The sequence below is a fragment of the Amborella trichopoda genome, chromosome 11 (assembly GCF_054954075.1).
Source record: "Amborella trichopoda isolate Santa Cruz 75 chromosome 11, AtrichopodaSantaCruz75HAP2 v2.0, whole genome shotgun sequence".
NCBI lineage: Eukaryota > Viridiplantae > Streptophyta > Magnoliopsida > Amborellales > Amborellaceae > Amborella > Amborella trichopoda.
The window spans coordinates 3,319,990-3,464,168 of NC_142346.1; the positions used below are offsets into that span (position 1 = coordinate 3,319,990).

Here is a 144,179-nt window from a genome sequence, read left to right on the forward strand (position 1 = left end):
GGAGTAAAACATAAATTTTTTTTTTATTATATCTAACTAAAAATAAAAGAACTAAAAATTTCCTTGTAAATGTTGCTCCACTTTCACTTTCCATGTATATTTAATAATTTCCTATGGAACTCAAAGCAACGTCACCATGAACACCAGTTTATTTGGTATGGTTAGACTTCGTCATTAAAATTAGGGCGTGTTTTGTATAGAGCCGAGGCTATAAATAATCAAAATAAAGTGCACATTTAAATAGTGTCGAGAACTATGGTTTCAATACTGTAAATCTTTGTGATAGCCTTAAAATATATTTTCATCTTTAATTATAAAATTTAAAGCTTAAAAAATAGCGTAGATCTATGAAAACTTGAAAATCTTGAAAATTGACTGTCCAAAATGCATTCAAGATGTAGTATTTCCAAAACTTTAAATCTAATTTTTTATCATTTCCATACATCTTGATGTCGAGATGATCAATTTGAAGATATTTGGGCGTCAAAACAACCTCTTGTAGTAAAATTATTGAGGTGAGCTCTAATTTGATTGTTTAGAGCGTCCGCTCTATATAAACTTTTTCTTTTACAATATTATTAGCAAAAAAAAAAAAAACATAAGCTCATAGTTATATAAGGTATATGATGGTAAAAAAAAAGTCAAAAAAAAAAAAAAAGAAGCTCATAGCCATAGGGTGACAATGGATTTGGCCAGACCCGAGACACGTCAAGTCTGGGTACGGGTCCAAAGTTTGAACCCGAATACTATTCAGGCCTGGGTCTGGGTCTCGCCGGACCCAACCCACACCCGACCCGTTGCCACCCCTACTTGGGAAACAAACATTATATGTCACTTTGTCCGCACGAAACGGAGTGGTAGCCTTAAATAAATTTCAGCATCCGGTCGCAAGGCCAGCCCGAGATTTCTCCGAGCAGCTGCCGCCTTCATTCCAACCCGGCCCATCCCTGGCCTATTAAATTAAGAGAAAGTAGAAGGAAAAAAAGAAAAAAAAATTGGCCAACCTTAGAAGGCCGTGACCTCTAAACCGATCCTTGGACCACATTTTGTGGTGAAATCCTAAAGTTCGGCTAGGCCGCACGGCCCAGTGTAATGGACAACCACCGCGTCGGCAAGCACTTCTCTTGGCAACGCAATTGTATATTTTGCCGGACCAGACCACGTCATTATACATTTCTAGAGTCGGGCTAGGCCGCGGGGCCCATTTCTAGCTTGGGGTTTCTTCTTGTTGATCACTTCTCATTGAATCGTATGGAAACATTCGCTGCCGCATTTTGCCGCGGTTGCTTGGCCAAGACGGAAGAGATCGATTGTTTACATCCCCAACCGGTCCAATCTATTTGCGACATGGAAGAGAAGAAAGACGGAATGGCAAAGGTGGGAATTAGCAAAGGTGTTTGCCTTTTTTTTTCTAAACCGGTCGATTAAAAATAGAAAGCGGTAGTAGTGTCGAGAGCTTCATGATGAGATGTCGGACTCCATTCTCATAGGGGCTCAAATCCCTATTCGCTAAACATTTTTGGGAAAGGGGCTGAGGTTGTGGTGGTAGCACCCCACCACATTGTGATATCCATTCTCACCACTATGAAATAAAAAAATACAATGTGAAATAAAAATACAATATTGGCACCACTATGAAATGAAAAAATACAATCTAAAATGAAAATACAATATTGGATGCAGGCGTTCCACCACATTGTGATATACATAGATGCAGGTGTTTCATTACTGGTTTTTTCATTTTATATTGTTTTGATGTAGGGGCACATCTTCCCCACCAAATTATCCAAAAAAAGAAGAAGGTTACAACCTTAAAATGAAGAATTAAAGACGTACCTCAAAAATCCATCGGGAAAGGTTGTTTTAATGTTGTTAAAACCCTCTAGTTGATCATCACGATGTCAAGATGTATGAATAACTCATAAACTACTTAAAAAATGGATAGAGACATGTCTTCTCCACTGAATTACCCCAAAAAAAAAAGGTTACAACCTTAAAATATAGAATTAAAGATGCACATCAAAAATCCATCAGAAAAGGTTGTTTTAATATTGACAAAACCCTCTATTTGATCATCTCGACGTCAAGATAATTGAATACGAAAAAAAAAAATAGATTTTGAGTCCCAAAAATAGTGCATCTTGCAACAAATTATCTAAACCATCAATTTTCAATATTTTCGTATGTTTATAGAACTATTTTATTTTAATTATTTTTTAAATTCAAAGTTTTATAATTAACTGTGAAAATATATTTTGAGATAATCCTAAAACAAAATTACACCAAAAATTAAAATTTGGAGGTGCACCTTAATTAGATTGTTTAAGGTTACAACCTTATAAAAACCACCCCCGTAAAAATAGTATATCAAAGCTCATTTAGATTACTAAAATAATCCTAGGAAAAAATGATAGAAATAATGTATATTAGTTTTAAAAAGAAAAAGTTTATAGGTGGCAACAACCTCAATAGCCCATCGAAAATAGTTGTTATAATGTTGGAAATCTCTCCATTTTATCTTATCAACTTTGTGACTCATGCCAAACAATCCAATTTAATATCTAATGAGTGGGAATAGTTGTGACCTCTATGTACAAAGGATAAATAGTCCCTTTGTAGACAATCCCATAAATGGTAACCTATTAATTATTTAATGAAAGGTAGCTGGAATTCCAAAATCAATTTTAAATACACTATAAATGGGGAACATTCAAGTTTAAAACTTTAAATACATACTTGCACTTGCATGGTGCTCCGTGAGATTTCAAAAATCAAACTTGAAAATGTTGATTTAAAAAAAACATTGCCGAGTTTCACGTAAATGTGTAGCAAACTAGAACAACATCTATGTATTTAATGGAACGCCTACATCCAAAATTACATAAACCAGTAATGAAAATTATATAACATCAAAACAATCAAAGCAATATGAAATGAAGAAATACAATAGAAAATTACAAGGATTTAACGTGATTTAATACAAATTGTGACTTATATCTAACGAGGTTCAATACAAATTGTGAAATGAGAAGAAATGAAAATTATATAACAAAAGGACTGAGAAGATAACAAGTTGAAATTAAAGCTCAAAACTTTAAATTACACCAATTGTTTCTCGCTCTAAACATGACTAAAAACAAGGCACTAAGAATACTTAAAAATAGTTTCTCCTTGACATTGTCTAACAAAAATAGGGCATGCGACAAGGCTTCTATAAAATCCAACAAGGACCCTTCTCTCGCTCTCTCATTAGTAAGGATGGTGAAAGCCGATGGGATCCCTCTTTTCTCACTCTCTCACTAAAAAGGATTGCAAAAATAGTTGCCTACAAAATCCCCAAATGTGAGCCTTTCTCTTCTTTCTTTTTTTCTCTTTAAAATATATTAAAACATGTCCCTTTAAAGAACAAAGTTCCTATAACATCATAACTCTCGGATTAGTTTCACTTCAAGGGCTTAAAACAAAACATGGAAAAGTTAAAAAAGAAAAAAAAAAAGGAACTATATATGTGATTTGGATTTACATATATTTAATGGAACGATGTGTTACATCTCTTGTTCTCTCTATCCTGTCCTTGCAAAAAAAAATTGGACAAAACAAACACAATATTCAATCTCTCTCTCTCTCTCTCAATTGAATCTAATGCATTACACCTACTACACCTACCTCTCGATCTAATCCCGGCAGACCTTCTTAGCAACTCAGAGAAGTGGGATCCCCACTGTACACATGACACCGCCAACCAAGTTGACAATCCAAACCTTATCATGGGCGTGTTGATCGAGTAGATTGAGGAGGAAAACCAAAGGAAGATGGCTCAGTACAATTGATATCAGTACCTTTATAAACTGCAAGTGATTCTGGGAGTGTTTGAAAAGTATTAAAGTGATCATGCACTGTTGGATTTATGTGGCCTTTAAAGGGTGCTTGTAAAATAATATAGTAGAACATGAACTCAATAGGATTGTGATCCCTCGTGGACCATACTAATCAAACAATGTTTGCTGATACCGGACTGTGCTTGACGATTTAGGCCAGTCGATTAGAAAACCCAAAGTTTCTGGGCATAGAGAACAAACCGAGAAAGGTTTTGGGTTATTCCTTGATGAGGTCGGAGCTTATACCTCGATGAATGAGCCGAGAGAATATGTGACCCATGTGTGTGATGGTGGACCTACAGACACGAGAGCCAAAACCCCATCCATGATCTATCACATGGCATGCATATCGATAGATCATTCGGGAAATCCATATATCCACAATTTATGGTGAAGCGTATGCATGTACGAGAGATACCCTTATGCGTCATAGAGATGTTGTCGCATAAGGTCTTGGTAACCTTGACTCATCTCTAGGGGAGGACCAAAAATCCACAGACTGGGATTGCAACCTCTTGGCTCATCGACCAGACTTTGGTGATCCTCTAATTAGTCATTGCTTGGATTTGGGTCATGAAAAACACTGGGTCGATCTGATAAAGCATATGTGGTTCGTAGTCCACAATTGGAGGTGGAGTGCCCCATGATTGTTAATTCAATTCCTAAATCATATGGATTCATTTCTCATCATATTAATTTAATTATGTTTGTTTTATGATAAAAATTGTTTTAGAATTATTATTTGAATTTTTATGAGTCTTTTGATATTTTATTTATAATTTTTGTATTTATAAAAATAAAGTTATTGATTTTATAAAAATATAAAATTTAAATAATATTTTAGAACTTAATTTATTAAACATTATGGGGGCCCATAGTGCACATGGGCCCACCATGTACCATGTGAGTGGGGTCCACTATGTACCATGTGGGTGGGCCCCACATGTGCCACACATGGGTGGCACGCCCCACCTCTTAGTTGTTTGTTTTGTTATCTAGTTATTCAAATTTAGGAAAGGTATATTGTGGCATGTGATTTAATATTAGAAGCGGAAAAGATTGACCACATCTTGTCCTAAATATTGAAAGCATATCTTGACTTGACATATTTTTTAATAGTAATAGAAATAATATGTTATTTTATGGAATGAATAATATTTAAATAAGATTCAATTTATTTAAATATATTGATGGGAAAATGGTTTGAGTGATAAGGAGATAATGATCCAAGCACCTTCCATAATGTTGATGGTCCATCTATGAAATGGATGTCTCAAATCTCTCACCCCACAAGTCACATTGATCAACGGTCCATATTCATTCTCAAAAAAGAAGCAAACTATGAAAAACCTTAAACCTAATTGTTCTCTATAAATAAGGGTGCACCATCTCTCTATTCTCTACACTTTTATCTCTCCCACAACTTTCTCTCTCTCCCATTGGGGCAAGCCCCACTCTCCTTCCTCTAGGTCTCTCTCTCTCCAACGTTTTATCTCCTAAGCTTTTAGAGGGGCATGCTCCAACCCTAGGTCTCCCACTTTCTCTCTCATGCTTTAAAAATAAAAAGGGTTGGGAAATTAGGGATAAGCCAAGAAAATTTTGGGGGTTAGAATTTGTAGAAATTTAAAGGTGTATACTCAGTTTAGCCGAAATTTGCTTTCCCGATTTGAGATTGAAGCTAAATCATTAATCAAGTGCTGTCGGATGTTGGTGACACGATATGGGGTATAATAAGCCCGGTTGAGGTAATCTCCGGCACTCTTTTTTTTTTTTCTTGCCATTTTTAATTATATTGGTTTTATATTCCTAAGCATAAGAATTGTGGATATTTGCTTTGTTTAAAGAAAATTGGTTTAATGGCATCAAGGTTTTAAGATCTTACATTTTTTAGTTTTATTTTCTTTGAAGCAAGAATTATAGTAATAAGACTACTTGTAAGTGATCTTTGCCAAAAGAAAAGAAAAAGAGTGAAAAGAAGTAAAAAAAAAAAAAAAATATTCCCCGAAAAGATCGCATTAGTCTTTCTTTCATTGGTATCAGAGCTATTGATACTTGACGTCATTAGTTATCTTGTTCTCGTTACTAAGTCTAGATCAAGCTTTGGAAAGAGATATATGAACGTTAATGACTTTTGTGGTCACGTAATACACTCACAGTTAAGAATTATTGGAATATTCAAACACTGAAAAGGCTCTCTGTATAATGGGCATTCTGGGTTATATTGGAGCAATTATATGAAGATAATGGTGTATTTTTCTATTGTATACTCAGTAATATTGTGTGTTTTTTAGAGTAGGATCTACCTACAAAAGTTCAATGGGAGATCTTTAGGGAATTGAAAGTTACGGACTCATCAATGAAGGATGTCAGTTCCGACCCTGCAAAATCCAAGAACTGTCTATTGAGTTCCGTGATTTTTTCCACCAATGATATGATTTTATTTCTTGCTAAAATTTTATTATAACTTATAAAATTGAGTCTAATTGAAGAAATTCCTTGTGATTTGAAAGATATGATTGATTTATTGAAGAATATGCAAGTGTTGTTTTCTACAACAAAATTATTTCCATGATTTGAAAGTCAAGATTTTATTTCTAGTCTTAACAGAATGTTTTATGGCTCACACTAGACTTTCATTCAGAGTTTAGTTTCTAATAAAATTTATTTGATAGAGAAATATATATAGGAAGAGAGGAATAAAAATTTTGGATTAAAGAGAGGTCATCCTGAATTTTTTACAATTTGGTAAGTCCTTCATTGAAGATATGAATAGCTATATTTATCAAGCCTACTTAACAGAGTGATACAAGGCTTGTAGAAATATAGGTGTTACTATTATGTGTCTACTTTCAAACAAATTTGGTTTGAAAGGGAAACTCCATGATGGTTGAGAGAAAAAACAATTTTACTAGATAATGTTCATCATAGAATTCTGCAATATGATTTATTTTGTGACGTGAATGTCACTTATTTATTTCTCTGAAGAAAACTATTATTTGGAATTCACACTATAATGTTGGTTTTGACTCTAGTTTTCAACACAAATATTTCAGGAAGAAATTCTTTAAGGATTGATAGAAACCAATTTTTTATTGAGAGGTGCTCAACCTGAATTTCACTGAAAATTTGCTTTGTGACGTAAATGTCACTAAAATGAATACTCACTAAATGATATGATTTACGGATGTAGCTGAGCACTATTTTATATTTTTTTAGTCTATTTCAATACTCAAAAAGATTCGAAGATTAACTCTTTATGAGTTGAGAGATATCATATTTTTATCATGATATGCTCAAGTTCTATTCTACAATAAATTAAAAAGATGTGGCATGTTAAGGCACGTCTTTGGATTTCTAATTATGAAAACATTTTTTAGGGCTCATTTAAAAAGGTTTTATAGTGTGGTTTATTATAATAAAACTTCAAAGAGAGGTAATACAAAGTTAGTAAGATATGACACTCTATGTGAAAAGTATTCGATCTAAGAATAGTAGAAAAAAGTAGAAACACAATACCTATAAAAGCATATTGGTTTCTTCGAAATGAAAGGATATATAGAGAGACTTGGTGGTAGCATAGAAACGCTAAAGATTAGTGGGAGAATCGAAATTGTGATATTTAAAATAATGGGACGAAGAAGAGATTTCCTTCACGGTGTAAGACGAGAGAATCCAAGTGCCGAAGAGATCGACACTTTGTGACATGTAAAACCGATGACCAATATATTTTTCATCAGTTATGTACATTTTCAAGATCATCAAAGCTTGTCCAACAAATAAAACGATGAATAAAAAAAGCTTAGGTACCACACTACATGGTTTTAAGGTATGAAATATATCTCATATTACATAGTAAGATCATATAGGGAAAGATGATTCAATAACTTTGTTTGATATGACTTGGTTATATTTTGGCTAATTATTTTATGAATATGTATGGAGTGTATGAACATTAAGTGATAAGTGCTAACAAATTTGAAAGAGCCAGTTTTGAATACCTTGTGTTTTTGTGCCTCCTTGTGCTTGAGTATGAACTATTTAAGGTAGTGATACACATGGAGATGTGATTTGATCAAAGGCTTTGAGCCCTAAGGATGAAACACGAGATATGGGTGTGGCTCATTCAAATATGTAAGCACAAATGGAGTGTTCTGATGACACTTGGTCTTGGTGACTATCATCTCAATAATATATATAATATGATGTGTTATATGTGATGATGATCTCTTGATAAATTTTCTATAATTGCCAAACATGAAGTATTTTGTCAAGGCTTTAATAGACATTATTTAGTCATGTTTTATTTTGGATAAAATTATAAGATGGTATATATGATTTGTTTTTATGGCGTTGAACTTGACATGATAGGAAATTAAAGGTGAATGCTGTAAAATGATTAATGAAGGATAAGCATGTATTTTAAAATTAAATTGGATTATTTGATAAAAACCTAAGTCCATGAATATAGTTTTGAGAAAACCACATAGTCTTGCAAGGTCCATTAAGTATTTATGAAAATCATTTTAAACTGTCATACTATTATATAACTATTACTTGTGAATGCATATATATATATATATATATATATATATATATATATATATATATACTAAGTCAATTTTTTTTATTAAAAAAAAAAAATATTGTGTCTTGAAGGTATTTATAAAAGTGGGAAAAAAATTATCATGCACTGTTTTTTTTTTAAAATACCTATATGCCTTGACCCATGTTTCTAGTTATTTAGAATCCTTGATTATCTAAGACTTTGAACCATAGAGAATGTTATAGGAATGTCATCATGCTAGGCTTCCTTGATACGTATTGTGTTGATTAGATAATTTGGTTTGTATGAATTTACGACCATGATGTCTAGTAACGTTGGACCTTTTTAGTTCATGAAGATTTTTTTATATTGTGAAACCAACGGGTATTAAATTACATATTGCATGAGACTTGATATGTTACCTCATGACATATGCATAAGAATGTTGAGAATGTATATGTTGTATGTACAATAATTGAGTGGGAGCAGCTACAGTCCCACGCTTTTTAGCTGCTTCGATATTCAGATATACAGGTGCAAGCTATCTCATGGATCCAGATGATGCGAAGTCTACATCTAGATATGTATTTATGTTTGGAGGGGGTGCAGTTTCCTGGAAATCAAACAAACATGATGCCATGGAGGCAGAGTATGTGGCGTGTTATTTGGTGATCGAGAAGGCCCTATGGATTAATAAATTTCTTAATCGACTTGACTTTCACCTCATAGGTTATGAGGTAGTAAGAATTTTTTGCGACAACACGACGGCGATATGCGTGTCAAAAGAGCTACGATTTCATAAGAACTTCAAGCATATAAAACCATGTTTTTATCATTTGAGGAATGATGTGAGATTAAGAAATATAGAGATCCAGATAAACTAAATATTCATGTAGGAGCATCTGCTAGTATGTGACATGCCAGATAGAACAACAGGCTATAATATTGTTCACCCATGGAATCCAAATGTATGGTGCTGGTTGAATGGCTACAAAAGGTAGCAGCTTATTAGAAGAACTCTTTTGAGCCCATGAACATCCCATGCGATGAGGGTACATGATGGTCTTCTGCGACAATAGGCCCATGATTCGCGATGCGATGTAAAAGATGAGCTATGATCACTTTTGGGATGAGATCCGATCAGCAAAGAGAAAAATGTATTGCTTCTATAAATCCTTATGTGAAAGGATTGATAACGAAAGCCATGATTAATGTATTGAGAAAATAAGTAAAAATACTTGAGAGATATTGTAATTGGGAGAGAGAGATGAGAAAGAGAGAATCTGAGGCCTTCAAATGCCAAGTGGGAGATGTTGGATTTATGTAGCCTTTAAAGGCTTTATGAGTGCTTGTAAAATGAAATAATATAATAGAACATGAACTCAGTGGGAGTGTGGTCCCTTGTGTACCATACTACGTAAACGATGTTTGCTGATACCGGACTGTGCTTGACGATCTAGGCCAGTCGATTGTAAAACCCGAGGTATCTGGGCATAGAGAACAAACCGAGAAGGGTTCTGGGTTGTCCCTTGTGAGGTCGGAGCTTATGCCTGAATGAATGAGTCAAGGGACTGGGTGACCCTTGGTGGGCCTACAGAGACGAGGGCCAAAACCTCATCCAAGATCCATTACACGACATGCATATCGATATATCATTCGGGAAAGCCAGATATCTACCTTTTAGGGTGAAGCGTATACATGTGCGAGCGGTACCCCTATGCGCCATAGAACTGTAGTCACATACGGTCTTGGTGACCTTGACTCGTTTATAGGGGAGGACCTGAAATCCACAAACTGGGATTGCGACTCCTTGACTCATCGACCAGACTTTGATGACCCGCTAATAAGCCCCTGCTTAGATTGTGAGTCATTGGAAACACTGGGTCAGTCTGATAAAGCAAGTGTGGTCCGTAGTCTACAGTTGAAAGTGGAGTGTCCCATGATTGTTAATTCAATTCCTAAACTATATGGATCCATTTCCCATCATATTAATTTAATTATGTTTTTTTATGATAGAAATTATTTTAAAATTATTATTTAAATTTTTTTGAGTTTTTGATATTTTATTTATAATTTTTAAACTTATTAAAATTAAGTTATTGATTTTACAAAAGTATAAAATTCAAATAATATTTTGAAATTAATTTATTAAATATCATGGGAGCCCATAGTGCACATAGGCCCATCATATACCATATGGGTGGGACCCACACGTGCCACACATGGGTGGCACACCCCACCTCTTAGTTGTTTGCTTTGTTGTCAAGTTATTCAAATTTAGGAAAGGTATCTTGTGGCATGTGATCTAATACTAGATATGGAAAATATTGATCACATCTTATCCTAAATATTGAAAGCATATCTTGACTTGACATATCTTTGAATAGTATGGGAAATAATATGTTATTTTATAGAATGAATAATATTTAAATAAGATTGAATTTAGTTAAATATATTAACGGGAAAATGGTTTAAGGAAAGGGGATAATGGTCCAAGCACCTTACATAATGTTGATGACCCATTTATGAAATAGATGGCTCAAATACCTCACCCCACAAGTCACATTGATCAACAGTCCATATTTAATAACAAAAAAGAGACAAACTATGAGAAACCCTAAACGTAATTTTTCTCTATAAATAGGAGTGCACATTCTCCCTATTCTCTACACTTTCCCTCTTCCACAACTTTCTCTCTCTCCTCTCTCTCCCATAGGGACATGCCCCACTCTCTCTCCTCTAGATCTCTCTCTCTCTCCAGCTTGCTCTCTTTAACCATCGCTCTTAAGCCTCTAGAGGGGCACGTTCCTAACCCTAGGTCTCTCACTTTCTCTCTCATGCTTTAAAAATACTAAAGGTTGATAAATTAGGGGTAAGGCAAAAAAATTTTTAGGGTTAGAGTTTGTAAAGATTTAAAAGTGAATACTCAGTTTGGCCGAAATTTGCTTTTCCGGTTCAAAATTGAAACTAAACCGCTGATCTAAGAAAGACCACATATTTTGGTCTATTTGGGTCCCTAAGAAAATGAAACCTCTCTCTATTAAAAGAAAAAACGAAAACAGAGAGACCCTAGAATGGTAATGGTTATGAAGATACCTTGCATTGGCATTAAAAGAGAAATACACCCAAATGAAGTCAATAAAAGAAAACCTAGGTTATCTATATCAATCCTACCAGGCCAATTGAATCATTTCTTTTAACTGGGATAGAAATAGAAAGCAAAAAAAACCAAGAAAGAAGGTAAATTTTGGTCTATTTGGGTCCCTAAGAAAATGAAACCTCTCTCTATTAAAAGAAAAAAAGAAAACAGGGAAACCTTAGAATAGTGATGGTTATGAACATACGTTGTTGCATTGGCATTGAAAAATACACCCAAATGGAGTCAATAAAAGAAAACTCAGGTTATCCATATCAATCCTACCATGCCAATTTAATCATTTCTTTTAATTGGGATAAAAATAAAAAGCAAAAAAAACCAAGAAAGGCCACAAATTATGGTCTATTTGGGCCCCTAAGATATTGAAACATCTCTCAATTAAAAGAAAAAAAGAAAACAGGGAAACCCTAGAATGGTGATGGTTATGAATATACCTTGCCTTGGCATTAAAAGAGAAATACACCCAAATGGAGTCAACCTAGGTTATTTATATCAATCCTACCATGCCAATTGAATCATTTCTATTAACTGGGATAGAAATAGAAAGCAAAAAAAAACAAAGAAAGAGGACAAATTTTGATCTATTTGGGACCCTAAGAAAATGAAACTTCTCTCTATTAAAAGAAAAGAAAAAAACAGGGAAACCTTAGAATGATGATGGTTATGAACAGACTTTGCATTGGTATTGAAAGAGAAATATACCCAAATGGAGTCAATAAAAGAAAACCCAAGTGATCTATATCAATCCTACTATGCCAATTTAATCATTTCTTTTAATTGGGATAAAAATAAAAAGCAAAAAAATCCAAAAAAGACCACATATTATGGTCTATTTGGGCCCCTAAGAAAATGAAACATCTCTCTATTAAAAGAAAAAAAGAAAACAGGGAAACCCTAGAATGGTGATGGTTGTGAACATACTTTGCTTTGGCATTGAAAGAGAAATACACCCAAATGGAGTCAATAAAAGAAAACCCAGATGATCTATATCAATCCAACCATGCCAATTGAATCCTTTCTTTTAATTGGGATAAAAATTAAAAGCAAAAAAAAACCAAGAAAGACCACATATTGTGGTCTATTTGGATCCCTAAAAAAATGAAACATCTCTCTATTAAAAGAAAAAAAGTAAGGAAAAATATCTCCATACCCCCAGTTTTTAAGTTTCATTTTTCACTAGACCCATAGTTTTAAAACATATCTTAGTGCATGGAGTTCCATGTATTATTTCTTATAACCATTTAAACCAACTTTAGTCTTTTTTTTTAACCTAAATAAATTTGAAAAAATATCTTTTATTACCCAACTCTCACTCCATTTCTCTCTCCTCGTATTTCCCAATCCCCTCTCTTTTAATTTTTTTTTTTTTTTTTTGAGATAAGTAACCTCTCCCTCTCCAAATTTTTTTGGGTAAGTAACCTCTCTCTCCATGTACATGCAAACATCCACCGACTCTCTTTCTCCCCCTTTTTCTCTCTCTGTCACAACCCCTCTCCATGTAAAAGGAAGCCGGTGATGGCCTTTGACTTCAATCTCCTCTAGAACCCTCCACTTTTTTATAGATTTCATCAAAGGCAGGTTTTGGGTGTGTTTCTCTCTCTAGGTTATTCTACAATTTTGGGTGTGTTTCTATCTCTAAGTTATTCTACGATTTTGGGTGTGTTTCTCTCTCTAAGTTATTCTACAATTTTGGGTGTGTTTCTCTCTCTAGGCAATTCTGCAAGTTTGGGTGTGTTTCTCTCTCTAGGTTTGATTGAAGCTGTTAATGGGTTTGTGTTGGTTTAATTATTTTGAGGACTTCTTGACTATGTTTTCAATGGACAACCGGCAACCATCGCAGGGCCCGCCTGGCTGCGTGATGAGAAGAATGAGAGTGATGTTTGCATACGCATGGAGAGAGAGGTTACCCAAAAAATGGAGAAAAAAAGATTTGGGAAACACGCGTGAGAGAGAAAAATGGAGAGAGAGTTGGGTAATAAAAGAAAAATGAAGAAAGGGATGGGTAATAAAAGATACGTCTTTTAAAATTTATTTAGGATAAAAAAATAAAAATTCAATTTGGATAAAGTTGGTTTAAAGTGTTATAAAAAATAACACATGGGATTTTCATGCATAAAGATATATTTTAAAACTTCGACTCTAGTGATAAATAAAATTAAAAAATGAAGAGTACGGAGATATTTTTTTCAAAAAAAAAAACAAAAAAACCTTAGAATGGTAGTGGTTATTAACCTACCTCGTATTGGCATGGAAAAAGAACACCACCCCCATTAGATAAATACACTCCAATCATAAAAAAAAATCTTGTCTTGAGATAAATCCACTTTAGAAAAAAAAATCCATCCAGCATTTTAGAGAGAGAGATAGTATTATGCAATAAATTGGTTCATCTTTTTATTTTGATAAAAGAGTAAGCTTTCTTTCTTTACATAAGAGGGAAAGGTCAAAGAGCTTCGAAAGAGAAGTTAGAGAAAGTGAGAGAGAGAGAAAGGGAATATGGGTGACTCTAGTGGGAATGGAAAAGTTGATAGAGGGAAAAAATTGTGTAAAAGTTATAGAGAGAAAAGAACAAAAAGTAGGGATGGACTTTTTTGTCAAAAAGATAAAATGGTTTTCATAAGGTCAAGTCGATGGACAATGGAAAGCTTCAACTATTTATTTTTTTTTATTTTTTATTTTTTATTTTTATTTTAGCCGTTGTGCATAATCCTTGAGGTGCAATAAATGGAGGGTGAGGGTGAAAATGACTGCAATCCAACTTCAACAATTTTAGTTGTAACAGGAAAGAAATCGCACCGTTGGTTTTTTTAATACGACAAAAGAAGCAAATTAAAAAAACCACGTTTTTCAAGATGGAACAGCTCTCCATTAAAGGCTGAGAACCCAAAAGAATGTCGAACCATTGCTTCATCTATTTGAAGGTAGTCAAGAAAATTAGTGGAAAATATAGATTTTAAGTTTTGAAAATAATTTAGTAACGAATTTTTTAACCCTTAATTTTTAAAATTTTTAGTTTTTATAGATGTATTCAATTTATATTATTTTTAAAGTTTTAAATTTTATAATTAAATAAAAATATATATTTTAAGGAATGATGATGGGTATTACACAATATCACGGTGTAAAAGGGTATCTTTTACCTTTTGTTTTAAGAAATCTCATTTTACCCTTCTCATAATGCTCCCACTCTCTCTCTCTCTCTCTTTCTACAAAATCGGGTTTTACCTATTTTCTTTTGAAACCCAAAATCACTTTTTACAAGTACAGGACAATCAATGTCGGAACGTGACAGCTCTTCTTCCCATTTCTTTTTTTTTTTTTCTCTAAAAACGAGAACCTTTTTTCATTTCTCTCTCTTAAAACATCTCCATTCACAAAACCCTTTTGAGACAATGACCCGCTTTCCTTTCTCTCTCTAAAAACACTCTCCCTTCACAAATCCCTTAGAGAGCCATGGAGGGCATCTCCCCTCCACAAAACCCTCCGTTCCTTTCTCTCTCTAAAACCATCGTCCCTTCACCACGTAGAAAAAGCAAATTGGGAAGCAAAATTAAGTAATGAGAACCCTCGACTGGCTATCCAAGTCTATCGTCATTTTTATCTTTGCATGATAGAGCCTAGGTTCTAAACAATCAAATTAGAGCCTACTTTCGTATAGTATTTAGAAATGAGGTTTCAACACTGATAATATTTGTGATAACCTTGAAATATATTTTCATTTTAATTTAGAAAGTTTCAAACTTCAAAAATAGTGTAAATCGCTAGTTCTATAAAAACTTGAAAATCTTGAAAATTTATAGTCTAAAAATCCATTATAATATACACTATTTTCAAAACTTGAAATCCATTTTTTCTCACATCCATTCTTGATGTCGAGATGATCAATTTGAGGATATTTGAGCATCAAAACCTCTACTTCTAATGATATTTATAAAGTAGGCTCAAATTTGATCGTTTAAAACCTCGACTCTATATAAACTTTTTCCATCTGTAAATAATATCATCATTCCCCTTTGATTAATCATTTTACTTTGATAATAGAAAAATAAAACCACAAAACCTACTCCCAAATACAAGTAGTTGAATCCATTGCAATTCTCTACCGGAATGAGACCCTATCAACCAGGTAAATTATATATTTGTAACCAATGGCCACTCCTCCCATAATTATCAAATGGGTAGCACCTCATCGGAAAGGAAAAGTACATAAAAAGTGTGGTCATGGAATCAATCACCTCATAAGTATGGTCATCGGAAAGGAAAACTTAAAGTTCTTTCACAATATGAGCGAGAGATCAAACATGAAAGACATAAACTTTCTTAATAAAGAGAGCTAGAAAGATAAGGTGTAGAAATTTTTTTTGGTAGAGACAATCTTTTTTTATAAGCTTTGAATAAGATTAAGGTTTTTTAGGATTTTCTTTGACTTGTCTTTTCTTGTGATATTAAACATATACCATCAATCAAGGGTGACTTGTGGGATGAGAGATCTGAGTCATCCATGACGGTGACTTGTGGGATGAGAGATCTGAGTCATCCATGGCAGTAACTTGTGGGATGAGAGATCTGAGTCATACATTCTATAGATGAGCCAGCAACAATATGAAAGATGCATGAACCATTATCTATTTTTTCTAAATCATTTCTTCATCAATAGAAATTAAATAAATTAAATCTAATCAAAATATTGTGCATACCATCAAAATATTGTGCATATCATACTCTGAACGTAGTGTTGCATGGTCATTAGCGCTAACCAACTAAGCCCATACGCAGCGCTTTGGGCAACAATAAACTTAATGTTATGCTTAATCGGATATTGGGAAGTTTTGTTTTGATCAAATTAGTCTTGGTTGGGGCAGTAACCGCAAACCAAAATCTTCACTGCAATAAATTTGGGGCTGTTTTATACTTTTATCGATGCGAAATTTGGGTTACTAGGAAATTGACAAATTTGAAACACATGTTGATTTTAATACCGTGAAAATCCAACCCATTGGCTATCTTCATTTTAAATCATTTTAAAATAGGCAATTATCAAGGGTGTGAGTTCTCTAGGGCTAGGGCCCCAAACAATCAAATCTAGACGCACCTTTAAATAGCGTCATAATATATTTTTATGTGTTGAAAATTTTTGTGGGGGCTTGAAACTTTATTTTCATATCTAATTAAAAAATTTAAAGCTTAAAAAATAGTGTAGATCGAGCAGATCTATAAACGCTTCAAAAGTTTTAAAAACTAACGGTCCAGATATACATTTCAAAAAAGTCTATTTTCAATACTTGAAATCCATTTTTGTTTATATCCGTACATTTTGAGGTTGAGATGATCGATTTGATGATTTTTGATGATCACAATAACCTTTTTTTCGTGGAATGAGATGATCGATTTGATGATTTTTGAGAAACACAATAATCTTTTTTAGTGGAATTTTGAAGTGTGCTTTAATTTATTTGTTTAGGGCCTCGTCTTTATATAATCTTTTTCCAATTATCAAACCTTTTTTTTTTTTTTAGTACAGGAATTTAACTTGAGATGTAGCGCAGCTAAATTCCCTAAGTGCTAACCATTAAAGTCCAAGCCTGATGTCTACAGTCAAAATCATCATTGATTTAGAATTGTCAAACTTCTTCAAACTGAAGTAGTTAAATCAACTACTTTATCGACAGAGTATTAAAAAAGGAATCACTTTGAATGTGATGCCGACCTTATATAGGATGACGAGAATGAGTTCAATCAAAATTTAATGCATGGCCCAATATGAGACCCACTAATGCAGTATTAGCCCCCAGTTTCTATGAGCTGGATTTCCAAAGTCTCGAAAGCTTAAAGAGAGAGAGATTCTATTTGAGACAACCCACCATAAAACCCGTTTACTTTCTCTCTCTAAAAACACTCTCCCTTGGAGACCCATGGAAGGCATCTCCCTCTACAAAACCCCTTTTCCTTTCTCTCTCTAAAACCATCCTCCCTTCGCATAGAAAAGGCAAATTGGGAAGCAAAATTAAGTAATGAAAACCCTTGACTGGGCTATCCAAGGCTATCGTCATTTTTATCTTTGCATAATCGATGATTTACTAATTACATGCACAACAACACCGTATATCTATAAAGGGTGGGGTCTATATAGAGCCTAGGTTTTAGAGCCTACTTTCGGATAGTGTTTAGAAATGTGGTTTCACGCTGAAAATATTTGTGATAACCTTGAAATATATTTTCATCTTAATTTATAAAGTTTCAAACTTCAAATATAGTATAGATTGTTAGTTCTATGAAAACTTGAACATCTTGAAAATTTATGGTATAAAAATGCATTATAAAATACATTATTTTCAAAACTTGAAATTCATTTTTTCTCAAGTCCAATCTTGATGTCGAGATGATCAATTTCAAGATATTTAAGCATCAAAACCTCTTCTTCTAATGATATTTTTGAGGTAGGTTCAAATTTGATTGTTTAGAACCTCGACTCTATATAAACTTTTTCCATCTGTGAATAACATCATCATTCCCCTTTGATTACTCATTTTGCTTTGCTAATTGAAAAATAAAACCACAAAACCTCCACCCAAATACAAGCAGTTGAATCCATTGCAATTCTCCACCAGAATGAGACCCACATTTAGCCGATGGACCCGCCACAACGCAAAATATTCTCTAATTCCTCAAGGTTTTATTATATAATTGTAACCAATACAAAGTGGGCCACTCCTCCCATAATTTTCAAATGGGTAGCACGGGAAAGTACATAAAAAGTATGGTCATGGAAGCAATCACGTAAAAAGTAATAGTATGGTCATGGAATCAATAGCATAAAAAGCAATAGTATTATGTTTTCCCTAAAAAGTAATCAATTGCATAAAAAGTAATTTATAGGATGCTGATAACTCTATTGCATACTAATCCCGTTATATGTACAACACAGTTTATTGTTCCCTAATTTTAGTGCATCACAATTCAGAGGATGATGATGCAGAAGAGTCGAATCCCAAAAAAGAAAAAGCAGCAGGGGCCGTCAGATCCTTTATTTGGGGGAGCAAAATAGTCATATGGACTACGAAAGCAAAGAGGAGAAGATTGAGATTGATTCCAACCAAGATAATATGGAAGAGTTTGAGGGAGTGATCGAAAAGGATTGAAATTAGGATGAGGGTAACTGAGATAGAGAAACAGAGTGCGTAAAGGATGATGAGGGTAGCCCCTACATAGGAGAGGCTGGAGAGCTCAGTGTTGATGGTGAGGCCAAAGACTGCAGAGATGGTTGTTATGGCGATGGCGACTGCGGTGTTGTGGAACACATCGCCTATAGCATCCACCCACCTGAGAGAGACAGAAAGGGGGCAGGTAAGCTGGATTGGTTTAAAAAAGAAAAAATTCTCCAAAGACATATATCTGTGTAATCACCCGGGTATGGCAGGGTAGAGGAGCATCCATAGTTGGAGCAAGTAATCTGAAACAAACAAAGGAATAAGGCATTAGTAATGTATACCCTCTGTTTCTCTCTCTCTCTTCCTTCTCTCTCAAAGAGGAAGAGAATGTAGAATTATGAGTAAAAACAGGAGCACTTATAATTGGCTTCTTCCTTTTATTGAGATTTTACCAAGGATCTAACTCAGAGTAGTAGGATGGATGGATGGATGGATGGATGGGATTCATACGAGATAGGCCAAACGCTCTGAATCTATTCCTCAAAATTGTAACTACTACCAAAAGATTCCTTAAAATTGTAGAATAGCATTAATGCATAGAGATTTCTGAGCAATTACCATATGTCACCATTAAAATACTGGATCTGAGGGCCATCACGAAAGTATAGCTGAGCCCCTTGGGTATTTCTTCTCCTCTTGCACACAAACCGAAGATAATTTTTTCCGTGATGAATGAGGAGATGTTTCATTTATAATCGTGCATTTGCCCACTTTCCACTAAGCTTCCTAATTTTGTCTCATTCCTCAATTGCGGCTTCCCAATACTCTGATTTGGCAAAGCCAACCAGTCAACCTGTTGGCATTTAAGCCGCAGTCCCCACCCTTTGAGGGAATAGTTTATTTCTATTCCCTCAGTTAGAAGATTCACTTGGGAGAAGATTTTTTTTGGAACTACTTAAGAATATTATGCTCAAAATAAAAAATTGAAATTTGGGTTTTCATTTAACATTTAAAAATTGGATAGTCTCTATTCAATTTTGAGAGATTATTGTTTTTAGGTGAACAGAGGGTGCAATTAAAATTTTATTTTATTTATCTTAATATATAGGTTGAAGAGCTTATATCCTCATATTTTAGAGTCCTAGAGTGAGTTCTAGGTGGGTTTTACAGGAGGTAGTAAATAGAAAGCATACTCCCACGGGAGCATGATATCTCTTCGCCTCTCTTAACGCCGCTTGTATACGTCAGGGATTGTCCGCTAATTAGTTTTCAACATAAAAGTCATATTCATACTGATTTTCAAATCCCAGGTCATCCATACGTATCTTGTTTTTGGGAAAGTTTATATAAGGATGCAACCTTAAAATATAGAATCACATATGCATCTCAAAAAGCTGTAGGAGATGTTGTTTTAATGTTGAATAAGCTCTCTAATCGATCATCTCGCCATTGAGATGTATGAATATGAAAAAAAAAAATTTTGTTTTTGAGTCTAAAAAATAGTGCATATTGTAACACATTATCTAAAAAGTCTATTTTCAAGCTTTTTATATATTTATATATCGACTTTATTTTATAAATATTTAATCTCTTTTCTCTTTTCTCCTTATTTTATAAAATACCAAACCCATCCATTAATCAACTCCCTTTCCCACTAATCTTTTCTCCTTATTTTATAAAATACCAAACCCATCCATTAATCAACTCCCTTTCCCACTAATGTTTCCTTTTTTTTCCTTTTACAATCTTTTGTTTTCTAAAATGCCAAACCCAGACATCAATCAACTACCTTCCTTTTTTATTCCATTGCCCAAAACCAATCCTACCTCCATGAGCCCCACTCAGGCATATCTATGTTTTTTATCTGGTGTTATCCAAACGGCAAACAACCCTATCTCAGGGACAGACCAAGTCTAAGAGAAGACGATCCCAATATAAGGCTATCCTCAGGACAGTCTAATCCAAGTACCCAAACGGACCCTAAAGGATTAGACATAAGAAGAAAGAAAGAGCAGGACAAACATGGTCCTCTCTTTTGAGCATGTATATAGTGCTCCCTCAGGAGCATAGTTTACTTATGTCCCCTCAGTTAGAAGAGTTACTCGGGAGGATTTTTCAATATGAAATTGTAGCAACTAATTAATATTCACTAGATCATTATTACTAAAATAAGAAATTTAAAGGTTGAATTTTCTAACACTTAGATTTCACCTTAAAAAAATTGGATGGTCCCTATTCAATCTCGAGACATTGAATACTCTAATATTTAGATCTCACTATCAAAAAATTGGATGGTTTCTATTCAACCTCGAGACATTATTTTTTTCAAAATAGAGGGTGTAAATAGAAATTATTTTTTGTTGCATTTAATATATGGGTTGAAGAGTTTACCTCCCAAAATTTTGGGGTCTTACAATGAGTTCTAGATAGGATTTTACCCAAGTGAGTAAATAGACAGTATACTCCTACGGTATACCGTACGGAGAAGTATACCTTTAATGGTTGTTTATGATTCTTTTTGTAAGAATGCCAAGTCATAAACAATAATAAATGGGAGCGAAAGATACTCTATACTAATAAGAGAAGTAGATAAGAAAACGAATCATTGTGGTAAAAAAGATTGACATAGCTCAAAAAGATTGATCTTCAATTCCACGAGAGAAATGGAAAACGAGAAGGGTGAGGTTTTTTATAAGGTGTACTATTGAAGTAAGGTACACTTCAAAACTATGTCGAAAAATGCAATTTCGGTGCTGCAAAGCATTGTGATGATATGAAAATCTATTGTTGCCTCCAATTATAAAATTTAAAAGTTCTAGAAATAGGGACAATCAATGGTCTATAAAGTTCTAGAAATTTGGGTGTTGCAAAGCATTTTGAATTTATAAAGGCTATGATCGTGAAATTCACAAAATGAAAGGTCTAGATTTGTTTTTAGAGAGGACTCATTTTGACCATATCTAAGGTTCAAATTGAACAATTTTTTTGGGGGGGATTGATTATTGAGATGAAGAGAGTTTGTGTGAAAAATTTGGGGTCAAACAAATAATACAAACCTGGTTTTTTAGAAGTGTCGTTGTATTATACTATGATACAACTGTTGCATTGGATCATTGCTCACTTAGTAGAGCGAGAGAATTTTAGTGAATTTATTAATGGAACAAACTTTACATTGGGAGAAGTGTTAATAGAAAGAGAGACACCAAAGTTGAGAGAGAAAGTTATAAAAAAGCAAAGGCTTTAAAGCATTTGAATAAGAAATTTGAGTGGATTGAAACTTGAGTGGATTTTCCATGGCGACAGCAGGGGCAAAAGACAGAGAGAGAGAGAGAGAGGGAGAGGGGTTATCACTGATATTCTAGTTAGTTTGGGGTTAGTGAATAAGAAATTGGATTATTGACCTTTTTATGGGTGGGTAGAAGCAAGCAAAGATCACAGATGAATACGTCATTGCCCGCTCTCCCCTCTCTCCATTGCCCAGCGCAAAACCCCTCCCCCTCTCTCTCTCTCACGCACATAAAAAAAAATTAAAAAAATTAATATTATTATTATTTATTTATTTATTTTAGAAATAGAAGGAGTTAGAGTAGTACGTGATTTGTTTTGATCAATTGGGTTGGTTAGTTTTAAAGAGATAAATATAAATAGGATAAAATTTATCAAGAGGGGATTTTATCTTCTCAATTGTAGGCAATGTTTTTGCCTTCTAAGGGAAGCTTTTGATTCGGTAAACGTGGGTTATCTTTTTGAAACAAATCTTTAACACGTGAAGTTAAGATAAAGAAGATACTGATAGAGAAAAAAAGTATAGAAGAAAGATAGTTAATTATTGTGGTTTCTTTTTAAATATTTAAAAAAGAAGAAATCCCTTAGTGTTAAGGTCAGATATTGGAATTGAGTAAGTTAACATCATGAAAAAAAAATTTGGGGTGAACTCCCTTATAGACAGCGAGGGTATACTTTCTCATCCTTATTATTATTATTATTTTATTTATTTCTTCCCTCCATCTCTTCTGCATCAATTGGTATCAAGATAACTAACATCTAGGTTTTTTGCAATGCCACCAAAAACTAATCCTGCTATACATGATCACAGCTAATCATGCTATACATGATTGCTTGGGACGAGCTTTAAAAAGTTTGACCAAAATCATGGATGATGTTCGTGAAAGTTTGACTAAGTCACGGAGGATGTTCGAACCAGAAGATGTTCAAACCGAAAGACGTCAAATAAATCAGTGGTTACAATGGTTGGAAAACAATATTGTCCCCAGGAGGTCGATATTGCACTAGTAGTCCCACAAAAAACCCAAGGTACTGATCATGATCGTAATAAAGAAATTTACAAGTAAAATCTGCATCCTACAAAGCGCCCACAAGATTTTGGTATTAAAGTCGATCTCTTGGAATTTCATGGTAAGCTCCACATAGAAGTGCTTATTGATTGGTTAAATGAAGTTAAAAATTATTTTGAATTGAGTGAATTGTTAGAGGAACGCGATGTTAAACCTGTTGCAACCAAACTCTGCCGGATGTTGCAGCATGGTGAGAGCAAGTTCAACAATCTCGATTTCGTAGTGGAAATAGATATATTACTAACTGGTAAAAGACGAAAAAGAAATTGAAAGAAAATTCTCCTTGTGGATCATCGGTCATGGACTTTAAATAAAGCTTTTCATATTGTTTTACAAGTAAAAGCTAAATACCAAAGGAACACCGTTAAACGATTTTACACCTAGAAAGAGGTTTTACGTCAACCAAAATTTAATAATAAAAAAAAAATACTGTGATGAAAAGAGCCAAGACACCGTGCATATAAATGCCCAAAAAAGATGATAGAGCTTCACTGGCCTAAGGAAGATGATGAAGTTGAAGAAGAAGATCAAGTTTCAATGGTGATAAAGGGGATCCACTTTGAATCAAGATCGAGTTTCTCCTAACCTTGAGAGAATAATGCAAAAAAAAATTAGAAAAAATCAAAATTTTAGTAATATTATTTTATTTATTTTTCTTAGGTGTACAAAGAGGATGGGAATAAGTTAAAAAGGAAGATGGTAAATTTTACGCTTGACTTGTTTTAGAGATTAGGGTGGTGCGTGGTTTGTTTTGATCAATTAGGTTATGTTGGTTAGTTTTTAAAGAGATAAATATAAATAGGATAAGATTTATTAAATGGTGTTTTATCTTCAAACAACGCTTTGTCTTTTAGGATAAGCTCTTGATTAGGTAAAACGTGAGTTATTTTTTTTAAGCAAATATGTAATTCGTGACGTAAGAGAGAGAAGATATGGATAGAAAAAAACCTAGTTCGTGGAGTAAGAGAGAAGATAGGGACAGAAAAAAAACCGTAGTTATTTTTTGTGAGTTTATTTTTAAGTATTTAAAAGAGAAGAAGTCCATTATTGTAAAGTTGATTGAAAAGATCTTCTTGTAGTGGATTTTCTACGGATATTGAGAAATTGTATATTTTCCCACCTTTCATTATTATTTTTATTGGTATATTTTCTCATCTTTTATTATTATTTTTATTTTAATTATTTCTTCCCTCCATCTTCCCTCTACTCTTGCCTCTCTGTCCAGCGCTCTGTTCTTGCCCCTCTCTCTCTCTCGTTGCCATCTCGCCCCTCTCTCGGAACCCAGTGCCCACTCCGAGCTCCATTATGCAACAAGCAAGTCGCCGTTCTCTCCAAGCATGCAGCAAGCAAGCCCAGCCCCTACTCTCCCATTTCACAAGAAGCAAGCCCAGACCCCTGCTATCTAATTTCGTAGCAAGCAAACCCAGCCCCCTGCCCTCTCCCATTAGCTCTGTGGTCAGAAGTGCGTGTTCATTTAAAAAACACGAGAAAACTGCAATAGGGCTTTATATAAATGCACCAACTAGAAGGTATGTGCTCTTCATTCATCTAATATAATGTGGAAGCACATTAATGTTCAATTGTAAGCAAAAACCTAAAACCCTTGTATCATTTTGCCGCTAGAATAATATAGGATGCGACTATCTAGTGTGATGTGATGAGATCCTAGGCCAAGACAGGAAACTCGTGATCAAAAGGCTCACATCACAAATAGCATGGGCTTGGGTCACAAATGGAGCAGATGCAACTGATACTTGTTGCCATGGTCCTTGAGAAATGAGTCATTGTAAAACGTGTTGCCATGGTCCTTGAGAAAGGAGTCAATGTAAATAAAATTTATTATCATAAGTACAGCTGAATTTGTACAGTTAATGCTTGCCCTTCATTTTCTTGTGAAAGGAAGGGATATATACTTCGTAACAAGGTTTGAAGGGATATATACTTCATAACAAGGTTTGAAAATTCAACGATCAGGTTAAAAAATAGTTGACGCTATTCTGGATCTCTCACTATATCGAAAATCGTTGACATTATTCTGGATCTCTCAATATATCAAGAACGAGTTGTATCCCCTCTGGTTTTGTCAAAAACTGATTTTGAAAAAACAGAAATTTGGATAAAAAATCATCGACATTATTTTGGATCTCTCAATACATCGAGAACACTACATCAAGAACAAGTTGTGTGCCCCTCTGGTTTTGCATGGCCCCCCAACATACTCCTTACCTTTGAAAGAGCTATCCCGTGCCGAATGCACGTGTGAGGGCTAAAGCTTTTATACACGCTTTTTAACATGGCAAATCCCTGATGTTGGACAATTTGGTGGCAACAGCACTCTCACGCTCTCTGTATACGTCTTTCAAACCAAGTAGGAAATTACCAAAGCTTAATACCGAAAAGACCATTGTGAGAACAATTATCTCTATATCATACCATAGCTTAGTTGGCTCTCTCTCCCTCTAGCTCTCCTAGTTTCTTCTTTTAATTTTTTTTCATATAACTTCCTTCAAAAATCAAAACTCCAAGTTAATACAAAAATAAAAATTTAAAATGAATTAGAAGGATTTATTTTATTGTCATGTTGCATTTTATACTTTATTTTGACTAAAATAAATTTAAACTACAAGAAATACCCAACATGAGACCGGTTCTCAATATTTACATTGTTTGACAAAATAATTAAAAACCATAATGCATTTGCCGCTATTTCTTTTTGAAACTTAAAACGTTATATTTTTTAAAAACTATAGTATTTTTTTAAATTGTTTTAGGCAGAAAATGCTCAATCTAGTCGATTCTCCGATTCAAATCGTCAATCCAACACGGTTTTTGTGGTGCCCGACTTGGGTCGCTGATCCCTTACATCTCTACCGTTGTAGTTTAGTTTTTGGTATCCCTCTTTCTTGTTTCGCGATGTAATGCAATATAGTCAGCACATTCAGAAATATTAACCTATGTTAGTCTCTTTGTACAGTATCGCAATTGGGTATAGTAAGGCATTTTAGTTTTCGTCCCTCAAATGAAGCTTGTCAAAAAATTTCATGAAATTTGATCAGAATAATGATACAGTTCAACCATCCGCTATTGATGTCAAACAGTTGGATAGGGTCTAGAGGTCTGTAAGAAAACCATTTGCGGCCACTTTATACCATTCTTTTTTCTTTTTTTTTAGGTAAATCAGTGAGGGAGAAAACCCTCTACTCATTTTTCATTAATAAAAAAAATTACATTATACTATCTTACAACCTTACAATAAGGTAGTTGCGCCACATCATGTATACACTTCGTTTGATCATAAGAGTTCTCCACTCTACATGTTTTGGAATCGATTATCTAGCATTAATAGGAATGAAAGTTTGTGGGACATTCTCCACTTAAATTCCCACGCAAACATGGGATACTAGGAGCAATGGAGTGCATAGTTAAATGATCAGTGAACTGTTGATTTTCTCTTATTTGTATAATTGTAGGAAAAAGTTTACATAAGGTTGCAACCTTAAAATGTAGAATTAAAAATGGTCAAAAACCCTCTAATTGATCATCTCCATATCAAGATGTATGAAAATGAAAAAAACAAAAAAAAAAAGATGAGTCCCCAAATTAATCCATTTTCAAGATTTTCATATATTTATAGATCTACTTGCTTTTAACTATTTTTTAGCATAAAATTTTATAATTAGATATGGAAATAGTTTTTGAGATAATCCTAATAATTTTTACAACAAAATTACATGTCATGATAAAATTTGGAGGTGCGGCTAATTGGATAGTTTAAGGTTGCAACCATATTTGAAATAGGTTGATGTCCTAATGGTTCTAGAGAGGAGTAGCCAAGGTAGAAATGCCAAATTGGCTTTTCACATTTCTATAAATCAAATTACGAATAGCAATGTCGATTTTGCCTTACATCATAATGTCACTGACTTCTAAAAATCTACCCATTCTAGACATGTATTACCATGAATTCAGAAAAAAATTAAAACCTATGCCGCAGGTGTAAAATGGCACCTCTCTCTCTCTCTCTAGCAACTGTGCCAAAATGTTTCAATAGATACAGTTCTTGTGTCTGACAACAGCTGTATCACAAAAACACCAATTTCTTTATTCCATTATTTATATGATCCTACAATCAAACGCATGGCCACGAAATTCCATCAGTTTCTGGTTCTACGTTTTACCACAAGGTTTCAACACTAGATTTCCATCAATATCATGGTGTGTCTTCAATCAATAGCATCGCAAATATTACTAACTTGCCCATGAAAGACACCATGAACAACAAATTAAGAAAGAAAAGTGGCTACTGTCATAGAAATAGTAATATGTAATCAATGAAATGCTCACCTGTTTTCAACAGCCACACGACCACATCGCAAACCTGCAATCTTCTCTTTCAAGTACATCACAGATTTTTTTTTTTTTTTTTTTTAACGCAAAGTACATCACAGAATTTAGTTAAAAAGAAACATAAAGTGCAGATCAATCATCATAAAACCTCAAGAACAGCGCGTTGAGTCTATCAAAAAATATAGTAAGTACAAAATGAACCATTTTCATATTGGATTGAGATCATATCATGCTCTTCATCCATCCAAGTATCTGTTGGATATCACAAAAGCATAGGCAGAGCTCGACCCACCATTGTTGCTCCCAACCTAATTCACGAAAGCAAACTGCATTTTAATGCTCATGATCATGCTCTCTAAATTCTGAAATCAATAACAAACAAGTTGGCACTAACAATTCAACAAGAAATAACAAACAAGCAAGCAAGCAGTCACTATATTCAACAAAAGGCAATAACATGCAGGCAAACACCATTCAGCCAACCAGTCAATCACTATTCAACAAGCAGGCAATCACTAGAATTCATAGTGATCCTTACCATCAATGGTCATGCTCCACGATCTTATCAGACCGAGACATATAGCAGATTTTGTCACTATCCCTGAATACAGAAGACAAATTGCACTGTTAGCATTTCATATTGCATTTCAAAGTACTACGATTATATGGAAGCTCCAATTATATGGAAGCTCTATTACATCAAGAATTACGAAGCTCGTACGATCAAAATTCAAAAGAATCTAATGTTATGCATTACTTTGCATGAACAAACAATAGATGGTTTCTTTTGTCATGCCCATCGCCCTTGCAAACTGCGCACTTCTTGGTATTTTCTTTCGGCTTCTTAATACTTTCCTTCAACTTCCAACCTTCTGATTGAGCTTTCTTTCTTTTATTGGTAGCTCGCCCTTCTGTCCATGCTCGTGGAGGCTCAAGGATATTTTGGCAATGGTAACTTTCAGTTGGTGTGTTACTACAACTACCTGCATTTTCATCAACAATTGCATTTTCTTTGACATTACAATTGATCATGGTGTCATCCTGTGCACCTCTCTTACGCGCGAATTTACTATCAACCTGAGAAACTGTATTGTGTATCATGGACATTACAAATTCGTAGGGCTTCACACTCTCTGAAGCGCGCTCGGCAAGGTATCGAGTTGCATGACATAACTCATTATATCGAATGAAGCGTGGTAGTGGAATTTGTTTGCCATTGTCATCAAAGAAAACCCCTTTCTTCATATCCTTTGTCCAACGCCTCATTATGTATTGTGGAGGGATTTCAAATACATTTTTCACCATAAGAACCCCAAGCATATGCCTACAAAAAAGGCCAATCCTCTCATATAAGTGACAACTGCAATAAACACTCTTGTCACTGGAATCGAATTCCACAATGTAGGGTCTAGATCTAGTTCTTGGCAATGCAACCTTAAAGGTGGCAACCAATCCATTGTCCTCAATTGACTCACTCATAAAATTCATACAATTTGCCACCTCTTCCCCAAATAGCTTCAAAATATTTTGAGTATAGGACTTTGATGCTTGTGTCTCAATGAAAGAAGTTGTTCTTAAGATTGGGGTAGTTGTAATGTTTTTCAAGTCATGTTCCTTCTCTTTTTCGCACCTTTTTATCTTGCACTTGTGTAGAAACTTCTAATAATGTATGTAAACTTGTTGAGAAAGCTAGGTCCACCTTGAAGAGCTTATTCATGCACTCACTTCTTTGAGTGGAAGTCATGCACGCTGTGAACGTCTTGCTCAAATACACATCAACTCATTGCCAGCGACAGTAATTCGTTGCTTTCCAACTGATACTTCTCAATCATAGATTTCCATCCCAATTCAAATTCTTCGTTTGTTGCGCTAGCCACACACCTCTTAAAGGTTTTTGAAAACGTTGGATGCCTATGCAATACATGGCACAGTTTTTCCTTAATCTTCGCAAGTATATGCTACTTATCATAATGATGCTTACTTTGGTCTAAAACTCGTCTCACTGCTTTAGAAATCACATGGTCTTGATCAGTGAAAACAACACTAGGTTGGCGTCCACCCATTGCTTCTAACCAATTTTAAAATACGCATACAAATGATTCTACCTTCTTGTCAAAAATGAGTGCAAATCCAAAGAAGGTTGTATTGAAATGATGATTTATACCAAGTATGGGTATAAATAGCATACCAAAGGGGTTTGTTTTGTTTATTAAAAAAAAAACAATTTCTTTTCTAATTTTTGGAAAAATATGTGAACAATTTCTTTTCTAATCTTTTCTAATTTCTCGAAAAATAATAATAATAATAATAATAATTTATTATTATTGTTATTATTGGTGTTTCTAAAGAAAAGAAAGTATAGAGTTTCCCAAGAAAATGACACAAATTAAGACTCATGTGTTTTGGGGAACATAGTGCAATTTGCACAGTGCTGTGGTGTACAACCCTAAGAAAAAATCAGAATTGACACAAATTAAGACTTAAATTTGTAATAAAATTACAATACAAATAAATCCAACTCCTCAATAATCACTTCAAGTCCAAAGTAGGTCCATTTAAGCTAATAAGAATCCAAAGTCCTTAGAATAAAGAACAAGGCTTGATTCAGTGTTTCAACACATAATCATAAAGCTATAAAATTTTTGTTTATATGAGATAGAAATATCCCCTAAAAATAATTTATATCCACTGGAAAATAGGAGCAAACCCCATATTCCTAATCTAGAATTCCCAAAAAAACCGCAAATACGAATCACATTCAAGAGAATCAACATATTCCCGAAAATGAGAATCAATGTATTCGTGAAAAGATTTTGGGTTAAAGGATGCACTAATCTAAAGAACAGACAACTTGGATAATCAAAACCCAAATGTGAGGCTTTCCCTTTGAACACAAACATGCAACAACAAAGAAATGCCCATAAACCTAGAATCAAACACCCCATAAAACAACCAAACAAAGACAATTCCTCTAAGAACAAAAATGATTTCGATCCACACAGAAACACGTAAGCACATAAAATTACAGCATTAAAAAAAAAAACACCGCATGGAAAATAGGCAGGACAGAGAGAATAGGCAGAATAAAGAGAGTGAAAATGGAGAGGGAAGAAGGGGGGAAAGAGAGAGAAAGAGAGAGAGAGAGAGAGAGAGAGAGAGAGAGAGAGGGAGGGAGGGGAGTCTTGCTTCTGGTTCATCAGCCAAGGGAGATAGGGAGAATAGGCGGGGTAAAAAGAGGCCAAATAGGGAGAGAGAGAGAGAGAGAGAGAGAGATGGGGTAAAAAGAGCGGAAATAGCGAGAGAGAGAGAGAGAGAGAGAGGAGAAGGAATGGGATAGAAGAGAGAGAGAGAGGCAGGGAGATTGAGGGGTTTTTTTGCAGAGGATTCAGCGGCAAGGAGGGAGAGAGAGTAGGAATGGGAAGAGATAGGGGAAATTGGGGAGAGAGAACCCTAGAGGTAGCGATAGAGAGAGAACCATATGTACCTGCAAATCGTGATAGAAGAGAGATGCCCCACTTGCAGAGATACGCTGTGAGAGAGATGGCGCAGGCGGTGGCTTCGTGTTGGCCAGGGAAGCGGAGGCGAGAGAGGGGTAGAGAGACGGAGAGGTAGAGCGAGAGCCGGGGTTTTCCCCTGGTTCAGCCACGAGAGAGAGAGAGAGAGAGAGAGAGAGAGAGAAAGAGGGAGGGTGTGTTTTGAGAGAGAGGGAGAAAGAGGGAGGGTGTGTTTCCAAATTTGAAACAAGATTTTTATTAATGAAAAAAATTGTTTTAGCTCAAAACAAAGATAGGGGAGCTCAAGCGACTGAGTCGAGTCAAATTTACTAACACAAACCGAGACAAAAAGTATTTTAAGCTTTTGTAACAAAATTCTAGGTGGTTTGACAAATAATATTTCCATTTTTTAAAAAGTATGCACAAGACTCGAAGTTTTGTGCTCTTTGTTTTAATCTTCCGTTTGAGGAACGACCCAATCACAATGTTTAAACGCATGAGAAAGATATTCGGGAATTAACAGAAAAATCCTTTTTCATTTTCTGAAATCTAAAAATAGTCTCATATATTTTTTGTTTCACTCTTAAGTCCCACTTTGTTATGGTAAATATTGTATTATAACAAGCTCAAATTTTAGGAGTTCACACTTATCGCCATAATGCATTTTGAAATAACTTAAAAATAAAGTTTAATTAAATAAAAATAACTAAAATATCCCTCAAAATTTCAAAATTTTAAGAGTATTTAGGTAGTTTAATTTATTTTAAAATTTTTTTTGGTGTTTTTACAAATACAATATGGTGATAGGCATTAGCTCAATATGAAGTTGATTTATATAGTAGAAAATAGAAACAAAATACACTAAAATTTTAGCAAATTAAAATGGTTTGATAGGGCTACAGCCCTACGAGAATAAGTAAAGTCTAGCCTCATAATTCATTAAAAATTGGAATTCATGCGTTGAAAAACCTTTACATCGACCACCTCAACTTGAACATTATGGTTGTAAAAGAAAAAATAAAAGAAAAAAATTATGATTTCAAGCACTAAAGATAGTGTACATTGTAACAAACTTTTAGGCAGTATATTTTTCCCGAAAAATAAGTGTACATAGATCCACAAAATGTGCCCCAATTTTTTAGTTTCAAATTTTATTACAGTGTTGGAATTTTATTTTAGAGCTGACATGGAGATTTCCACTGCCAAAGGTGCTTTCTGGACATAGATTGAGGTGATGCTTTCATTTATTTTCATAAAGCCCAGCACGCCATGATTTCACTCTCTCTCTCTCTCTCTCTTTTGCCTAGAAAGCCTTCATTACCAACGTACTAGTCCTTGTAACCACAAATCCACCATCAATTTTATTCTACTATATAACCTCAACTTGAAAGAGTTCAACATACACATTAGAAAATGTAACCCATTACACCATTAATAAATGGTACTCTGAGCTCCATGACCTTGTCTTCCTATTACTCAGTCGCCTTCCCTTTGAGCCTGTTCAGGGTTCCTTCTGATGGACTGGCCGATCCCATCTCAAGCAAATAACACACCATTGATTCTACATCGTTGCCAAATATACTGTAGGCTTCGATGACCTTCCTGTAACTGAAACCCATTGACAGGACCATCTGCATGCTGCTACTTAACTCGGCATCTGAAGAGGTCCTTTCAAGCCCACTCTTTTGTTCCCTCTCTGATGGACCTGTAACTGTTAAGAGAAAATTGTTTAGCTCCATGTTGATATGTAATATCTTTTCAGGAATTTCTTAGGGAGCCATTTCGAGAAAGACATTTTTTTATTTCTCTTATTCTTTTCTTCTTTTTTTCTTCTTGAGAAAAATATAGGGGCAACTTAAAGATAGGGAGACCTTAAAAAAATAGAAAAAAGTTCCCAAAAATTGAGAAATAAAAATCCCAGACAGAGTTGGTGTTCCTCTCTCTCCCTCTCTCTCTCTCTCTGCATGGGTGTATGTGGATTCACGCATGTGTGCGTGTATGTGGGGTTTTTGAAGAAACTACTGTTTTTGTAAAGTTTTAAGGGCTTCTCAGCTTGCTTAGAAAGTCCTTTTCAGCAAACAAGACCTAAAAATCTGGGACGAAAAGCAGCCCTACATTTTCAGGAGAATACAAATTCCGCTATTATAAACAAAAAGGGTACTTCCTATTCCCAATTCTTCAAGCATTTTCTCAAACACTGGTGTTAACTCCACGGAATTCCCAAATATTGGGTTTTTCATACAATTTTTAAAAAGGATTCTTTTCAAGTTCCTAACTACCATGGGCATGTCTATAGACTCGAGACCGATGGTAATTTTTTAAACCACCCAAAGAAGTCTGAAGTATGGAGCACAGTATGGATGATAGATGAGGCTTCCTAATACTGCCTGCCATAACAGTATACTTTCTCATTTGAGAAAATTAAGAAAGAATATATATATATATATATATATATATATATATATATAAGTTATCACTCACTTGCTCCGGAAGAGGATGGCTCGGCATGGGAAGAGGTTGAAGACTCCCTCAGGCTGAGTTGTTGCTTGAATTTATCCTCTGCAAGATATTCAGCCCGTGAAGCCTCCATAACCATGCGCTCGATTTCCTTCTCTGTGAGCTCCAGATCAGAGTAGAAGCGACCCTCGGCTAGAAGGGCCTGGGCCATATTACAAATACATAATTATTTGAGGCTTTCCATCTAAAGTATTAAATGTCTCAAATTCATCTCATCAAGGGATGATGATTACAGATCAAGAGATTTATCAACATGGGATTACACATCAAAATAAAATAAGATGGCAAAACTACCTGAAGAACAAGGCAAATGATCAACTATTCATTACAAAATGATAATAAATGTTAAAAACCTATACAATCACTCATTGCAAGCAATCAAAATGGAAATATACTCCAGCTAAGATGAAATATGATGCAGCCTGTCTCTAACTAATGATATTGTAAAATATATCTATATGAAGTGATAATCCCCCTCTATATAATCTGCCTATATAAACTTAGTTCTTCCGATTGCAAAGTTGGATGAGTTGCCACAGAGATCATGCTGCAATCTTCACAACACAAAGTAAAACAGTTAAACCAAAACACCAAGTTCCCAAATCAGATGTGCCCAGTGTTGGAAAACTCATGCGAGTCCACTCAAACTCGCCAAGTCACTCAGGCTTGACAATGTACCAAGCCTGGAGCCATACACATGGGAACTGATAAAGTTTGGCCAGTTCCCATTATTTTATCATTTTTTTGGATGAACAGCTGAGTCTGTTAGACCTGACTCACAATTTGGAACATAGCGAGTCGCAAGCCATATCCATGATTTCCAATACGACTTGTGAGTTGTGACCAATTAACCCTGTAAGCATGACAATAATCAAGCCACAGCTTGACATACTGCCTCATGGCTAAATTGAGAAATAGTTCTTTGCTTATTGCTCCAAAAAGTGAAATTAAGCCCAACAAAAATGCAGGAGTCCATGTAAGGCATTCAGATAACTATACCAATCTGCATCTGTAAATACGTACACGACTCAAATTAAGAAAAGTATAGAAGAGACCAAGGATGAGAAGGCCTTGGACAAAGCAACTCATATGTTTAATTTTGTCCATGTGACAATAGACATGTATTTGAGCAACTGGATGCCTAAGAAGGCATGGTTCAATTCAGTGAATACTCTTGGAGCCTCTAAATGATCCGGTGATTTAGAATGGGATATGACATATAATAAAGAAGAACCACTGGAATGAAGTCTATGCCAAAGAACACTGGGAATTGCAGTAGGCTTACTACCAAAAATGTGAAATTTCTCGAAGATGAAGAGCATATTTGCATAAGATACAACATCTTTCCCGCAAAAAATCTATATAGTAAGAAGTCGAGCACCTTCATTCAAACATGCATTTCAGGAGCAAGGCTCAACAGCAGGCGACCTGCCTGTTCGTCTAGGCCAAAAATATCAATGATTGGACTAAAACAAAGGATAATATATATGCAAGTGATACACGCAATGTTACATGGACACTTCGAAATTTGTTTGGTGTTGCTTGTTGACACATATCAAGACATAGACAAGTGTAGACACGTCATCGACACCTGACTGTATGTGTCTAATGATGTCATCAATTTTGGAGTACATATCAACACATTATGTATATGTCTGCCCTTACTCAAACACACGTGCTTAATGGTTTTGGTGGTAGAGCAACAATTAAGACAAGGAGGCCCAAGTTCCATTCCTCACAATGAAACTTTTTTTATTATTTCTTGGTGAGATTTTTTATATCATAAAAATACAAAGACCATCACCTGTGCACAGCTTGAACTTGGGACGATTTGCACATAAACCAACATACTGCCACAAAGCCACTATGATGTTAGTAGACAACATTGTAGTTATAGGCTAACCTTTTTAAAATGGCAAAAATATAAACAAAACGGTCGATGGGGTTTGACTACGCAATCTCTTAGGTGGCTGCTTAAACAGGACACACTCTTCCACCACAATGTTGTGCATTTAGTGGGCATCTAGAAAAACCTATATAGTTATATTTTTCAAAATAGTCGTTGTACAATGTCTTGAAGTACTGACATTTTAGTCTTATGTAATAAACACTCCGAGACATACTGAATACTGAACAGCGTGTCGATATCCATGTAACACTGGATACCATGGAGGAAATAAACATAAGGAGGACATGCCAAGAATTGTTTTACCCAAAGGAAAAATTAGATATAGAGGAGATTACATACTTTCATAAAATGCTTAGAGCATCTATCTTTTCTAATCACAGTTATGAGAAGATATAGATTTTCCAAGCTTGTAAAAAAACCTCAGATAATCTACACATTGAGAACCTTAGCCACTAATTTGTTGCGATATGGCTCAGATGATGATGATGATAATGATATGTGCATTGAAAACCTGAAAGAAGTTTGATGGCATAACATCTCACATTATGCAAATCCAATATAATATGCCGCAGATGAATATTAACATGTCTGCAGGAACTAAAAAAGTTCCCACAAAACCACTTTTAAGGGTGAGGGACTAAAAACAAAAAACTGAATCACCTTCAAATAATGATCCTCCAAATAAGCTTCGATTTGGATATACATAAAAGGTCCAAATCCCTTACTTAGAGCCACCATCCATTCAAATGGGCGGACTAAATTTAATTATGGGATAGCCGTAGATTTGGAACAATTTCAAATTAAATAATAATAATATGAGGCGATGGTTTCAGAATGGTTCACACTAAAGTTTGGTTTGGAGCTCCAAAAAAAAACAGGAAAAAACCTAATCCCTTAGATACACTGTCCAGTCAAATGGACAGCTCAAATCCGACCTTGGCAGTAGCAATAGACTAGGAGCATTTGTGGAGATCATTGTTTTAAAATGCGGCAGCGCCACATATGCGACCGCATCATGTGGTATGCACTAGGAGGCACAACGCAAAACAGCTCATATGCGGTTTGGTGGGATGCACCGCATCACACCGCATATGCGGCCATAGTGCATCGCACCACATATACGCCGCATCAGCATGATGGAAAAAAAAAAAAACACCTTGACCGGGGTATTTAGGCAATTTTCACCCCAAAAGAGGGGATAGGGTATGGGGGGTATTAAACCCCCCAAAACAGTAAAAACAGCCACTTTTGCGGCTTTTTTTTCATCAAATCAATTAAAAAAAAAAAAGGAATGACATTTTTTTTATGTTTAGCTAGCCCCACAGGCTAATGAAGAAGTACAACCTAACACTATAACACAAAAGAGTAAAAGCTCAGTCCAGTAGCATGTCAGTTCCAGAGGTCGAGAAGGATGAGGACGATTCGAGGAGACCGAGGAAGAAGAATAATATGTGGAGGCTGCTGAGGATGATATTGATGATGATGATGCACATGGAGACTCTCTAGATAACTTGTCCAATAAAGATTTGAGATTTACACTTGAGACTTGAGAAATGATGATGATTTGTCTTGACTTTTGAACTCTTCAATCTTCATAGACCTTTAGTTTGTAACTTTAAATTTTGCAGTTGTGAATTTGTAATATGGTTTTTGAATGTTTATGAATTATGATTTGGGTCCCTCACCCACCTCAAAAGTTGATTTTGGGATGATGGAAAGCCATTGGGTTCCTACAAGAACACTATAAGAGTAAAAGTCTCTAGGCCTAGGGGTGGCATCCCGATTGGACCTGACCCAGAAAATAAAAATATATATATTTAAATGTATTTAAGTATTGTGTTAAATATACACATGTACTATTTAAATATTATAACCAAAAATACATAGTTTTAGTATATTTAAACTAAAAATATATAGTTTTATTTAGTAATATGTTATATATTAAAAATTATTTAAATCATAAAACTATTCATGTTGGGTCCACATGGACCCAAACCCGAATAGTGTTCGGATCCAATATTTGGACCCGGACCGACCCACTAGGTCCAACTTTTTGACCCATTCCCGGACATGGGTTGAGTCTAGTCGTCGGGTTCCCGGATCGGTCCAGGTCCATTGCCACCCCTATCTAGGCCCTCGGCAGGTATACTAAGGTGCCTGCCTAGGCTCCCTACAAGGCGAGAGCGTAGGCGGAGCCTCACAAGACCTTGGCCGAGGACAGAAAATGGCCCTCGACCAAGGGGCATTTTAGTAATTCCCCCCCCCCCAAAAAGGGGGGAAAAGCATTTTGGGGGGCATTATTGCCCCCCAAAAACCCTTGTAGTGAGTTTCAGAGAGAGAGTCTCTAAAATCCAAGATTTGAAGATTTTTCAAGAGATCAAAAATTTTTTCAACCGCCTCAAATCCCTGCAAAATCAAAGGATATTCATCCCAAATCTTTTTGAGGCTTTGTATTGGTTGCAAAAGAGGAGTTTTGGGAACAAAAAGTTACCGATTTGAGCCGATATCGATCACATTTTGAGAAGGTTCGTCTATTTCAATATTTTTAATTAAGGTCATGTATTTTTTGTGTAAAATAAATTACGATATGTTTTGACGAGGACAATCGTAAAATGTATTATGATATGTTGCTTTATGTTTTTCCTTTCCAATATTTTATGATGTATTTGATATGTTATCAACTATTTGGATTTTGATTTTTAGTTTGGGAAGGTAATTCAATGGAAAAAATCCATTGCACTTGAACCAAATGATTTTTTTTTTTGCATGAGTTTACGTGTATGATTCATAACCTTTTCCTCCATAATTTTTTTTGCATTAGTTAGTTTGATAATTGCCTTTTTAAATAATTGCATGAGTAGGCATGAGTAGGCTTTACTTTGATATTATTTGTGATTTTTAGATCGATGAACCAAATCAATGGGAAAATTCCATTTCTTCCAAAGCGATTTAATTTATTTTTTTTGTTGCATGACTTAGGATACATGCATGATTCATAATTTATTTTTTTCAATTTTATGCTTTAAAGCATTGAAATTTTAATGTGAAGGTTTTACCTAGAGTTTTTTACTTTTTTTTTTGGCCTTGAGCATGCCAGCTTTACTTCTTCCTTGGATTGTCAAGAACTCAAGATATTGAACGGCCAGTATATTTATTTCTTTCTACATCATTGCCTATTTGTAATTTTTAGATGACCACAATTTTAAATTTAAATATTTAGACTGCATAGTTGTAAATTAATCTTGCTTTTGTGTATGTATTGGCAATTTTCACTTCTTGTAAAGTATTCAAGCTTGACTTCGGTGGTTATGTATAATTTTCAGGATTAAGCGATAAGTAATTGAGGGCTGTAGGTGAAAATGCCTTCCTCGAGTTCAGTAAACAAGCTGATACGGGTTAGAAATACGAATATTAACCCAACCCTAATGACAAGAATAAGGTAGCTTGCAATTTTTGCAAAAAGGAGTGCAATGTTGGCATTAGTCGATTGAAGAAGCATTTAGCCGATAAGAGAGGGGACGTAGTGCCATGTACTCAAGTTCTTGGAGATATTAGGAAACAGATGTTGGATCGTTTAGATGGGTCCAAAAGAAGAGAGAAGAGACAAGGAAACAACATGAAGACATTAGGAGATTTGTAAATATGAATAGAATAAAAAACAAAGATGAAGATGAAGAGGGAGCGGCCTCCATATGTAGACCAGATATCATTGGGCATAAGAGACATTGAAGAAGGGGGCCCATTGATACATTCTTCTCTCCTCCCAATACTGAGGTGGTGGTTCGAGAAAGGGCGCTGGTATAGACTAGTCTGGAGGATCATTTGAAGAAGCAGGATATCAAAAGGGTTAATCAGTATGTGGCACGATGGTAGTATCAAACAGGTCTATCATTTAATACTACGGTTAGAAGAGTTTCCAAGCTATGGTGGAGCAGTGGGGCAGTTTCGCCCAAGATATAGGGCCCCTACACCTTATAAGCTCAAGGGTCCTGTGTTGAAGAAAAGGTGGATATAACAAATGAGTACCTGAAGACCCACAAGGATGCCTAGGACAGATGTGGGGTGACTAATATGACAGATGCTTGGAGCAATAAGAGTTCAAAGAGTGTTATGAATTTATTGGGTCATTGTCCTATGGAAAACAAATTTTGAGGTCCCTTGACACATTTGATAAAATTCGTTATGCGACTTTCATATTTGGAGTTGTGGATAAGTGCATCGAGGAGGTGGGCGAGGCACATGTTGTGCAAGTTGTCCTTGATATGGCTAAGGCCAATATGGCAGCTGCTAGATTGTTGGAGACGACGAGGATGCACATTTTCAGGACGCCTTGCGTGACTCATTGTATCGACCTCTTCGTTGAGAAATTTGCCAAGGAGAAAAAAGCAAAAGCTTTAAGAGTTTTTATTTAAAGCCACACCAATGTTTTAGCCATGATGAGGAAGTTTACAAATGGGGCTGATTTGGTGAGGCCAAGGATCACAAGGTTTGCAACACTATGGATTCTCTGAATAACCAAGGCAATTCGAACCATGTTTGTCTCCTCGGATTGGAAGGAGAGCAAGTGTTCTAAGGAGGCAAAGGCAAAAAGGTCTATGACATTGTTATAACACCCAAGTTTTGGAGAGGGGCTCAATATTGCCTCTATATTTTTGAGCCACTTGTAAAAGTGCTTCGCCTTATGGATAGTGAAAAAGAGCCAGGCAATGAGGCATATTTACAATGCAATGGAGGTTGCAAGAGAAGAAATTAAGATGAACTTGAAGAAAATGAAAGCAAATATGAGTCCGTTATGAAAATTATAGATAAATTCGCAGCTGAAGAAACCCCTACACCTAGTAGGATACCATCTCAACCATGCTTATTTCTATTATGATTCTAAGGTAGAGAGTCGGGATTGTTTTATGGAAGCAATTAACAAGTCTAATGCAAGGCTCACGCCCGACTCAGATGTCCAAGACAAAAGTGTCTATGGAACTTGACTTGTATCGTCTATGCGCATATTTAGGACACACATTGTAATAAGACAAAAGATGAAGATGTATTTGTCATTTACATTCTTACATTTAAATTGTTACTCCTTACTCCATATTTAACTTGACTTTAATATTCTAAATTCTAAGTTTACTCATATATATGTACTCTATTTATTTTTAACGTATTGTAGCTTCATGGTGGGCCAATCATGGACAAAAGTGCCCCCAACTTGCAAAGTATGGCGAAACGAATTTTGAGCTTGAGTTATACATCATCCGGCTGCGAGAGCAATTTCAATACATTTGATATGGTAAATTTTTCATTTATCCTCATCTCCTATCATTCTTTGACTCTAACTTTCTCAATATTTTTTTAAGTAACAAATTCTAATAGTGCAATGATGTATTATAAAACAGGTGCATTCAAAGAACAGAAATAAACTCAAGCAAAAGAGACTGAATGACCATGTTTTCATTTAACATAATCACAAGCTGAAGGAGTGCCATATAAAGTGGATTCAAATTCAAGATCCAATAGTTGTGAAAGATTTAGATAAAAGAGACGAATGGTTGGTCGAGTAAGATGATGGGGCTGAGCATGTATTCGAGGGACGGAGAAGAGCTTGACATGGAACCAAGTGCAAGAAGTGGGAAAGGCGAAGAGAAAGCTGAAAAAGAAGAAGGTACAGACGAAGAGGAGGAAGATGGTGGAGGAGAAGGAGGATGCAGACTCAGAGGAAACAAGGGAAGAAGGTCATTATGGGGGGGAGGAGGATGACTCCGATGATGATGGCTTGGCATCATCATCAACTTCAGGTGCACTTAATGCTTTCCTTGAATGTAGATGTCATGTTGCTAGTGATGATGAAACTAAACCTCATATTGAGTTTATCATATTTGTGGGGTGAAGGAGACTACTTTTCTAGCTTGTTTATGCCCTTTGATTGTCAGATGTGACTTTTTTTAATCACTAATCTGTTGCGACTGGCATGATTTAATGGATATCATCAGTTTTGGGATAAGTTCAATAAAAAATTAACATTTACTAGTAATATCTAGTAATTTTCATTCTTTTAATGCTACTCTTGACTATTTTATTAACAGTTTAAAGTTGTGTATTTTGATGTTTGATCTGTAGTTCTAACTTCTGAACAATACATTATATACAAAAAAACAATAAAACCCTGTTTATTAAACAAACACAAAAGGAATTCTATACTCAAGAACAAGGGGGCAGCCACAATCCGCGAGGTGCCTAGGTGCCAACCTCGGCGGCCACTCCTACTCCTTGAACATTGATTAGGCATTCCCCTAACCCATTAGTACCAATATTCTAGTTGAAAAAGAGTCACCGCTTATTTCCAACTTTGTTGTACAGAGACAAATGGTAGCACTACTGCTGATGCATTTCGACCAATGCATTGGCACTAAGTATATGTTTCCAAATGAGGCATTAATGTAGTGACTGAAAATTCAGACTTGGAGCTGAACCAGACAAGGCCCAAGCCTTTGGCACGATCACACAGAAAAGGTTCCAGACCTGGTTCGACTTGGGCAGGTGTTGAGACTACAGAACTGGAACCAGGACCACCAAGTTTTCAACCATTGCCCTAATAACTTTAGAAACAATATCTACAAGTACAAACATGCACCAAAGCTAAGATTATTTCCCAGACAATATCACATGGTGAAGGTTGAAGAATGTAACAAAAATGTTAAGCAACATTCATAAACATCACATTAAGTAATCCCTTATCTTACAAGTACATCAAGAAAGAATCGCATTAAGCCACAAAATATGAAGCAAAGCAATTATGAAATATAAGACAAAAATGACCCGACTCAGAGCAATGTGTTTCTTAACTATTATGTCATCGAAAAGGCAACAGCAATAAGACCATAGTGGAACAGAAATTTTTTTGTTTTTTTGAGAAACAAGTGGAACAGAAATTTTTCAATAGCTACTTTTTTGGTATGCACCTTGGCCAAATCTCATAGGGTAAAATAAAACATGCCATTGTAATTGTCCACAGACATAATATGAAATATCATCAGGCAGTAAATAAAGCATGATGCCATAGATTATATCTTTTTCTTTCTTGCAACTAAGCCAAACAATACTACCATGTAGCCAAGGAAAGCACAATTGGCCCTAAAAAGAAAAAAAGGGAGAAGTTTTGACACCAGAGAAAAAGTAGCCATAATCGAAAACTTACATTCTCAAGTTGTTGATCCTGCTGAGCTTTTATGGCAGCCTTTACTTGATCTTTATCAATGTTTGTCTACAATTTAGTAAAAAGGGACATGAGAAAAGAACAAATTACGCTAATTAATCCAAAACAAAAAAGAAAGTCTCAAAACCCAACAAAAAAAATAAAATAAAAAAAAGAAATGGCATTATAGACAGAAACTGATCTTCCAGATTGTGGAGAAGCCAGAAATGAGATGAACCAAAATTAATGTTCAGAAGATGTTCACAAGATGTGTTATTTCAAAATACTAAGCAAACTAAATATGTATATATGAATCATATAGTTGCATTTCTTTCTTTTGAATAAATTGAATAGATGAACATACTAATAGTGGAATGCAGTTGCCTAGAAAGTCCAGTACTACAAATGCCATTGTTACAGGACTCACCCCTCGTAGACTGCTATAACCAAGGCCTGCACCAATTGTCAGTCGGCGTGGATCAACAAGAGAGTTGTAATGATTTCCATGATGATAGCTTAACCGAATTGGAGGTGTATCCGTGTGATAGCTGTTGTGAAAAATGTTGATAGGCTCTGTACATAACAGGAATTCAAGTAAAAATATGGCAACTAAAAATATTTTTAACATTTCCCTATCCAACTACGACAGCAAATCATAAGGCTCAACTACAATAGGAGGATACCTGTGCCGTAAGAAAAAATATGGATAGGTCTATTGAACATCTCACAGAAAGCCTGGATCTCCACATTGTTCCCGTAAACCTGCATCCCAACTAATAAGTTAACAATTTTTGACACATTGTTAAAAAGAACTATTGACAAGCCAGAGTAATATTCTCTATGATTGATCAAATAATGATAAATGAAGATCCAGCAAGCACTATTCAAATCCCAAAGTAATGCTTTATAGAAATGCATTGATATCCGACATTTTTTCTTATAAAAGTTCACTGGAGAGAAAAAGAGGTGAATGCTGCTGTAACTTTAAAATGTTTTAAACCCGCAACATTAGTTCAGTTACAAGTCTGAAATCCCAGATATATTACCCACAGGTACTTCTGTTGATTACTAAAGCTCAGATTACTTCATGGGATATCAAAGAAACCCCAAAGATTGTGAATCAAAAAGGAATACTATATATAGGGATTGTATGCAAAACTTCGTACGAGTATACAATTTGGATACTCATGCCCAACATCAGCCATCCGTACATATCCTTCAAAGGTGAACATACAGTTCCAACTCAAAATAAGGGCAGCCTGAGTGAAAAACAACTAATCTCCTACCATCTACAAATAAGTATGGACAATAGATGTTGGATCAGAGTACCAATATGGTACTAGATCTGAGATATTTTCTCTTTATGCATAAAGTACAAAAATTTCAAGTGGAAGGCTTTCAAGTCGAAGAAGGGGAAGGCCCAAAGGACATACATGGAAGTAGTGAGATAAGATATGCTGAATTCTGGTCTTACTAAGGGTATGGCCCTTGATAGAGCAGAATAGGATTCATGTAGCCAACCCCAAATAGTTAGGATAAGGCTTGAAAGATGATGATGATGATGATATATGGCACATAAATTTTAATCTCACAAGTCTACAAAAATGTGCAGCCACAATCAAACAAATAAACGTTTGGAGTAGAACCTTGTCTCTTCTCTTCCTCTTGCAATAAGATGTAAAACCTTCTGTAATAAACTGTGAGAAATGATCCCGCTCCTTCTCCTGGAAATAAAAATTGACAAAACAATTGCACTGTCATACAACAGATCTAAAATTGAAATCAGTCACTTATTGTAGAAACTGCAAGCTGTATTGCACACCAAAAAGTGGGTAACTACAACCACCATGTCTACAGTGACCTCATAAACAACACAACAAAATTAAATGATATGAGCTGTGACAAATCTGTCATTCAATAAAGGTGCGTGTATATATATATATATATATATATATATATATATAAGAGGGTGAGAATGAGAGAGAGAGAGAGTTCTGAAAAGAAATTCTTCACCGAGTTCTGAAAAGAAATTCTTCACCTTCACAATATGGTAAAAGCTTTTGAAGAGAGGAAGTTGGGTAAAGGAATTTTCTCACTTCTGCAGATGAGGATAGGTTGGCCATTGGCATCAAGAAACCGTGGATTAAGATTAAGGAAAACAATTTAAACATGAACGCATGAGGTAAGAGGGGCTCTTTCGCTGCAATTGACAATGGGAATAGGGTTTGAGCATTGAGAAACCATGGATTCAGACTAAAACAATTCAGTGGGTGACAAAGAGGGCTTTAAAAAGAATGCCTGGTTTCCAATTTAGGAAAGCTCTTTATAAGGGGGTATCATGAAAATCCTTAAAAAGGGAATCCATGAAATCAGATAAATGAAGGTGCTAATAGGTTAACATGAAGCCACATATTCAATTCTTAGAAGGGTTCTTTAGGGTCTTCAAGAAAAGCACACAATTGAGAAGAACACTAGGTGTTTGTATTCAAAACCCTAGATCTGTGTGCCTCGCGCTTTCGTGGAAAACACTGCACGATGGTGAGGCTTTTTGTTTTTTTGTTACTTTCTTTTTTGTGCTTTCTTTAAAATCAATTATTTTGTTTGTTTAGTTTCTTTGTCCCTTCTTCTATTTTTAACGGAAGGATTGGCATAAAATCCTCGATTCTAATCATCCTCCATTCAAAATGGCTTGTTTGAATGCTTCTCTTGAGGGCATTGTTTTTGTTTATTTATTTAGAATATACTTGCAAGTATTTTTTTAACTGTTGGTGCTAAAATATGATGATTTATAGCTTTTAACAATTAATTTTTAGTATCTTGTTTATTATTATTGATGTTGTTTTCTAATGATCAGTATAAATGGATAACCAAATTTATTTTGAATTTTTAGGCCTAAAAAAGGGGTGTAAATGGGTCTATTTGGCAAGGTAGAGAATTACGTCTAGATCTACCGCACCTTTCCTAGGTCACGTCTAGGTCAGGGTTTAGGGCTGGATACATCATTTACATAACTCGGTAGGGTCCGGATCAGGGGCCCCCAACCTGTTTTCACCATATTAGATTATGGAGTTTGCATACAAGTCATGGCAAGATATAATCATTAGAATCTTTACCTATCAGAGAGAACAACAAAGTATGAACATCCATTGGAGCTAACACACAAGAACTTGAAGCCATGTAATCCATCTGCCTCAATTACTTGCCAGCAGGCTACAGCTTATCCATCGCGAGTTAAAGATTATCCATGGAAATTCTCAGAAGGAATATCAAGGTGAATCACCAAGGCATGAAACAGATCTTTTTATAATTAACTTACTTATTTTATTGGTGGATAATACTGATTAGAAAAAATTTGACAATCATTCACCTCTCAGTGATATTACAACAATTCCTGATGATTAACTCATAACTTGCCCCTGACATACATGCGCCCCACAAAATACATGGAAAGAATAGAGTGATTCATAAAAGATAAAAGAGAGAAACTCAAATTATATAATAAAAATCAAGATTCCAAAATATTTAGAACTCTAAAAGAACTTGATAAAAAAGAAATTCAAGAAAATTCAGAGGAACAAAATCTCAACGATTACATTATTATTGGCACTATGTCTCTCACAATTGTATGAGTTCTTAAACAAGAAACCAGTTAATTTATCAAAAGGTCTATGTATAATCAAGAGGTAAATGTTTTGGCGAGGGAACGGAAGCCAAACAAAAGCTACTGGTAACAAGCCCCACAAAGTTTAGTCATGACAGAGGCTCTATTTTACAAATCAAGAATCATTAGTACTCGGATTCATCTTTGTAGCAGATAGTCACATATTTGAATTCATTTTAGACAAGAATTAAGGAAAAACTGAATAAATGAACTAAAATAAAATAAAATAACCAATAGATTGCCATCCTCCATGCTAACTTCATTTTTCTCTGGAAGAATTCTAAACTCTTCATAGAAAAACACCCAAACAAGCGAATTTCACTACATCATGCCAAATATTGAGTGAGTAGCATGTAGTTCAGAATAATCATTAATCTATCTCAAGATGTGCCATGGTCCTTGAGAAGCAGCTTAGAGACCATCATCCTTCAAATGACTACCAAAGAGTACACTATTCATTTTCTAAAATAAAAGAAACTGATGAAAACCAGACTAAATAAAATAAACTAACCAGCAGATCACCATCCTCAACACTAAATTCTTTTTTTCTAGGGAAGTTCCAAACAATCTTCTGAGAAGGATGCCCAAAAAAGCAAATTTCACTACATCATGCCAAATACCGAGTAGCATGTACTTCAGAATAGTCATTATTCTATCCAGAAATGTGTTGGAGTCCTCAAGAAGCATTTTTACGGACCATCATCCTTCAAATCACTCTATCAAATAGTATTCTATTCATTTTTTTAATAAAATAAACTGATGTACGAGATCCAGATTACAACCACCCCACCATAAGGGAAGTCTTATCCAATCTCAAATGATTCTCATGAGCACACCATGAGGGTACCAGCCTTAAAGCAGTCTCACACCAAAAAAATCAAGATATTCGTATGGTAGATCGATATTTCCTTATTTTGTTTTAGGATAATTCACAGAGGCCTAATTCTTCAGCCTCAGGACAAGAGGGTATTTCCACAGAGATTCTTAACGTAGATGCAATAGAACCCATGCTGCTTCTGTGAATACCATATTCAGAGGGTTATGAGGTATGTTGAGGTTCAATAAAACCCTTTTCATCTCACTTCCTTTTCTATAGAATTCTTATGCCCAAAAACAAGGGTTTTGACGAGATTTGAGAATTCAGTTTGTTAAATCTTCTCAGAAACCTTTAAAAACAAAACATTGTTTCTTTTTCATAAACCCCAGAACGCAAAAAACATGACTAAAAAGTGATTAACATAATCAAAACTCCTTTAAAATGAACAAACCAACTTTTTCTGTTTCATAAGATTTTTTTCAAAAACAAAAAAGGAATCCCAATGTCAACTCAGCCAAGTAGCAAATGGATTCTTCGCGTCGGCCTAGACTGAGTTGAACATAGAATTTGATAATTTGAATCTCAATGCATACCAACAATACATTAAAATGAAAAGTAAGCGAACTATTTAGAAACTGTATACTTAGCATCATGTTACAACTCCCAGTAGATCATCTTAAGATTGACTTGTAACATTATGGAACTCTATTACATGAACACCACATGAAGTTATGTTCCCGGCTAGCATGTCAACTTAATAACATTGCTTTCTAGAGGAAATAAAAATGAATGGTCATTATTAACCTTGTTTTGGTATAATAAAAGAAAAATGGTGTTAATCCATAACTACAGCACTGACTTGCTCATATGCTGTCAAAAGTGGATCACTCCAAAAACCAAATGCCCGACGGTGAAAATACTAGATCTCTCTACATGTCAGAGGACTGAAATGTCACAAGCGTATACATAACAAGCTCCAAGAAAAAAGTACAATATTTAAGCCAGCTACATGCATTTATGTAGGGAATTACAAGTCCATACCATATAATCTATGCACATGTGCCTAGTTTCATCATACATCTCAGGGTCTCCAAATACTTGATCAGCAATAGCACGAAAGAGACAATTTCCATCTTCCACCATTCGTTTAACTTCTAACCCCTTTGTTCGCCTGATATCCAACTCAAATTGACGCTCCCTCTCCTGAAAAATGAGTCATTTTGTTAATTATGACGTCAAATAAATAGACCATCAAATCATAAAGAAAAGACCAGTGAAGACTTATAAACTAGCATCAAGGATATCATGACATAGAGAAATAGTAATTTAGCCAAATTTATGTTGAGAAGAGAAATAAAAGGAAATAGAAATTGGAAAATACAATTGGCCAAATTTATGCTAAGAAGTGAAATAAAAGGAGATAGAAATTGAAAAATACAAAAAATAGGGTCCGGCCTGAAATTAAATTCTTGGCCAAATAGTATCAAAAATGAAACAATATCATCATCATCAACACCAAAGCCTTTTCCCAACTAATTGGGCTACATAAATCCGGCCATTCTGCTCTATTAAAGGTCATAGCCTCAATGCTGCCATAAGTCCTCATATATTTTCTCACTACTTCCGACCATATCCTTTTGGGCCTATCTCATGCCCTTGTTGAGCCTTCCACTTGAATTAACTCGCACCTCCTAATAGGTATTGTACTGGGTCTGCGCCACACATGGCCAGCCCACCTAAGTCTACTCTCTCTCATCTTATTGCCTATTGGTGCCACACCTAAATTTTCTCGAATGTATTCACTTCGAATTCTATCCCTTCTTGTCTTGCCACTCATCCATCTCAACATCCTCATCTCCACTACACTTATTCTATGGTTATATTGTTTTTTGACCACCCAATATTCCACCCCACAGAGCAAAGCTGGTCTCACAGTTGTCCTATAAAACTTTCCCTTCAGCTTCATTGGTATGCAGCAACCACATAAAATTCCGTTCGCACATCTCCACTTCGCCACCCAACTCTAATTCTATATGAGACATCTTCCTCAATCTCTCCATTTTTCCAACTGTAATATTTAGGGGAAGGGGCCGGGGCCGTGGTGGTAGCACCCCCACAACCTAGTCACCATGTTGTGGTTTCCATTCCCATTGACACCACCCCACTAACACCTTCAAATAACTAACTCCTAAACTATTTGAAAAAATAAGTAGGAGCTTGTCTTCCCCACTTAATTACCCACAAAAATAGATATCGAAAGTGCACTCTTTTGTGGTATTTTCTAGCCATCAATCTTAACTACTTCCTCATCTCTACTCCTATTATTATTAAACTTGCATTCCATGTACTCTATCTTAGTCTGGCTAATTTAAAAAGTACATACCAGTACAACAATACATATATAAGGAGTATAAATCAGTACATACCAGTCACACTTCTGTTTACAGGCTATACTGATCTTCACAATATTGTAATTCACATAAAATCATTTCCTAATTGAAACAAATGGACTACATCGCTGGATAAAACCACTGGAAACAAGAACATACTAATACAAATGAAGTATAATAGCTCCCCTCACTAGTATCAAAGTTGGTCGAAAGTTCAAACATCAAACACTTTAACTGTTAGATTATTTCGAGAAATTGTAGTATTCACAAGATAACCAAAAAAGTGTGATACACCTTACAAAGTATGCTTGACCATCCTACAAACACATCCCATACTCCAGAGAATAAATAGCTTTCCTCTGAATATAATATATGTGAACCGTGCTTGTATGCTCAACAGTTATCCCTTGACTAAAACATGGTCTATCCCGAACTAGAACTTGGCATAATGGTGCCAAACCACCAAAAAAGCAGACAAACAGTCAAGGGGTAACACCCCAGATTGCAAATTAGATGCACCCAATTGTCCCACCATACACACGCATACTGCTCTCATGTTAAGGAACTAAGCAAGATCCCCAACCAAAGATGCAACTGAAATTATACTTCCAAAAGCCATCCCCTCTTATGGGACAAGAAGAATGAAATTTCTATTGAATTTCAACTGACAGTTACCCTCAGTGCTTACTTGTAAGGACACCCCGCTGAAGGGCGTCTTTTTCTTTTTCCCCTCTCTTTCGTAGGTCAAAAGAAAACATGCATACTCATTTAGGGCAAAGCATATTGAAACTCTAATGAAAATATGTACGAAAGAAACAAAGATTGGAGGAAAACAACTTACGATATCATCAATAACTCATTATCAAAGGAAAAGCAGAAAAAGGAGGAAAGAAACAAAGATTGGAAAGTAAAGCTTGCATCATTGTCAAGGACAATGTAAAGTTTGCATCATTATCAAGAATAAATTTCTTTTCGTTTCACTGATAAAGAGAATAAAAATTTCAAGGATTAAAAGAATAAAAATTTCATGGATTAAAAGAATAAAAAAACACAAATACATTAGTTTTAATTCTCTCAAACCTAAAAATGCAGAAACAAAGATCGATGGAAAGTATATAACTTACAATATCAGCATAAGAAGACCCGAAACAAGGGCCTTGTTCATCTGCACTATTGTAACCTTCACCTTCTCCAAATGACCTAGGCGATGATGGCAATGAACCAGAAGATGAGGTCCTCGAAGACACTACAGGCCAACCAGACCTTCTGGATGGACCACTTCGCACCACAGCTGAACCACCTGAAACTATTCTTCTGTTGCTCGAGTTTGCAGAGGGTTTTGGAGGAGGAACAGGAGGTGGTGGCGGATAAGAGCTTCCTGATGCAAATTGAGAAGACCCATTACTCAAAACATCACTCTCATCACCTTCAAATTTCCCAGTTCCCCTAAATGAAGTCGAATCTATCGATACAGGAACCGAACCTGTAACTTCTGAATCACCCAATTCCTCAATTTCTTCTTTTTCTTGATTGGCAACAATGGATTGTGATGATTTTGGCCTAGCTTCACTCCATTCCTCGATACCGGTCTCAATGGATGGTTCTTGATTGGCCTCCCCTTCATTGCTCTGCAACTTCTCATCTCCAAATATAGAGCTCTCATGGACTAACCCATCAAAAGAGGTAATAATATCGTTTGTATCTTTATCAGAGTCATCTTCTCTGGTAACATGTGAAGAGGGCGAAGAGACAGTAGAGACTGAATTAGGGGCAGAATTGGAAGAAGAGCCACTGGCTCGGTTCGAAGAGGAAGAACCAGAGCCACGCTGAACCAGAATACGAGTCATCTCCGAACCCTAACCCTAGCTTTCACTTTTCAAACCAGGAAATCAACATGAACAAGAACCACAATATCATGGATCCAAAGACCAAAAGAACTAAGAGAAACCTTTATCTCTTGCCCTCACCTTTGGTGCACTGATACCAATACCACTGGTAATCGATTTCTTGAAGCCCGAAGACTCGAACTCAACAAAGACCAGTCTCTGCATCCCCTAAAACTTATCACCACACCCACGACCTTCACTAGTCTAGCTTTTTTCCTTCTCTCCTCCTCTCTCTCTCTCTCTCTCTCTCTCTCTATCTAGAACTCTCAATTTGCAAAAAAATCAAATTGAGAAACTCATTCAACACCTGCAAGTATTAATCATCAATAAATCAAGAATCCATGTAAGAGACCCTAAAACCAAAGGAACCATAGAGCTACCGGTGCTCAAATTAACAGAATCATTTACAAAGAAATCAAAGAAAATAAAGTTCTATTAAACCAAAGAAAATAAATTTCTTTTTTGATAATTAAAGAGAATAACGTACTCAAAAACCAACATATGGGGTAGAGAGAGAAAGGTAGGCTCAAAACTAGAGAGAGAAAGGGAGAAAAAAAAACAGGTAAATATCTAGGGTTTGTGGGAACTTCAGATAAGGGCATTTGAAAGTTGAGAATACACAGGAGAGAGAGAGAGATTTATGAGCAGAGAAATAAGGGAGAAATGCAAGGAAATATAGAGAGAGAGTGAGAAGAGAAGTTCTGAGAGAGAAAATGAAAGAGGAGAGCAGTAAGAATGACCGGCGTCATTAAGGGGCTCCGTTTTTATTGTCGTCGCCGAACAAACGCTTCGGATTTGCGTGATGCGACGTTTTCCGATGGCCGAGTTTTTGCGTTTCCTGCCAACGAGTTACCGTATCTTTGTCAGCTTAAGTTTGAGACACGTGATGTAGAGAGAGAAGTTATGTGAGAGAAAAAAGAGGAGAGAGGAGGAAAGTCCATACTCCATGGTCTATACAAGTTAGAATAGGCCAGCGGGAGATACGGAAAACACGAGGAGTGGCGAAAGGAGGAATAAGATTGAGAAATCAGAAAATAGACCGCTCGGCCCATTCCATGGTTTAAAATAAGTGCAAATATACTATGCTCCCTCGGGAGCATTACTGTATATTTTATATTTGCTCCCTCGGTCATTACATCTATCTAGGTTGATATTTTGAGTCTCAAAATTTGGGAGAGCAGATAAAAATTATTTGATGATTATTTTTAAAGGAAAATTGAATTTTAAGTTATGTGACTCTTAGATCTAGCTCTTCAAAAATTAGATGTCTATATTTAATCTTGAGGCTTTAGTTTTTCTAGAATATATAGAGTTTGATGTTTGAGAGTTTTTTTACTAAGATTATTCTATGGGTTGTAGAGATTAATCCCATCTAAAAAGTATGTATTTTGCACAAGGGAGTAAATGGATAAAATACTCCTACAAAAGAAAGATATCTTTTGACTGCATTCTCAAAAAAAAATATGTCTTTTGACTTAGAAATGTCGATCGCTCAATCTTAATTGAGAATTGGCAAGGCAATTGTGTTTCTCACCGTACATCAGAAATTGGCTGGTTCTATCAGGAAATCGACCTTCAGCACCACCCTTTTTATCATATTTTCAATTTTTATTTTCTTAATTTAAATTTTTTTGCCCGATTATCCACCGGTCTAGATCGATTTTTAAGATTAATCACCGGGTCACTCAACCGTGTTTTTAAGCATTGGGCCATACTCCATACAAGTTGTAATAGGCTAGAGAGTGAGTTATTGAGGATACAAAAGTGTGAGGAGGGTAAGGTCATTTATACTCCGTAGTCCACCCAATAAGTTACGAGGGGGTAGAGAAGGAGATTGAGAAGTGTGAGAGAGGAGGGAAAGAGGAGTCCATGGGTTGTTAGAGAGAGAAAAGGAAAAGGAAGGGGAAGAATAAAAGTGAGGGTGAGGTTTCATCGAAAGTTGTGTTTTTTTTGTTTTTTTGGCGAAGTCCCCTCTACTCGACTTTTATTAATTATAAATAAGAACGAGCATTATATATTATTTTACACTATAGTAAGGCAGTTATGTACGAAGTAAGAAAGTAGAAATAAATTTTGGCAGATGACAGCGTCAAATAATAGTACCAGAGCACCCGGATGCTTTATTCGCAAGGGCATTGTTAGCAAGGGCATCGGCTATCATATTTGCCTCACAAAAAACATGGACAAGAGACCATCTATGAGTAGAGAGATTGCTTTGACAATTATTTACAATCATCTTTAACCGTCATGGGGCACAACATCGATTCTGTATAATATTCACAAGGAGAGAAAAATCGTTTTCTATTTGTAGTGGAAAAAACCCCTTCTGAAAAACTAAATGAATCACTTTCTCGAAAACCAAAAATTTTGCATAGTTATTAGAGACAATACCAAACTGCTTAACAAATACAGTAATAAAACCACCATTGTTATCTTTGATGACATCACCACTACCACCTGTTAATACAGGGTTCTATAGGGAAGCCCCATCAATGCTCAACTTATAGTTTTGAGCCTCAAAAAATGACCACACCACCGGAAGAAGGGATCTTGGGTTCTGTTGGCGCCAAATGATCTGAAAATTCACAATGATTATCTTTTTTTTGTTATCTTGGGTTTGAGGCAAGGATATCATTTGCCTCAAACCTCTCTTCCCTTTAAAGTAACCCTTTGGGAAGCCACTTCTCAATATAGAAAAGGAAATAGTAGAGATATATAATCGAATCCATGAAACAAAAGGATTAAGAAAACCCAGTGCATGCAACCTACCCACAATAAAGTCTCAAGATACCCTATCACAGTCACTGCTTCGATCAATCTGCAAACACATTTAGGTCGAACTGAATTTCTATGGCAAAGAGACATAAGTTTATTTGCCATAAATACATTATTTGTAATAAGAGCGCCTTTCAAGAAAGCAACCTGCTTAGGGTCAATAATATCATAAGGAACAACTTGTAAACAATTTGAGATGATTTTGTACAAGATATTACACAAACCAATAGGACGAAAGTCTTTCATAACACTAGGAGTATTCACCTTAGGAATTAATTTATTTGCTTAAGGAGCTTACCTTTGTTGAAGAATCATTGAGGGCCAGAAAGAGGTCATTTTTAATAACATTCCATCCAAACCCCAAGCACTCTCACTTTTCATATTCCAAATACAAGTCTTGATCTCCTCCATATTGACTACCTCAACCAATTTTTTCCTTCTGATTAGAACTAAGCGAAGGTGGTGGCAAAAACTGATCAACCAGACGAATGTCAGCACCGCTCTCATGGGCTAGCAAAGCCTCAAAATAACCAGTCATGTGATTATCAATGTTAGCCTCAGTAACTGAAGAAATCCCATTTTGAGCTTTTAAAGACATAATTCGATCATTTCTTCTTCTTATCACAGTATAGAGGTGGAAAAATTTAGTATTGGAGTCTCCATCCTTTAGCCAATTTGTGTTGACTTTTCCCTCCATATGCTATCTTCATAACTCAAAAGTATCTGAAGCCTCTAAGTACACTACTTCACTTCTACCATCAACACCTCATTAGACGGGTCACTGCTCATATTATCATGTAAAATGGACAAAAGATGCCAGATTGTTATAATAGATTCACCCATATGCCCAAACACCTATTTATTCCATGCCCCCCCCCTTTAATCTTTTTAATTTTGTGACAAAACAAAACATGGGTGTGCCTCCCACTCTACCTTGCCATGATATAAAGATAATATCAAGAAAACCATGAATCTTCTCTCAAGTTGAGAAATACTTAAAGGGTTTTGGCCCAACTAGGCCCAAATCTGAAATTGATATGAGCAAGGGACAATGATCAAAGTTCCCTTTAGGGAAAAGCTCGACCTTAGATTCTAGATAAGTCAAAACCCAATCTGTAGTTGCCACCGCGCGATCTAATCTTCTTCGGATACACCTCCCCTTAAGTTGGTTATTGGACCACAAGAACCACCCTCTAGCCACACCAAGGTCAGTGAGTGTGCAATCGGGCATAACACGTGCACACCTAAGTCTGGGGGTAAAGAGTTGCTACCCCCCATTCTTTATGGGAGTGTTAAAGTCCCCCAGTACCAGCCAAGGTACTGTAAGTTGTCGTGTTTACGTTACTGTAAGGCCTAAGTTTTGAAATAGAAAGTTATTTTACATTTCAAAATCCCTGTAAAAAATAGATTTTAGGTGCCTAAAATTTCTAGGACAGCTAAAAGATATGTTTTTACTGTCGATCATGTAATTTGAATCTCCAAAGTGAATATTTAAAAATCAACGGTCTAATAAACTTTAGGGTGAATTTCTATAAAGCGTCAACCATAAACAGGCAGAGTAAGGCACACCTCAAAACCATGCCAAAAGAGCATTTTTCGTGTCAAAAATCTATTATCACCCTAATTATGAAATTAAAAGCTAAAAAATTGACGAACTACAAAGATTTTATTGATGAACCCTAAGATATCACATCTTGCAAATATACAAAGAGAATGAAAGGAGACTACCACAATGTAAATACTTAGTTAAGCTTCAATAAATCTTCTTGAAAGATTGTCCAAATTCCGAAGGGATTGTATATTGTGATACTATTTTATTTTTGACACAAGGAAGTCACAATTACTTTTAACCATTGAATATGAAACTCAATAGATGAAAGTGTATCATAACATTCGAGTAATTTTGTTTTGAATTTTGTGCCTAAACAATAATACATCATTTTTTTTCTTTTTTTTATGATCAAAACAATGACACATCCTCAACCACCTAATTTCAAGTCTAACAATAAATGATAATTATGACTTGCTTATATAAGAAGTAAATGGCTTCACTATATATTTCCAATTCTAGCTCATTAGGTGTTTAAAAAAAAAATTTATTGTTTTTTTAGAGGAATTCAGAATTTTTATTAATAAGAGATTAGAAAGAAATTACAGAATCAGAGACAAAATTTTCAGTTAAAGTTGCACCCTATTTGGCAAGGAAGTCCGCCAATACATTGGCCTTATGATAAACATGCATAAAGTAAAAAAGAAAAGGTCTAGATATGTTCTAAATTTGTAGCAAAACTGATCTAAATTCCCAAGACGATTTTTGTTCTCTTTTAATGTACGATAGCAAGCCTTCAATGTACCGTAATTGTTTTTTAGTTTTAGATAAAAATAATAATTATTACTAAAAAATTATTTCTAGAGAGATAAAGTAGTTATTTCAAGATTTATTGGTGACAAAAATCGATTGTAAAATTAGAAAAAGGAAGTTTTATTTATAAAATTCATAAAATAACCATTTAATAGAGATATCTTACTCTTCACTAAGCCAATATAAGAGCTTAGCTACCCAATGATTATTAAAAGGGTAATGATTTATAAGATCATTTTCCTATGTATGTAAGGCTTTAAAAGATTTCTATTAAATTTAACGCATATTTCTAAAAAAAATTAAGCCACATAATAACTTTTCTGAAGATACGTGTCAAATTAAACGAGGATCTTTAAAAAATCGTACAAACATAAGTATGAAAATGTCTCGTAGGATCATTACTCTTATTAAAAATCCAAAAATCACTTCATGTACCGTACAATGTTACTAAGGATTCGATCCATTTTTTATTATTGCGATAGGTGTCCACTTTTTAACTTTGACTCGATTGCACATTTTGCAAACTATTTAAAACTTCAATTTTTAGTGGGATTTGAGGTGCAGCTGTACTCGTTGTAACAGGTGAGGTTACCGTCTTCGTGCCTAATTTGAAGGCTCATATCTCAATAAATGGGTTTTTTTTATGAAAGTGCGGCCTTAGAATAAAGAGTGCGGTTTGTATAGAGCCAAGGCTCTAAACAATCAAATTTAAGCCTATTTTTCGAAAAATATGGTTTTAATACATGAAAATTTTGTGATAGCCTTAAATTATAGGAAAAAGTTTATATAAGGTTGCAACCATAAAAATGTAGAATGACATTTGAGCATAAAAAATCTATCGGAAAGGTTGTTTTAATGTTGAAAACCCCTCTATTTGATCATCTCGACATCGAGGTGTATGAATATTAAAAAAAAAAATTGACTCTCAGAAATGGTGCATCTTGCAACACATTATCTAGACCATCGATTTTTAAGATTTTTATAGATCTCTTTGATTTTAATCGTTTTTGGAGTTCAAAATTTTCTAATTAGATATGAAAATAGATTTTAAGATAATCCTAAGAATTTTTTACAACAAAATTACATGTTATGATAAAATTTGGAGGTGCGCCTTAATTAGATTGTTTAAGGTTGCAACCTTATAGAAACTGCACCCTAAATTATATTTTCATCTTTAGTTATAAAATTTAAAGCTTCAAAAATAATGTAGATTGAGCAAATCTATGAAAACTTGAAAATCTTAAAAATTGACAATAAAAAAACGTGTTATATGATGCATTTCTCCAAAACTTGAAATCTATTTTTTTTTCAAGTCCATACATCTTGATGTCCAGACGATCAATTTGATGATATTTGGACATCAAAATAACTTCTTTTAGTAAAAGTTTTGAGGTAGGCTCTAATTTGATTGCTTAGAACAAACGTTCTACATAAAATCTTATGCATTTGTTTAGTGAGATCCTTATCAGAAAGTAGGAATAAATATGTGATGAATCATCATTCAAGTCATACATCATACTAAATTATGAAGTGGGAGACCTTAATATATATTCAAGAGGCCATGCCAACCACATGTATGGCTTTATAGAGAAAAATGCACCTTTATTTTAGGCAAAAAGATCATATGCTCGGATGTGAGCCTATCTCTATTCACATTATCCCCACAAAATCCAAACTCTTTTCCCTTAATAGGAAATTATAGAATGAGATCATTTACCTTTTATACAAGGTGGTCATAATGATCATTGAACATTGGATGTAAAGTTGGGTGGCTGCAATTATTCAGGTGGCCTAGTTCAAACTTTGAAAGAATTTTTTCTTGAACTTTGAGGCACATCCAAACTATCAAGTTTCGCATCAAATGATTACAAGGAATTGTGACCACCTTGTATAAAAAGTAAATGGTATTATTGTATATAATCCCTTTTTTAATTATAAAATGCTAATAATGTGATTTTAAGTGGATCCCAAAATTTCTAGTGAAAATGTTGGAAAAATGGTGCGTGGAACAAGGATTTTGAAGAAATAGAAACTTGAATATTTGCCCCTCTTCGATACTATATTTGATGTGTATTAGAAGAACACAATTCGCCTGCGGGATACAGAAAAACATAGAGGTCTTATTTGATGTTCTTAAGCTATATGTATCTGAGCTTGGAACCCTTGATGTTCCTAAGCTCTATGCATCCGAGCTTCGAACCCTTGATGGTCCTAAGCTCTCTCTTATGCACCCGAGCTTGGAACCCTTGATGTTCCTAAGCTCTATGCACCCGAGCTTGGAACCCATACACTAGACACCAATATGTTCTAAGTGTGTATATCTTGTATGGGTAGGAAGGGCCCTTATTATAGAGGACTCAGAAAATGCGTGCATGTGTGCATCGCACGCATTGGGTGTGCAATATCCCGCTCACATTTGTACTGATAGTATAATGCATGAGAATGCATACTCTTAAATATAACTCCATAACCTCTCTCCTCTTCAATGTAGACTCAAACCCACATCTTTCTCTCTCTACAAAACATTTTAAGAAAGAACTATAAAGCAATATACACAAATATTTTCAAATAAAAAATACTAGCACAAAGAAGAAGAAAAATTATTCTCAAGTAACTCTTTCTCGAAAGAGTAAGCATACAACGTGCTCCCATGAGAGTAAATACTCTTTTCACTAGGTTTAAAATGCAAGATTTTATGCTCTAATATTTTAATTTGTGGGTTCAAAATGAGCGTTCTCTAAGTTGGTTAAAAAAGAATAAAACTTATTAGTACCAAGATCGGGTTACGATTCGGCATGAAAGATAATCCATTGCTGCTCCAAAGTGACATCGAAAAGCTTGGAGTGTTACAATTATATGAATGAAATGGGCAGAAGAAATAGTTTTTTTAAAAATTACTCAATTGTAATTAAAATGTACGAACAATCTTGTATTTTTCATATACAAATACTTTGTATCCATCTAAAAATATTTGCCTTTTATTAATTAAAATCAGTGTGGATCTAAGTTTTGTAGGCAAATATGTCCTCAAGATACAAGGAAATGTCTAGGGTCTTGGACCCAGACCCGACCCATTAGGTCCAAAACTTGGACCAATACCTGATCTGGGTCTAGAACCTAGCGAAAAGTTTTGAAAAAATATTCAAAAAATTATGTTTCTAATACACACACCATACTTGTATAGGCAGATTTATCAAAATACTATATATTTGAAAAAATATTATATGTAAGATTGCAATTTCAGGAGATACCAAACATGAAGATTTTAAGGGGTTGTCACTTGGTGTGACCGTAAAAGGCTCAGATAGGCAGTGCAAGAGTACGGGTTCAAGTCCTGAGAGTGGCCACTTTGTGTATAAGCCAAATATTAAGACCGTTTCCAACCCACCCCTCCCGAGACCCTGTTTAGGTGGGACCAAGCACCAGGTTATGACCTTTTTGTGGAGACCAAATATGAATATTCTAATTTCAGAAGATACCAAATCCAGGATTGGCATCACCCAGGACATACAACTCTAGGGACAAAAGAGGACCTTTGCACAACTGAATACAACAAAGTAGGAGGGGGATTTGCAGAACTAAAGAAAAAGAAAGCAACTCCATTAGAGAGAGTGTTTCAAAACCAAAGAAATAAGTACACAATTTCCATTCCATCAAGCTTATACCCAAGCTAATCACATAAAACATCTGATACCCATCTCCACTAGTCACTTTTCCCCCCGTCACTAGATTTCAAGCATTATACCAGAGAAAATAAAAGAAATAAGAGCAAGAAAACCACATAAAATCCCACAAACAACTCTACAACCGTAGCCACAACTTGGACAGATCTTCTCTCTCTCTAGCGTCTCCGAAGAGCAGCAGCAGATAGCAGCACAAGGAACATGAAGAGCACCGCAGCCACAAAGGATGCCACGACTGCACCGCTAATTCTCTGACAAAAATTGTCGAATTGCTGACAAATAGCGATCCAATTCGCACTCGTGTTCCCCTTGTGAGCCAGGTAGACTATGGCAGCAGCTGCTCCAGCGGCTGCAGTGGTTAGAGCAACCATGATCTGTGAAGCCATGAGAGTAGCTTTTAGTTCATAGAAATTGAAATAAAATGTTTTACAAGTGAGATAGAATTCAACATTGATTGTTTAGTCAGTCAATGGCAGTCTCCCAATGCCCTTACAAACCTCTATAGGAATATCATACGGTCCTAACGCATTTCCCATCTTCATCTTTTTCAAAGTTTCTTTCACTTCCGATATCTTAATCCTACGAATATTTCTATAGCCTCCGCCCTCATTTATGCCAACGGTCTTCTACTGCTATGGTCCCCTTTGTATTCGTCATTTAATAATTTTTAAAGTTAGGATAAAAAATATCAAATTACCCCTATTCCGAAGCTATTATAGTTAAGCATTTCGATAATTTTACCACCAAAGAGGATAACAAAAGTACCTTTTTGGGATAAAATTACTAAAGTACTCATAATTATTTGGGTGTGGTTTGTATAAGGTTGCAACCTTAAACAATCAAATTAAAGCGCACTTCCAAATTTCATCATAGATATAATTTTGGTGTAAATTTTTTTAGAATGGCTTGATAATCTATTTTCATTTCTAATTATAAAATCTTAAACTCCAAGAGTGGTTTAAATCAAGTAGATCTATAAACACTTGAAAATAGACAGTCTAAATAATTTATTGCAAGATAACACTATTTTTAGGTACAAAATCTTTTTTTCTTTTCATATTCATACATATTGATGTTGAGATGATCAATTAGAGGGTTTTCTAACGTCAAAACAGCCTTCTATAATGAATTTTTAAGATGCACCTTAATTCTACATTTTACGGTAGCAACTTTATATAAAAAAAATTTGAATTATTTTGGCTTCTTATTAGAGTTTTCAATAGATATATATATTTTTTGAGAAAGTACCTAGAACTTTAAAAGCATGCGTTCCATACATCTAACGATTTACCAAAATAGCATCAAAATCCAGAAAATTGGCATAACTACACATCTTCACCATTCAAATGGCGAAGCTCGAAGGTGGTGTTGATGGAGTTACCGTGTCAAAGATGAGGAGAGTGAAGCGTGGAGCGACTGCCTTTGGACGAACAATGGCCACGATGGAGAGAGGCAACGACAGTACAAGGTATCCACTCGCTATGGCGTTTGCCACCACGAAAAACCTGCAGACAACCAGGCCAACAGTTCATGAATAAAGAAATTGGTAAAAACTAAACACGATTTAGCTAGCCAAAATAAATGTAGACTCTAGTGCAATGTTCGACGACCCAACCGAGTTGAACCGGAACCCATGACCACGTTACTCAAACCAACCACTGGCCAGTTAGGGCAGTCAACAGGTTTGACTATCCTAATTGTAAAAGAGAAAATAAAATTATATATATATATATATATAAAATAAAATAAAAAATTTCCTGTAATAGGTTTTTAAATGTTTTTTATCATTTTAAAAAAAATATAGAGAAGTATTTTGGCTATAAATACTTATTTTTACATTTTTTCCATCTTTTATAGATCATTATTTTAAAATACCCCTTGATACAAATCGATTTTTTAAAATCCATTTTTCCTACCCTATTTTTTTTTTTGGCTAAATTGCCCCTTCTTCGGACATTCAAGGTCCTAAGTCTAACTTTTGTAAAATGCTTGTGCTGATGTTTTACTCTTTCTGATACATTTAACATGATATTGGACCTTTAAGGTTCATTTGTTTCAATGCTCACAGGGAAAAAATAATCTAAGTACAAACTTTAGATCGTGAAAGCCCAAACTTGAAGATCAAGGTGAACTACAATCCGAAGCTACACTTCAAGTATATAATTCAATTTGGTCCTTCAAGGTTCGAAATTTAAATTCTGAGAACAAGCCTTGAAGGTACCAGTTAAGTGCATAACAAATACTTGCTAAGGGCTTTGATCCTAAGTTGAACTTTTGAATTTCAAGGTTTAGAAAAGAGGCAATTTAGTTAAAAATAAAAAAGTTAAAGAAAAAGCAACAAAATAAAAATAGAAATTAAGGAGGACGTTTAAATAACAGGAATTCAAAGATATGCCAGCAAATTTCTCTCAAACTTATATAAGAAACAATGATTATTTGAACATGTGGGCTTGAAAAATGGTCGCTTTAGGTGTCCTATAAAAAGTGTTTCACACTTCAGCAAGTATTTCCTAACAAGTAAAAGGAAAAAGAACAAAGTCAGTTTCAAAGTGAGGTGTACTTGTAAATTGAAATAGAGGGGTGAAAAAGTTAAATAAAAATTGTAAAGTTAACAAAGAAACAGAAAGCTAGAAAAAAGTGGGGGCAGAGATGAAATGAGTCATCAGGGATGTTCTTTTTTTTAAGCATAAAATCTGCAATGAAAAAGGAAACAGAAGCCACATAAAAAGGGTGTTGGAAAAGAGAGATCATATGAGTCATTTAGGATTTGTTTTCTCAAAAAGAAGTTCAAAAGAAAAAGAAAAAAAAGGCTGGAAAAAAAAAGAAAGCTGCATATCTGAATAGATAAAGAGAAATAAAAGAGAGAGAGAGAGAGATGAGACACCAGATCACAAATAGTAGAAAAGAAAAGAGTGTTAGCGGACTCATATTGTACATATGCAGGCCCCCTCTAAAATCAATCTTAAAGTTGGATGTCTAAGCTAAGATGATCATGAATATATATGAAAAAAGGCGTAGGCTTAGATGATCATGATATGAAAAAGTCGTAATAAAATGGACTTTTTCTCGACTCCATAATAATTTTCCCGGCGCATACATTTCTCTTGCATATAAAAAGCACGCGTCCGCGAAAAGAATTGCACATCCGAGTTTTTCAGTTATAAAACTCGGAAATCGGCGGAAACAGTCCAAATTTTAATCAATAACCAAGTGGGTCTGGCATAAAATTGAAAAAGAAAAAGAAGTTGCTATGACAAAAGAAAAAGCAGAGAAAACGCAGCAGTGGCAGTGGACTTTTACATGTGAAAGAGTCCACTTTCTATAAAATAAAAAAGAAAAAAAGAAACAAAAAAAGTGAGAAAGAAACAAAAAAAAGCTAGGAAAAATAAAAGGTAAAGTGTACCAGGACCTTATAATCATGGTAAGATTATGGGTCATAAGGGTCATCATTAATCACCATCCCTTAATAACCTCAGAAAAACTAGATAAAAGATAGTGCAGGTCCACATAAAAGAGAGAGAGAGAGTCATTGTAAAGTAGGAATCTAGAGAGAGAGAGAGAGAGAGAGAGAGAGGTGGGAATTCTTATGTTAAACAAAAAAAATAGATATTCTCATGAGAGAGAGACAAGGATAATGGAAGAGAGAGAGCATGAGTGATATTTGTGTAGAGAGAGAGAGAGAGGGGGGCTCACGTGAAAGCAGGGAGATCATTGTAGCTGGCCTGGAACTGAAAGAACTGTGTAAAGAAAGGCAACGTTTGATCAGTGGTGCCCATGGTTGTCGTGGCAGCAAGAGCAGCGCCGATGGCGAAAAGGCGAAGCACAAAATCGAACACCGCCAAGCCACGCCTCACTCCCACTCTCATCTTTGGTTTAGTCTTCACCGGCGAAGGAGCAACTTGAGGTGGTGGAGGATGAGCTGGAGCTGCTTTCCCAGTGTTTGGTTCATTGATCACAACAGTGGTAGAAGAGCCATCACCTCCACTATGCATCCTTCCTCACTCTGGAAACCTCTTTCCTCTCTCTTAATATCTCCCTCTCTCTTTTGCAATTAGGCTTGTGGACTTGGGTTAGGGTCTTCATGGCTTGGACCTTTATATTAAGCGTTCAAGAGAGAGAGAGAAGTGTTCAAGAGAGAGAAGGGAATGTTAGGTTTGTGTTAGTACAGAGTAGGAGCAGGTGGAGTTGGTGATATCTTCTCCACTGGTTGATGAATATATGAAAGTGGTTTTGCAAGAAAGATGAGGATGTTTTATTAAAGATGGAATATATATGTTGATTTTTCTTTATTATATTTGGTGTTTGTATTATTAGCCTTGTCTCATGTAGATGTGATTGTTTACTCACTTTACAATTGCATTCCCCTCTCTTTTGTTTGTTATTTTTGGTTCTTATATCAAGATTATTTCATATAATTGAGAATATTTCTTCACTTTACAATTGTATTTGCATATCTTTATTTGTGGGCAGTTGAAATCAACATTGAGAAGCCAACTCTGTCTCTCTAGGATCTGATGAATGCTACTTTGAATACTTTCGTCCACCCCATGTTTACTTGCTGGTAAACAACAAATTACAACCTTCAAATTTTGGAATTAAAAAAAGAAAGAAAAGAAGAAGTGATATTTTTTTTTTAATATTAAAAGAAGTGATACATCAGTTGTCAAAATAATACTGACGCAATGAAGGATTATGACCCCTCCAATTCACGATAGAATGCATAAGAATTTATGCAGAGATCATATACAATGTTTAAATGTAACATATGTACCTAGGACCTCCACGTTTTATTCTAGAATATGGTAGGGAGATTATGTACCTGCTTGAAAATGTTATTAAAATGGTCAATCCACCTCAAAAAAAATTAGGTAGTGGTTAAATATACAGTTCTCGAAATTATTTTAATTAAATTGATTCTTTAAGAATTTTGTTAAAAAACCCTGAACAGCCCTCGCTCTGGGGTTGTAACACCGAGCGATTAATGCATTTTGGCAATTTGACCCAACTTAAATGAGTCAAATGACCTAAAATCCTATGCTTACTCCAATTTCCAACATAAAACAATTTTTTTGAAAAAAAAGAACTTGTTCTAAGTTTGGAAACCAGAAGAGATAGAATGCATTTGAAGAATTAACTTGAATCACCCAATCCAATAAATATAAAAGAAATTATAAAAAATATCATTTTTTTTAATCTTTAAAAATAAACTACAAATTTTTTAAAACCTCATTCATACCCCTTTTAGCTACTGTTTGCATATTTTGACAAAATACCCTTCACGAAAGTCTTAGGTCATTGTGGTTAACCCAGAACCTTGATGGTCATAGTGGGTTCTAAGTGAATTTTTATCACGGTAGTCCACTACCGTGATAGTCAAGGTGATCATCATAATTATATGAGTACCATGATGGTTCTAATGCTGCCCCATTGTCAGGGTCCTACTAGGACCATAATAACTTAAGCCCATACCTACAACGTTTGAACCGGCACGACCATTACGGTTCTAGGTTAACCATGATGCCTTCATGGACCTAATACTTCCATGAAGGGTATTGTAGTATAAAAAAAAAGCAACAAGTGGTGAAGAGGGGTATGGATGAGGTTTCAAAAAATTTAAAATTTATTTCTAGTAACTTAAAAAAAAAGATATCTTTTATAATTTCTCAAAATATAAATAACTTTTCTTATTTTGGACTCCAAATCTAAAGCAAGAGTGTTTTTTATAAAAAAGTTATTGCAATTTTGGTTTGGAATGGGATTTTAATTGCTTAAGTAATTTGAATGACTATATTACCAAAATACCGAAGTTCCCGATATAGGGTCAATTAGGATATTTTTCAACAAAACAAAATAATCGAAAAAGCATTCAAGTGACAAGATTATTAAAAGGAAAAAGTTTATATAGAGCCGAGGCTCTAAACAATCAAAATAGAGCCCACCTCAAAAATTTCACTAAAAGAGGTTGTTTTGATGCCCAAACATCCTCAAATTGATCATCTAGACATCAAGATGCATTACATCTTGTAATGCATTTTTGGACCGTCAATTTTCAATATTTTCAAGTTTTCATAGATATGCTCGGTCTACACTATTTTTGAAGCTTTAAAACTTATAATTAAAGATGAAAATGTATTTTAAAGCTATCACAAAGATTTTCAGTATTAAAACTATATTTCGCTACACTATTTGAGGGTGGGCTCTATTTTGATTGTTTAGAGTCTCGGCTCTATACAAACCGCACCCTTATTAAAAGTAACCACTTTATTTCATTAAAAAATTATATATAATGATATCATTTATCATTAGCACAAGGATGTCACAATTATTATTAATTGTTAGATGTGAAATCGAGTAGTTATGAATTTGCCATTGACTAGGCACAATGCCCAAAACTAAAATTTTTCAATTTTGTGTCACACTTCAATCCATTAAATATACGCATCCTATGGTTAAAAATAATTATGACCTTCTTATATTAAAAGTAAATAGTTTTATAGTATACAATCCTTTTTATTAATTGACACGGTTAGCATACGGCCAAGCCTGCACATGTACAAATGCGGGTTTGGCAATACATATATTTTTTAAATATAATTTGATCCTAATTTTCAAAGAATATAAAGTTTTTAACGTGGAGATCATGAATAAGAAAATTGCATAAATTTTAAAACTAGAAATAATAATTGAGTAATGATCCTATGAGACCCTCCCACACCCATGTGTGTAGGACCCCAAAAGATCACCATTAAATTTGGCATAGATCTCTAGAAAAGTCAAGTCTCACACCCATATTATAACTTTTCTAGATATCTGTGCCAAATTTAATGGTGATCCTTTGGGATCCTACACACATGGGTGTGGGAATGGTGATCCTTTGGGATCCTACGCACATGGGTGTGGGAGGGTACCCATAATCAATGTTTTAAAAATAGCCGAGTCGGCACGGAATCGGCCGATTCAAATCGAGAATCGGTCATCCTGTGTCGGTTCTTTTGTAAAGCTGGGAATTGCCCCGGTTCTAGAAAAGATTCGACGATTCTACACAGTAAACTTTTCTAGATATCTGTGCCAAATTTAATGGTGATCCTTTGGGATCCTAAAACATGGGTGTGGGAGGGTACTCGTAATCAATGTTTTAAAAATTGTCGAGTCGGCATGGAATCGGATGATTCGAATCGGAATCGATCATCCCGTGTTGGTTCTTTTGTAAAGAAGGGAATTGTCGGTGTTTTTTTGTAAAGCCGAGAATATCCTGGTTCTAGAAAGGATTCGAATCGGAATCGATCATCCTGTGTCGGTTCTTTTGTAAAGAAGGGAATCGTCGGTGTTTTTTTGTAAAGCCTGGAATCGCCTGGTTCTAGAAAGGATCTGGCGATTCTGCACAGTAAATTGTCCGGTTCGCACAATAACTCGCCCGGTTCTTCGAGTCATGACGTTGAGAAGTCAAGGGCATTTTCATAAAATTTAGGGAATTTCGAGGCAAAAGGATCCCCCACAAGCTTCGCACGGCCCTAAGTTCTTCACGCACGTGTGCTCACAATCTACCCGCTTCGTGTGATTTCATTGCTTCAAACGCGCTATGAAGAATGAATACAAATAACTATTTATGCATATAAATTTGCTTCTTTGTCTTCGATGTGGGACTATGTGAATAGGTAATACGTTAAAATGTTCATATATTATATATTTTGTTAACTGTTTTATAAACACTAAGTTGAAAGTGCCGTTATTGTGCGTCTTGAGCTGGTTTTCTTTTTCTCTTTTTTTTTGTCAAATTATTTGTTTATCCAAAAAATAAAAGGTTTTTATCAATTTCGCTTTTTGTCAAATTTTTTTCTTATCAATAAAATAAAAAGTTTCGTATAAAAAAAATGAAAATTTTAGTCAAATTTTTTTCTTATAAAAAAAATTAAATTCTTTTTCTAAAAAAATAAAAATAAAAGGTTTTTATCAATTTAGCTTTTTGTCAATTTTTTTTCTTATCTAAAAAATAAAAATTTTCGTATAAAAAATATGAAAGGTTCTTATCAATTCTTTTTCTTGTCAAAAAAAATAAAAATGTTTTTGTCAAAAAAATAAAAAATAAAAAGTTATTGTCAAAAAAATAAAAAGTTCTTATAAAAAAAAATACAAGAAATATTTTTGTCAAAAAAACTCATTTCTTAATTTTTTGCAAAAATACAATAAGTATTTTTGTTAAAATAAGTTCATACAGAGAAAACAAAAACTAAAGATTCACATATTGATGAAAAAAATAAAAATTAATAATGTAGTATCTTGATTTCTTATTAGATTATTAAAAAACAACATTTATAATGAATTTTAATAATTTTTTTAGATTTTTTTAAAGCATAATCCGACCGATTAGGTTGATTTCCGATCTGGATCACCAATTCACCGATCCGGATGGATTTTTGGGGTACCGGATCTGGGTCACCGGTCCATTTTTTAAACCACTGCTCGTAATAATTATATTAAGAAAATATTTGAACCGTTAGCTACAATTATTTTTAGATGGACCACCTATTTGCATCCATCTTTAAGATGGATGCTTTATACCTTTGGACCACACATGGTACAAATGCGGTCCAGCCCGCATGAAACAATTGTTCTTTATTAATATCTTCTCTTTCAATTTCAATTTACATGACGCCTCTCCAATACGCTGATTTAAGAGGGTACTTCAGCCCCTTACATTCTTTTGATAATTCACCCACCAATCTGAAATACGCATTGCTGCCAACATTTTGGGTGGCGCAATAAAAAACAGTTCATAGCTGTGAGCTTTGCAGCCGGTCCCAAGTAAAAGACTACGAATTCTCTAAAATAAGAAAACGAAAAAGTTTGTATAAGGTTGCAACCTTATAATGTAGAAAAAAGAAAAAAAGTTCGTGTGAGGTTGCAACTTTAAAATGTAGAATTAAAGATGCAGCTAAAAAATCAATCGGAAAAGGTTGTTTTAATATTGAAAAACCCTCTAATTGATCATCTCGACGTCTAGATGTATGAATATGGAAAAAAAAGAAGATTTTGAGTTCTAAAAATAGTACATCTTGCAACACATTATTTAGATCGTCCATTTTCAAGATTTTCATATGTTTATAGATCTACTTGATTTTAACCATTTTTGAAGTTTAAAATTTTATAATTAGATATGAAAGTAGATTTTGAGATAATCCTAATAATTTTTTACACCAAAATTACATGTCATGATAGAATTTGGAGGTGCCCCGGAATTGGATTGTTTAAGGTTGCAACCTTATAGAAACCACCCATAAGAAAAATATAGTTCATAAAAATTAAATTCAGAAACATAAGAAAAGTCCATCGCAAGTCCGCTTTTTCTTTCGACAAAAATACGTCTTGAGAACGTTTATAGCTGTGGACTTTGTAGCCCGAATGTTCAAGGTTCAATGCGAACCTACCCAAGTGAAGACTACTAGTTATTAAAATAAGAAAAATACAAATTCATAAAGTAAAGGAAAAAGTTTATACAAAGTGCCAATTTTATATTGTAGAATTGAGTTGCACCTCAAGGATTCATCGGAAATGGTTGTTTTAATGTTGGTAAACCCTCTTAACTGATAGATATGACAAAAGAAAGATTTATGGGTTAAAAAGATGTGGAAGCAACTTTATCTCTATAAGAACAATGCGTTTCTAGGTATGAAGTGGGAAAAACAGAATGTCATAATTGTAGTTTTGAATAAGGCAACATTTTTACTGAATAAAAGGTGTTAATCTTTTTATATTCCTGACGTCAAGCTATTTTTCCGTAAGACCTCCCCTACAGTATCGTCATCATTGTAGAGTTTAGCCACCAAGTTCGGGATGGATTGGTGTGATTCCCCTACGCCTAGGGCACCGAAATATTGAACCACGAACAAAAAAAAACATAAGAGAAAAACATATTGACTAGTAATTATTGATTGTCAGGCCCCAATTCTAGATTGGAAGGGAGTCTCAAGAATAATACATTTTTAAGATTTTCATGTTTATAGATCGATTTTATTTGAACTACTTTTGAAATTTAAAATTTTTATCATTAGAGATGAAAATAGATTGTCAAGCTACCCTAAAACAATTTTACACCAAAATTACATCTTATGGTTAAAAGGTGCACCTTGCTTTGATGGTTTACGGTTGCAACCTTATGCAAATCACGCCTTAAATTAAATTACTAAATATAGAGAAAGTCTATTGTATGTTTAGTTTTTCTTTTTCTGACAATATATCAAAAATTTGCCAATGAAGAAAAAACAAATAGATCCCTATAAATAACATCAAGAAAATGATTGATAAAGGAGATACATCATGGTCTTGGATTCCAAATTTCAACCCTTCAACAAAATTTCAGCCTCACTTCTTAATCCAAAAAGAAATATCAAAAATAGGTAAATACCATGAGGAAACACATGCATTTACTCCATGAGCCCACAGCAAAGGAAAATGAGAAGGAAGGAGTTAAAGCATACGATAGCATGTCTTACACCAACCCAATCAAGCAAACTGCGTAGCCCCCTCAAAACCAATATAAACCATATTTAATAGTACAATCAAGCCGAATAATCTACAAAGCTCTAAATTACAGCTTCGTTCTATACAGCCTGAGGCTACAGCCATTTTATTACTCTTCCAACTCCAAAAAATATATATATATATTGAAAAGGGTGTAAGATAGCCCATGTGATCCACATGTGGGCAAAATAAGAAAATTGAAATATGAAAGCACCAACTTCTGTATGAAAACTTTTACGGCCGTAAAGTCCATCCACGCTCTGCAAGTGCCTGACGAACCCGGCTGGCAGCTTCGGCAGTGTCATTGAGGGGAGGATAGCTCCAGCTCTCAGATATCTGCGAATAAAAAAGTTCATGAAATCACAAAGTTATCAGCACTTGGTCTTGAAAAACCTCTCTCTCTCTCTCTCTCTCTCACACACACACACAAATATACCCCAACCAGACTCCTTGCCCACTCAGAGTACCACGTTCAGACTCACTCCAATTTAGACTCTTCATCTCCTCTCTCTGCCTCAGTCAGACTATCCCTCAATCTTTACCAATGTCCTTTTTTTTTCTTTTTTCTTTTTTTGGATATGCCAACGGCAATAGTGCACAGGAATGGAAAGCATGATATCACATTGTGGCTCCGCTACACTCACCACCCAGCCATCAGGTCCATTCCTCCCTCTTTACCGTGATCCCTCCCTCTCACCATCCAAAGTAGACTCTCTCGTCCTCTCTCTCTCTCTATCCCAATCAGACTCTATTTCCCTCACCCTCTCCACCCCAACCAGGCTCTCTCTCTCCAACTTTGCCAAGATGTGAGGGATATGCTAATTACTCACATCTTCATTGCCAGTGAATGGACGAACAACACCTCTCTCCTGCAATGTCTTATGGAAGGCTGAGAACTTCCATGTGCATCGCTCAGCTCCAGTTACATATACAGGCTTCCTGGCAAATTCAACAATTCACCAAGAGAGATATTATTAATATCTATACTACCAAGGAAGAAAAAACAGGAACAGGAATGTGAAATTTACCATTTACAGCATGACACCTTTTTCTTTCCATATTTCCTAAAATCTCTTCCCATTAAAAGAGCAAGTAATTTTAGAATTCCTAAATCATCCTATCATCACATCCTATTTTCAATATCTATCTCTAAGCACATTCAAATAATATATGTCTAACTCCAAGTCCTAGATTCTCTCAAAATGTACAGAAGGTGGAATCCCATCTCATGTCCTTCCTAAAGTGTCAATCTCTTATTATAAATTTCTATTAATTATTCCTAAGACAAAGAACATTCATAATTTAAATCTTAAAAAACATTTGTTGAAAAAAAAAAGAAAAGAAAAAGCGGACAGCTTCTTTGTGTTTTTAGGACAAGCTCTAAGAGTTTGAAACCTTGAGCTCCCTCACCCAATCTGTTATGTCTACACCAAGCCAAAACCCAAGAGATCTTTTTGAGAGAAAAATTGACAATGTCACGAATAGGAACTTTTTTAGTTGAAAAATCCAGTTGTTTAAGCATGGTATAAATCCTTTTAAAATAAATGATAAATGATAAATATATGAAAAAAAAAATTATAAAATAAGATACGATGGGCCTCCTTTACTAAAATTCCAAATATCTTATTTTAAATTGCCATTAATTATTTTATAATAAAGAATACAATTTAAATTACTTAAAGCACTCTATACATTAGATGCTATAAATAGGACATTTTTAAGAATAATTAAAAACAACTTTTTATTATGGCACACATTAAGTAAAAATTAAGTGAAATTTTGTGATAAAAAATTGGAATATTTGATAGATTTGGGGATTCATGCAATACAAGTGCCATTAGCTAGTTGTTCCAAACTAAATATCATACCCAGTGCTACAAGCCTCACTAAGCATACTAATTGAATCTGCAGTTATGACAAAAGCATCAGCCCAAGCTAGGTGACCCATGTGGGGATTTGGACCTGAAATTATAGAGAGAGAAAATGTCATGACAAGACCTGGACTCAAATCTCACTTCTTGTTTGCTTCATTAGAGCCCACATCAATTGAGATTACCTTCACCATCCCATATGTATACCTTGGGATGACTATTAAATTCTTTGCGAATTATGTTGGAAACCTGCGATGTGACATATATAAGGACCCTGGCCCAGAATTGAAATGAGCAAGAAAGAAGATCGACATGAACAAATGAGACAAAAAAGAAGGGGAAAGTGAAATTTCTGTGATTCAATGTCACCTTAAGAGGAGTCCTCCTTGAGAAAGATATTCTCAAGCATCCACAGGTTGCAAGGACCTTGTGTAGTGAACCTGCCAACTGTTTGGCCAAGTCAGCACCATATCGACAGTGACCTGTGAAAAAAAGAAATTCGTTTTTTATCAAAATGGCATTGCATTAAATTTCTATAAAACAATAATTGCATTATCAATGTTGGCCCACACGAGTTCTGAGAATGTATAGGCGGCTAGGGTTTTAGGAGTTAGATTCGATGGGCGAGGTCGCTTGATAAGTCAATAGTTGGTGGGGAATGAATTCAAAGTGTTAAGGATGATGTCTTGAATGCAGATTTGGGTTTAAACTGGAGGGAATTTAGCAGGTCACCAAAGCAATTGATAAAGAAAGATATTGCACGCTAAGGATGTACAAAAGGTCAGGGATTGGGTTTGGGTGATTCAAGTAGGGAATAGGGGTGAGTTTTGAAAAAATAGATCTGGTAGGAAATAAGCAGGGTGGCAAGATTTATGTGATGAAATGTTGATAGAAGAAACCCTAAGGTTGGGTTGTCGAGGTTGAGAGGCCTAAGTTGATGGTGGAATTGAGTGGAGATGAGATGGGATCAGCTACAGTTTGGAAGTGATGGCTGTGACTTCAGATGGGTGATGAGAAAATCGTGAGGGTGAGAGGGAGCTGGGACAAGAGAAAATGGGTGGATGAAGAAAGAGAAGAAAGGAAAGTGTCCCTTGAAGAAGGAGATGGAGAGCGTCAATGAAGATGGCGGAGATGGAGAGCCCTATTTTGTGGAAGGTATCACACCAAACCAAACTTTGGAGATGGGCATCATGCAACAGAGGGGCTTACAGGAATCAAACATCTAGAGAAGATGGAAACGCTTCTACAAAGATAGCCTAACACAATTCCAACGTATGTTATTTGTCAAGCTTAATTGCCTGGCCTATGGCACCTCTACTTATGATAGTCAGCCACTAATATTGCTTCACTTGGAGTCTAAACAAGCTCTAAACTTTCTTGCAGTATTAACTCTTCCAAACTTGAGAAATAAGAAATTGGACACTTCAAAATTAGAAAACTAGTACCTTTTACACAACATAGAAAGTATTACTTAATTGAAGGAATGATACTTCCCTCTGCAGCACAAGCAGATGAAGTTTGGAAAGTCGCTCTTCTATAAACAAGGCAAAAAGACTGCAGACGAATATTCCAAGGAGTTTTATGACCTCACCAACCACTATTGCCTAGCCAAGACCAACACACAGCAAGTCTCAAGATATAAGTCAGACTCGTGCTAGAGATTTATTCAGATGGTGACTGTAACTGGTTTTGATCATTTACGAGGCTTATCAGATGGCCTTAAGGATTGATGAGCATCTCGCTACTCAATGATCCATATCCCAGTCCAATCACTTAATAAAGAATAGAGACCTTTGCAAATTCAGCCCTGTCAATACTTAAAGACATGACACTAAGGGCAAAGGCCTTCCAGGTGATCCCTCAAGGGGTCACGCCCCACATAATGAACTTAAGGGTCAAGTGTGGGACCCACCTTTGATTCGAGTTTTGGTGTGCCACCTCATCATGGTGGCTTGTGGTCTGTCCTAGTCATTTCTCTCCACCTTAAAGGAACTCATCAAATTGTATGAAATAAGCTTTTTGTCCCTGCTTGCTTAAGTCAGCCTTTCACTTCAACAAGGAATTTATGTTGGTTAACTTAAGTATCTTTAGCTTCTGACACTGGTCAGAGCATTGTCGTTGGCTTTTGGGATTGACCAAAGCCTTTATCAGGAAATCATGACACGCATCATGATCTAGCCAGGCTTCATGTCAGTATCTTCGCACTCTTTCATTGTCATTAAAGCGATTAAATTGTGTATTGCTTGAAAATAGCATGTATTGGCTTTGCCATCGTGCTTCACTTTATGATCATACAGCCAAGGTCTCCCTGACAGGATGTGAAGTTGCGAACCATGGCTATACACCACACATCACACCATGCTTGACGAGTACAGTTCTCCCCAGAGAAAAAGTGATAGGCAACCAAGATGTCACAGGTATGGTCCCCTTACAAGCAACCTTCATGGTTGTGGTGACTCTCAATCTTCAAATTTAATTTGTGAACCAGCTCTGTGAGACAATGTATATGAAGCTTCCCCCATCAAAGATGAGATTACATACTAACACATCTATCTTTGATGCTCATGTTTGGAAAACAATGCTTCACCAATCCTCTGGCTACCTTTCTGAATGAAAAGGTTAAAGTACAAGGACTTCACTTTCCATTGGTACAACGATTGCTTTTTCTAGGGGTTATTAATCTTTAACATTGTTGTCCTTGACTTTTAAGGTGCCCTTTACCAAGTTTAAGACCTTGGTTGGCCATTGTTAGCCAAAATGGTCACGACCCTCACACCTGAAACACTGATTGGAGGGGTTGCTGCCCTTCCGTTAGGTCACTTTGCCTTCTCTTAGTATCATGGCCCTCATATGAGAATTGTGCTTTAATGTGGGTGGGAATGAAGTTGAATTAAGGAGTCCATCGAAACTTGCTAAGAATCACCTCCGGAAGGCAGTGGCTGAGGATGCTTCGATGCATTCATTAATGGTTCTTGCTTTCATTGTGGAAGAGTAGCCTTTCGAACATCATTTGCTCAAGCAGCAGGTGTAAATATCATTTCTTGAAGTCAATGGCACTTCTTTATAGAGGGACTAGTTTCCTATTATATATTTTTGGAAGACTTAGGACTTTAAGAGGGCGATTGATTTTTGGAAGAGGCGGTTTTGGAAACCGCCGCATCCTAAAACCGTAGCACTTCCCTGTTTGAAAACGGGGAGTGCTACACATTTTTTTAGTGTTGCACATTTTTTAGGAGCTGTGGTAACCAGCGGCACCCAAAAGGATATTGTAAAGCGGAAGACACGGCTTCCGTGAGGGACCATGGAAGCAGCGAGTTCCACTTCCATGGAAATGTGCTTCCACAGATACATCTTCCCAGATTCAGACACACCATAAGAAAGTCTAGAGCTGCGTATACTCCAAGAGATGCAATATTATGAGGTCTCAGCCATTATGAACAAAGGTGCAAGGTCATTTGTCAAGCAATCAAGTTTAAGAGATAATATTTGATTTAAGTTTGGTGTGAAACCGTAGGAGTGGTTCCTTTCTCTAGAGGTGTGATTCCCCTTGGCAATTTTTGTGAAGTGACGCAACAAAACCTAGATTTTGCTTTGGGTAATGTCATCCAAATCTCAGTTCTCCATCTCCTTCATCTTACATCCATGCCCCATCTACTCTTCTTCCAACAAGTTAAGCCTTTTCTCTCATCTGTTTCTTATGTAAAATCCACACCTCACACATATTTTGAACCTTGAACCCCGCACCGACCTCTTGACCCCAACATAAGCTCATACCATATTTAATTAAATCATCATCTACCCACCATCATCCCTTAACCTAGTCAACCCCAGTCAACCCCAACCAATATACCCAAGTTCGAGCCTAGCACCCATCTCCATCTCAAACTCTAGGGCTGCTAATATCTAAGACAACCCCATAACCTAGCATACCTGCTAATTTCCAGCAAGATTTAATTCCTATTTTTTTGTTACCCAAGTTCGAGCCTAGCACCTATCTCCATCCCAAATCTAGGACTGCTAATATCTATGACAACCCCATAACCTAGCATACCTGCTAATTTCCAGCAAAATTTAATTCCTTTTTTTTTGTTAATTGTAAAGCAAGATTTACTTCCATTAAGCCCACCGAATAAAACCTAATTTTCACCCTAAACCGAACTTCAATTATTAATTCATCCTCAACCTCAACCTCAACCTCAAACAAATTTCCAAAAACCTTTTTGTCCAACTATTATCTGCTACTCTGCTAAATTCTAACCATTGTTTCAAAAAACTGCTCGCCCAGTGCCTAGGCAGCCGCCTAGGAGCCCAAGATGCCATTAGCCCACCTCGCCTAGGCCTGGGCTGGCCTTCCTAAGCAGGTGCCTAGGAACTTCTATAAAAATGGCGGAAATAAGTTTTTATTCATTTATTTATTTTGGGTCATTTTGAGTCATTAAAAGGGGTATTCTAACCCCCCAAAGCAAAAAAAAAAAAACTCTTCCTATGCCCTAGAAACACCCAAAGTTGATGGATTTTGCAACTTTTTTTAAAGAAAGAATTTTGAGAAATTCATAGAATCATCCAGAACCTTACCGTATCTTATTGCAATCAATTTTAGGGTCCAAATGATGTTCTTAAAAGACTTTTGGGGTTGATTTTGAGCTTCTTAGACGACTGAAAATTGAGGATAAAACATCAAAAACATTGAATAATTAAAGGTCTCCACTTTCTTTTCATTTGTACAGCATCTTTTGTAGAAGATCAATTCGTATTGGTCATTTGGTCTCAAGGAAGTAAAATTTTAGTGATTTGAACATATTTCAACATTCACACACATAAATTTGTATAAAAAAATTAGTTACAATACATATAAATATACATACTTAACACATATATAACATATACATGCGTTTGATCAGCACATATAAGCATAATGTGAATATCACACACCTTTGGGTGCTGAAGGTTTTGGGCAACCGCCTAGGCATTGGCACCATAAAGCCCCACGGCACCTAGGGACTGCCAAGTGTTCTTTTAACCTTGATTCCGACAAGAATCCCACACTCCCACCCAAAAGATATTGTGAGAAATACCAACCTTAACATTGTAAACTCTAATCACTACAGCTCAAATGCCATTTACCTCCTACCACAATAAGCAAAGTATCTAGATTGCAAACCTTTTGTATCTCCGCCTCCCTTCTCTGCCACTCCATCCAACCAGTTCACAATAATAAAAACAAACCATAAAGTTAAGCGTTGACATTCAACATGTAAATATGTGTTGTCGAAGTGAAGACAACGCCATTTAACAGTCCAATGCCAACCCTTGCTTTATATGAATATTCTTTCCTAAACTGGAAAAATCTTCATGCCAACATTCGCTTTGTCGTATTCCACTTATACTTGGACATGTAGCACTACAAAACTTTTATTGAGTAAATGAATCATCATCATCATAGCCTTTTCCCAATTAATTGGGGTCGGCTACATGAGTCTTGGTCCGCCATTCTGCTCTATTAAAAACCATACCCTCAGTGAGACCATAAGTCCTCATATCTTCTCAGACTACTTCGAACCATGTCTTTTTGACCTACCCCCTGTCCTTTTCAATCCTTCCACTTGAACTAACTCGTACCTCCTAACAGGTGTTGTACTTGGTCAGCACCACACATAGCCAGCCCACCTAAGTCTATTATCTCTCATCTTATCGCCTATTGGTGCCACACCTAAATTCTCCTGAATGGATTCATTTCGAATCCTATCCCTTCTTGTCATGCCACTCATCCATTTCAACATAACTCATTCTATGAGTATATTATTTTTCGTCCGTCCAACATTCCGCCTCATAGAGCAAAGTTGGTCTCACAACTGTCTTATAGAACTTGCCCTTCAGTTTCATTGGTATGCGGCGATCACATAAAATTCCAGTTGCACACCTCCACTTTGCTCACCCAGCTCTAATTTTATATGCGGCATCTTCCTCAATTTTGTATTCATTTATTGAGTAAATGAATGTCAAGCTAAAATATCAGGCAGATCTGAAGCCCAACTTAGGTTTAGTGAGAATATGGGACCAACAATGTATAACATTGAATCTCCTAATGCATAGTTAGATTCCAAGTGAACTCATTTTCTTTTTTATTGACAAATACAAATGAGCTCAATTCAATCAACAAATGACTAGAATACTTTTGAGACCAAATTAATACATTAGCTTCAATGACATAAATGATAAAAGACATCAATGAGCAGAAACTACTCAATAATTTGACATCCTATTTATTAAAGAGCAAAAGCAGAATAAGAACTGTGGGCAAACCTTCTTTGAATAAAGGCTTCTATAACTAACTAAAATATCACGTACATGACTGGAAACATAGATGTGTACATCAAAGTTTTCATTTTCTTTGGACATTATCAAAGGTTTCGATATTAAGTTAATCCTTATTCAGGTGAATACTTGATGCCGGTCATGTAAGACATGTTAGACAAATCACGATGTCATATACATGAGCCTAATATTACAACAATATCTTACTTGTGGGTCCTCCAATATTCACCACGAGTAAGGGCTTCGGGAGGGGAGCTAACTCATCATGCCATTCACTAGCAGCGATACGTAGCATACTCGAATCTGCCTTGTGTAGAGCACCCACTGTAAGGACCTACCATACCAAATTTGTGATCCGAAAAGCATATGGGCCTTAATAAATAAAATAAATCATGACTAAATGTTAATAGCAGAGAACATATAAGATGCATATCCTCTTTGCAAAACATACCACATGCCCATCAGGAGGTTCACGTGGAGTAATCCAACGTCGCAGAAAGCGAGGGATTTCTTGCTGTCCTGATGGAGTTAGAGCATAATAATCATGACGAGGGGTGACCACCAGGTCAAATCTATTTAGCTTAGTCCTTGGATGCTGAATCTGAAAACACACCACAAAAGGCAGTTTAAACAACAAAAATGCAGATGCTGAGATAAATGACAACAAAAAATAATACAAAAATATCCTATAGTATATAAATTCATATTGAGGCATCTATATCTGAATGCAACAAAACCATTAATGCCCATTTACACTATATCTCACAAATATTCCACTAGTCAAACATCCAGAAAGAGTCGAATAAATCTGATTGCTCTCCAAGAACTAGGGTGCGGCTTCAGTTATCAACAGAACACAAGGTTTTTCAATGCAAGATTTTCACATATTTGTCATTTTAATCCAAAAAAAGTGAAAGTTAGGTTCATCTCCATGTTAGGGGCTCTAGCACCATGGATGGCTAAACTACTATGATAAAACTGAGGAACATATTAAATTTCAAGAAAACAACAACCTAAAAAAACATTGCTAGACACAATAACTCACCAATTTCATGCCGTTGGCATAACACATAACTCATCTCAACCAACATTATTTTCTTTCATAAGCCAGTTTAACACAACAATCGGATAGTAGAAAAATTATATTCAGGACAATACCTGGACTACAAATACATTTTGGGGAGCTAATCTTTTAATTGAACTCGCTAAAGAAATGGTATCCCGACCAGAAGCAACCACTAACAAGGGGCCTTCTCTGCTAACCAAAAAAATAAAATAGTTTAGTACAAGCCACTTCAAGCTACATGTCAGGTAAAAATCATCAGTTATTGGTTCAAGTATCAATAATATTAAGGAAAATGCATTTTTGAATCACCAAAACATCAAAAGATAATCTTACTTTTCAAAAGTATCGCATGCCATCATTGCAATCTGTTTTGCATCTGCTTCTAAAACAGATGGCAAACCTGCAACCCCACCATTTTCAGCAGGTAGAGGAAACAACTTCTTCCCTGAATATGAAGAAAGAAATGCTGAATTGCCACATATCTGCCTCAGGATTAAGTATAGTTTTTTGTGCATGGAAACAGGAAGCCAACTCAGCCACTCATTGAGGCCTCCTCTTGGTCTAGTAACACGCTGCATAGCCCATGAAGAATGAAAAAATTATTTTAAATTTTTAGAACATAATTAAATGCATACAAGAAATAGTATTTCTATGCATTCGATTTCTTTTATTTACAACATACATTCTGTAGCACAGAGTCAACTTCAATTTTATTAGTTATAGCATGGACAACTAGTCATGAGGTCATATGTTTCTGTGCCAACAAGGTTGGTGAATGCAAGGCACAACCAGTGACAGCAACCTTTACATTAGAACAATGAATAAAATGGTTACTAGAAAGGAATGTTGACATTCACAAACTCAAGCCAAACAAGAAAAAACAAAGAATCAGACTCTATAAAAATTCAAGCAGAACTACCTGAACAAGGAAAAAAAGAAAAATTACTGGAAGAAACAGACTCCATAAAAATCCAAGTAAAACTAACAAAAAATACATGAACCCAAACACAACCCAGTTTATAATTAACCGGAATATAATATATGTATGTTCCACAAATTAATCAAACTTGACAAAAACGAACCACTTAAGAGTCACTTGCGGTACATATGGTGAAAAGTTCATCCAGGCCAAATCCAGTTGATGGCATGACTCATTTACTAAAACACACAAAAGTACTGTTCTTATTTTTGCTTTGAAAGGAGCGGGTGGTATGGTGTTCACGTTTACTGAAGGGATTCGAGAGAACCAGATATAGAGTGGAATGCTTCCATGCGTAGGTGTTCATAAGCGATTGTATAAGTGGGATAGCATGGGGCAGTTGTCTATCAGGTCCTTCTAGAGCACTAAATAAGAGGGTATACCAACATTATTCATACTTCAGTTTCTATGGAAAGCGACAATAGAAAAGGTCCTCCTGGGAGATTGGGAAAACACAGAGAAATCAAGGCCTCAAATTCCAAAAACTTTGTTTCATGTGGAGGGAGGTAGGAAAAAGAATAAACCACATTTTGTAGCATTTCTCGCAACAATAATTTCTAGACCTCTTTGAGACATGTGATGGCTAATCATTAGTTGGCAGCAATTATTATGAGTTGCTAGCCATCCTCATGATTCCCCCAAAGGAATTGATAACTTTGGAAGATTTATCTTTGAATGTGCAAGGGTATTTTGAATGAGAGAAACAAAAGAATTTCAATGGCAGATAAATGAGCAGCACAAGTTAGACAAGTGAGATAGGGGCTCTGTGATCTTCCTTAAGGAGTTTCATGGGATTAAAAATCATGAACTAGTTCATGAATGCAATAGGATAACACTTGGTGAGAATCCAAGTCCCAAACCCAAAGTTCAATAAGGCAAGAAGTCGTAGAGCAGCTTGAAGCTTAACTCTGACGCCAAGTACATGGAAAAACTTTGCTGTTTGAATCAATATTTCAATGCCCATCAAAGATTTCCATCATAAATTAACAGTGGCAATTTATTTTCAGGAGGCAACCAGGATGATGATATAGGCAAATGTTAGATGATTCACTTACTTTCACGAACTAAATAGACAATGGCAATTCAAGGTTTAGAAGGGCCAGTTATTTGCTCAAACTAAATTGTTATTGGCAATTCACGAAGTGTAGATGGTCGAGAAGCGTTTTAGAGACTAGCGAAACCACCCACACAGAATTTCCATAATTCATTTATCGTTTTGTCCCATACACAGAAAGCATATAGTTCGTTGCCAAGTAACAAGAAGCAGGTCCAACCAACAACCATATAAACCACATAATGTAATAATTCTTTCAGTTCATGCAGCAAACAAACCAAATATCACAGGGCTTCTAAAAGCCTCACAACAAAATACCCATAGAGAGAGAGAGAATTCAGACAAAGAGGGAGGGAGAGAGAAGGAGGGAGGGAGGTGCAGTCATGCCAATAAAATGAACTCCATGATTTGCCTACTCTCAAGTTGCAAATTTGATGCACTCAACACATGAATAGGAAACAAAGATCCCCCAAAATTTTAAGAGCAAACCATCAAAAACTCAGTAAGAAGAACTGAGGTAAAAAACAAACAGAACAACGAAATTGAATAAGATCTTACATATAAAGATTGTTTATCAGAGAGCCCTAGCGCTCTAACCAACCCAATGCTCTGATTCTCAGCACCAGAAAATCCATTACCAATAATTACAGCTCTCTTCACCACATTGAAAACTCCTGCTTCAAAAATCTCAGGCATTCCTATCGTTCCACTAGGAGGCTCTGGGAGCTTAATCGCCCTCATAATTTCACGAACCCTAATCCAACTTGATTCAGAAAAAACCCTAATTTTCAACCAGATCAATACGCCTCTAAACAACCCGACCAAATCTAAAAAGCTTTGGTTTTTCCATTTATTTCTGATAAATTAGGAAGAACTGGCTGAAAAATATGGTGGGAAATATAAAGGGTTGGTGTTTTAATACGAGTTTACAAGCTAGGGTTTTCTATTTTGCAGAGTTTATCACGAAAGGAGAAGATTTAGAGTTTATCACGAAAGAGATTGCAGAAGACTGGCGTCTTCCAATTGAGAGAGAGAGAGAGAGAGGGGGGAAGCCTTCGGTTTAGAGAGAGAGGACGTCCTTTTAGAGAGAGAGAGAGAGAGAGAGGAAGCTTTCCTTTTGGAGAGAGTTAAGTGGCGGCAATTCAAAAGATTTTGTACCCGCGGGATCATAACGCCTAATTACTCCCGTGATCATAAGGGTGTATACCGTCCATGAATAATTTAGACGGTTACCAAGAGAGTAACTGACGTAATTTCATTTGATGAAATATGTGATCAACGGTAATCACTTGTGATCCATATAGCTGCATGAAATATGTGGCGCTCAAGAAGATTGTATTAAATCATGGAAATGGACAAAATATTAATTTTTGAGTAAGGTTTGTATAAAGTGCCCACGGTATATTATACATAAATTTTACCCGCAAGATGTAATTTTAGTGTCAGAAACCTTACAATAGTTGTTCAACCCTAATCACAAATTTTAAAATTTTAAAAATTGTACACATCAAGCAAACAAATCTTGAAAGTTTTGAAAATACAAACTCCACTTAACGTCTTTTTTTCATTATATCCATGTATCGGCGTTGAGATGATCAATAGGAAAGTTTTCCAACTTCAATTTGCTTTTTATTATCTTTGAGGTGCACCTTACTTCTACGATACAAGGTTAGAACCTCATATAATTTTTTTCAGTTCAATTGTAGGATTGAAATTTAATCACTTTAAAGCCGTAGCCTAATGCCTTATAAAATATTAATTCATTAATCTATAAGGTATTTTGATAAACTTATCTTAATTGATCAACTCTATTGTGAATACATTTATCATGTGCTCGTCTGGATGGAAGTGTACTTACATTTATCATGTGCTGGTGTGGAAGGAATTGTACTCCTAGAGGTGTAGTCTATGTTGCAGCTGTGTATGGCATAAGATACACAACGATCTCATCCACCGTCCTTTCTCAATGAAAGATGGTGGAGATCAACCATACGTTCCAACTAGCGTTGATCCTGGCACGATAAATCTTCACCTTCCATTATTGAGGATCACGGTAGATGCCTAAGCTGTGACCACGGCTGCTACATAGCCCAGGCTCTCCACGAATCCAAAGGGCTTGATCTATGCCATTCTAAGCTGCCATTAAGCTGATTTCGGCTAGAAAACAAAGACCTATGATGAGGTCTATGACTCTATTCTCATCAAATCTTCATTGATTTACTATTTTTGAAAATGGCTTGGGCTTTGATGATATTATTGTCGAGCTCTATGGTGAGATCTCTCACTCCATTTTCACCAAAAGATAGGATCCAAATCCTTTACTGACGTACCACTTTACTTACTCAAAAAAACAAAGACCCATCTCTCTCTTTAACAGAGTTCGACTAAAAAGCAAAGATTCAGTCTCTATCTCTCTCTCTCGATGGAAAAAGATCGTTCTGTTTCTTTAGGAATCAGGATCTCTCTTTCTTAAATGGCATTGCATTACCCAGAAGGAGTCTTTCAATGTGGGGACTAATCTTAGCCTCTTCTACTAAGCTTTATAGCAGTATTGAAAATCTCATACGAGCCAACTCGGACTCGTAGTATTCTTGTGTTGGGCAGTCTAACTCAGGGATCTTAAAAAAAAATTCAAAAAGTTTTATAAAAAATCCCAAAAATTTTATTTATACTATATATTTTTATGTTTTCTATCACTTTGGTAAAGATTGAAAAGTCTTTTAGCCATGACAAAGATTGAAAAGTGTTTTAGCCGTAAATACTTATTTTTACATTTCACTTTTGTTTTGGATTATTTGTAAAATACCTTCTCTCCCATCAAAAATAATTTTTTCAAAATCCATTTTTTCACTACTTTTTCAACTTCATGTTAGATATGTTTTGTTTAATTTTACTTTAAATATATATTTTTGTTTAATTTTACTTTAAAATTTTTTTTTTTTTTTTAACACGTTTTAGCTTGACATGTCCCGGCCCAACTTGTACCCAGTAACTCAGACTAGGCCCAAGATGGTCGGCGTAGCCATGGGCCGAGTCCGGTCGCCGAGTCGTGATTTTGTACACTTCACACAGTTATTGTAGAAGACCTAGCATTATCGGTTCTTTCAACCCAAGTATAGTATATCGTCGCAAACGTGGAGATCAAGGTAGAATCATGTCTTTAAAACTTCTTTACTCATCCTTGGCATCTTCCTTGAATGCTCAAATCTTATTCTATTCTTTCGAGATTATCACTTAGGGCAATGTTCAGTGCATGCAAAAATATTTTTCAAAAAATGTTTTTACGTTAAAAATTCTATTACCTGGTTAGGTGTGAGAATATTCTCACGCAAATTAGCTCGTGTGAAAAGATACATTAGGACCAATTAACGTGAAAATATTCTCACAACCAACCACAAAAAAGAATTCTTTCAAGTGAAAATATATTTCGGAAAATATTTCACGCGAAACAAATGTGCCTTTTAGTTAAAGGCTGCAGTTGGCATAGGGTGCAGTTGGCATACGGATGCTCCACAGCTGTAGAGGTAAGGTGCACCTTCAAATTTTATCACGGTATACAATTTTGATATAAAATGTTCTTAGGATTATCTCAAAATCTATTTTTATATCTAATTATAAAATTTAAAATTTAAAATATGGTTAAAATCAAGTAGATCTATAAACATATGAAAATATTGAAAATGGACGGTATAGATAATATGCTGTAAAATGCACTATTTCTGAAACTTAATATCCTTTTATTTTTTATGGTCATAAATCTCGATGTCAAGATGATCAATCAAAGGGTTTTTCAACATTAAAACTACATTTTCCAATGGATTTTTGAGGTGCATCCGTAGTTCTACATTATAAGGTTGCATCCTTATATAAACTTTTTCCTTAGCTAAACTTTAAAAAGTATGGAAAATCAAACTACAGATGATGTGCCCTTTAGTGAAACTTTAAAAAGTATGGAAGGAAATCAAACTATAGAGGATGTGCAGCAAATGAAATTGTGAAATTTAAACTTGTATCCTTCTTCTTCTTCTTTTTCTTTTTCTTTTCCTTTTTTCTTTTTTTTTGGGTGAATCTCTTTGCTTAATGATTAATTGGATGGTGCAGGACATTTTTTAACGGACAAATTCCAACAAATTTATCAAACAGTTAATTGTAATATTATATTTTAAAACCTGGCTCCAATATTCAAATTTTTAAAAGAAGGGGTTATTTTCTTACTTATTTGATCTTATTGTCTGATAATTTCTTTCCCAACATGCAATTCAAAATCCAAAATAAAAAAACCGGGAAACTCGATATGGTACCAGCACCTATCCTGAAATATTAAAGAATTTGAAGCCGGTGTTGACCAAAACAAAAGGGAAATTTGATAGGCAACATCAATGCCTTCCATGATTATTAAGGAAAGGCTATGTTCAATACCTATTCTGAACTATTAAGGAAATTCTAAATGACCATTAAGCCCCCAAGAAATAACAATGTATGAAAACCAACATGAAAAGAATTAAGAAAGTATTAGTCTGTAAAAGAATAAATCATAGCCATATTCCAAAGTTGCTTCCAATTTTCAGAAGTTACTTGTTCGATGGGGTGATATCCAAAATCACATCCATAAGGAAATCTTTGAGATTGATATTGATATGGATGAATTTTCATGTTTATTGGCATTCGTATTTTGTGGGATGTGAAATCTCTTTTGTTAAAAAACTAAATTATGCAGGATATATTTCCTAATGAAATAAGGATTTTTATTTGTTATGGGATTCACAACTTTTTATATATAAATGAGAAAATAAAGAAATATGCGTGCTCCCATTTGGGTCACTTAGGCAAGGATTTTTATTTGTTATGGGATTCACAACTTTTTATACATAAATGAGAAAATAAAGAAAGGTGGACTTCTAGAGATAGGCAAGGTCACCTGCACAGAGAAGGAGGTGTCTCTAAAGGAGACTTTAGATAGAGACATGAGTCTAGTAAAATAAATGGTTTGCCTGTGCTTCGAGTGGAGAGAGGTTTGTTTCTTGTAGATAAGTTGTTTTCATAAAGATTTGGGATGGTATTTTTTTTATATATTAAAAATTAGTTTCTTGTTGCTCTTACATCTCTATCCGATGTGTTTAATAACAATTACCAGAAGTCAGGAGAAGAAAGAGAAGGCAGGTGACGTTGGTCGGGAGAGTGATTTAAAAGGTTGTTCGATTGGTTTTTGTATTAGTAGGGTACCTTTTGTATCCCAAACTCTATGATGTAACCCTTTGGGATGAACCACCAAAAATCATGATGTTTTTTTTTACGTTATTTCTTTCCTGCGGTATTTTTCTTGCTTGTTGCCGATTCTATTTTTTTCCACTCTTTATTTGCAAAAAATCAACCCACACGTTGTAGAGCTTCCTCACACGACATTACTAATCTACTCCATCGCATTTTCAAGCAATTTTTTATATACTAAGCACACCCATCTTGAAGCAAAAAGCCAGGGAGGCAAGGACATATTCGCAATGCTTTGAGCTCCATGTATTATTCTCAACCTACGTTCATTTTTGTGTGCACATATGTTTAAACGATGTTCTAGGCTTTATACATGTAGCAGACATGCATACATACATCTACATAGAGCAAAAATATCTTACACACGCATACATGACAAACGTCTATTCATTTGCAAATTTTCGTGATATTGTAATAAATTAACGTACAGTTTCATGGGTAATATAAAATGACCACTTATCTTTATTACAAGGAAGTCATAATTATTCACACTCACTAAAGGGAGCCCTTGTAAATATAAGAGAGGCATAAAAAAGACCTGCCTTTTTTGTGAAAACTTTGCATGCTAAAGGAAAATATCATTTAAAAGGTCATGATAATTATTAAATCCTTTTTTAAATTCACTCAAGTACCTCATCAATAAATATTCTTAAAACTACTCAAATTGTCCATACCCACAGTTAAGAATCGTGAACAAGTAAGAACATTGTAAGTAATTTAAACCACCTAAAGGCTCGAAGCAATCTCAGCTTGTTGGGTTAGGTCAAATTACTTAAGTACCCATTCTTGTTCAATGCTCTCAACCCTAAGTACATGCAATTTGGGTATTTTTGAAGATATATTTTGACGATATACTTAAGTGAAAAAAAGAAGATAAAAAGTGAGCCCTTAGATATTAATCTAAAACTCGTGTCCCCTTAAGTAATCTTCTTAAAGGATTTGGCCCCTTTAATGATATTTTCCCTCATGTTTGATGAATTCCCTTTTAGTGTGAGCATCAACAACCATTTGCGAAATCTCCACTGTATCCTTTCCTGGTCTCATGGATTGCTATGTCCATATCAAATCTATAGTACGCTAAAGGGAAAAGATACAATATTTTCCAAAAGAAAGGTACTTTTGTATAGGTTTTGTTCAAAGGAATATTCACTTAACCCACTCAACAATCATTGTACATTCATTAGCTTTGCTTTTGAATACAATTTTTTTTAACCAAATGCATTTTTTGTAATTAGAATTGATATTTTTATAAAAAACTAGCAACAATATATCGGTGGTTAGAAAGTAATTAATGTTTAATGTGGGTGACATCACACTCAATGTGGATGACTTTGCACGTCGTTGGGCCAATTGATGTCATTCTCCACTATAGTTAATAAATATTTTTCTTTCTATAAAAAATTTTATACTTCAACCTTGATGATTTGCCTAAAATAGCCCTAGACAAAGAGGCTACAATATTGTAGATTAAGGGTCCTGAGGATCCAAAGAGTAGGTTAAAGAAATACTCCATAAAAAAAAAGAGTATTGCCTAGTAGCACACATTGGTATATTTTCATTTTGTAAGTGGGGAAGTCATGAAACTCACATTAATTTTGTGTAAGGAACAGGGCAGGTAGACAGACCATCCACCATCCGTCCTCGTGAATGTTTGGTGGAGATGAGCAATTATGTCCTACACATTACTATTCACAGGTGTGAAACATATTTTCCCCTCATTATTAAAACACTTGGAATCATAGTTAATACAAGATGCAACAAAAGCAAAAATTCCTTTTCACTCTCTTCCTTATGTCCTACACATTACTATTCACACGTGTGAAGCAGGTTTTCCCCTCATTAAAACACTTGGAATCATTGTTAACCCAAGATGAACAAAAAGCAAAAATTCCTTTTGACTCTCATTCCTGCACGTTACAAGAAACCCAGTAACAACAATACAATCTTGTTTTTCACAGAACAAATTCGATGATATCATTGGCCAGGGGAAGGTGAAGTAATTATTTTAATATTATTTGCTTGAAGTAATTATTATAATATTATTTGGTTTTGTTTCATTCTATATGTTTCCAAGGGGGTTTTGATTCCCCTCATGCAATATTGTCAAGTGTCCATTGACAAAGAAATCCTTACACGAGGTTGATGTCCAATTGTATACGTGACACAAAGAAAACCTTAATTTGGGGGGAGAGTTTTAGGGCAGCTCAGCTGATTCTAGGGCTTTTGTTTTAACCCATGAGGATTTCATGACACATGTGTTCTATGACCTACAAAGAGAAAGGTAGTGAGAGTTGCCCTTATTTATTACAAAAAGGAACCATGTCAAAAGTTTTCTCATGCATGTCATTTACATTGATGCAAATAAACCCCAATTACAAACTAAAGAATGAGTACAATACCCACCTTGAGCTAAACAACGAGAGAAACCCCAATTAATGGCTGAATTTGAAGTTATGCTTGGGCCTATATGCCTCCTAAACACTAACTGAAGAATCCATTCAATTTTCCTTTTTTCTCTTTCTACTCTTTATATATTTTCCACATATTGCATATTTTAGATAGAATGGCACTCCTAAATAGGGGGCAGACCTAAATAGGGGGCAGGATGAGCTGATGTGGTCATGTTTACACAGGATGAAGTTTATGTAAGGCACAGGCTTTACGGAAACAAAATAAAGTCTCACCTCAAATTCTTGTGCGAAAAGCACTTTTGGCAACAACATTCTCTATGATGGCTCTAAAATCAATTAACAACAACGACAATAAATTTTGAAATTTAAAAAATGATATAGATCTTATAGATTTGTGAACATTTATTTTTCAGGGTGAAACGGACGGTCTAGATAATCTGTTACAATATACACTATTTGTAGAGCTTGAAATCATTTTTTTTCATAACTACAACGTTCAAGCCTAGATGATCGATGTAAAGGTTTTCCAATACTTGAATACAATTTTGGATGAGTTATAAGATGAGGCTTTACTTATTTTGATAGGGCCGCAGCCCTATCAAACCATTTTCCTTAAATAAATTTGAGCAATGTAGGTTTGGGACCATTCAGTAAATTTCAAAAGTCCAGGGAGCAAACTATGAGTCTTCCTTATGTAAAATCACAGACATTACTACGTGGTTTCTTTTACCTAAATCAATTGTTTCTTTGACAGAAATTGTAAAGAAGCCTATAAAATGCTGGTCTGTGTTCACTTCACTCATTCTAATTCAGCATTGGCTGCTTCATATGTATTACTTGCATTCAAATGATTGAATTGGTTTTGCTGCTAGATGAGAAACCCATGGAGACCTTGGAACTTCTTTCACTTGGCCTTGGCTCTGTTGCTAATACATAGAGCCTACGCCACTACCCAAAATGGAGGCACCACCTCTAAAATTGTAGGAACCACCACTAAAAATGGTGGTCCTTCCTACTATACCCCACCTACCTACATTTCTCCTCCACTAAAACAGCCACCAGTTTCGCATCCTCCTCCTCCACTTCGAAAACCACCCATAAAACCACCTCCAGTGCACAAACCACCTCCTTTCCATGCTCCCCCTGTTCACAAGCCTCCCCTAAAACCACCACCAGTTCATAAACCATCCCCTCCTCCAGTGTATCGACCACCCTCGGTACCACCTCCCTTCAGAAAACCACCAAAAAAACCACCCTCTCCACCGGTTCATCGTAGACCACCACCTTCTCCGCCGCTTTATGGAAAACCACCATCTCCTCCCCCACCAGTTTATGCAAGTTCTCCACCACCTCCTCCAATTTACCACTCTCCACCTCCACCTTTGCCAGTATATCACTCTCCACCTCCTCCTTCGCCAATTTACAAATACCCATCACCACCTCCTCCAGTTTACCACTCTCCTCCACCACCTCCTTTGCCAATTTACAAATACCCATCACCACCTCCTCCAGTTTACCACTCTCCTCCACCACCTCCACCAAGTTACCACTATCTTCCACCACCACCTCCTCCAGTTTACCACTCTCCACCACCTCCTTCACCAATATACAAGCACCCATCACCACCTCCTCCAATTTACTACTTCCCACCTCCACCACCTACACCAATTTATCCTTCTCCACCTCCACCAATTTTCAAGTATCCATCACCACCTCCACAAGTTTATCACTCTCCACCACCACCTTCACCAGTTTATAGATACCCATCACCTCCTCTGCCAACTTACCACTCTCCACCACCACCTCCACCAGTTTACCACTCTCCACCACCTCCTTCGCCAATTTATGGGCACCCATCACCTCCTCCTCCAGTTTACCACTTTCCACCACCACCTCCACCTATTTTCTACTCTCCACCACCTCCACAAATTTATAGGTACCAACCACCACTGTCTCCAATTTACCACTCTCCACCACCACCCTCTCCACCAGTTTTTAGATACCCATCACCACCTCTACTAGTTTACCACTCACCACCACCACCTCAACCAATATATCGCTCACCCCCATCACCACCTCCAATTTACCCCTCTCCCCCACCTCCTTCGCTAGTATATAGACAACCATCACCACCGCCTCCACCAGCTTATGGGTACCGCTCTCCACCACCTCCTATAGTTCGACACTTCCCCCCACCACCACCACCAATTTACCACTTCCTGCCACCACCACCACCAACTTACCCCACTCCACCCCCATCCCCTCATATCTACCACTCACCACCGCCACCTCCACTTCAAGGTTACAGGCACTCACCACCACCTCCACTTCAAGGTTACAGATACTCACCACCACCACCAATTTATAAGTCTCCTCCAACGCCTCCTCTTCAAGGTTACAGATACTCACCACCACCACCAATTTATAACTCTCCTCTGCCACCTCCTTTACATTTTTACCACTCTCCCCCACCACCACCTCCACCTATTTACCATTCTCCACCACCACCGCCACCAGTTTACTAGTCTCCACCACCACCACCTCTACCAATTCATCAATCTCCTCCACCGCCTCCTTTACAGGTTTATCACTCTCCACCTCCTCCACTAGATTACAAACACTCACCATCACCAACACCAACACCACTAGTTTACCACCCCCCACCTCCTCTACATATTTACCACTCACCACCACCTCCTCCACTAGTTTACAAACACTCACCACCACCACCACCACCACCACTAGTTTACCACCCCCCACCTCCTCTACATATTTACCACTCACCACCACCTCCTCAACCAGTTCATCTAAAACCACCATCACCTCCACCTATTTACTTTCAACCACCATCACATCCACCACCAGTACACTTAAAACCACTATCACATCCACCACCAGTTCACCTAAAACCACCATCACATACTCCACCAATTTATGTCAAACCACCATCGCCTCCACCAGTTTATGTTAAACCACCATCGCCTCCTCTAACTTACATGCCAGTATCTTCACCGCCGCCTCCCATTTATCAGCAATAATGTCAACGAGAGAGCTACATATATTCTAGTATGAGTTTGTAATTGCTTTCTAATTAGCAGTTGTCTTTTTTAACCTCTGTTTGAAGTTCAATGTTTAGGTTTTTAAGGTATCCATATGTTCTATGTATAAGAAGAATAAGATCCTTGAGAGAATAACATGTTGGGAATGGTTTATGGAAAGTTCAAGATAATTATTTGAACTTATGGCACTAAGAAGCTTTGATTGGATGGTCCAGATCTTCCTAGTGAAATATTTTGACAGCGATTTGAATTGGGCACAAATCCATGCAAGCAGATAATCGAATTGCAGTTACACACAATACACACACACAGACATCATATTTATAGTAGTTTTATACACACACGCACAGACACAGAGAGAGAGAGAGAGAGAGAGAGAGAGAGAAGTTTCCATAAAAAAGCATCACTAAGCAATCATGGACATGAAGGCCCAGTTGCCATAAAAAACATCACTAAGTAATCATAGACCTGAAGAAGGCACAGCCTAAGCTTTTCTACTTGTCTATTTATGGGATCCTATACTATGTTTATCCTTGATGCAAGTAGGTCAACATGTGAAATCCAACAGCTAAAAGTTCACGAACAAGTTTTTTTTTTTTTTTTGCTTCGAGCCCCATCAATGACCCGCGCCTAACCACCCAATTTCAATATAGCGGCTAGGAGTGATTATCTAAGAGCAATTGTGCCCTCGTATCAAAAATAAAAGATCTTATTATATACTTCATTTATTTAGACAAAACAAAAAAGAACATTGAACATCAAATGTTTCCTTGCAGTCTTGCTAACATATCTAAATTGCCCCACCTCCTCTCTCTCTCTCTCTCTCTCTCTCTCTCTCTCTCTATCTATCTCTATCTCTATCTCTATCTCTCTCTAACTTTAACAAATTGCGATGAAGGTCCTTAGAAGTATGATAAGGTTAAGTTTGCAAGGGTCCCATATCAACTAAGTAATGTGATCCAATACACATGAAAGTGCCATCACAAAACTTCATCTACACCATTTCTAACGCAATATTCCTTAACATTTTGCACAAGGGCCAAGGGCACTTGGTAACTATATCAAGCCTAGAGGGATTAGATGCATTCCCAAACAAATTTAGGCTCAACATGGCAAGCTCTGAAAGAGATAACCTAGATGATAGAAATCCATGCCAGTGGTATGGATCCAAATCAAAGAACGCATCAAAAAACCTCCTAGTACCCTCCAGATCTAGCTTTAACAAAGTCTCCATCCCAAAAGAGAAGTACTCTCTAACCATTCTCTGATCCAAGGGCCACAAGGCATTCCAAATCCTAGAATGAAGCTGCCTTCCCCTTATCATCCTAGTTGAACCCAAGCAATCCACTATTGAATCTGCTAAAATTGGGGCAACAGCCAAACTTCTAGCCACTGTATACCCAGTTGAAGGATGCACTAGCCCTGCATTTCCACCCATTCCAACCACATTTTGGGGGATTATAGGAAGTCGGCCTCCCATTGGGATGACACACTTCTCATCTTCTAGTACTTCTTTCACTACAATACCCAAGTGCCTTAGCCTAGCCACCATCCTCTTCTTAATCTCCAGGTATGATAATATAGGCCTACTCACTAATGATGTCTCCTCCAAAAATATTAAGTTGGGCCCTAAGGGCATGGCATAGAGAAATGTAGGCAGCCTCCTGTTACCTTCCCTTAAGTAGGGTTCATTTCCCATGTGAGAGTCCCTCCAATCCATCAACACCATCTTGTCTAGGTCAAATGGGTGCCCCTCAACCTCAGCCAAGATTCCATGAGCAATTTGGTACCCATGATTCCTATTCTTAGGATATTCCATGAAAGGAGTTTTGAAACCAGTGGCATCTACAACCAAACTCCCCTTGATGGCACTACCATCATCACAATTCACTAAGGAGGAGAACTCTTGATGCTCCACCCTCCAAGCCTTGGCTCTAAGAAAATTGACACCATTTGTTACACACCCCTCAAGGAGCCTCCTCTTCAAGGCATTGCGGCTAACCCGGGCATAGGGGCGATCTAAATATTTGACTTTCTGATCATCCAAAAGAACAGACGCGAGGGGCCACACATGGTCAAGGCAATCTTCCAAGCCCAAGGGTGAAAACTCATCGACCCAAACACCATAGTTATTGGGCCAAACTGCAAGGGGTGAGGGGTCAATACATACAACCCGAACACCACTCGCCGACACCTTCTCAGCAAGAGAAAGGCCGGCTGGGCCAGCTCCTAGGATCACCACATCAGTTTTCATTTGGCTGGAACCATCGCCCCAATGCAGGGACATGTCTATGAGATCGCGGCATGGTCCGGGTTTCATGTTAAGAAAGCTCTTGTCTACACGACAAAGAACTCTAGGAATTCTTCTCGACGGCTTTCGTATTTTCGATGAGTTGGCAGTCGGGCCGAACACAGGTGTTCGAAGAAAGCCATTACCGTGAGATTTGGTGAAGATCGGCAGCTGGGAAAAGCCATTAACGGCGGTTATGGTGGAGCTAGGTTGCCTGAAAATACCACTTCTGGTGGTTTTGGTTGTCATGGGTGGCGCAAAAAAGCCTGTAGCTGGGGTTTCTGTGACCTTGGGAGGCTGAAAAGAGATTGGCATGCCAAGACGCTCCATTAGCAAGGTCTAAGAGGAAAGACTGGAATCGTTTCACGTCTGGGGGGTTATAAGTACAGCGATAGGGAAATGGTTAATGGAGAATCTAGAAATGTGTTTGGAGAGGAGGATACCTCATTCTTGAGCGGAAAACGACTTGATGGGTCGCAGAGTGGACGACGGATTAATAAAAGGCCGGCCATGTGCCCCTTGGCTTACTCAAAGTGAGTGACCAAAATGCCCCTATTTTTTTAAAAAAACTAAACACACTTAACCTTTGGTCGCAATAGAGAAAATCAATTTTTGGTACGAAAATGTAGAAGAAAACCATATCCTTTGAATTCTTAAGAAGCCACATACTCCCATTGTGATCCCCCACTATATGCACACTCTTTGGCGCATGAACCAAGTTGAGAGAGAGAGAGAGAGAGAAGGGGGATTACAAGCATATTGAGGTGAGAGAGGGAGAGAGAGAGAGAGCTGCTTGAGGTGTGAGAAAAATAAGAGACAGAGAGAGAAGGGAACTCACAAGGATGGTGTGGACATTATGCCAAAATACGAAAGAGAGAGACAGAGGGATGCTTGAGGTGTGAGAAAGAGGAGAGAGAGAGAGAGAGAAAGAGAGAAGGGGACCTTACAAGCATGGCGTTGTGGACATTATGCTAAAATACGATAGAGAGAGAGGGAAAGGGAGGCTTGAGGTGTGAGAAAGAGGAGAGAGAAAGGTAGAGAGAGAGAGAGAGAGGGAGAAGGGGCGCCTACCAGCATGGAGGTGTGGACATTATGCTAAAATACGAAAGAGACCATGAGAGGCTCTCCTCCTCAAGCTACTGTGCGCCTACGCACGAAAGTGGTATTGTCTTATTTTGAGGGACACGCAAGCTACAAAGACCCCAACTTTAAAATGTGTACCCTCTGGACGGTCAATGTCATTGGGGATGAAGGGTATTTTTGTCATTTCATGAAGGTTGGTGTTAAATGGAAGCAAACGAAAAGGCATCAGAATCATCAGCCTACCCGTGAAAAAAGACAAGGATCACACCGCCGATGCTGTGGCACCTAGGCAACAGAATCTCCTTAAATTACAAGAGTGCGTGTACTCTGCTCCCGCGACGACATTTCTGTAAGCCTGCTCCCTCAGTCAAAAGAGTTACTTCAAAGATTTTCCTTTTTTTTTTTAGTATAAAATTTTGAGAACCACCTACGAATCACTAGATATTATTTTCCGATGAAAAAAATTTGACTTTTAAGTTTTTTATTAGTAGATCTCGCCTTAAAAAGTTGCTACTCAACCTTTGAGATTATTATTTTTTAGCACATAGAGATTCCAATTTAGATTTTTTTTTTTTACTCTGGTCGAAGGTTACATCCCCAAAATTTGAGGTCTTAAAATTCCTCAACCTTGAAATCCTTTTTTTTTCTTAGTACATAGAGATTTCAATTAGAAATTTTTTTTTATTTTTTTATTTTTAACTGAGGTTAGACCAAAGGTTGAAAAGGATAAAATTCCTTCCATATTGATTTTATCCAAAGGAATAACTACTATACTATCATGGGAGTATAATGCCCTTTTGCAAAAAAAATAAATCCAAAAAAAAATAAAAAATTGCACATTACAATGTCCTAAAACATTCTAATTATTTATAAAGAAATAACAAAAAATAAAAAGGGCACGATTTGTATAGAGCCAAGGCTCTAAACAATCAAATTGGAGCTCATCTTCAAATAGTGTTGAGAAATGTGATTTCAATACTGGAAATCTTTGACTAATCTTAAAATATATTTTTATTTTTAATTATAAAATTTAAAGCTTCATAAATAATATAGATCGAACAGATCTATGAAAATTTGTATAACTTAAAAATTGACGGTCCAAAAATGCATTACAAGATATACTATTTCCAAAACTTGAAATCCATTTTCCTCTCAAGTCCATGCATCTTGATGTTGTGATGATCAATTTGACTATATTTGGACATCAAAACAACCTCTTCTAGTGAAATTTTTGAGGTAGGCTCTAATTTGATTGTTTAAAGCCTAAGCTCTATATAAACTTTTCCCATAACAAAAAGCCTCAGATTAGTTGCAAAGGAAAAGTAGAGGTTCAAATTTCCAGCTGGATTCAAAACATTATAGGAATCAGACGCAAATCATAAATCTGAATGAAAATTTGAATGGGATGGATTTCAAAATCGTCCATCTCAAGTGTCTCAAAACCCGAATCAATCGGGCTAATCTTTCACCCACATATCCTTATCAAATTGCTAGATTAGCCATTTAGATCGGATTGAGGTCTAAATCAGTCTAAAAAAGACATTATAAAATAAATAAAATAAAATAAACGTAAATATTAAAATAAGATTTTTTAGTGTCAGGATAAATGACAAGGACTTAAAAAAACATTAAATAAACTTAAAGAACAAGAAAAAAAACATATAAGGGGTTTTTAGAGAATCAGGACATGACCTGTACCATCTTGAACCAATTCGATCCGGACCAATTCCCATGCGAAAGTGGGGTCGGAATAAAAAATTACCAGGATTTAAAATACTTATCTATCTTTGTGATATTTGTTGTTGAAAGTTCCTTCTAGTTGCTCAAAGAACATCTCGTTTTTAGCGAATAAATTTGCAATAATTTACGATGTAACTTTTTAGTTTAAAAGCATTGAAAACCGAGGCAGATGCATGAGTTCGCAGACTCGACTAAAATGTACTTTAAAGTTCCAGAACTTTGAACCCCAAAATTAGTTTGGCTTGATTTCACCACCAACCAACCTATCCAAACACACACGTCATCATTCCAAGGCACAGTTCACACACGTCATCATTCTAACTAAGACAGACTCATTATTTTAAGACACTCGTGGTTGATCTTTCACACTTTCGATACATCACATTTTTTACAACCAACCAGCATATAATGAGACCATTTACTTTTGATACAAGATGGTCACAATTAGTTATAACCATCCGCAGTGAATCTTATTGCTTGGGGGTGTCACAAAATTCGAAAAAATTTATTTTGAAATTTAAGTTTTCAATGGAATAAATGCAGCAATCCAATTTCACATCCAATAGTCAAGATTAATTGTGACCTCATTGTACCAAAGGTAAATAGCCTCATTGTATACTTTCCCTTTACAATAAGACCACAAGATAGTTTAAACATAGAGTTGCTTGAAGATACTCTTATTTAGCCGGCATCTTCCACATTTTTTTATTTCTATATATGTACTTATTTTTTTGAATGGCTGCAGCTGCTTCATCAAATAAATCACATCCCCAGTATACAACTACCACTGTTACATGGCACTCATGTACATAAAACAAACAAAATCAGGAAGCATAAGAACTAACCCATAAGGTGCCATTTACATACCTCCTTTCCGACATTGAGATACAATAAATGTGAAAGAAGCAATGCCCGTGGATCAACTCAAATAATGAAACTCCAAGCCTCACTCCATACAAAAGCTCATTTGAACATGTATAAAACCTGTAAATACCACACATTCATCATAAGAGCTATATCTGATACCTTACTTTTGTTCTTTTTTGTTTTTGAGTGCCCTTTTTTCTCCTTTGGGGGGTGTTGGTGTTTTTTTCTTGGGGGGGTTGGGGATTGGGCGGGGAGGGAGGGTGAGAGAGAGAGGAGATTACCTCTAGGATACAGCTAAATCATGACCTGCAGGATTGGAGAGTGATGCCCCCACAACAGATCGCGATGATTATGTACAATAGCACAACTATCAAGCAAGTTAATGACGCCCTAGAAAGTAAGCAGAGAAAAGATCAAATTCAGTATGTATAAAAAAAATGTATTTCTTGAATAGAGCTATCAAAGTGGGTACTCACAAAAGCTTCGCATTTTTCATCCACAAAGCTCTTCGAAGGCGCCGGGATTGCTTCTTGAAATGGAAGGAACTGTCTTGCATTGTCGCTGTCTTGTCGACAAGAAGTTCAATTCGGTCACCTCTCTCGAGTATCTTCTCAATGTTCTCCACCATAATAGCACGTATCTGGGTACCAAGACCGTTAGTATACAATACGAGAAAGGCATGCAGTTGAAATTTCTATAAATTATGACAATTGTTATGTACGTGTCTATTATAAGCTTGCAACGAAATTTAACAGAGAATACGAACTTTGGATTTCATTCACTTTCAACTAACTACATGAATGAAAAATATTGGCCAAGTCCAAAACCTGATTTCTGAAATGGTAGTTCTTGGCCGCAGCCTAATGTGGAGAAACCGTCCCAAAATCCTTAAGTTTAATACTGAAGGGCAACTAGTGATATGCATAGTTACATCTTGTGGTCTTAACTTATCAACATTTCATAATCTGTTTTCCAAAGAAAAGGTATTGAAAATTTTTCTTGATCAGACCAGTTGTTCACAAATTATCAGCAATATATAACCAAAATAATGGGTTTGACCCAATCACCTTTTTAACAAAATGATTGCATAAGCCAGGTATATATCTCCTTAAGGCATGGACACCTCAACCATACATCCCAAAAATGTGGGCCCCACCCATTGCATGAAAGTGGGCCCATCTAGACTATTATGTGATTTGATCATTTTGACATGAATGGCCCAGATGTGCTGGCTTGCAGGCAGCGAAAAAAGCCTGCATTATGCAATCATTTGCCCTTATTTCTATTAGTCGGTTTGACTCCATCACAGACACTTGCCTCACCAACTTCACCACGGACACGGTTGAGAGTATCAGCATTTGGATTACTTGAGAAGTACTCCATTTGCTGATGCAAGACTCTTGAAAACTCATCATTCATTGCGTAAGCTGGAGCAGAATGTGCCACCCTTCCATAGTTTTTCATGAACCTCATGTGAATATCCTCCAAGTATGCAAAAGGAATACGCCCTGAAGCACCAAAAGAAGGAAAGATCCTATATTATACATGATAGTGCAACATCTTAATGTGAATACTCGAACAAGGCATCACACAAGAAGGAAAAAAAAAAGGAAGTATTGAAAGTTGGGGCATGTGAAGGAACCTAAGAATTAGGGGAATAATCCATGTTAGGATTAGTAATAAGTGCTAAACAATAGAGTAGAGATATCATGTAACGACAAATTTAAAATAAATAACATCATGTAAAATTATGATAGAAACCCTACTTAGAAAAAATGGGTTACAAGTTAAAACAATTATTATTGTCCCCATAAAATTTGTTTTTTATCAACCTCATAATATTTGAGCCTTACACCAACTATTTAGGGTGGGCTACGTGAATCTTGTTCCACCATCCCTCTCTATCAAGGGCTACAATCTTAGTTAGACCATATGCTAGCATATCTCTTCTCACTACTTCCGTCCATGTCTTTTGGGCATTCTCCTTGCCATTTTAGAGCCACTTGAACCAAATCACCCTTCCTAGCTGGTGTTGTTCTAGGTCAACATTGCACATGGCCAGACACCTAATTCGACTTTCCGTCATCTTGTCGCCTATTGGAGCTACTCATAAGTTCCCTTGGATATATTCATTCCGAGTACTATCATTTCTTGTCTTGCCACTCATTCATCTCAATTTCTTCATCTGAGCTATAATTATTCTATGGATAAGTTGTTTATTGACCGCCCAACATTCTATAGATATGTTGTTTCTTGACGGCCCAACATTCTATCAACCTACTCTAGAAAATAATGCAGTCATGGATTAGAGACTTTCATTAACCACTATAGAGTTAGTTTGACTTGTTTCTCCATAAATCAATCGTATCATAGCTGCATGCAAAACAAACAAGGTTTTTGGCTGAGATGACCATAAATGTAATATTCCATGAAACATGAATTGCCCAATAAGCAGAAACCTGTCAATCAGGTAACTAGTCACTGCGAATGCTAGTTTTTTGCCTTCCCCCCCCCCCCCAATCCCTTCGTTTATATATTTATTTATTTGGACCAAACCAGGGCAGTTCTAACCAACTCTAAAACATTGCCTATCATCCTGAATTTTTATTTTTCATCAATATTTGAATTTTGCATTTCTATCCATTGAATTGTCCTTCAAACAACAGGTCACATGGTTTCCCACAGAAAAGATATTAGATATAGATGAAGGCAGGGTTTTGGGGTGGAGTGATATGAGATGTATTAACGAAACACAAAGGAAAGCCATTCACCGTCATGATATCTACTTGATCGCATTTAGAGAGCAACCTGCGCAGTTACAATTCATATGATAGGATGCACAAGAATCAAACAATCAAGAATGAGAGGACCATTTTAGTTGATAATCTTACAACACTAAAGCTGGGAAAGCAATTGAACGACATCATGATGCACATTAGCCAATACAGAAGCGAACATAGTGCCTATCAAGGAAGTAGCATACAAATGTGAAGTTATAGAGGTAGTGCCAAGACCTATTCTAGTGGATGAACTAGTAATAAACTGCAGAACACCACAAAACATCAACTTCTTTTAAGAGCCCACTTTAAATAAGGAAACTGCCAGTTTCTAATAGGCCCGCTCTCCATTCCCTTTATCCCACCACTTTTATCTCATAGGTCAGGCACAGCTCACCTAATAACCTCATAACAGAAATAACTACACTGTCACGAACTAGTTTCTATTAACCCCAAAGCATTCCAGAAATCATGCTATAATCATTTCAGGATTAACCACTCAATTTGAATCATAGTTGTTGGGATTGAGAGCAGGATCAGGATTAAGAGTGTGGGATCATGAAATACCAGAAGATCCATACCAGAAGATCCCTATGGTTGGGAGCATCAACTATTAATGCATATGTTAGGGGTCAAGATCCTCAAATTTTAGGATCGCGATTCCAACCTTCTGTGGATCTTAATCTCAACCTTTTGGGATCTTGATCCCAACCTTGTGGGGATCTTGCTCACAACCTCAAAAGTATGTATACTCTAGGACATATATACTGTCTACAGTAGTGATATCTTTATTTATAGTCAGCATGCAATGCAACTATATTAAATGTATAATTGTGTTGCTAGCTAGCTATAAATTAAAAAATCATTAGTTTTGGTTGTTATGTTGGTCCTTAAGGTTGGAATTGAGATCCCTGACAATAGGAATTGAGATCCTTAACAGTGGGGAACGAGATCCTAAAATTTAACAATAGAAATCTCTTAAAGATCCCTTTCCCGGAGTGCCCAAGACAAGATTCTGGCGTGGGGTCACCACCAATATTGGGAGATCCCTGGGCCCAGCAACTATGACTTAGACCAATCAGATACTAAGATAGAGGAGGTTCACTTAGGTTCAATCAGTGTTGGAGGACTGCTCAAGTCGACTTAGATGAGTTACTCAGCCTCAGCATGTTGCCTAGGCGAATTTGAAGTATAAACTCAGGTTTAGAAATATGATGTTATTTTTTGATAATGCAATATGATGTCATTTCTATATAATTTTTGTAACTAATGTTTTTTATGATGATTTTGAACTTTTCTTGCTATATGCTCTATTTTTCTGCTTTTCCTTTTCTTGATATTTCTGAATTGTTTCAAGCTAGAAATCAAACTTCTTTTCCATTTTCATCTCCTATTTACTTTGTCCACCTTTTATAAACTAGCTTTGTATAACTTCTCTGGATTTTAAATTTTTTTACCTTTTTTGGCAATTTTTAGCCCTTGTTCAGCTTGTATAGGACTCACGCAAGTCCACTAAGACTCACCCAAGTTTTTCTTGAGCTAACTGCAGGAGCTTGTGCTTGTGGGCTCACTCATATCGCATTGTGTCACGATCAACAACGCCCTAGCTTTTACCGTTACTGTTACTAATCTATAGGTAGCTGGCAAAGATTCATATTGAACTTCAATGGGAACTTCTCTATCTATTGAGGCAATCACACATTGATCTAGTTGCCACCAAAGCCACAAAGGACTGTATAAGTTGATTTGCCACAAAGGACTGTATAAGTTGATTTGTTTTTGACGATAAGCTCCAAGCGCATCGTAGGAACAACAAAAATAAGGTTCTTTCTCTTTTGTATACTTATAGTCATTCTCGTCAACTATTTCATTTTGATAGTTTTTGTGGTTACATGAATTATACCTATTTGTACAAATACCTCGACGATTCCCAATCGTTAGTACATAGAGGCCCATAATAATATCTTGAGTTGGTACAGAAATAGGATCTCCAATAGCCAGAGACAAGAGATTCATATGAGAAAACATAAGCAAACGGGCATCTGCTTGAGCTTCAAAAGACAAAGGTACGTGAACAGCCATCTGATCCCCATCGAAGTCTGCATTGAATCGCTTACGAACTAATGGTTGTAAACAAATAGCACGTCCCTCCAATAGAATAGGTTGGAACGCCTGTATGCCTAATCTATGCAAAGTAGGTGCTCTATTACTCGGCTCAGGCAATGGCTGAGTACCAAGCCCAAGCCCAAGCCAAGTTCTTTTACATTGGCCTCACCACATGAAGTTGCCGGTGTATTTTGTAGCCAATCTCATAAACAACAGAACTATAATATGGATAAATAAGCCAAAGTCTAAACCTTTCACATGTTTTATATTCTACTAAAAAACTTAAACCAAATCCATGGGGAAACTGGTCTGCGCTAGGAAGCTTGAAAGCTATCATGTGGACCTCCCCATCTAAACTCTCTCAAAGTAAAAGTCATATGAGTGTCAAAGTGTCTCAAATGTCAAGCATTCTAAGGTTATCTCCCCTGTCACTCCAATAAATACTTTAGAGACAGGAATAATGATCCTAAAAGCTCCAAATCGAGATGTAGAAGACCCCCAACCAGATTCAACTCCCAAAGGATAACATCTCCTTAACAATAAAAGAAAGGGTGTGGTTTGCATAAGGTAGCAACCTTAAACAATCCAATCTAGGTGCATCTCTAAATTTTATCATAAATGTAATTTTGATATAAAAAATTCTTAGGATGACTTGAGAATCTATTTTTATCTCTAATTATAAAATTTTAAAACTCTAAAAATGGTTCAAATCAAGTAGATTTATAAACACATGAAAATCTTGAAAATGGATGGTCCAGATAATGTGTGCAAGACACTATTTTGTGGACTCGAAATCTTTTTTTCTTTTCATATTCATACATCTCGATGTCGAGATGATCAATTAGAGGGTTTTCCAAAAACCAAACAACCTTTTATGATGGATATTTGAGGTGCATCTTTAATTCTACATTTTAAGGGTGCAACCTTATTTAAAGGTTCTCCTAAAGAAAAGAGTAAAGTTTCCTTGAGAACAAATTGACTCGAGAAATACAAACTAGTAAGTTGATCATGGTATGGCATCATCTTACATCTTCATATCCTGTTGGAGACTGTTATTTAAAGATCATTTAGCATAAATTTGAAAGAGGTGTCAACAAATAACTGTGTGCTTTTTCACTGGGGCCCGCACTCCAACTTATCAAAGTAAAAAAACCATGAATACAATCAGCATTATTGCTATTGAAATAAAAAACTAATGGAAAGATCACCTCACATCTTCATATCTTGTTAAAATAACTTCTTCCAGGATGTGTGGTAGTAAGATCAATAAGGTAACCCGATTGTATAATCCAAATAATACAATTAAAAAAATAAAATTGTTTGCTTTCTTACACCCCAATGCATCCCATTAAGAGGATCATAATAAGCCATCCTATGTTCGACTTTCACCATGTCAGCGTTCTAGGTTTGAAATGTTGCGTTGTCAAGCAAAGGAAAAAATAAGACAAAATACGCTTTGAAATGTAAGTTTCTAGTTTCAAAGTGTTCTCCAGTGCCAAATGAATAATTGACAAAATTATCAAAAAGCTCTAGGGAGATTCTCCGCAATCATAAGCAAAATAAAAGGTGAATTATATACTGAAAAATTTAATATGAAATACATAGCCTAATCAATAAGTGACCAGCCAATGAAAAAACCTACAGCCAAAGATTGAGTCCCACAACATAAGAAAGCATGAGAGTATGCTTAGGAGAGCACATATATGAAACCAGCATTTTACTACTCAACCGAGTCCCACGGCGTACCCAAATTATATAAAAAAACATAAAATTATATAAACTTGTAGGATTAATATGTAAAAGTTATACATGCAATTGGATGTGCTATACAATGATTTGTGAGTTTATGTTGCCAAATGCTATATTTTTGTATTTTCTTTTTTTAGATTTTTCTAAAATATCCCCAATTATAAATCAATCTAGGCCATAGCTCAAGTGGAAGGCTAAAAAAAGGCAAGGGGTAGCCAAAAAAACATCATTAGAAGTCGTGAAAAAAGGTAGCGGACTTATGACCTCAACGGAGGTATGGCCCTTAATAAAGCATATTGGCATATCGGGATTTGCGTAGCCGGCCCCAATTAATTGGAAAAAGGCTATGATGATGATGACATTACTAGGCCAAGTCACTCGGACTCAAGTCACTTGGACTAAGATTAGTACTCGGCTCGGACCAGGGCCAAGTCCAAGGCCAGGGATGAGTTAAAAAAACATCGCATCAAACTATGAAATCATCTCTCCCTCTCTCTCTCTGCGTGTATCATTTCACACAATCTTACTAGGGACAGATTCAAATTCAACTGGATCAAAATTAAGAACTAAACTCAGTGATTACTAAACAATAAGACATCAGAATTCATATCATCTGATCTCAGTAACAATTAACCGTAATGCAGCCAAAATGAATGCTACGAACCAAATCCCTCGGCAATTAACCCCAAATCTTACCGGAAACACTCCAACAAACATCATCAAAACTCACAAAACATCCCAAAACCCAGAATCAAACTAAACAAAAACAATCAATTCAACAAAAACAAATAAAATCAAACTAAACAAAAACAATCAATTCAAAAAAACAAATAGAATCAAACGAGAGTAAACCGTTGTTTACTCACTTCCGAAGGTGTCATTAGCCATGCATAAGAAATTGAGGCCGTCAGATCTTAAGATATGGAAAATGTATCGATCTTGAGAGAAGCAGAGGCGTGAATCAGGCTGGGCAGGGAGTGGGAGTTTCTCCACGATCCTTCGGGCTACAGCCCCTGTGTTACCAGTCACCGCACTGAACTCTGAGAGTACAACTGTTCCCCTCGCTACCACTGCATACAGGATCGCCATGGCCCAAACTTGCCACTTGCTTGATGCCCACAAAGTTGGAGAGAGAGAGAGAGAGCTAAAAGGTCAAGTGTAACAGAGAAAGAGAGTGGCCGATAGAGAGAGGGGTGAGACAATTTGTAGGTTAACGGGAGAAGAGAGAGAGAGAGAAAGGAAGATTGACGGGCAGATGGGAGAGAGAGAGAGAGAGGCGGGAGATTGACAGGCAGATCGGGGGCAATTCAATTTTACATCGTGCAAGTGAGAGAAAGGGTAGAGAGAGAAAGAGGGGTACGAGAAGAAAGGGTAGAGAGAGAAAGAGGGGTACGAGAAGAAAGGGTAGAGAGAGAAAGAGGGGTACGAGAAGAAAGGGTAGAGAGAGAAAGATGGGTACGAGAAGAAAGGGTAGAGAGAGAAAGATGGGTACGAGAAGAAAGGGTAGAGAGCAAGAGGGGTGAGAAAAGGGAAAAAACAGAGAGCCAAAGAGGTAAAGGAAAGAAAATAGAGAGGGGTTAGCAGAAAGGGTAGAGAGAGAGAGAGATGCAATTGTGACTGTTGAGGTGAAGGAGGAGGGGCAAGGAGTAAAATTCATTAAATTGCGCCTAACAAACTCTATTATCACGAAAACATCTAAACGGAACTCGTCTCATCAGCGAGGACGTCTCGCTCTTGCCGTCCATGCGGTTCCCATTCCAAGATGGGACCTTCTCTTGACCCCTCCCCTTCCTCGGTTAAAGGGTTGAATTTTATTTATCATGAATTTGGAACGTATAATATATCTGCTTAAGTTGAAGGAAAAAATTTGCATAAGGTTGCAATCTTAAAATGTAGATTGAAAGTGCACCTCAAAAATCTATCATATAAGGTTGTTTTGATGTTGAAAAATTCTTTACTTGATTTTCTAGACATCAAGATATATGAATATGAAAAGAAAAAAATATTTTATAAATTGTGTATCTTGCAACACATTATTTGGACCGTCCATTTTTTAGATTTTCATGTGTTTTATATATCAACTTGATTTGAACCATTTTTAGAGTTTCAAGTTTTATAATTAGAGATAAAAATTTATTCTCAAATCATCTTAAGAATCTTTGATGCCGAATTTATATTTATGATTAAATTTAGAGGTGTGGCTTAATTTTATTGTTTAAGGTTCGACCTTATTGAAACCACACCTTAAGTAGAATGGTGGAGATTCGACTGCGATTAGTTAGAAAAAAGTCTTCACGATGATGATGGTAATTCCTTTGGTCGAGCTGGTGAGAGAACTTTTTTTGGAACTTATTAATATATTAAGCTAAAAGATAGTATACTCTTTTGGGAGTATACTGTTTATTTAATCCCTCAGGTAAAACCCCGCCAAGGATTAATTTTAGGATCCTAATGTTGGAGATGTAACTTCTCTTACCCATAGATTAACCTCAATAAAATAATCTTTTAATTGTACAAGCTAAGCCTTGAGAAAAATAATATCTCAAGATTGAATAAAGACTGTTCAATTTTTAAAAGGTAAAATCTCAGTGTTATAAAACTCAAATTTCAAATTTTTTTTCTTTTGATAATAATGATCCAGTGATTCTTAAAGCCCCCAAAATTTTAAAATAAAAAAAATTATCTCAAATAGGTCTTCTAACCTAGAGAATAAATGTAAACTATGCGTCCAAGGGAGTATAGGATATGTGTCAATATATTAATCAAGGATAAGAAGAAGAAAGGGTAATAATATATGGGTGCCCTTTGCATAAGGTGTTAACTTTCAACAATCAAAAACTCTTACAATAGTCTAATAATTTATATTTACCTCTATTAATAAAATTTCAAGCTTCAAAAATAGTATAGATTGAGTAAATCCTTAAATACTTAAAAAAAATTAAACTTGGGCAGTGTAGATAATATATTACATGGTGCACTATTTTTAAGATTATAAATACTTTTTTTTTGATATCTATACATATAGAGGTCAAAATGATGAACTGAACGGTTTTTTGACATTGAAATGACCCTCTACAAGTTGATTTTTAAGATACATCTTACTGCTACATTATAATGTTGACACCTTATACAAACATTTTCCATAATTATACAAAGCAACAACGGATTTTGATATCTCCATGTTGATAAAAGCAAAATTTGATCATTTTCATTGGGTAAGATGGATCACTATATCATACCATCATCATCATCATTTTATTCTTTCATAATTAATTGGGGTCGACTGCATGAATCTTGGTTTTCCATTATGCTCTATTAAAAGTCATATCCTCAATGATACCATAAATCTCTATATCTTATCAGACTACTTCTAACCATGTCTTTTTGGGCGTACCCCTCGTCTTTTCAGTCATTTCACTTAAACTAACTCGCACCTCTTAATATGCATTGTACTTAGTTGGCGCCACATATGGCCAACCCACCTAAGTCTACTCTCTCTCATTTTTTTGTCTATTGGTGCCATCTTAAATTCTCTCGAATAGATTTATTTTGAATTTTATCCCTTCTTGTATTGCTATTCATCCATCTCAACATTCTCATATCTGCTATACTCATTTTATAGACATATTAATTTTTGTTCGCCCAACATTCAACCCCATAGAGCAAAGCTCGTCTCACCATTGTCCTGTAGAATTTGCCATTTAGCCTCATTGGTATGCGATGGTCACATAAAGTTCCAGTTGTACATCTCCACTTCGCCCACCAAACTCTAATTCTGTGTGTGATATCTTCCTTGATCTTTTCATTTTCCTTGATTATCGACTCAAGATATCGAAAATGCAGTCTTTTTTGTACTTCCTAGCCATCAATATTAACTACTTTCTCGTCTATACTCTTATTATTACTAAATTTGCACTCTATATACTCTATCTTAATCAAACTAATTTTAAAACCTTTGAATTTTAAAGCATCCCTCCAAGATTCTAACTTTGTATTGACTGTACCATTACTTCAAATTTCAAAATTTCAAATACCAAGATAACTAAAAAGTTTCCTCCACCAACCCATGTGCTCATTTGCTAAACTTCTAAAAAGAAATGTGAGAACGAATACTATGAATAAGTGTTTAAAAAATCAGTTAGCTGGATCATGTAAGAACCGGTTTAGAGTACCCCATGAATCAAAGTTGAGACTTGTTTTTTGGAACTCGCTCGGTTTTGTTATGGAATCAGTATGAGTGTGTGAGAAACATCGATTTCTCTCTCATTTCTTCGCCAAACTTTCTCAAATTTTGTCCCAAATTGTTCCTTTTGCTTAACTACAATAATCCTAACAAAAAACTACTAAAAATTACTAAAAACTTAAAACCTCTTAAATCTCAAGATAGAAGTTGGGTTGTTTTTGTTCTACCATTTTGGAATCCTATTCACCATTCTTGATATAGTTTCTCTCTACTTTCATTTGATTTATCAAAATTTTGTCTCATTTTGTTGTCCTCTTATATTTACAATGTCCCTAACAAAAATCTAGGATCAAGCCCACTAACATTATGAATAAAAAGTAGGACCAAAGCCCTAATTTTTTAATCAATCCATTTAAATCAATCAGTTATTTTATTCCCTAAAATTTCCTCTCTAAACCCCCTGATTTTAGGGGTACTGAATAATTTAAAAATTCCAACTCATAAATGACTTAAAAATACAATGGTTTTGAATCATTTAGATGATCTAAAAAACCATTTATCTCTATAAACTCATGTTTCTTAGATGTTTTGAAACATTTAAAATGTTGAAAATGTGTTCGAAAAAAAATATATTTTTCTCTATTTCCATCTCCCTAAATTTTCTATTTTTATTTGTCTCTGATTTCTTTCAGGCGAATCAGTGTAACCGACCTACAAATAAGTTCGGCTGACAACTATTTCAACTCACTAATCCGGATTTTAAAGCACCAATATGAATGAATATGATGTGAATCATGTAAGTGTTATACAATTTTGGTTCATCTGTGCGCCATGAATTTATTTCATGACTTGCAAGAGATAGCATCTTCAATCCTAGTTCCACATTACCAATGACCAATGAATGCAAATTTATATGACGGGCTTGGGCAATTAATTGGAATAATCAATGTTTAAAGTCCGGCGATTTCTGACCTGGATCGCCGATTAGGATAAAACTAGGTGAGGTATAACTAGATGGTATTGCTTTCAGCCTAGTTCCCCGCACCCCCACCCCCACCCTGACCCACACCCACACCCACACCCACACCTTGACCCACACCCACACCCACACCTTGACCCACACCCACACCTAGACCTAGACCCTCCCCTTTCATATTTTCTTTATTTTTTGTTTTTTTACAAAGTTTATGTAATATTTTTTAATGTCCTCCTTTATCCCCACCTCATAAATCTATATTTTAATTTTTAATTTAATTTAATTTTTCTAAATCATCGATTTGGATTGATCTGGATCATTAATTTGGGAATTCAGCATGAAGTTATGGTTTGAACAATCCACCCTACTCATCCGGGCTTTCAAATACGAATAATAGAATTATTAGACAAACCGGTTGGGTCAAACCGGCCCCAGCCGAGTTATCCTAAACCAACCCATGGGCGGGTCTTGTTAAGCCTGGTTTTGGTGGTCAAGTTCCCAAGTTTAAAAAAGTTTACAAAAACTGATTAAAAATCTAAAAAACAAGAAATTTCTTCATAACGTATTTTTATATGTTTTCTATTATTTTGGCAAACATTGAAGAGTATTTCGGCCGTAAATGCTTATTTTTACATTTCTTTTTTAGATTATTTTTAAAATACCCATATCACAAATTGATTTTTAAATCTATCTTTTCACTCATTTTTTAATTGTTTTGATTAATTTTACTTTAAATAAAATTTTGATATTTTGTTATTTTATTTGGATTTTTATAAAAACTTTTTTACCTAGTCGGTACCTCGGGCCGTTACACGGACCGGTTATATGGGTCACCGGACCCGCGGTCTTTCTCCATGACAAACGAAGGGGTTTTCTGTAATTTTATTGTGATTCGCTTATATAACCAGCACCCCGTGCTTGCTTTTGCGAAAGCTATACTGAAAATGGCGGGAGAGGATGGAGCACCGGAGGTCACACTCGAGACCTCCATGGGGCCTGTTACCGTTGAGGTCACAATATTATCTATTCTACCCTCTGATACATGTTTCTCTATCTTTATATTCATTTTTTTTATCTTTTTATTTTTTTTGTTTTTGCAGCTATATGATCGGCACACGCCTAAAACTTGCAGGAATTTCATCGAGCTTTCTAGAAGGGGGTACTACAATAATGTGAAGTTTCACAGGATAATTAAAGTTGGTTCCTTTTCCAAATTGTTTATTCATCAAATTTATGTTTTTTCCTTTTTCCTCAGTCTGAATTGCATATGTTTTAAGGTTTTGTTTGATTAGAGTTGCTCTTTTTGGTTTCACAATTTTTGTGTGTATATATATTAAAATTTCTGTCTGAGATGCTTCTTTTTAATAGGTTTATTTGATTAGTTTGGCTATTTTGGTTTCTTGATGGACCTAGGACTTTATGGTGCAAGGTGGGGATCCCACTGGTACAGGAAGGGGTGGGGATTCCATATATGGGTGAGTTATTAAGATCATTTTTTCCTAATATTTTAGGTATTTTTGGGGGCATTGATTTATGTAGTGCTGAAAGTATTCATCTTAATGGAGTTGTGTCTTGTTGTGAGCTACTGGTTTTGGTTTGTTTGTATCCGGAGACACGATTCTGATTTTTTGCGTATATATTAATTGTTGATTGAAACCTCGGCTGCCAAGTCCACTCAGACTCAGTTGAGTTACTCGATCTCGGCTCCTTGCTGAGCCGAGTACTACGGTACAACTGGGGCCACTTAAAATTTTTTTTTTAAAAAATCATAAGAAGTAGATAAAACTATGGAATCCATGTATACAAATTATTTATGTTATTTGGATGTTTAAATGTATAGAAATTATGTATGTAACGTGGGTGTTCTTTACATTGATTTGTGAGTTTTTCTTGTCATATGGCCCATTTTTATACTTTCCTCCTTTTATGGATTTTTCTAAAATGTCTCCAACCATAAACCAATTTTTCTATATCCACGTTTTATATATTTTTTACTTTTCCATTCCTCTTTTTTTGGACTTTTTATGTTTCCTATTGTTTTATTTCACTTTTAGAAATTTTATTTTATTTTAAACAATGTTTTTGAATATTTATTTTAGGGCCTTTTGGGCCCTGACTCTGCCCTGCCAACGTACTTGCTTTGGTTCGGGGCTGAGTCCGAGGCAAGTTAAAAAACGTTGATATTGGTACTTCTTAAAATATCTATCTTATAGTGAAAAGAAGGAATGGGTTTTCAGTGTTTCTTTGTTGAATTAGAAAATAGAATGTGGAAGTTGAATAATGAAGAATTTATTGGACATGATATCAAATATATGTTTGTGTTAATGAAATACTCGACGTGGTGCGCATGTAGAGAGAGTGTTACCTTTGTGAATGTTCAAACTGTTGCAGGTACTCAAAAGTTTTGTTTAGGGATGTTATCCACTTATTATACTTGTGCATGATTAAAGGTTTTTGGGGCTTTTAAAGAGAAAAGGCTTTTTAGAAAGAAATCTAAACCAATAGAATCCTGAACAACTTATAAGAGAAATTGAAGGAAAGGATCTTGAACACTTTGAGTTCCTTAGTCCATCAAGGATTTAGAATCCTGAGGTTAAGGTTTATATCAGTGTTTCTGTTCCATTTTTCCCCTTTCATCGATGAATGTGGCATGCAGTTCATGGACTTTTGAGACGTCTACCCTCTTGGTACTATTCTTGTATCAGTGATTTTAATTTTGAAATTTGATGAACATTATCAAAAAAAAAAATTGAAATTTGATGGTACCTGATCCACTAGTGCTTGTTAATGGCAACACCCTGGATTTTCTTATTGAACATGAATGATGTGCTAGATACATGAACTTGTTGATAGGATCTTGGCGAATCAAATTCTTGTATATTAATGTCCCGAAGTTTTTTGAAGCCTTTTTTCATTCAATGTTTAAATGCACTACATAACTAAGATGCTGCAATTCTAGATTTCTAGAAGAGGATTACAGTAATTTGGAAAACATTTAAGTGGACACCTCATTTTGGCAATCCGTACATTTTGAAGTGTAGAGTTTGCTATTCAATTAAAGGGGTGTCTACTCAGTTATGAAGGAAAGAAAAAGTCTATGATTGCAAGAAATGTACCTAGATCATTTGCGGTGAAAATATTTTGGGGTCTCAAGTAAAAAACACCTCTTGCCTATGAATAACTTTTTTTTTTTTTGGTTGTTAACCGTTTACCTATGATTACCTTTAATTCAATATAATATATTCAAAATGGATATCCTGGATTGAAATCTGACTCAAGAATATCTACTCTTGAGGAGTCAGATTTGGGTCCATGAAATCCATTTTGTATTTTGGTCAAAAGAGCTCTCAGTAATTTGTGCTCATTTAGAAATTGTCCTCATTTGCTTTTGTGTCTATTATCTGCAGCGCAAAGTTTGAGGATGAAATAAAACCTGAGTTAAAACATAGTGGAGCTGGAATTTTGTCCATGGCAAATGCTGGCCCTAACACAAATGGAAGTCAGTTCTTTATTACTCTTGCACCGACTCCATGGCTGGATGGTAACACAAGTTTTCTTTTCCCCTGCTTCTATTCTATTTATTTCTGTCTTCTACACAACTGAATGGCATTGAAGAGACATAGTCTTGGAAGCTACCTTTTTTTTTTCCCGAGCAGTTTTCAGAAACTACTTGCAATCTTGCCTTCTGGACTATCTTATATTTGTTGCCAGCTCACAGTCTATTTCCTTTGCGATTTAATTTTTGAGGTTCTGAAAGGGCATATTAAAATTTTAATGGATCTGATTATTTATGGCTAGAATATGAACATGCCTTTGGCTTAGAACAATGAGCTTTCACTGATAGTCGCATAAGTTTATGCTGTTTTTATTAGTTGAGCTCTAGCCTAATATTCTTGTAGTAGTTAAGACACATTAGGTGCATAATGATGGTTTGGATTGGCTTTAAGCTATCTAAGGCTGTTCTAATTGACCCTTACATGACTTGTGTTTTAGTTTGTAGTTAGGCTGTTGTAATTGACCCTTACATGACTTGTGTTTTAGTTTGTAGTTAGGCTGTTGTAATTGACCCTTACATGACTTGTGTTTTAGTTTGAAGTCTTATATATCATCCTTAGGGATTTTTCAAACTCTTAAATAGAACTTGTCTGAAATAATAATGACTTTCAAGCCAAGTTCAATTAGAAAAATACTAAATCACTGAACTGGAGAGACAAACATACCACTGAAAGGGTCCAGGGCTCATTTATTATTGGCAATATGGTCTCAATTGTAGTTTTTGAACATTGTACAGGGGAAACTGTTCTTTCTTTCAAATTTTCAATCATTGGAGCAACAAAAGATTTGGATATATTTTACAAGAAGTAAAAACTATTGACACATTGAATTATGAAATTGATGCTTTCAATAAACTAGTGTGCAGAACTTCTGGCCTTTCTTTTATATCAAAAATTCAAAATGACATAATTAAAGCTCAAGCCATCGGATGGCACCTTGATTCAATCTCATCAATTTTTGCATTTTGGACTAGCTAGTCTGAGTTGGTTTCTTAAATAATCTGAAACGACCAAATAGGAAATGTATCATTTCCAGTCCTTGATGGTTCATTATTGAGTGGCTAGTCTGGCCTAAGAACTTATATTCTCGCCTGCAGTAGCATATAAGGTGGATTATTTGATAGCCCACCTTTCAATTTTGGGATTAGTGCATTGTAGTCGTGCGTCTCACCATCATGATCATGTTTTATCTTCCATGTCAGGTATACAATTTTGCATTACTTTTTATAATGTCATTCTCATGCTTAAGCTATTGTGCAGGAAAACATACAATTTTTGGAAGAATTTGTAAGGGAATGGAAATCGTCAAAAGGCTTGGAAGTGTTCAGACCGACAAGAATGACCGGTTTGTCCTGCCAATGCTTTTTTTCCCCCCTGTAATCATCAAAAAATAGAAAAGATAGTGGAAATAATGCTTTTGTTTTTCTAACAAAAAAGTGAATTGTTTCCACTATCTTTTACTGTTTCTTCATTGGAGAAATGATTAATGCTGGGAGTAATGGTAGTTCTCTATTAATATCATATTTCCTCCTTATTTTATCCCCATTTTATAAATGATAAACAGTGATGTATATAACAAACACAAAAAGTTTCTTTATGTAGTTAACATAAGGGAAGCTAGTCAAGAATGCGACAGAATTTGATGTATATTATTCCAGAGGACAACCGCAGTCCATTCCTCTCGATGGACTGTGGGGATTGACCTTTGTGGACCCACTCAACATTCTTCGCAGAACCATTAGTTTCAGGCATCTATCATTAGGAATGGACAGTGGATACACCTTGGAGCACAGTATTCTGCACTCCATATCTCTCGTGATTATAGTTTCATCTGCATGCTAGGTTTCTTTTTGAATCAGAATAATTTAGTAGTTTCCACCAATTGAAACTTCGTCAGAACATACTCCAATGGAACTTCATCTCTCTCTCTCAGTTTTTTTTTTCTTTCCTGTTTAAGTTGTCTAAGACCTTATGAAATTTTTGGTTTTTTTATTGTTTCAGGCCTATTCATGATGTGAAGATCCTCCGTACAACTGTCAAAGACTGATGCAGCTGAACCATTAGCGGAAAGAAGTCAAAAATGAAAATGAAAGGGCAGGGAGTGGATGTCTGGTTTCTTCCGATAGACAAATCTGAAGGGATAGGGAGCATATATGTTCCCCGAATGAAGTGATGTACTGAGGAGTTATATTTTGATACGTGGAAGGGAGGATTGAAGTTGTATCAGACATTTTACTTCTTCGATCGAATCAAACTTTCTTATGTAGCTTCATCTGTTTATTATTTCCTTTGGTGAATGTGGTTTTTCTTTGGCAAATCTAGTATGCTCTGACTAGATTTTCCCAATGAAGAGCCATCAAAGTTCACACTTTCCTTACTTTCATCTTCACCTGCTCATGGAATTTTTCACAAATGTCTTTTTTTTAGATATCCTGTGACATTCCTTGATCACAGAAACTGAATTGGCAATTGAACTTAAAATTCACAATTTTAGAATCTCAATTCTATTTACCTCACTCAGTATTTACCTCACTCAGTGTTTTAAAAAATAATTGGTGGGGTCAATAGCCCACCCACCGACACTGTTCTAGATTGCCAGAATCAATCATCTTGATCGGGATCTAGACTAAAAAGAAAAAAAAAATGAAAAAAAAGAATATGTTAGGAAAAGTAGTTTGTGCATTAGCGGAATACACTTCTACAATAGCATCCCCTGATGTATGTGAGATGGATGTTACAAACTACGAAATTTTAAAATCAACGGTATTAAAATTAATATGCAGTTTGTGTAGAGCCGAGGCTCTAAACAATCAAAGCAAAAGGCACCTTCAAATAGTGTTGAGAAATATGGTTTCAATATTGGAATCTTTGTGATAGTTTTAAAATATACTTTTATTTTTAATTATAACATTTAAAGTTTAAAAAATAGTGTAGATTGAGCATACCTATGAAATCTTGAAAATATTGAAAATTGACTGATAAAAAATGCGTTATAAGATGCACTACTTCCAAAACTTGAAATTTATTTTTTTTCTCATGTTAATGCATCTTGATGTCGAGACGATCAATTTGAGGATATATGGGCATCAAAATGATCCTTTCTAGTGAATTTTTTGAGATGGGCTATAATTTAATTGTTTAGAGCCTCGGCTCTATAAAAGCCTTTTCTTCAAAATTATATAATTTATTTATTTTTCCAATTCACTACGTATTATTGTTGAGATCACACATTCGTCAAAATTTTGATCCCAAAATCTAACTCAAATAATTTTTAGACAGAGAAATGTTGTCCAGTATGTTACAATATATAATGGCGATTTGTATCACTCGTGTTGAATGGGCCCTTCTTCGAGACACCCTACATGCTTAAACGTGGGTTGAGAGTCTTGTGGTGTCAACATTAAAAAACAAAATTTTGAGGTTAACCTTAAAAAAATTACAAAATGTTGAGGTAATTTAAGAGGAAAACAAAGGAGCAAGGCAACTACGGCATTTTTAATTTTTGTTTTCATAGGTCTCCAGCAGTTTCTCTCGATGACTGATTCCCAAGCAAATTTTGAAATATCGACCTCACCTTCCAATGTCTTTGAGTTCCTCTCCTTCCAAATTTGTGCCCCCTTAGCACGCGGTTTCTTAGTCTTAAAAATGATTCGCAATCCATTGTTGTTCGAAAAATCGAACTGGAATGGTTAATCGGACATGGCGCCGGAAGCGGCTAACTGGCCTAATCGGTAAATTGGCCCATTCAACCTCGTCAAGTCCCATAAAAAAAGTGTTGAAAAAAATGAAAAAGACAAAAACAAAAAATTACTAAAATATGAAAAGCATATAAAGCATGATTAAAACAAAACAGATTCAAATGAAATTGAAAATTAATGAAAAAAAAGGATTTTAACGAATCGAGTTGTGCCTATGGGTATTTTTAAATTTTTTGAAAAAGATGGGAAAAATATAAAAGTGAGTATTAATGACCAAAATAATTCTTAATCTTTACCACAATGTAAATAATATTGAAAAATACATTACAAATCAAATTTCTTATTTTTGAGAATTTATTTTTGATTTTTTTTAAAAAAATACCAGTTGATCACCAAAATCGCTCAAAATCAGAACTGACCAGTTCCGATTCCGATCTAACTAGGCAATTAGCGATTAGATCGCTCGGTTTTTTCAACAGTGCTCTGAACCTTTTAAAATGCTACTTTTTGTGTGGCCCAACGCCAAATCTTTTTCAATACAGACCAAAGAACAAAATGGTGATATGTGTCTGCCTCACTCTCTTTGCACGCTGCAGAACATACCTCGCTTGCTTGATCCATCAACTTTTCCCAATACTAAAACCCCAATGATGCACAACTTCATGAGGAATTGGAATTGGATAATCCCATACCTTGGTAGACAATGGAAAGGTTCACAGAAAATTCTCCTCTAGAGGAAGGCTCCCAAGTGATCTCATCCATTTTGGAAGGGGCAATCGTCGAACTGTAAGGTACCTCTGAGGTTGCCATATTGCATGGATACGAGCTCGATTATTCTTTATCGTTTGTGTGAAAATAATTATCGAAAAATATTTTCATGTGAAAAAATTTCAAGATGTGGTTAGATGTAAGAATATTTTTACACTAATTAGCTCTCAATTGGTGTGAAAAGATGCTCAAGCTCTAGCTTGAGCTTTTTTCGGTTTTCACAATTCGGTTACCAAACAAGGATTCTTAACTTCTAGCCACAAGTTTTCTACTTCTACTTTTTTTTCTCAGGCTTCAAGTTCCTCCAGAAAAACAACTTTCTTACTTACCAAACCGAGCCTTAGGAACATTAGCTTCAAAGTTCTCCCCCCTTAACCATTCATGATACCAAAACAATATGTTATTGCCCCAGCCAACCACAATTCTAGAATATCTCAAAATAGACCTCCACAATTCTAGAATATCTTCACCTCTATTTTGTAAGCAATGCGTTATTCATGTGTCATAGTATCTTCAAGGCCCAGCCCTCCCAACTTTTTTGGAGTAAAAGACAAAAAAAACTTTGTTTTGTTGAGCCAGAAATTTCTTCATCCTTTTCAAGCATCTTGCCTATTTGATTAGATATGGAACAAAGTATATGGGCATCTTGCCTATTTGATTAGATATGGAACAAAGTATATGGGCATCTTGCCTATTTGATTAGATATGGAACAAAGTATATGGGCAAATTTGATGATGTTAATTGCAGTCAGGTCAATCTTGCACCTAGAGATAGAAATTTTAGCTTGGAGAGATTCAACAAAACCTAATAGATCCGCCAACTGTAGCTTCTTCACATGCACCCCCCATTAGTCTTGACTTCTCTATATTCACTTTGAGGCCACTTATCACCTCCCCACATTTTAAGAACAGCCATAAATTTATTACTTGAAATAGAGACGCATAACAGAATACCATTGTACTTTGAAGCTTGAGCTCAAGCCTTTGGCACACACAATTGTTGAGAGAACAATTCAACCACAAATAGTGAATAGAAAAATAGAAATGAAGATGCGGGATCACCTTGTGAGATACCCCTAGAAGTTTTGAAGAATCCTACAACTTTGCCAAGAATCGGCTAGTTTATTATTGAGAGACCGATATCCAGTCTTCATGTTGTTCATCCTCCCCATTATATTAATAATATATCTCACTCAACCCTATCATAAGCTTTTTCTCTGTCAATTCTATTCTATAAATTATCCTGAAAGAATTTCCATATTTCTTGATTGGATACATTCTTGTGAATTGAAAATATTAACCATGGTCTATCTTTAATGAAGGTGGATTATGGGGTAAAGATGATAGTGTAGGACCCTTTTTTAACCTATGAGCTATCATCTTGAAATGATCTTGTAGGGATACCCAAGAACACTTCTAAACACGATGCTATAAACAAAATAACACTTTTTTTAGGGATTAAAGCTAGAAAGGTTACATTTGCAGTATTGATGTTTCTTATTGTGTGGAATTCTTGCATCATATTGATTACATCAAACTCAATTAATTCCAATGGAAAGAAAACCAATGGAAAACCATATGGTCTCATTGTTTTATCACCTGCTAAACCAACTATTGCATTCCTAACCTCTTCTTCATCAAATGGTCTCTCAAACCAGCCAGTACATTCCCTTGAAAGGCATATAATGTTAAGCTATTGGCTCTTTAAGTTGAATAAAATAAAAAATTATATTTTCGTCTCCTTTAAGCCAACTTTCTCTAGATCTTTGTCAGTAGTAAATTTCTTCTTCCTAAACGCATCTGAATGGTCAACTATATTTCAATCCTCTCCCATGTGCGTCTTCTTTGAGTTCCTACCATATTACCTTAAACAATGCAAAAAATTCTCACAATCGTCTTAAGAAAGCATATAAAGAGAAGAAAGCATATAAAGAAACCATTTACTATTAATACAAGGAGATCACATCGTTCTTATCCATTGGATTTATTTCAATTTGGTAGTTATAAGTATGTCATTTACAAGACTCGAAAGTTCCAAAAAAAATTTCTTTAACTTCATGATACCCCCTAAAACATCTAAATTGATATATGATGGCTAAGAAAAATTATAACCTCCATATAACAAAGACCAATGTCCTCATAATATACGAACCCATTTGTTTTTGCTCAAATTTCGCTCTAAAAATTAAGTTTCAAAACCAATTTGAGTGATCAGCCCACCCCACTCAATGGTTCCCCCAGTTTTCAGTCTGTCCTGTGCTGCCAGACCATGGTAGCATAACACTTCTAACCTGTGATTACTATCAAAATCAAAGCAAGAGAGAAAAACCTAACTTAAAAAAAAAAAAAAAACAGTAGACTTCTACTACGTGAGGATGGCTCAAACCCCGGTCCTCTCTCTTGCTAATGTCATATACTTGGCCCAAAACCACAAAGGGAACGAAAATGAACCCCAAATGGTAGGCAGTCATGTAAAAGAATATGATCTTAAAGGCTCAATCCCAGCATAACTTCAAACATAACTGAAAAGCCAAGGTGAGCCAAAGCGTTTAATGCATAATAGACATCCTAAACATATCATACATGAGAGGCCAAATATACCAAGCAAATTTCAAAATACCTTTACTGTTAATTACTACTGAAAAAAAAAAAATTTGGTTTGTTAACCTGTCTTAGTCTGTCCCAATACGAGGATTGAAAGATACAATGATGACAGCCAAACTGAATATTTCTACCCATAGATACAAATGCATACCTATTTGAAAAGCCATAAGTTTGACTGTCCAAAAAATGTGATTACATGATGCAAATACTGGTCTCCTTATAAATACCAGCAAGAGCAAGGGCCTTCCAGTCCCACACATCAGCAATTTTTTTTTTGGATAAATTCAGCTGAATTTTACACCCACAGACAATTTTACAAAGTGGGCCGAATATACTTCTTTTCCTTTTCCAGTACATGGATAGAAGGCAAGGCAGCAGAGAATACATGGAGACCATCAAACTTGAATAGGCCAGAGAAACCCCTGAAAATGCGCCATATGGAAAAACCTCTGCCACACAATCAAATCTTAGATTCATCAAAAAACCTAATTGTTTCCTCTGAGTTTCCCATTGCACCTCGCTTAGAAGGTGACATTGTACTGATGCCATTCATTTTCACTGACATGGAGTTCTCTATCGGGCTTGGGCTTTGGATTTTTGAGGGGTCAGAAGAGTTTGAATAGGGTTTCTCAGGTAAGGTCTGACCCATCATTTCCATGTGCCTTTGGGAGGGCACATCGCCCTTGCAATACCTTCTCCACAAAGATCGGTAGGTCGATTCTAACCCTAGAATAAAGCGGGGCCCATCACATACTGGGGACTTCAACATGAGCGCTCTAAGATTCATCCTTAACGTGGAAAGTGCATTGATATCAGAAGCCAGTTGCAAGGCTAACTGGACATACTCGTCTTCAGTTCTTGCTATCAAATGCTTCAACCCTGCAAGAGAAGAGAAGGTTCACAGTTGGCATGGGAACTAAGGGCTCCAGATATAAGCATATAGTGTCACCATAAGGACTTCTTCTATCAAAAGGTCAAGGGAAACATTTAGAAAATTATTCACTTTGGAAACACACTTGGCAAGTGCACATACCTATGATAGGAAAGAGGGCCATGGTCATAAAGCAGTTTTGGCAAATCTTTCCTTTACTTCAGAAATATTTTGGGATGGTTTAAAATTTTTAATCCCCCCAAAAAGCTCTTAGACCCATCTAAGAGGTCAACCCAGTCAAAACTTTGAAAGGGATTCCATCTACTTGATTGAGTCTGTCTAGCCCGTAGATTCTGAAAGGTAATAGGGAATCAATCGCATTAAGATTCTTTAAAGATAAGTATCTAGAAGACTCTTAAGCATATGATAGGGCTCGCTTGAGTCATTACAATTTTTTAAAACGATGACCAAATTGTGCATTTTCCACAAGTACCACAAAGGGGTTTTTTGATTCCTAGCTTCCATAAACTCAAGCCCGACCTTTCTCTAACCCAAAAAGATAAAATAGAAAAAAAAAAAAAAAAAGGATTAGTAAATGTAAAGATATCTCATTCATGAACAGAAATTTCTAAAACATGAATTTCCTCTAGAAAAAATCATTTAAAGGGCAAAAATGGAGAACACGAGTATATATAACTTAAATAATAAGAAGCATTATGTAATATTTTTTTGTACACATTTTTAATATTCAATAAATGGTGTTAAATATCTGTTTTTTTGTTATTTCATTCTGTTCTTGCATATTGTTGCTTTTTCCAAAGACCTGATCAAGTCAACCAGTTCATCAGATCAAGGGTCAACCCAACCAAGGAGCTCGTTAGTGTCAGTGAGTTATTGGTAAATCATGAAATGCTTTTGCTTGAAGACATATTGTGACTTATGGTTTGACTGAGGGTATGGCCCATGATAGACAGGAATAGCAAAACAAGATTTGTATAGCTGACCCTAAATAATGGGAAAAAGGCTCGGATGATAATGAAATGCTTTCTCTTATTTATTCTTTGGTTCTTTCTTAACTATAATATCAAGGCAAGAATCACAAATGATTATAAGAAAAACAATCACAAATTATGAACGAACACAAAAGAATAATCACGGTTCCTGAAATGATCACAATTTTAGATGACACCAACCGTACTTACCAACTTTAGTGAGGAGACTGACACCAACATTGTGAGCATGTACAGAGCCTGCCATTGTGACACAAGGGATCCCCATGTAAAGAGATTCACATGTGGTTGTTGTTCCCGCGTATGGAAATGTGTCCAAGCTATATAGACGCAAAAATATCTGATGTCAACCCAAAAAGCAACTCATATAATAAAGAAACATAACCATATCAGAAGAACTCACACCTGCCACTTGGATATTCACAGTAAGCAATATTTATGTCATCCATTCATAGAAAGGGGCAGAAAGAACCACAGTAACATGAAAGAATGTTAAATAAATTCATTCTTTAATAGATAAGCAAAATGAACGATTTTCATATATTAACCAAGTAATTCTTATGTAAATAACAACATGGAGTACTTGTTCACCCAATATAACCAGAAGGTATCTTTAGTACAGGAAGAGTGAGAATTCAGTCCAATCAGTTCAAGACAAGTAACTCCCTAAGAGCATAAGATGCATTTATAATTTGCTCACTTATCTAAAGACGTAAAGATGAATTTTTCACCTAATATCCATAAGGGAGTATGCTTGCATGTGGTCATGATTGAGAAGAATTAACGGAAGAAGATCGACACGCAGTGTTTCCAGCCCCAATTGTTCTAATGCCGAAAGGAATTTCTGTCGTACACTATCACAACAGAATGGTTTACATTTGACCACAAGGCGGGAATTTGGAACTGCACACAGTATCCGGGCCCATACCTTCAGGACCTTGGGAGTTATCTGAAAAACTCAGAAAGTGAAATAGCCTTAAGTTCCTTCCAAAAATGACCCTAGAAATATTAGAAAAATGGAATCACCTTGACCTCTTAAAGATATTAGTTGGGATCACATAAGGAACAACTAACACGCACAAGAATGACAATTATCATGAAAAACCTAATTTACTCATGTCCTGAACCATGATACGGGAAATTTCCTCATTTAAGAAACAAAAATAGAGTGTAACGGAGGGTTCCAGTTCTTACCTTCGCTAGATTGTTAAAGCTCCCAAAAGTTATGAATCCATTTGAGAGGGCAGGGGTTGGTGAAACAGACCCAGCTTCCGGAGAGGGAGTATAGCAAAGAAAACAATCAGGCAGGCGAACCAACTCCTCAACATGTCTGGGAAATATTCAGATGACTAAATAAATATTCTAAAATAATAACAATTGACGCCACATAAATATCATACAATCACCAAACCAAGCAGCAGCCAACATTAGAGGTCCACAACAGAATCAGATTTCATACAGCTACTTAAACTTACTTTTGCCTAGTAGTGGGAGGATCAGCGAGTTGATCAGTAAATCTATAATCTATTGTAGGTAAACCAGTTGTGTTTGGGTATCCAATCCAGGTTGCCTACAAAAAAAAAAACAAGTGCAGTCAAATGTCAACTGTAACTAATAAGAGCAAAACTCAGAGTAAGCTTGGAAGCTTTTCTATCAATAAGCAAGCACATGATGGAAAGAGAGCCCATTATGAAAAAGTCAAGAGCCTCAGTCAAAACTGTTACAAATTCAAAAGAGAGGTACACTCAAAGATACTCTTAAACATGTCCTCTAATGTGCCAGCAAGAAAATTTACAAGAAAAATGTCGTGTTATTATAAAATTTGGAAGTTCAAGTCTAGAGTCACTACAAAATTGTGAGCTTCAAGTTCACTAAAAAAGTTAACACAAACGAAAAAGTAGTGCCAAACAAAAATCCAGAGGGATGTAAGAGTGACTGAGTTACAGAAAGAAAGAGCATGAGTGACTGTATGCCATTGACCATCTCAAAAATTAAATTTTAAAAGTTCACCATCCATTAAAATAAATCATTAAATTTACTTGTCTTGCAATGCATTTAGCAGGAATTAAGAGAGCAGACTCTTGTATCTCACTTGTCAAAGTAGGACCTCAAAATGAGGATGGCCCACACCAAACGCCATAGTTGAATATAAAAGCTGTTCCTATAGTGGCTATATTTGTATGCCACATAGCACTTATACAACATACTGCTCTCTTCTTTTTTTTTTCCTGATAAAGTTGACTTGTCAAGCATGCAGAATATCTGCTCTTAAAAGAATGCAGAACCTATATCATAAATATGGGTGAATGAATGGAGACTTTACATACAAATTTAAGAGCAATGAAAAGATTCACAAATTTCCACTAGCAACATGAATATAGCCAAGGGGAGAGCCAGGAAAGTGCTAAGACTGGCAACCTTAGTATTACCTGTATAGGAGAAGGCCGACAGGCCATCATACCCAGCTTATTGTTAGCTGTATGTCCCGTCAACTCAACCAAAATATCAACTTTATCATCCCTAACCATGGCAGCAACTTTCTTCTCATCAATTCCATAAATATCCCTCCATATCCCACCATTCTTTAGAACCTTATCTTTGAATTTGAGCGTTTTTGCATCAGCCTTGAAGTCCAATTTGAATATGAATAAGTAAACAACAAATTAAAGAAAGAACATTGCATTATATGCAAAACACATGTACTCTGTTATCACATTCTTAGGGTAACGATTACATCTAATCATGCCAAATGCAAAATTTGCACTAATAAACATAAAAGCTGCATCAAATTCATTGAGAGCCCCAGAGGTGAATCAAACCAGCATATAAAAAAAGTTCACTACTAGATGAATTAAATGATGTACATAGAACATACATACACTGAAGCGGGCAGGCTGAACCCATTAACCTACCTCATCCAAAACACTCACCAATGCACAGGCATGTGAGAGAGCATGGAACCCAAATACAAACACTGCTGGAGAGTTGTTTATATGGATGAGTAATATTGTATATTTACATGTTATAATTGACTGGTTACATGCACATGAAAAATAAGAACACTGACAACAATGCCAGACAAACAACACTTGTGCAATCCTAATTGGCAAGAACACCAGTGCATTTTTGCTTTTGGTTTTTCTTTTTTTCATCTTTTGGTTAATTTTACTGGTAATGCGGCAAGTATACTTTTGTTTCACCTTTAAAATTCCCATTTTAGTTGCTGGAATTCACGGGAGCTTGTAGAGTAGAGACCCCGTTTGCAGGAACAGAGGACAGAGAGCACGAGAAATTTCAGTTAATTCAGTTGTGAGCGGCCTGTAGGCTTCAAGCTCTCTGCCACTTCCCATGTAAGGATATCCTGAGATCTGGATATGCTATTAAGAATGACTTAAACAAAATTTGACAACTACTGAAAAGAATGCAGTCTGGGGCTGGTTATCTTAAGTCAGAGATGAGCCAGGTGTGTTGACCTATTGTGATCCATGTTGGATTGCACTGGAGTTCAGTTTTGTATAAGGGAGTCAGACTCAATTAGAGCCACTTCATCAGGCCCCTAGAAGCAGTCCTTGTTTCTTAGGATAACTGAAAAGAACTATAATTTTCCATGACAATGTGACAAGAAATAATAGAGATTTGCAGCTAGAATTCCAGTATAGGCTGTTCATAAGAATTAGAAGACCAACCTTCAGAATGCTACATTTGGGTGGCAACCTTAGGTCCTTAATACGTTAATTTGTTTTTTGGACTATTTTTGAGGTGTCATGCATTGCACATGCAATAAATCAATCAATAGGCTTCAGAATCAGATATCTGGATTCATTCACTAATATTATGCACAAATATAAACTGAAGAATTAAATAAGGTTAGATACACATTAAGCATGTTACTGTAACTTCTGGTTGTTATCCACTAGTAAAAATGTCCATCAGGATCTCAAGAAAAAGCAGGCTTAAAGAGTAGTAATGTATATAACAAGTTAAATACATGCATCGGTCAGTATTCACAATATGCATAAGCTTGAGAAGTAACAAATAAAGAACAAAGAAGCACATCGGGTATAACTATAACACCTTCACAACTGCAGAATACACCACAACCTTGTAATTCAAGTAGTCATGGTACAAAAGGGGAGCCTCTATAAAATATGACACGGAATGAGTGAAGTAATCTGGAGACACATATCCAATTACAAGGGGTCGCTCAGGGTCTTTTGGATTTTCCCATGAAGTATATTGTGGGTATCGCCTCATGAAGCGCCTACCCCATTCCCTACAAGAAAAGTAATATACAGTAAACTGGGCCTGCTAAAGAACTGCAGGACAGAGGTGAAGTATTGAATGACTCAAGCATTTCAAAATACACCATAAAATGTGGTAAAAATAAGCAACTAAAGAAAGACAGTGATAATGTAGCACAATATTTAAAGATAGTGCTGAAGCAGAAAGACAGTGATAATATAGCACAATATTTAAAGATAGTGCTGAAGCAAGTTGCACGTAGTTAACTACTAAAAGTAACATATATAAATTACACAGTTCAAAGTATACATGTCAAACATGCCTTCTTAGATGGGCACTACAGTGTGAATGTTCTGAGATATTATCTACCAGAGACATGAAGCCCTAAACAGGAATGGCCCCTTTGCCAAGTGGTCAAGGTGGCAGAGATAAACCGTTCCATTACTACCCAATCAACATGTCCAAAAAAAAAAAAGATACCGTGATCGACAATTTGTTTAAACAATATCAACCATACTTGAACTGTTAGATGATCATAGTCGATGATAATATCATTGTTATCAACTATATTCCAGTATCCGGATATGTCAGACAACAATTTTATAAGTTTTATGCCTGCCACTAATGTGTCAGACACCACAGGTGATCCCAATGTAGCATGGCTATTCCTAAGTGAGGAGCATCCAGGTGTGAAGGTAGGGGCCACACTCCCTTGAGCACCTACATGGTATTGTTTACTTCATATAGAATATAGTCAATTCCATTCAAAACAAACTAATAGCTATCTCAGGTATTAAATTTGCATTTAACCATGTGGAAACTGGAAATCACGTTCAGATGGACAAGTACACAAAAAAAAGAAAATTATTTGACAACCATAAACTCAACCATTTTGCAGTGCAAAGAAAATATCAAGGGAGAATTTACATTATCCCCCCTAGTTTGAAACTTCTCTACATCAAACTCCCATCTCATTGGGCTATATCACCAAAAACTCAAATACTGCTCTTATTTCTCGTAACGCCTAACACACCCCACTCCCCATCCCCCTAACCCCCACCCCACACACACACAAAATATATATATAAAAAACTTAGGAAGCACATAAACTTCGGACAAAAAATGCCCCCACCTTTCCCACCGACTGTTTTTCTTTTGTTTTATCTCTATCAAACAACCAAATTTGTTTGATTCCTGGATCTCTCTTAAAAACAATTGATATCTCACTCTATCTTCCCTGTTTATATAACTATGATTGCAGCAGTGTCCAAGAGTTTTTGTTCGAGTTTTTGGATGGCGTTGAAGTCTACAGCCAATCTCAGAGTGTACAAGTCATCAATATTGCCCTTTTTAGGGAGAGAGGGATCTTCCTCAGAAGGAAAACCAGGGAGGGTTGCAGTCTGCTTCTTTGAGAACAAGAATAGAGATCAGGGACTTTTTCACAGAGAGATCATCTAATCTCAATAGAAGAAGAGTTCAAAAAATACTGCTTCCATGGAACAACCTTCCAATGTAAAACAATGCATCTTAAGAGCTCTCGCATTGTGAATCCATTAAACTCGAAGGGAGGTTTACGGTTGCCATTTAACATTTTTAACAAATGTAACAAATCAGAGTGAAGTACACAGAAAGAACTTATTTAAGCCAACAAATGCAACAAATCACAATGAAACAGACAGAAGGAACTTCATAAATATCTCGTAACACTCAATATCTTCCACTCTAGAGAACATATTCCCTTACTCTTGAGAGAACCCATGAATCTTTACCACTAAAGAGAGAGAGAGAGAGAGAGAGAGAGAGAGAGAGAGAGAGATGGTCATGGTCAATCTCTCCATAGTCATTCAGTTTCATCTTTTCCATTACTGCAATTTCAGTTTAACCAATTTAGGACTTTTTTAGGGTGATTTTGAGAGATGATCAATCTCCATAGTCATTCAGTTTCGTCTTTTCCATTAATGCAATTTAAGTTTAACCATTTTAGTACTTTTTTAGGGTGATTTTGTGTAGTTTCATGAATTTGGTTTCGCTTTTGAACTATCTCCAATTAAAATAAGGGCTTCTTCTCAGGGTTTTTGATTTGTGCTGCACTTCCCCACTCGATGTAGAGCCCCAAATCTCTCAAACCATCTGCCGGGTTTAAACTTACTTGTATTTTATAGAGAGAAATGAAAAACACAACATAAGAAAGGTGGAGGGCATGGGCACTTTTTGTCCAAAATTTAAGTACTTACTAACATGGAGAGCGCTCCATGAAAAAAATAGTATTTGGGATTTTGGTGATACCACTCAATGAGGTTGGGGTTTAATGTGGAGAAATACCAAATTAGGGGGGATAATTTAATTCTCCCAAATATCAATCCAAAGGGTGATATATTAAATAAGCTTCATTTGAATTTACAGGTCAAATAGTGTAATGTTGTCCATGTACGAAAGCTATCTTGAACTTCAGAAAAATTCTTGTGATAAATCGCCATAAGAAAGGTATATTCAATATTTTTTAAAAAAGTGAATTGGAAGCTATGTAACAACCTCTCTTTGCATAAGAGAGAGATTTGCTCCTTCTAAACTGATCACAGCACCCACCCGCTCACCATGGCCAATATGGCAATAAAAGATAAAACATCAGCAGGCTCAGAACAGAACTGGAAAGGTTTCAGTGATTCCTACCGTTAGCCCAGAGACCAAAAGCCGAGCTGTTTAAGTATTCCATTTCAAGAGAAGACAACAACTAAGAAACTACTTAGTATTCCTTGCTTGGTCACATGTTTCGGGAAATGGAAGACGCAAAACATTGCAGCTAACAGCAGCCTTTAGCAAATAGCACGAGCATACAGTTTTAACCTTGACATGCCAGAGGATTCATGTAGGAATTATGTGAAAGCCGGTTCAAAATAAAATAACCGAGAAAATGTTTTGGAAGATGACGACATTCCTGCTACATTAGTAAATATGAGAAAGCCCAAACATGAAAAAGAAAAGTAATCTGTCTATGTAGTCATGCCCCACGTCAAGTAGCTGGTTGGGTGAGATAAAAGGTTAATGCATAATTCAATTGTACATACGAAGCATAACCGTTTCTATTGAAATAAATGAGAAAATCACTTAAAAATTTTGTGGATTTCATAACATACCTGTGAGCCTCGTAAAGCTTGTCATCAACCCCCTCATTAATGTAGTTCATTGCGAGCAACCGATTCTGTAAATTTTACAATTTAAGAGAGCAAAAAATTATAATTAACGAAAGAAAAATAACAGGTCTCCAAAGAAGTCATAAGGGAATTGGCAGCACAAACCAACATGTTTTGCCAACAACGACGAATAACTCTTCATTAGAAAGATAGGTGAAGAGATCATTTCAAAATGTTTGAAAAGGAAGCAAAAGATAATAATACATATTAAATGAAATTCAGAATATTGATATTTTAAAGCAGGATCAGATGAGTCTAAGTACGTAAACACACAAACCCATTTTTCTTTAGAAGTGCTTAATTTCATGTATGAGATAACTCTTATAAAACCTAAATACTACATAGAGAAAGTTTGGGTCACAGACTACCAAAAGAATTTGTTTACTACCAAAACCATGAAAGAGAGAACTTTGGAAAATATCATAAGTCGTACTGCCACATACATGTAAATCCAGAAGCATGCGAATGAATGGAAAGATAGACTGAAAGGAAAATACATACTAATGACCATCACTTCGAAACATTTTTGCTAAAATCATTTTGTCCCTAACTAAACAACAGTAACCATTCATCACTACTATATGACCACTTTAAAGAAAACTAGTTAACATGATTAAATGGTCTCTTGATAAAATATTATGGTCACAATTCTGATACAACAAATCCTTCTCTCCTTCAAGCGAGATATTTTATTTTAATTTTCCTTTTAATAAGTAGATGAGATACCACAGGAAGAAAAACAAATGCAATTCCACAAACATAAATAATACCTGACCAGCATTACGGGAATCAGGATCTATTCTCAGACATTGCTCATATGCTTCAATAGAGAGAGAAATATCCCCGGCATCTCTGTAAAGAACACCTACACACGAAAATTATAATTAGGAGTGGGCATATGGTGCTAAGAGGTCAGAGTATAGTGGTAAAGGGCACTTCGTAACAATCACCAAAAGTAAAGGAGAGAAGAGGAAAGGCACACATAACCAAGTAAGACAATTATCAAGAATAAAAGAAATTATGAAACTACTTTGTACGCAATCATATACACTTCCTGATGTGCATAAATAATAGGTGACCACCAATTAATGAATTAATTAATCAATCAAAATGCACACATATACACAAAAAAACACAACCACATATACAAATGTAGTGTTTATGTGGATCCATATGTATATGTGTGTGTGGGTGTGTGAGAGAGTGAGTGTGTGTGTGAGTGTGTTTGTGGGTGGGTGGGTGGGTGTGTGTGTGTGTGTGTGTGTGAGAGAGAGAGAGACAGAGAGAGATGGCAATAAGTCCACAATATTTAGTTCATATATCACAAGTACTGGGCCTTGACCCAGAAATAAACAAAATGCCAAATGCAGAGTGTAAATCACGAGCAGAGCTTAAGTCAGAAACTGTGAATGATGAGAAAATTCTCAAAAACAATAATGAGGTAATACATATACCTAGGTTATTGTATGCTTCTGCATATGTGGGATTTGCAGCTATAGCTTTCTCAATCATGCTTGCTGCAGCATCCATTTTACCCTGCATACCAAAATCAACAACATTGATCAGTAGCCACCTTTATTGAGGACACTTCTACTACTGCTGCTACTACTACTACTACTACTAGTAGCTGTAAGGGTGCCCTGATAGTAACCTTGTCAACTATGTGTCTTTCTTCTAGATTGAGTGGTGACTACGAAATTGGAATGGATGTAGAGGGAATCCATGTAAGCTGCAATGGAAGTCACTAAAGTTCACTTGATCAGGTACAAGGAAGTCCAAAAGCCCAAATTCCAATGTAGTTTATGGATCAATAAACCCAAAATGATGTCCAAGCCCTTTTCAAGCAAATTGGATGAGGTTTCTTGGAATGTACCTGACACAATCTATGCTAAACTTGCAGAGAAAACATGAGCATAACCCTTTTGCGCAAATGGCATAATGCCTTCATTAAGAAAGGCATCTCATGTGAAATTATTCAAGGCAGAAACCTTGACTCGAGACAAATTATCATGGGATTGGCCAATATGACAAAAGGAGGCATTCAATAAAGGTGACAGATTGCCCATCTTCTACTCCCATGCACTCGCAGAAGCTAATTGTGAGACAGATTACCTCAATAAGGAGTTGGAGGGAATAGCCCCTCAATAGAGGACACATTTCTTGCCCTTGGACCTTTACTCTAGAACTTTATTTATTAGCTTTCACTCTCTTTCATCACACAAACAAATTTTTTATGTCACTTGGTTGTATGTAGCTTGCATGCAAATCAACTGATGTATGATGTATCAATCCGAATCGTTCCTCAACTATACGGAAGAGAGCAAAAAAAGAAGACGAAGACAAAATGAAATTGGGATGATAAAATGGGGGATAAATCCACCTGAACGGTGTAAACAACACCAAGATTGTTTAGCGACTGTGAGAAGTTGGGTTTAATCGACAAGGCCATCTGCAAAACAGAAAGATATTTCTTGTTAATTAAATACAAAAACCATAGCACCCCAAGATTATGTAGCAACATCATGAATCACCACAATGTAATTTATCGATATACAGATGCATAAACTAGGCCCAACTTGTTGACCTGAAACTTGCCTGGTAACATTGTATAGCTTTGTCAAGATTGTCCCTGTCCTTATAAATTACCCCTAAGTTGTTGCATGCCTCTGCACAATGAGGATTGAAGTGTATTGCGAGTTCATAGAACACAATTGCCTGCATAAGTACACAGTGTTTATTAATTAAATACACAGGCAAGCTCAGAAGAAATATAATTCCTGCCAAATATCCATTTATCGGATGAACATGCGATGCATGAAGAAGAAGGATGTCTACTCTGTACTTTCATTCTGTATTAAAAACATTGAAATGGATAGAAAACTACTTCTGTGCCTTTAAATATTTATAAACGATCAATTCACCACCAGTCTGCTACATACTTATAACATTTTAAAACATTGCTCACTTAAACAGAAAATGAAGTAGGAAAGACAAAACCCAACAAACTCAAGACCTCAAGATTGTGAATTCCATATCCAATCTCATCAGAGAATGACTTTGTGAAAAGGAAAATACAATATCAAATTATGTAGAACAGAGTATGATTTATCTAGGTCAACACAGATGCAAGTGCAACAATCATATGAAGTCCACAAAAATGGAAATGTCAGCAAACTCAAAAAGTAAAGAGTAACAATTAGCCACTACAGATTTCTTTACAAGACTTATAAACAGTATATTTCCTGCCAGCTTTCAAATAGAAAGAAGAAAGAGGAACCTTACCATGTCAAATTTCAACATTTCCCCATAAGCAACACCAAGGTTATACATGGCATCGGCGTAGTGCCAGTTATAAAACAAGGCCTTCTTGTAATATGCCACTCCCTGATTGATGTCTCCCTCCAGTTTTACCTGAATATTCTATGTCAGATATCCATGAAGCTACTATTGAAACTACAAGATGAGAATAAACATAAACCTACAATTGGAGGAATAAAATTTGCAAAACTGAAATGCTATTTAACTCAATAGATGCATGAGGGCAGTCAAATATTCTCTCAGAAAAGAAAAAAAGATATTTCACTCAGTCAGCCATGTCATGGATCAGTCAGCCATGTCATGGACTTTAGAGTCAGCTGACAACCTGGAGTGATTTCAAATTATTACCCCTACAAGATTATTATTCACTTACAACCATAGGAGAAGTACAAAATTGCTAGGTTATCTGGGTAGAAAGCTAGAATCATGCTTTCATCAACCTTTAAGATTGTCCATCTATTAGATGTAAAATAATTAATGTGAAGGTCATGAATTGGAAATATCCAGTTGAAGGCAACCTGCAGGGAAGGTCCTGGTCAATAGACCTGGTTGTGGATATCATATCCCCCTTACTCCTAAAGAGTTTCAGGTGATTTCTGACAGCAAATTATACTGCAATTGGGAGCTAGAAGCTACAATTACGCTTTGAAAACTAAGCAAAATGATTCAACATCAATTTTTATATGAAAGATAGCTCAGAAGGGAGAACATCCAGAGTAGCATGATAAAAAAATAATGTTATCAAAAGAATTGCTTTTCACAATAACATATCTCAAAGATATGATCACAAGAATACTTTTTTAAAGAAAAGTTTGAACTAGATGCATAATCTATTCACATTAAACAGAAGGGAATATGATTGGAATAACAAATTTGACATGAGCTTCACCTTTGTCCCCAAGTCTGTCAAGGCTATTGCCATATTGTTCTTGGCAATCTCAAAGTTGGGAGACACAGATAAACACCTGATGCATATCAATGTGTATAAACACCAATGTTACTAGAGAAATGATCTAAAATGAAGAATCATAAGGATTATTTTGACCTCCATACAAATATAAGAGTTAGACAACCACCTCTCATAACAAGCTATAGCACCTTCCAGGTCCCCACGGTTCTTGTATATGACTCCCATGTTGCAATATGCTTCAGCATACATAGGCCTCTGTAGTGCTGCTTTCCCATAGAACGTAAGAGCCAAGTCATATTGCAGCATTTCGGAATAAACCACCCCCAAGTTGTAATAAGCAGGCTGTATGGCCAATGAACGTAGTTTCCTCTTAAAATTCCAAAAAAGTGGCCAAAATAAATAATCACAAAAGTATATGATTTCACCAAAAAATAAAAACCTAGACAAAAGAAACAGATGCCATATCATACAAAAAAGAAGGATAGGGATTATGATATTACAGCATAATGGCTGTCGATCTTCAGAGCTTCACAGTACTTCTGGATTCCCTCTTGAGTGTTCCCAGAAAGCTTCAAGCTGGTGCCAAGATCTGTTAAGACAATTGCTAGGCATTCTGCAGCTGGCTTGTATCCAGGATCAGCCGCCAAAGCCTTTTGATATGACTGAAGCAAACAAAACATGACAAAAAGACATTATATCATTTGCAATAGTAATGATGCAGATAAATGAATAAAAAGCCTAGAAAAGCTAAAAGGTTAGGCACAGCAACCATCACAATCACATATCTTGCAATGAAACAAAAAACAGTGCTAAAAAACCCATTGAGTCCAACTAGGACCCAGCAGCCTGCTTTGTTTGGAAGTCCCCCAACTCATTGAGGGCCTATACTGTAGCAGTACATGCTACAGTTATACTGTAGCAACTCTGGCGACTGCCTAACATACTTGATAGAGTTCTGTGGAGTCAGGGGAGTCCACAGGAACTTGCCACTTCTATAAAAGGTGACGGAAGGAAATCTGACCCCCTCTTTCTTCCATTTTCTTCATCAATTGAGCTCAGATATGTCTGAAACTTCACTGCTAGGAGTATTTTTCCCATCGTCTTATCCAATCCAAATATCAGGTTCTGTAAAGAAACCGAAAATCTTGAATTTGCAAGAAAATTTTCAAACTAGGGTTTAGCAGTTGTTGTTTTCTTGTGATATCGTAGCTCAATCCACCCTGAAATTCCTTTGCTAAGCTTAGTTTTGTGTTAGCTAGTAAATCAAGGCTTATATTCCACATGCATAAAAAAAAAGAGAGAAATAATTAGATTTGCAAAATTTTCTGATTGAAACTGAACAATCTTAATATTTTCATTGAGTGTTTCGTAATAAAAATAAATTTGTCATTTTGCATTTTGCAGATAGGTTGCTTACTTTTTTTATATTTCTACCTTTTTATTATTCTCTTTCTTATTTTTGCTGAATTTTCCCAAATTATTGGGATTTTCTTGGGACACTCAGTCAAAATTTGGCGAGTCCACTACGGAGACTCGCCGAGCTGATTTGCTCAGAGCATCTCTAAGACTCGGATGAATCCTGGTTTTAAAACACTGACAGTTAGCATGCGACAAAATACAAGATGGCATTATCTAAAAAACGAAAAGAAGAGGACATGTAGGAGGTACGAACAGGAACAGAAACATGTGTGACATGCCTAACAACCACAGTTTGAGCAGCATTTTTTTACTTTTTTTTTAACTACAGTTCTCACTTGAGCAGTACTACTGTCTTTTACTAAGTATTCTCTGAACCAACAACATGAATTTTAGGTCTTACTTCCTTATGAGATATGTTTTGTAAAGCTACAGATCAATAAAAGTAGCACGAGAGAGGAGAAGAACAAAACTATCGCAACACAACAACAATTTGATCAGATGACAGATTAAAAAATTAGAATATCAACAATGTATTTTCAAAACTACATTAAGAACCAATCATGGAGAGAGTTTAATAGCTCAAATAATTAATTTGTGGAACAAATCTAAGAATCAGGCGAATAGCTCACATTGAGGCTTTACCTCAGAAGAAGGCATATCTAGGATATTCCAATTTCAATTATTTTCCAGCTACGTTGCATGGATATCGGTATTTGTGTCCGTGTAGGACACCGGTACAGGGTGTCAGGTTCTTCGAGCCCCAAAGAGTAGGATTCAGCAACACGGCCATGTATGGGTCCTACTAGATTCTGGCTCTAAAATGTATGCTCAATTGCTTACGTTTGCATAAAGTTTCAGGTCAAAAACTTAGTCTTGAGAAAACAAAGCCTATGAAGGGTGGTGCAAAGGAAAGGAGAATTAGGGAGATTGGAAGAATTGCAGAGGTGGATCAAAGGCGTTTCACCATTTTACTATGGTTTGTCTCTATTTGGTTCGAACATAAGAATTGGAGAATAATACAATAACAAGTACAGAAAATTATTTCTGGGTTGGAAGAGTACCATGCTTCTCATTAAGTGAGATGTACTGCCCATGAAAGAGTAGCATACTTCCCTTCTTAATCCCCTGTTAAGCGATTTTTAGGTCAGTAAGCGAAGTGGGTTTAGAACCCTCGACAAACATGCGGCTATTCCACCATGACCTCAGAGCCAAGAGCCTCATTTCTGAAATTGAGGCTCGCTCCACTGGGGAAAGCAGTTTCAGGGCGTTTATTAGAAGCACCCAAACATTATCATCAGTACTAGGTCCCTATATGCTAAGTTCTAAGAGGGAGCACTAGCTTTGCCTACTCTCAGACCATGAATTGACAAATAACACCAAGAATGAGCCTCAGCTTATCAATTCGGTCCAATGAGGATGCAAGATGCATGAATGGTCCAGCCCATTCATGTGTAATCTCTGTTTCTTAGCACTGTTTACTTCAAAAGCACTACTACTAAAGTAACTAAGAAAAAAAAAATTGCTGTTCTTGATTAAAAGCAATCAAGAAGAACACCTTAGCCTGTCCAAACATGCCCTTAGCTTCTTCATGTAAACAAGCAATAGTTCTTTTACAGTTCTGCATACACTGTCCATGTGATTACAATAACAGACCTTAATAAACTGAACTTCACAATTGGAGAAAATTTGTACAAGTTGATCCATACCAAAGAACTTGAGATAATATTTTTGTTCTCTTTATAGGCAGGCTATAATATGAACTAAAGAACTTATACTAAATGCCTTTTTCGTTTCGTAGGTAAACTGAGTTTAAACACACAATCTCAACATTCTAACAGCTAACACAATTTCATTCTGCAATGAGCTCCAACGCATCTGAAGAAGAAAAGCAGTTCTCATCGAACATTCTAAACCTTCAACCAACTTGTGACTAATCAGTTTGGGTCCCCAAGAAATTTATGAAACATTAAAACGTTAGCAATTTGGTAATATTTCCATCTATTGTTAATGCTTCTATATAAACCACAAATGTTCTAAATGAACCAGAAATGAATCTATAATAGGTAGCAATTAACTTGACCGATCACAAAATAATTCTCAGCAGTAAGGCTTAGTGAGTAACATAAAAGGTGGAGCTCGCATGACTAAGCATAAAACGGAGGCAACATCACAAACACAACAGAACCAAATCATCAAATGTCTTAAGGAAAACATGTTACCAAAAAATATATATATTATTTACCTCTGAAGCCTCTAACAGGTGACCCTCATCTTTGTATAAGATGCCACGATGGGTAAGAGCGCATGCATTGTTCGGGTCAAGTCTCACAGCTTCAGAGAAACTTTGGAATGCTTGTTGGGTCTGGTGTTGCATCTGGAGACAAATCCCCTTGCCTATATGAGCCTCAACATTTTCAATGTCCTTTTCAAGAATGGTGTCATATAAAGTGAGAGCATCCGCGAACTTGTTCCTCGATCGAAGAATATTGGCATAAGAAAGAGCATCCTTCCCTTCAAACCTCTTATGTAATGGCAACGGATGCATAGGGGGCACTCCAACACCACTAGCTGCTAGAGGATTCACTATGCCCCCATCAACAGAAGGTCGTAGTCCTTTCAAGCACTCATTCTCTCCCATAACCTCCCTCTCTCCCCCATTAGTGACCTCTGTCTCTGTCCATGCCATGTGAACAAAACTCAACTTCGAATGCTGACAACTAATCATCACTCTACAATAACATAATTTTTTCATCATAAACCCTCAAGCCAAAAGCATATGAGGAGAAAAAATAAAAATAAAAGCTCCAAGAAGAGCCTAGAGGTCCTTAAACAGAGAAGCAGTGATCGGATTAATTAATATCAAGGAAACAAGATACACAACATGACCAAATGGAAACCAAAAGAGTACATAACACAACTACCAATAATTCAACAATACCTATATATGCCTAACATAAATAACAAGACCAAATCTTTTTTTCTGCCCTGCTGGATTTTTTTTTTTGAAAGCTCCATGTAAATCAATGTAATTGGGCGGTTTCTATAAGCCCATTTTGTACATGATAGACTAAACGCATTTGGACCGAGACTTCAGATTCTCACATCCATGTAATCATTCTCCCCAGCAATACAATATTAACTTTCTCTCAAAAAAAAAAACATACCAGTGTTGTAACTTGTCAATACCTACATAGATATTAGATACTCCTAGGATACTTGTAAATAGAAATTGATATACTTGGAAAAAATAATATGTAAAAATATAAAAAACGATGATGTGGTGGTACATATATATATATATATATATATATATATATATATAGCCGACCCCAATTAATTGGGAAAAGGCTATGATGATGATGATATGCATATATATATATATATATATATATGGAAAAACCTAAAAAATGCCTATAGGAGAAATGCTACATTGTTTTGCCTCCATCACGTACTTGCTATGTCTGTGGCGGTTTATTGAACGGACCAAAGACGGATGGCACCGTCTGTAGCGGTTCCGCGTGAATTTTTGGACCGACACGGACTTAGTATGTCCATGACAATACCCGCCATGGACATGCTAGGTCCGTGATGGCACCGCCACGAACATGCTAGGTCCATGGTGGTCGAAAAACGCACGCCGTCCGATTTTTTCTGACGGCAATTGGCCTATGGGTGAATCACTGTCGCATTTCGCCCATATGCGTTGCGTAGATGCTTCCTATATATATTGGAGCATATAGTATGTAATATACAAGCTATAATATACATATATTTTGTTGTGTAACACAAGATGCTTGTCTTGCACCCATATCTGTATTATGGAGTATAAGAAATGCAAAGTAGTATCCCAGGTCTGGTCATCATAGGCACATTGCCCTCATAGTAACATTATATGACGATTAACCAAAAATGAGCAGCCTAAGTCAAGCACAAACATCCCACAAAAAATGGAGCTCCTATACTAACATTATATGGCAACCTAAAATACCTTGGCTTGAATTTGTGCATAGGAAAACCTACGAAACACCTGTGAGACTCAAAAGTAGAGACTCTCAGTAGGAGGCTGGTAAATTGAAAGGAAGGCTACTTTCTTTAGGAGGAACGATTACCTTGATAAAAACAACTCTTTACAAATTTTCCAATTTATAACCTGCCCTCTTCCCTATGCCTTCGTCTATTGTAGACAAGCTTGAGAGCCTTATGAGGAATTTTCTTTGGTCAGAAGCCAATGACGGCCACAAGTTCCCATTTCATTGCAAGGGACAAGCTGTGCGGACCAAAAAAAGAAGGTGGCCTCTGTATTTGACAGTCAAAAGAGAATAACTTGGCTCTAATGGGCAAATGATGGTCGAAGCCAGCAGTAAAGATACCCACCTGTGGAGGAAGCTTATTCGAGTGAATGTGTCACGGGAAATGGTGGCTGGCTCCCCAAGTATCCTCCACACCAGGCATCAGGGGCTGGAAAAGCATAGCCAGGGATAGGCACAATTTCAAGGAGAATATGAGATTCAAATTAGGAAGAGGCAACTGGATAAGATTCTGGAAAGACCTACTGGTGGGACCAGACCCCATGGCCATCCCTTTTGACAATAGCAGTCAATGAGGAAATTACTGTTGCAGAATCAGCGGAATTGAGAGGTGGGCACATCATATGGACTCCGGTGTTTAGGAGGGCGGAGGCCCGTCTTGGAACCAGAAAGTGGCCACCTCATTGCACTTCTATGCTTGCTCCAAGATTTCTACATCACCCTAGTGGGTTGCCACCGTCTGGTTTGATCCCCTTCCTCCAGTGGAAAATTCACAGTCGCATCATTGTACATGTCCCAGCGGCATACCCAAACCTCCAATCCCATATTTAACAAACTTTGGTCTGCCCCAGTCCCCCACAACATCCAAGCTTTGCTTGGATCATGGCTTACAGTAGGCTCCCAACAAGTGACCAACTCCAAAAGATAGGTGCACAAGCACCCAATTGATTGTCTGATATGCCTACAAGAAGAGGAGACCATTGACCACCTCTTCCTCCACTATCAGGTCACCTCTTCCCTATGATCCAGCCTCCTTCAGCTATTCAGTTTCCAATGGGTCACTGTCGGTCCATTGAGCAGCTGCTGATTGTCTTCATGTCTCCAACTTTGCCTAAAACCGGTCATCTACTTTGGATGGCATCGGTCTTCCCTCTGTTCTGGGGTGTGTGGAAAGAAAGGAATGCACGCATTCTTTGCAGTTCGCAACATCCCACTCAGCAACTTTTCAACCAAATCAAAGCAGAAATGAATTTTTGGGCAAAGTGGTTGCCACTTTGTCGCAACTTGGAAAACTGAACTTTCCTAAGTAACTAGGGAGACATTTTTATGTCAGACTGTTCAGGTAACTTGGATACCCCCACCTCAGAGTATCCAAGTTAGATGTTGATGGATGCTCCCTACGTAATCCTGGACTCTACGGTTGTGGGGGGGGTCTCGGAAGCCATGAAGAAGAGATCATGTTTTTCTCAGGTTTCATAGGCCCTAAAGACTCAACCAGTGCCGAAACAGTAGCTATCTTGGAAGCCTACAACATACCGTCCTCGTTACCATTAACATTGAGAGACTAATCGTAGAGGGAGAATCTCAGAATGTGATTGCTTGAGCTGCAAAGGAATCCAAACCCATGGAGACTGGCACACACTTATGACCACATACAGATGTTATGCAAGGCAACTCAGGTCACATTCCACCATATAACGAAGGAAGCCAATGTCATCGCTCATCAGTTGGCAAAGGAACAGCCAGCGTTTCATTGTTGACACATTCCACACATTCCTCTCCTCTGTCACTCTCTCTCTCTCTTCCCTCATCTATCTCTCTCCTCTTTCTACTCTTCTCTTTCACTCTATCTCTCCCTTAACCTTCTTGGTTTTGGCAGCAGTTTATAGTTTGTATGCTGCTAATGCATGGGATTTTTTTGGGTTGAGTCCGGAACCCCATTTTGTATGAGAGGTCCTAGACTATGGGTAGCCATATTGAGGATTTTTTACAAAAAAATTATTACTTCTATATAGTAAACCTTGTCTCTGAAAAAAAAAAATGAGCATCCTGAGTTTTGAGTACAAACATCCATCAAAAAACTGAACAATACTTCTATACAATAATTTTGATTGTGACACATACAATAGAAAAACAATTAGAATGCCCATACGCCTATAACAATAATGTTTTGAAAACATGTCTCCAATATAGTTTGGACAACTTTTTTTACTTTTCGTATGTGTTTATGCAGTGCTTTAATACGCATCATGCACTTGTACTTTTTGTTCTTTTTTTTTTTTTTCCTGGACAACAGATTTAGAGCAATCACCAATGTTGGCAAACCTATGTAGGTAGGACACACACCAAACTTCGTATTTTTTCAAACTACAGTTTATATTTTAGACAAGCTAAAATTTAGAAACAAATATTTCAGAAATTCCAAATACCCAAGTAAAATCTTTATATCCTAATCCTAAACCCTGAGAGCTTGCCTCATGCCCTGAAGCTGGTAACACCCAACACCAAAAGCACTAATTCCAGTAACTTACCTCACCAGAAGTTCAAATTACAGGCCCTAAAAAAATGAAGAAATTAAATATGAACATAGAAGACCCACCACCATACTTAATGAAAATTAAATAAGACAAATGTCAACAGATAAGACCACCCATCCATAATGAAATTTAATAAATGCAAATACAGTATTCAGAAGGTACAGTAAGACATACGAGAAAAGTGCAAATTATAAAGTGACGTCTAATATCTGTAAATTGAACCTTAATCCCCAATGACAAGCCAAGTGTCTTACGTATAGGCATCTGTTTGCCAAAAAGAGAACCAATAACAAACTCATGCAAACATCTGTTTGCCAAAAAGAGGACCAATAATAAACTCATGCAAACATAAAACCAACTTACAATAAAGAAGTATAATATAAGTTTTCATAAACGAGCACGTAAAGAGTTTTGATTCCCATGATAACCAAAATTTTAATGTTGATGGAAAATTTTGCAAATTAAAGCACACAAATCACCAAAGTCCAACCCTAAACTCATTAACCATGCCTAAATACGACACAAAAATGCATCCTCCACCAAAAACCAAGATACACAACTTCATCGTATGGTTAAATAACAGGAAAAATCTAGAGATAGAGACTTTATTTGGAATCAGAAGAACACAGAAACTGAAGCCAATCATTTGAATAACACTATAAAATGACAAAAAAATTTCCATGAAAGCCTCACAGAATGAGGCTAAGTACTGCAGTTGGCGCATCCCCTTACTAACCCTCAAAATAAACCTCACATTCCAGAAGATGAAAACGAACTACACAACGGATTCACATATAAACTACAAAATGAGAGAGAGAGAGAGAGAGAGAAGGCAAAAAAAAAAAAAAGGGTTTCTAGACTTACAGTCGATGAGGAGGAGCTGGGAGAGGAGAATGATGCCCAATGTTGCCTCCATGTTCATGCTACAAGAAGCCGCCTCCTAGAGAGAGAGAAGTCCTTGGAGGAAGAGAGAGATGGAGTGAGAGAGAAGGCGGGACCAAACCTTGGCAATGAGCAGGGAAGCGGGGGAAGCAAATGAGGAAAGAAAAAGGGGAAGAGAGAGAGAAAGAGAGAGAGGAGAGAGAGGAACCAACCCCTGGCAATGATGGCAGGGGGGGGAGAGAGAGAGAATGAAAAGCTTTGGAGGGTTCGAGTCCCGCCTGTTCCTCAGGCACACTACGGCTCTCGATCGTATCTCTCTCTCTCTCTCTCTTGGCCGCTCTCCGTTAAGCCCAATAACAGAGAAATATTAGTATTGTACCCCCGAAGCTTTCTCAACTATGACACATTCGTCCCCATTAAACTCCTAGTACCCACGTAAGGGTGGCAATGGCCCGGGCCTCGACCGACCTCACTCGGCCTAGCCTGACCCCGATCTTGTCACTATAGGCCCCGCCTTTGGCCCTATTAGCCCGAGCTGAATCGAGCACGATAAACTGAAGCTCAGCTCTCCGACCACACTTTGTAGCTCAAGCTTTACTTTTTTAGGGCGGAGTTGGGCGGGCCATTTGTTAGGGCATGGCTTCACGGCCCATTGCTAGCTCTCGACTTTCCCTTTTGTATGGCGATTTTACAAAATAAAATGTACAAAATGACTATTAGCCCG

The 144,179-nt window shown here is 36.1% G+C and overlaps 8 protein-coding genes and 2 long non-coding RNA genes across 36 annotated transcripts; 2 read left to right on the top strand and 8 right to left on the bottom strand.

The window, feature by feature from the left end:
• Positions 1–18,239: 18,239 nt before the first annotated feature.
• On the bottom strand, positions 18,240–19,441 carry LOC110007871 (uncharacterized). The gene is made up of 3 exons (XR_016043516.1): positions 19,345–19,441; positions 18,983–19,028; positions 18,240–18,898 (listed from the first exon to the last, which is right to left on the bottom strand). It is a non-coding gene; the product is annotated as an uncharacterized LOC110007871 (long non-coding RNA).
• Positions 19,442–27,364: 7,923 nt separating this feature from the next.
• On the bottom strand, positions 27,365–31,851 carry LOC105421199 (uncharacterized). The gene is made up of 3 exons (XR_016044527.1): positions 30,913–31,851; positions 27,967–28,029; positions 27,365–27,736 (listed from the first exon to the last, which is right to left on the bottom strand). It is a non-coding gene; the product is annotated as an uncharacterized LOC105421199 (long non-coding RNA).
• Positions 31,852–32,260: 409 nt separating this feature from the next.
• On the bottom strand, positions 32,261–52,177 carry OTLD1 (OTU-like cysteine protease family protein). 6 transcript variants are annotated; one of them, XM_088852032.1, is made up of 10 exons: positions 52,032–52,143; positions 50,889–51,598; positions 50,530–50,783; positions 48,057–48,218; positions 44,184–44,261; positions 43,221–43,299; positions 42,965–43,110; positions 42,541–42,606; positions 33,404–33,581; positions 32,261–32,633 (listed from the first exon to the last, which is right to left on the bottom strand). In XM_088852032.1, the coding sequence occupies exons 2-10, from the start codon at positions 51,250–51,252 to the stop codon at positions 32,395–32,397; spliced, it is 1,566 nt and encodes a 521-aa protein (XP_088708158.1). In that variant the 5' UTR covers positions 51,253–51,598; positions 52,032–52,143; the 3' UTR covers positions 32,261–32,394. The 6 variants fall into 6 exon arrangements, with proteins under 6 accessions (XP_088708158.1, XP_088708157.1, XP_088708156.1 ...); XM_088852031.1 differs by having other exon boundaries at positions 51,779–52,032; XM_088852030.1 differs by having other exon boundaries at positions 50,530–51,598; positions 52,032–52,177.
• Positions 52,178–60,042: 7,865 nt separating this feature from the next.
• On the bottom strand, positions 60,043–64,724 carry LOC18441299 (casparian strip membrane protein 2). Its single transcript, XM_006851417.4, has 3 exons — positions 63,805–64,724; positions 61,493–61,616; positions 60,043–60,485 (listed from the first exon to the last, which is right to left on the bottom strand). Exons 1-3 carry the CDS (start codon positions 64,101–64,103, stop codon positions 60,270–60,272), a joined length of 639 nt encoding a protein of 212 aa, XP_006851480.1. The 5' UTR covers positions 64,104–64,724; the 3' UTR covers positions 60,043–60,269.
• A 5,837-nt stretch (positions 64,725–70,561) lies between these two features.
• ELM1 (fission ELM1-like protein (DUF1022)) lies at positions 70,562–83,040 on the bottom strand. Of its 8 annotated transcripts, none has more exons than XM_006851416.4 (10): positions 82,473–83,040; positions 80,215–80,453; positions 79,974–80,070; positions 79,267–79,416; positions 79,023–79,149; positions 72,870–72,982; positions 72,686–72,749; positions 72,498–72,591; positions 71,460–71,568; positions 70,562–70,965 (listed from the first exon to the last, which is right to left on the bottom strand). In XM_006851416.4, exons 1-10 carry the CDS (start codon positions 82,653–82,655, stop codon positions 70,864–70,866), a joined length of 1,278 nt encoding a protein of 425 aa, XP_006851479.1. In that variant the 5' UTR covers positions 82,656–83,040; the 3' UTR covers positions 70,562–70,863. The 8 variants fall into 8 exon arrangements, 5 of the variants coding, with proteins under 5 accessions (XP_006851479.1, XP_011625954.1, XP_088708159.1 ...); XM_011627652.3 differs by having other exon boundaries at positions 79,974–80,073; positions 82,473–83,039; XR_016044531.1 differs by lacking the exon at positions 79,023–79,149 and having other exon boundaries at positions 82,473–83,038.
• A 7,033-nt stretch (positions 83,041–90,073) lies between these two features.
• On the top strand, positions 90,074–92,811 carry LOC105421208 (uncharacterized). The gene has a single exon (XM_011627715.3). It carries the CDS (start codon positions 90,466–90,468, stop codon positions 92,116–92,118), a length of 1,653 nt encoding a protein of 550 aa, XP_011626017.1. The 5' UTR covers positions 90,074–90,465; the 3' UTR covers positions 92,119–92,811.
• Positions 92,812–93,345: 534 nt separating this feature from the next.
• LOC18441297 (capsanthin/capsorubin synthase, chromoplastic) lies at positions 93,346–95,238 on the bottom strand. The gene has a single exon (XM_006851415.4). It carries the CDS (start codon positions 95,189–95,191, stop codon positions 93,647–93,649), a length of 1,545 nt encoding a protein of 514 aa, XP_006851478.2. The 5' UTR covers positions 95,192–95,238; the 3' UTR covers positions 93,346–93,646.
• A 3,078-nt stretch (positions 95,239–98,316) lies between these two features.
• VAMP714 (vesicle-associated membrane protein 714) lies at positions 98,317–106,440 on the bottom strand. 2 transcript variants are annotated; one of them, XM_011627651.3, is made up of 5 exons: positions 106,131–106,440; positions 99,950–100,140; positions 99,109–99,272; positions 98,914–99,022; positions 98,317–98,749 (listed from the first exon to the last, which is right to left on the bottom strand). In XM_011627651.3, exons 1-4 carry the CDS (start codon positions 106,351–106,353, stop codon positions 98,932–98,934), a joined length of 669 nt encoding a protein of 222 aa, XP_011625953.1. In that variant the 5' UTR covers positions 106,354–106,440; the 3' UTR covers positions 98,317–98,749; positions 98,914–98,931. The 2 variants fall into 2 exon arrangements, 1 of the variants encoding a protein (XP_011625953.1); XR_016044532.1 differs by having other exon boundaries at positions 98,590–98,749; positions 99,700–100,140.
• A 4,921-nt stretch (positions 106,441–111,361) lies between these two features.
• Positions 111,362–116,243, top strand: LOC18441295 (Cyclophilin-like peptidyl-prolyl cis-trans isomerase family protein). Of its 2 annotated transcripts, XM_006851413.4 has the most exons (6): positions 111,362–111,433; positions 111,524–111,619; positions 111,837–111,898; positions 113,831–113,964; positions 115,238–115,322; positions 115,979–116,243. In XM_006851413.4, the coding sequence occupies exons 1-6, from the start codon at positions 111,368–111,370 to the stop codon at positions 116,022–116,024; spliced, it is 489 nt and encodes a 162-aa protein (XP_006851476.1). In that variant the 5' UTR covers positions 111,362–111,367; the 3' UTR covers positions 116,025–116,243. The 2 variants fall into 2 exon arrangements, with proteins under 2 accessions (XP_006851476.1, XP_088708162.1); XM_088852036.1 differs by lacking the exon at positions 115,238–115,322.
• A 4,798-nt stretch (positions 116,244–121,041) lies between these two features.
• SPY (Tetratricopeptide repeat (TPR)-like superfamily protein) lies at positions 121,042–143,742 on the bottom strand. 13 transcript variants are annotated; one of them, XM_088852040.1, is made up of 18 exons: positions 143,438–143,742; positions 138,251–138,681; positions 135,090–135,251; positions 134,756–134,931; positions 134,569–134,644; positions 133,644–133,772; positions 132,957–133,076; positions 132,742–132,810; positions 131,816–131,897; positions 131,132–131,226; positions 130,305–130,369; positions 127,030–127,201; positions 125,358–125,552; positions 124,404–124,498; positions 124,123–124,258; positions 123,660–123,877; positions 123,121–123,248; positions 121,042–121,926 (listed from the first exon to the last, which is right to left on the bottom strand). In XM_088852040.1, exons 2-18 carry the CDS (start codon positions 138,644–138,646, stop codon positions 121,508–121,510), a joined length of 2,733 nt encoding a protein of 910 aa, XP_088708166.1. In that variant the 5' UTR covers positions 138,647–138,681; positions 143,438–143,742; the 3' UTR covers positions 121,042–121,507. The 13 variants fall into 13 exon arrangements, 8 of the variants coding, with proteins under 8 accessions (XP_088708166.1, XP_088708164.1, XP_088708165.1 ...); XM_088852038.1 differs by having other exon boundaries at positions 127,003–127,201; XM_088852039.1 differs by having other exon boundaries at positions 134,756–134,958.
• Positions 143,743–144,179: the final 437 nt, after the last annotated feature.

What these genes read in the sequence shown, in the direction of transcription:
- ELM1 (XM_011627652.3), bottom strand. Translation starts at nt 82,655, where the DNA reads ATGAGGGCGATTAAGCTCCCAGAGCCTCCTAGTGGAACGATAGGAATG. An exon ending in AAAATGTATTTGTAGTCCAG is followed by an intron (nt 79,417 to 79,973) that starts GTATTGTCCTGA and finishes GTGTGTTTTCAG; the next exon opens with ATTCAGCATCCAAGGACTAA. An exon ending in CATTCACTGGCAATGAAGAT is followed by an intron (nt 70,966 to 71,459) that starts GTGAGTAATTAG and finishes TTTTATTCGCAG; the next exon opens with ATATCTGAGAGCTGGAGCTA.
- SPY (XM_011627650.3), bottom strand. Translation starts at nt 138,733, where the DNA reads ATGATTAGTTGTCAGCATTCGAAGTTGAGTTTTGTTCACATGGCATGG. An exon ending in ACCTGTTAGAGGCTTCAGAG is followed by an intron (nt 135,252 to 138,250) that starts GTAAATAATATA and finishes TGTTTGCTTCAG; the next exon opens with TCATATCAAAAGGCTTTGGC. An exon ending in CCTCCCACTACTAGGCAAAA is followed by an intron (nt 124,259 to 124,403) that starts GTAAGTTTAAGT and finishes AATATTTCCCAG; the next exon opens with ACATGTTGAGGAGTTGGTTC.
- LOC18441297 (XM_006851415.4), bottom strand. Translation starts at nt 95,191, where the DNA reads ATGACAACCAAAACCACCAGAAGTGGTATTTTCAGGCAACCTAGCTCC.
- LOC18441299 (XM_006851417.4), bottom strand. Translation starts at nt 64,103, where the DNA reads ATGCATAGTGGAGGTGATGGCTCTTCTACCACTGTTGTGATCAATGAA. An exon ending in AATGATCTCCCTGCTTTCAC is followed by an intron (nt 61,617 to 63,804) that starts GTGAGCCCCCCT and finishes GGTTGTCTGCAG; the next exon opens with GTTTTTCGTGGTGGCAAACG. An exon ending in CTCTCCTCATCTTTGACACG is followed by an intron (nt 60,486 to 61,492) that starts GTAACTCCATCA and finishes ATGGCTTCACAG; the next exon opens with ATCATGGTTGCTCTAACCAC.
- VAMP714 (XM_011627651.3), bottom strand. Translation starts at nt 106,353, where the DNA reads ATGGCGATCCTGTATGCAGTGGTAGCGAGGGGAACAGTTGTACTCTCA. An exon ending in GGCTAATGACACCTTCGGAA is followed by an intron (nt 100,141 to 106,130) that starts GTGAGTAAACAA and finishes TTGGTGCTTCAG; the next exon opens with GGCGTATTCCTTTTGCATAC. An exon ending in ATGAAAAATGCGAAGCTTTT is followed by an intron (nt 99,023 to 99,108) that starts GTGAGTACCCAC and finishes CTTACTTTCTAG; the next exon opens with GGCGTCATTAACTTGCTTGA.
- LOC105421208 (XM_011627715.3), top strand. Translation starts at nt 90,466, where the DNA reads ATGAGAAACCCATGGAGACCTTGGAACTTCTTTCACTTGGCCTTGGCT.
- OTLD1 (XM_088852030.1), bottom strand. Translation starts at nt 51,252, where the DNA reads ATGACTCGTATTCTGGTTCAGCGTGGCTCTGGTTCTTCCTCTTCGAAC. An exon ending in AGAGGAAGAGAAGAGACAAG is followed by an intron (nt 43,300 to 44,183) that starts GTTCTACTCCAA and finishes GTTGGGATGCAG; the next exon opens with GTTTACGGGAACAATGTGGA. An exon ending in GCCATCCTCTTCCGGAGCAA is followed by an intron (nt 32,634 to 33,403) that starts GTGAGTGATAAC and finishes TTCTCTTAACAG; the next exon opens with TTACAGGTCCATCAGAGAGG.
- LOC18441295 (XM_006851413.4), top strand. Translation starts at nt 111,368, where the DNA reads ATGGCGGGAGAGGATGGAGCACCGGAGGTCACACTCGAGACCTCCATG. An exon ending in ACCGACTCCATGGCTGGATG is followed by an intron (nt 113,965 to 115,237) that starts GTAACACAAGTT and finishes GCTATTGTGCAG; the next exon opens with GAAAACATACAATTTTTGGA. An exon ending in CAGACCGACAAGAATGACCG is followed by an intron (nt 115,323 to 115,978) that starts GTTTGTCCTGCC and finishes TTATTGTTTCAG; the next exon opens with GCCTATTCATGATGTGAAGA.